The sequence below is a fragment of the Lates calcarifer genome, linkage group LG16_LG22, assembly GCF_001640805.2.
Source record: "Lates calcarifer isolate ASB-BC8 linkage group LG16_LG22, TLL_Latcal_v3, whole genome shotgun sequence".
NCBI lineage: Eukaryota > Metazoa > Chordata > Actinopteri > Centropomidae > Lates > Lates calcarifer.
In genome coordinates this window covers 826,648-969,084 of record NC_066848.1, presented here as the reverse complement: position 1 = coordinate 969,084, position 142,437 = coordinate 826,648, and the positions used below count along the sequence as shown (strand labels likewise).

Below are 142,437 nucleotides of genomic sequence, written 5' to 3'. Positions count from 1 at the left end.
TCACCAGAATCCGCCCAAAGCAGTCAGAGGAGGTTCCACTGTCCCTGTGTTATTATTAGAATACTCCTGTGAGGGTTAGTCTGGTATAAATTCATTATCAACTCAACATTGTTCTCAGTTTACTCTCTTCTACAGTACATCGCAGGGTCACGTCAATGTGCTAAGATCCATATTGCTGTGCTTTCGTTAGCTGCATGAGAAGCTGCTGCAGGCGTCGGGCACTTTTACGAGCAAAGGACACACTTGTAAACCTGACATTCATTTAAATGATGGCAATAAATAAAGAATATGAGTTGGAAAGTGACCAGGTTGACACAGTGACACAATGTTGGACTCATGGAAGTGATTAATGACTTGGCTTCTTTATAGCTGGACTCAAGAATATGTCAAAAATGGTCTAAAAAAACTTGTTTTAAAAAAGTAAATGCTCCTGTCTATAAAACATGTGGATTGAGATGTAAAAATACAGGTTCAGCTTTCGTTAACTCTGCTCCGTGCCAATAAAAGCCACTGCAGCGTGCCATTTGACGCCTCTTGACACAGATACAGACAATGTGGCCTGCTATCTGTCTCATAATCCCCTAATTTACGCTTCTTCTTATCAGAGGCTGGAGAGTTTGAACAGCCCACACAATGTATCCAGTGACATCAATCATGTCTCTTGATGGTGGATCATCTGTGTAGAGGCTTTGGCCCCGGGGAGACAGAAGCTGAGACAGCTGGCTGGACGGGCTCCCTGGGGCCGGGGTGAGTTGCTTCCACTGTGTGTATGTGTGCACTGCGCCCCACGCCAAATTCCTCCCTCATTATCCACATTGTCTCCGACGCAGGCCCAACAGCACAAAGGAGGATTTGAAGCCGCTCCCACTGACCCTGCGAGCAGAACGTGTTCCCTATTCTCCTGTCTGACAGGCAAACATGGACGCCATTCTCCTCCGCTCTGTGTTTATCCACATATGGCTCCGTATCGTGCTTCCATGACGCCCTTTTCAGACTGTCACTCACGCTTGTTTACACAGATGTATATTTACCTCGTGCCTGTAAGTGCACAGGAGGATCCTCCTGGCAGCTGACCCCTGGGAAGCCAACAGGAAAGTCACCTGGCGTAGCCGACATCACCATTTGAGGTGATCCATCTTTAATGAAGCCTGCAGAAACATTTCCTTGGATGAGAGCCATGGCTGTTCACTGAGCTACTTGTATGCTCTTAATGGAAAACAGAACCCGTGAACACGAGTCTGTTCTATAAAGCTTTTCTTTCTGGCAGCAGTTGTGTTTTCACACCGACAGCCCCCTTTTGAATGGGATCACTAATCAGCACAAACAGCATTATTTGTACTGTAAAACAGTTTACAGCTAAATATTAGCACTGAACCAACTCCAGATCTCAGTGTTAACTCAAGATAAAGACTCATTAGTGCACAATGGAGGGAATGGAGTCAATTGCACTGAAGCAATACAAACAGTCTTTCTCCGCAGAGCATGTTCTCATGTTTTCCCCTCTCACACATTAGTGTTCACGGCTCTCCATTATTACTTGGTGACAGAGATGAATAGGCCATGGCCGGCAGCAATCACAGTCCTCACTAAATATTTACCTGCTCCACTTGAAGAGGCCGGGGTACAGCAGGATGACAGACTCTCATTATTACTCCACGACTTTGGCGATACAGGCTCACGGCGTTTGAACTTATTCTGTTTCTATGCAGTTTCCACCGTGATGCTGGTAATCGTGCAAAAAAAGAAAAGGTGTGAGCTGTTGTTTTGGCTTTTAGCAAGTCTGACGTGTGGCTTCTGGTTTCACGGTGCAGTCATTAATAATAGTGTGAAATAGTAAATGAATACTCCTGCAGTGGTTAAGCCTGAGGAAAGGCAGCGGAGGTTGAAATGTCACCTACATGTGGATGTAGAGCACATGCTCCTGTGCATGTAAGATTAGCATTAGCTACTGGAACACATCACTGCTGATGCTCAGTGTCTCCTGGATGTCTGCTACCACGGTCACTACATCATGGTTTAATATGTCAGGGTAGGTTCTACAGCTTGTTGTGCTGCCTCCATGAGGCCAAAACAATCAATTACTGCAGGTTTAAACCTCTTTAACCTCACTGAGCAGCAGCGCCCTCTGCAGCCATGAGTGGTAATTAATCCTGTTGGCCTCCGAGTCTGAGGAGTTAAGTTTTCATGTCCAGAAAACAAAGACTATCAGTGTTTTGACTGGAGCTCTGATGTGTAGTCCCACTCACTGAACTGAAACACAGCCCAACAGTGTATATTACCCATAATCCCTGGCTTCTGGAGCAGGAAGTGCTGTGGCTGTACCAAACTCACCAAACTCTGTTTCTGATTATATCTGCGTCAGTTTCCTGGATCTCAGAGATGAACTCTGGTTTTTGAACTGATCTCCAGTTCAGCTTCACTCTGAACTCTCTGGGTCTGATTCCAGCAGTTTCAGCTGCTGACTATCACTCAGTTAGAGGGAGATCCAACCTGAGGAACCACAGTTACACAGAGAAACAACAGGTGTTGACAGAGCTCTGTTCTCCCTGTTACACTGAACCATCACAGTGACTCTGAAAGCTGAGAGTTTAAGGTAAAATTTAGCTTTTAAAAGCCTTTAAAACAGACATGACCTCTGTGTCCTCAAGTGTTTTCCCTGTTTCACCTTCTTTGCCTGGTCCAAAGCACTTGGTCAGTATGTCACATGTGAACTTTTTACATATGCAAGTTAGTGCTGTTTACTGTCTATTCTTGTCAACTTGGACTAAGTGAAGTGATGCAGGTTCAAGTCCAAATCCCAGAAGGTCGTGACCCACTGGTCTGTGTGTGAGTCAGATGTGAGCTGTCGAGATGTTTAATCAGCACATACACGCAACCCTTCTTTTCTGATGCATTAACATGTGCTTTGTGGATGTCTGATGAAATTGGAGTGGGCACTGGGCACCTGTGACATGTACTGTTGTGACACTGTGAACACCAACATCAGCCCGTGGCTTTTAACCAGCTTGAAGCCCAGAGGATTTTGGTCAAGAAAAGTCAAGTCAAATCAAGTCAGATTTATTTAGAAAGTGCTTTTTAAGAAGTCCTTCATCACTTTCTGTGGAGAACAAAAGAAGGAGAAACGCTCTGTGAGTGGTTAGCATGAGAGCCAGAGCTGCCACAGTTAAAAATGTGATAATGCTAATTCAAACCAAAGAGAAACAAGTAAAACAACAACTCAGTATGAAAATCTAATTACATGTTCCACACTGAACAATCTGGGTTCCTCTCCTCCTGGGATGCATTTACCATCAATAACCTAAGACTCACTATAATAAAGTGCCAAGAGAATTTGGGAAACCAGTGCTACTTTTAAACTTGAGAATGGAGGACGGTGTGGTGTGAGCTGGCGTGTTAGTGTTCCTACAGCGGCAGGGTGGACCCGCTGACCACCAACCGCCAGAGCTCTGCACAAGGACTTCAGCGAAGGTTTGGAACATGTATAATGATCTAAACAGAGACTACTGGAATTAATCTTCTGAGGCCCCTTTATGAGAGTGTGGATTTGTTATTGCCTCCACAGCCTTCCTCCTCTTTCCCTCGCCTGAGAATATAAGCGCCGCGATCACAAACCAGATGCCAACAATGAGTTTGAGCTCTCGTCGTTTTCACCTCATTTACAAACGGGGCACATGACAGCTTTTTCAATGATATTGTTTTCAAGGGAGGCTGCGGACAATAAGTCGAGTATATTCACAGTTTCCCCTCAAGTCTCATAAACGCACTGCACATAACTCCTCTCTCGTTTTCACATCTCAATACGATCATCGTGAAATTTCATCAGCTCGCTCGTTTGTCATCATTAGCGTTGATGGAGATTGCTCTGCTCCCGTCTGCCCATCCTCAACAATAAGTTTGACACAAATAAAAGCTATCTGGGCTGGGAGTGCTCTGTACGCTGTTGACTGTGGCTTTTATTTTGTTGTTTTGACACACAGTATTGGTGGGGAGACAGGGGACACGTAGGCCAGCTCTGCCTGTGGTGCAGCACTGAACTCAGGCCTTATAAGTATTCTAGTCTCCATCCATAATCCGGCCTGCGTGAGTGGGGACCCAATGAGGAGCTGAAGTACCATGGGAACATTTCCTGGCAGAGGAGAAGAAGGGGAAGAGTACTGAGAAAAGAAATCCTATTTCAACAAGTCATTTTATCATGTTTCCAGTCTTAAAATAATATCTTATATAAAACAAAACGCTGAAAACAATTTGCCAGCAGGGTGCACAAAACTCACTTTCACCTTTGAGCTCATCTCAGCTCTCTTTTAAAACAAGGAACAATATTTCGAAACACATCATGCTGATCCTTAGGAGTAAAGACGTGTCTTCCTGTGGCTCCTTCACTTTTTTAAAGATTTTAGAATAACAGATTTATTTGCAGCAGTGCACAAAAATATTTGCCTGCTGCCCTTTACTTGTCATCTGACTTATTCCTGGGTTGTGTGCAATTCTGTCCATTTCACACAGCTGGGAGAGGGCGAGATACATACAGAGAGAGAGAGGGAGAGAGAGGGAGATGCACGCACCAAACAGTTGCACTACTGTGATCCAGTCATGATTATGATTAAGTGACAACACTGGGCCCTGTTGGGGAAAGGGAGGAAACACTATACTGTTCCCTCCTTTAGAAGGTGGAGCATGAAAACCACCTTCATTCACTGGCTGTTCACTGTTTACAGTACAAACAATGAACAGGAAACAGAACAGCAAAAACATGTTTAAAATTAGCATATATTACCAGAATCTATATGATCTTTATTTCAAACAGAGATGTATTGTGTGATACGGAGAATCTAAAAACAGCCTCGAGGGCTGGCTTGCATGTGAACTCTGACCTCACCGGCTGTAAACTTAGAATAGTAAGGGGGAGCAGGCAGGGCTCCCATAGTCTGTCCTATCATGGCCATGTCTGTAGCATAATAGCTACTTGTTCTCAGTGGTGAGATAGGTCATCATAGAGTCAGAGCTGAAGCTCTCCCACGGCAGATATTTCACGCCTGTCGGTGGATCTCTTTATCTCTCAGCCTCCTTCTCTATTAAAAAGACACGCTTTGGCTCATTCTGGAGTCGTCCTCCTCATAGCTGCTGCTGTGAGAGGCTTACAGCTGGACAATTTGGTGCAAGTGTATCAAGGCCTGAGTTCATCCCCACAGCACTGTAGTTCGCATCCAGTAAGTGCTTCTTTTTTTAACCATCCTTAATTCATTGCAAATCCACTCATGCTCGACATGGCCTTCATACAGACACATCTCTCTCTGTTTCCCGTCCTCAAAGAGGATGGATCGGAGGAAATCAAGAAGCATATGTCATTCACCACAGCAACCCTCGCCTCAGCCTTGCCTCACCAAGGGACAGCTCTCCAAGAGAATGAAGCAACTCTGGGCTTTTCAGTGACACATTCTCATGGACATTTCATGGTCAGGATGTGCTGGTGGCCCTTTTCCCCCGCCTGCCTCCGACTGCTCCGATGCTTTCACACTTTTGTGAACCCCTCAGTCTGCCATCCAAACCGAACGCTGAGCTCAAAACACTCTCTAATTGGTCAAAACTGCTTATTTGGCTCGTGTGGGCCCGGGCTCCCCACAGAATGTTCCACTGCTGCTGTGCCACAGCAAAGACTGGGAGGATGCAGCGGGCTGCGGGCACAAGGAGGAGGGGTGTGGCTGGCATCGCCATCGGCCTCAGAAACCAGAGGGTCATACATGGAGCATTCCCAGATGAGCTAAAACAGCAGATACCCTCGAACAGCTGAGCTCATTAAATCTGAGAGCTCCTGGTAGAAAACACAGAGGCTTCTTCACAGAAAACAAGTGTATCAGTGACCAAATCTGCAGCTGAAAAGCAGAGCAGTTAGACCTGCATTTTATCTGCTGGCCCTGTTACCTCTTGGCAAGGTCGCACAGAAACCTAACGTAACAATACACTGTACTAAGATCCAAACTGGCAGAACTGAACAAATCCACTTCCAGCTCTGAACCTGGATGGGGTGTAATCCAGGCTAACTCAGATCACTGCACTCAGTATGTGTTGTGTATTTGGCAACTGAATCCAGGTAAAAGCAGACTTGTGCGCAGTTGTGAATAATTCATTTTGACTACTTGAAGTACCAGCTGGGTGAGATTTAGAAAACCCAGACAGTGTTAAGAATGTTGTCACCTACAGAAAATGTTCAAAATCATTCTCAAGTTCTTCTCTGTGATAGTCTAAACAGTCGTTTCAGTATCTTTTGCAGGAAATCTCCACCCATCTGTCTCCATATACTAATTTGCAGTTGCTATTGACTCATATCTGGGAGACAGGGCTTCATTCTTCACTTACCGGACCACTGGCATGTTTTATTGACTGAAATACAACAAGCACTTGAGCCAAGTTCTGTTTTATTTTATTGTTCATGTCAATTAATTCCCTTTGCTGTGCAAAATATAGATATGAAAACAGGCAGGGTGTGAGTTAAATATATCTCTCAACCAGTTCTGACTTTATGGATAGGTTTACTGTTAGAAAAGCTACATGAGTGTAACACATGAATAGGCAGAGAATGTATTAACTTTATTACTCAACTGTCATGAGGCAATAAAGATCTCAGTCCCCCAAGTTTTTGGATGGGGTAACAGAGGGCCTCTGAGCAACTGCAGGATTTTTACAGCTTGTTTTCACTGGAATTATCGAGCACGGCACCCTCTCTCTGCCCTCGCTGAAACTTTAACTTTCATGGTGGAGGTTTGGAATAAACATATTTCTCAGAGACAAGCTCATATAACATTTTTTTCACTCCACACAGGAAAATTAGTGCTAATTCAGTCCTGTACTCGGCAAGCATGAAAACATTTGGCATTAATGAAGGGGGGAGTGCAACAGCAGCTTCAAGAGATGGTTACTGAGGGCTTAAGGAAAACAGCCGCTTCAGTTTTTACAGAGGGAGAGGTTGTGCACCTGATGGTGTCCTGCTACAACCTACTGCCTGACAACAGCAGAGATCACTAAAGAAACCCCGAAGCTGAGAGAAAAGGATTCTTTCAGGCTGGCTGGCAAACTGTGTAACACAGAAAAGTTGTAATTCTTTCATTTTATGCCATTTTTGGCTGATTATTTGGCCCCGAAATCATTACCATACAACCTACATAATGCCTAAAAAGTTAGATACTGCTCTCTGCCTTTGATCTTCACAAAATGTGAGCGGAAAATGCAGCAGCTACCGACAAAATGTGTTCTCTCAGTTTTCTAGTCCGTTTGACCTATTTAAAAAAGTAAACTGTATTTTAATTATTACATTCCACAGTTTACAGGGACCAGAGAGAAGTCTGACTTTCAGCAGTCATCTGTCTGCCATGTTTTTACTGTAATCAGTACAGTATATTAGTTTAAGATTTACTGTAGATATAAAGTTAGCTTAACAACACCAAGCCATGTGAATTCCAACGGTGGTTAAGCTACTCTGCTAAGCTAGTTCGACTTAGCAGGAGTTTAGCTTGGTTTTCATTCTCTATCTGGATTTAGCTGCTGCCTCAGTTTAAGTAAGAAACTGAATTATTAAGGTTGGTTCATCAAACTGACATTTTTTCAATTACATCTAACAGCTAGAGGGACAGCAGTATGTAAATTAGCTTTAGCGAAGGATAGCCATGGCTATATCACTAGCTAGCTAACACTTGATGTAGCTCTCTTTGCTAAACTGTCTCAGTGTCTTTCTCTGAAACAGAACAGCTAGTCCACATGGCCTGATTGTTGTGGCCTCTATAATCAGCTATAATGATCAGCTGACCTATCAATTAATTGACACAAAATTGATGACAGGAGTTTTGATAGTAATTGATTAATCATTTACTGCTGTATATAGGTTGAGCTACATGTTTTTTACTAAGGGAGAGAGAAAGGTTTAATTTTTTGTCCCTGAACAAAGAGAAAATTGACAATAAAAAATCTTGAAAAGCCAAAAATTCACTGGTATCAGCTTCTCAAATGTGAATATTCTGGCTTTCTCTTCTAGTGAACTCAAAATGTTACTGACTGAAGTAATATGAATATGTTAACTTTGGCTTCAGGGAATGATGACGGGCATATTGCATTATTTTGTGACATTTTCTACACTGAAGAACCAATCTATTATTAAACAACATAATTGTCATACCATGAAAATAATTTGGTTGCAGCCTTACCGTTCTCAAATGATAGGTTAATACTACCTTGCCTTAGGTTTGCTGTGTGTTAATTACTTTATTAAAAATTAAAGCAATCTGATAAAATGCAACTTTATTCCAAAGGAGCTCAATATTAACTAAAACAATATACAGCCTCATAACTAGGTTTTGAGACAGGGTCTCTGTTCAAGACCAGGGCCACAAGTTGGAGGGTGGAGGACTCATGCATTGTTGATGCTTCAATGGTGCAAATTTACAACAAATGAATCCAATTACGTAGACGTACCCAGAGTACACCTGAGGCTTAGGGACCCTGTTTCTACAGCCTGTGGTCTGCCTTGTTTTTAGTTGTTTTATAGTTCATAAAAAATTAACATGCTGTTTTCATGAATATTACATCTATGGCTCAATAATATTTCATGTGGTTAAATAAAAGTCAGATTCCAGTCTTAACTTGATTTTGGACAGTTACCCAGATATGTACAGTATGTCGGCCACTGCGTGTTGGCGTTGTGTGGCAGTATGGAGAGCAGATTAACCCTGGTTAAAGTCAACTCACCCCAAAGGGTTTCTCATGTTCACACATACTGTACTCTCCAGGGAGGTCTTGGAACAAGATGGATGTAACTTGAAGCCCAGTACCAGAGCCATCAAACCCCTGAGGCCAGCTAACCTCTGCCCCGCTGCTCGGCCCTCATGTGTGTTTTTTCACTCTCTCGCTCTCCCCTGATTTCCTGGGCTTATTGAGTCATGATTGCGCACCAGCGCCCAGTGACAGAGGATGTCAGTTGGCTGTCAGGCATTCAGGAGGCTCCAGCTGAATCAACAGTCTCTGCACAGAGAATGGCTCACTCAAACACACACACACACACACGGTCAGCATCTCCGTCTCTTTTTGTATATATACATAAAAGAGAAAAGCTATAAAAAATATAGCTGCAAAAATAGACATGAGGATATTTACTTACTACTACTTATGGACATCATGGAAACATAACCTGAGGTAAACTCTGTGTTGTGAATGACATCAGGAGCTGATGAAAGATCCTGGCTGAGGATCCTCCTCTTTCTGGCTGCCTTTATCCTCAGCAGACAGGACCATACATCTCCGTGACGCACTGCAGGAGTTAAAAATATTAGCTCTTTTTCCTGTTCTCTTTTTTTTCTCCTCCTCATTCCATTCCCTTCCCTTTCACTCCCTCCAGTTCATGACACTGGAAGCCTGCCAAGCAAAATGTTGACCCCGATTCCCTGGCGTCACTTGTGAAGCTGGTTCTGCAGGACCTCAGCTCTGGCCATAAGCAGCACTGAGCTGAACAATTAGCTGTCAAGAGCCAACAGGTAATATGCAGCATACATTGGAGAATTCGCTGATGCACAGGGACAGAATTCACCCGTCAAAAATGTGACTGTTTCAGACTTTAGAAAAGGTTTTTCTGATTTTACTTTTCAAGAAAAGCTTCTGCACTGTCTGTCCCAGAGTCTCCAAGGAGACAGTCCGACAGGATTTATCTTCAAAGAGTCTTGACATGTCTAATGTGCCTGCTGGTCAACATGGGGTCATGCTATTCTCAGAACCTCTAGTGGAAAAAACTAATTCAGCATCGAAGGCACCAAATGAGCACACTCAATCTCCTTTCATTCAACGAAATTCACATCAAAAAATTCTCAAGACATTAAAAATAAACAGTCAAGAATATTCACAGCGAAGTACCCAGACGCTCTGAATATGGATTGAAATAAATCATCAGAGCTCTGCTTTTCCCTGCATCTGGTTTAACCCTCAATAGATTCTTTACTTGTGGGTAACCGGTCACCACCGCGCCCCAAACGCCTGCACGCCCCTCGCCCAGCCTGCCCACGGCCTGGAGACTGGCACCGTGACATCACATCCTGTCATTGTGTTGAGGGTGCAGAGCTGAGCAAATGAGGGAGTGGGCCGGTAACATCCCAATCAAGTCTCCTGCTGCCTCCAGTTCACCAAGAAAAACAGAAGTTACAATCAGATGACTTCAGTCCAGACGTATGAGTCATGGGAGATAATAGCTAAACAGCAGCCAGTTGCTTCTGTCATGCGTTGGTAAACACTGTGAAAAATATATTTTGACTATATGACTAATTGCATCTGTTGAATATCATTACAAAGCCGAACCTAATTTATTCATGAATGGCCTGGAACACAGAAACAATTTTATCCCTGTGCAAAATACTAAAAATAATGTGAATGTAAATACCAGCTTTAGTCTGCTCCTTCTGTGAAATTAGCTAATTTAACTCTTGATAAACCTGATTAATTTTGGTTTTTTGTCATTGTTTTCTCTGAGTTATTTCTCTTTTTATCAGGCTGGTGTTTTTGTTTCTGTGGAGCAATGAGGATCTGTTTTCCTTTTCTTGTTTCTAAAATGAAGTGTTTTCTTCTGAACTGCTGAAAAAGACACAGAGATAACGACCTGCATTAAATGAAAGTGGGACATAACACTGAAATAATAATAATTAGTTTTTCAAAGTTTTATTGTTACTAAAGCCAGAGTTATTTCATGTTATTCAATTGAGATCAATGTATTTGAATCATCATAAATGAGTAATTATGGGCTGATTTTATTTACTAAACCTTATAATGAAGCCTGATAAACAATACTGATATTACAGTGTTGCAGATATGTTAATATATGTAAAACCAACAACAAGAATTATCTGCAGAGACATCTAGTGGTCATAGTAATCATGACGGGAATAAACACTCTTCACTTCCTGTTTGAACCCAGCTGTCATTATAGTTTTTTAATAACAAATAATAACAAAAACGTCATTCATTTAAGTGCTTAAAAGATGTGGCGTGATAACGGTGTATCAAATGAAGTGTGAAGGTGTGAGGCTGTCACTCGCAGTGATGAACCTACAGAGAATTATCACCTGAATCGTCGTTTAGATTCAGCTCATGGTTCAGCCACAGCAGGCAGCTGCTTTCAGTGAAAAACCCACAGTACTCTAGCTGCTCAGCAAAGACCGTTAGCGACTACCTGGTGAACATAATGCCACATTTAGCATCTAAAGACACAAATATTTCCCTCGGGATACCAACAACTGAGCTAAACACAAGTGAATATTGGACTTACAGTCACCAGGTGGCCAGAAACACGACTCCAAACAAATGACAGTGTTGCTGTGTGACTGCTGGATATGTAAGTAAGTAAGCTGTTGTGTTTACAGGTTGCTTTTGCTTTTCCCGAGTGGCTAAAAAATAAATCAGTCTCTGCTGTGTTTATGTAAAAAAATATATCAATATCAACATCAGCAATAAAAGTGCAGTTTTGGTCAGACTCTGCCTGAGTAATATGAAGCAGCAGTTCCCAACACGTGAGTCAGGACCAGTACAAAAGATGATTACCAGGGTTGGCAGTAAAACAATCTAAATTCTAATTCACACAATTCTAATCTTTGTTAATGTCTAGCTTTACCTCGACAGGTCTCTAAAGACTGAAACAATCAAAGATGAGAAAATCTCTCCGACACGAGGTCACAAGAAGACATGGCTTTGTGTCTGCTGATTCTGTTGAGGTGTCCTAAAACTCTCCAGCAGGCCCTGAACTCTCCGTGTCAGTGTTCTGACTCATAGTGATAAACAAGTTTGTACTGTATCTCTGAAATTGCTGATTCAAATTAATTAGAAAAATGAAGTCATGCTGCACGTCTGAGTCACCACATGCACAGTGTTGGAGATTTAGATCAGACAGATCACTGTACATCTCATCCGCTCCTTCTCTGTGTGAGACGCTTCAGTCAATAGATGTGTTTTTAAAACTTATTTCAGGGCTGCAAGAGTGAGCACAGGCCTGAGTGCTGCCAACTCTCAGTGAACCTACACAGTGGCTAGCAGCTAGTTAGCATGGTTAGCATCATCAGCTGTGTGAAGCCCAAAATATGACTTGTTTATAATATGTAACATATATATATATATATATATATATACTTAATTCCTGAAATTCTTTAAGATTATTTTCATGCTGTTTTGGAGAAACTGCTCCTTTCCAATTAAGGCTTTGAGATTGAATGTCGCTTCAAGTACTTTTTTTGCAGGGTGCTGGAGATAGCAGCTGTGTGCCCATCCTCGTTTGACTTGCCTGGGTCCAGAGTGGCAGATAAGAGCTCACTAAATAACAAGGAGCAGCTAGCGGGCCAAACTGCCCAGGGATAAGACAACCCTGAGGACTGAGGCCCTCGACTTCAGTGACAAGTTAATCTAGAGTGGGCTGCTCTTCAGCTGGACTTATTCCTTTGAGGAGAGAGAGTGTGTGTGTGTGTGTGTGTGTCTGCAGACATGTCTGCACCAGATGTTTGTGCAGCACACACATTTCACAGCAAGCTTTGACAATAAAATCACAGCTCTCTCAACACCTCTTCATCCCCACTTAGAAATATTAGACTGACCTGCTTTTACTGTCCCCAGACACCTGCATTCCTGAATTATGAATTGAAAAGACAGGCAGGTAAAATGATCTGAGTGGGAATATTAAAGGATTTATATTGATCAATAACTTCATATTATGTCTTTGAGCATAAAGAGCACCCGGGGAGGCATTTGTCTCATCTGAATATGTTTCTGCTGATGTTTACAGACTGGAAACCTGACGTCTGATATCCACCTCGTCCTTCGCCTTCGCTACAGCTATATCATTAATATAATATATTATATGAGTGTGTGTCCTTGTGTGTTTTCTGTAACTGTGCATGACGCACAACTTCTCCTCCTGTGTGTCTATTTGAGTGTTAAGTCATGCACGTATAATTGTCTATCTGCTCGCCTGTATGTGTGTGTGTGTGAGGTTGTGTCTATGTTTATATCTACTTGCTCTTAATTAGGGGAAGCAGTGAGCATTGCAGTTCTGGAGGGGATTTTATGGCTATGTAAACATCATACATCATGATTCAGCGAGGTGAAGCGAGCGCGGCCCAGCGGCTGCCAAATCTCACTTAGATTGCTGTCGAGATGGCAACAGTGGAGGGTGACACAGCCAGCCTGCGAGTGATGACTGATTTGTTTCCCTGGGTCAGGACACATGAGGGTGGATGAGATTTAAATGTAAACATGATATTTGTCTCTAGGCGCCACAAGTGTCACATATAAAATGAGCTCAAATGATTTAGTCACATTATTAATCTTAAACGCCTGTTTCAGTCATAGTGTCTGTTACTGCCAATTCAATAACATCTCAAATAATCGTCTCCTCACTTGTATCAAGGAAGCAATGACTGAAGTGGTTTTTCCATCAGTGTTTCAGCCACTGGCATAGAAAGTGAAAGCTTGAGCTCTGTGTTTGTTGGACGAACTCTTTCTTCCTTTTTAAACAATCTAACACATGTACCAGCGACTCTGGCGCTGCGGCACAAAAAGCTGCACTGCTTTTATTGTGGATGTTGTAACGAGCTTTAATGCTACCTGTATTTATAGAAGCAAAAATCAATTCAGTTTACAGCATACAGTAAAGCTCCCATTTGTTTCCACCAATCCTATAATATTCACCAGCCTGTTCATTTCACTGCAAGCAGGAGAGATATTTAACCCGCTGGCTGTTGTAGCGCTGTGATGGATGTGTTGTGCATTATCAGGCAGTGCTGTGCATTCGTTATACATCTGAAGTTTTACATGCTCCTTCTCACTTTGTCATGGAAAGTGACAATCGTGGCAAGGACAAGGTTTTCAATGGGAACAGCTCTGTATCACAAAATGCAAATTAGTTTTACATGAGTGAAAAGGTGAAGATTAGTCATTTTTTTCAACCTGCTCTTTCAGGGGAAAATTGGCTTTTGTTTGCTGCAACCCAGGAAAACAGACAGGATGTCTGTGGGTGAAGTTATGAGCCTCTGCGATAAACAACCACTACAAGTGGAAGTATGTAAGGGCAAAGCATGCAGCTGCCACAGAAGACCAATCACAGCTTTCATCGTCTCAGCACAGCCCACGATGCATCATTAAATGCTTGTTTCAGTGGGAGCCTTTATGTGTGTCATATGATGCTACACTGCTCTGATCAGTGTGATCTAAGAGCCCACTCTGACATGTCTCACACCAGTTTTCAGAGGGAGGGCTGAAATGTAAAATTAAAATTCTACACTGATTATTAAAAACTGAATACCAAATAAGAAGAAAGCACAACTTTCCAAAAACAAAACAGAGAACCCAATGAAAACCAGTCTGCAGCAGAATGAACTCAGAGCTGTGACGGTGATTAATCAACGACAATTCTAATGATCGAGCAATTTTGGACACAAAAACAACAGATTTCATTTGGTGACTGTTTCACAAGCTGCTGTGAGAATGGGTTGGACTGACGTGTATGAAGCTGTTTCAGCTGACAGAGGTACAGCCACTGCTAATTTTTCACCTGTCTCCAAGATGGCGGCGCACAGAGATACCACAGCCTCTATGGCTCCACCAAGCAACTGTATGAAACGCTATTTTATTTAACTGCATGTTTTGTATTTGGCAAATGACAACACAGGCTGCCCATGAATGTCCCAACTGATTCAGAACATGCTTATCTAAATCTAATCTAAAGATCTTTCCTTAACCACGGCAGAATCAAATCCTGTTCTCTGATGTGACGGTTGTAAGCTTTGTTGCCCCTTCGCCACTGTTAATAAATGCAGCAATTTGTTCAAAAAAATATGCTTCAATTAAAAGTTTTAGTTTTAAAGTGATCATGAAAATAATCAACATTTTGTGACTGTGGGAGTGAGTAGGATTTAACGTCTGCAGATGAAGATGATGAGGACAATCTGAAAGCAATGAGAAACTTTGGTAAATGTGCTGATCATCTTATTAAGAAAAAAAACTTGATGAGTGGATGATCTCATTTGTTTACTGCTCTGACATAATCCATGCATTCATCCCTAACAGCATCTCTGGACCGTGTCTCTGATCGTTTAATGTGGTGATGATTTCTTGATGCTAAAAATGCACCCATCACACCTCTAACATTTTCTGACTGAATACTGGATGACAGCTGGTATTTTTACTCTAAAGTCTGCCTCCTCTGCATCGAAAAACTGACGAGTCATACTGAATTTAAAGTAGTTGTTCGGGTTATGTCGGGTAGATGTATTGGAGACTGTGAAGGCTTTCATTAGGCTGACTCTTTAGAGGCAGTTCCAGTAGCTCCTGTGTGTATAATATATGTCTCTTTCTTTGTCTCCCTCATTTTGTCCTATCTTGTCTATTACACTCTAAAAGAGGGTTTATTCTTCTTCTTTAGGAAATCACAGAGGGTCTAACCTGATTTAATAAAAACACAGATAAGAAAAATAAAGACTAATAGACGTTGCGTGAGTTGGGTGGAAGAGGAGGCATCTAATACCAGCCATACCGATGCTGTTTCTAATCTCAGAGAGGTCTACTCCCTTTCATTTGCTTGAACTTGTGCCTCCTCTGTCCAAATATAAACTGACTGCAAAAGGATTTAGACCCATCATGAGTGTCACTGAAAGCCAAATATTAGCATTTATGGCTGCATTCCATGAGCACCCTGATTATAGGCCAAACATTATCCCAAACCTCAGAGGAGCATTAACATGTGATTGCAGCACCCCATTTAATGAGCACGGAGGTCAGGCAGAGTCCACAGTGAAATCAGGTCCTGTCGTGACCCTCACTTTACAAAAAGTCCTCTGATACCTGCTAATTAACGCGGCCCTGCACGAGTCAAAAACCACACGCCACCTTCCTTTCCAGGCGGGCGGGTGGTTAATCAGCCTTAGCTACAGATGTGTTATTTCTGATAGGTACAGGAGTGAAACTTTCTGATTTAACCCAGGCCTTGAGGCCGTCCCTCCGCCAGCTGGCCCCTGCCCACTGGCACACACCCTCCTCCCCCTCCTCCCCCTCCTCCCCCCTTTCCTTTCTCTCTCTCAGCAGCAAGTTGTGTGCAGCGACTGACCCTAATCCCAAACCGCTGCTGTCACTTCTGCTTAGCCACTGCTTCTGATTACTCTACAGGGGTATGCCATAAAAACCCACTTTCTCCATTTTCTCCAGCTCAACACATGGAGCAGACTGCCGGTGAAATGTGATATGAGAGATTTCAAGAACATAGGTTTTTTTTTCTTCCACTGCTGCTGCTGCTGCTGCTGCCACTCTTTGCCCTTACCCACTGATGTGCTGCATTCGCTGACAAATTTAACAGCATCTGTGTGTGGAGCAACATAGACGGTGTATGAATTCCACAGGTGTGGAATTGCTTTCTGTGTGTGGGGTTTTTTAGTCTTTCACACCTTTCTGTGTCTCTCATGGAAGATGCCATTTTTAAAGACTCCATGGATACTGCTGCTCACCCTCAGTAACCTTAAATATTTGTTAGAAGAATTCCATGGAAACACCTTGATCCTCATCTCATCTCATATCTCATCATGACGGTTTCCATTTATGCAGAAAGTAAAATGAGATAAAAGCAGGGGAAATGCCATCTTTGACACTGGGCATTCACGTTCCCTGGCATATAAAGAGGAAAACCAAAAATAGGCTGATCAAAAGCCAATCAGGCATTATGAGCATACTCTGAGTTGTGTGCTTTTCTCCTCAAGTCTTTAAAAGGATCTTCTTAGTTAAACATAATCAAACTATGAGAGTTTGATGATGCTGGGGGATCAAACAGAAGACGATCTGTTCAGTAAACACTTGAGAGGAAGTTAGCACAGAGCTCCTCAGACTGAAAACTACAGTCATCTGGACTGTTTTAGTTCGCCTCTTATGATTCATGGGAACAACCACTTAGAGGCAGAAAATAGAAGCCAGTGACTGTATGTGTTATGGGAAGCACAGGTCTGTGTGTGAGTGTGTGAGCCTTGCACAAGTAATCCAGTATTATAATTAACTTTCATTAAAAAAAATTATACAAAATTAACCTTATTAACTCCACCAGGGAGGTTCTGTTCTCACCTGTGTCTGATTGTTGGTTTGTTTGTTTATTAGTCTGCAGGAATATGCAAAAGGAACTGAACTGATTTGCACCAAACTTGGTGGAGGGATCTTTTTATCTTCTGTGTCCGTGTCCCTACAGTAAGTAGAACTTGTTTTTGCAGCCAGGAATTCCCTCGTTCAGCATCCTCTCTGCCTGAAGAACAGCTGCTCTTTCACATTAAAAAAGGGGGCAACTGAGGTAGTTTGGGTATTTGATCAAGACGCCTCCCCTGGAGATTATTCCAGGTTTGTCCAACTGGGAGGAGACTCTGGGGTAGACCTAAAACTCACATTACAAATATATATATATACATATCCCATCTGTTGGAATGCCTTAGGATTCCCCAGGAGGAGCTGAAGGACACTGCTACAGAGAGAGATGTATGGGCTACTTTGCATTTCTGCCACCACCACAACTCTGACCCTGATAAGAAGAAAATGTATAAATACAGAGGAAAATTCTTTAGTGAATTAGTATGATGTAATTTGATTATGACATATTTGTTTGGTATGCACCAAGAAAGCACAAAAAAGGCATCTTAGTTACTGGACATAACTCCAGAGTGTGTGTGTGGCCCTCTGACGGGCTTCACTCTTGGTTAACTCACAGTCTCCTATAAAACCCCAGCACATACACTAGAGGGTTAGAGGAATATGCACATCCTCATACAAGTGGATTTACATCCAGTAACTATTTCATACATGTCCTGACTCCTAACAGACAGCAACTGACTGAAAGAGAAAAAACTCGCCTAATCCCACAGTTCAAGCACCAGCCACCTAAAACAGCATGTCCACAGCGTCAACCTCCCTCTAGCACCAAAAAACACACTGACCAGTGGTCATATCTCTAAGGTACGACTGCACAAAGGTGAAAGAGGAAGACCAGGATGCAGCCGAGTGGATATCATCCACTGACCCTCTAAACAGAGGAGTCAAGGGCACAACGTATGGAGGCACCTTCATGACTCTTGAGATGAAGGAGGAAGCGATGACCTTGGGCTGAAAGGACACATTAGGAGTCTATAACCTGGTCTGCAGGTGTACATGTGCTGAGGCAGGTGAAGCCTTAATTCCAGGAGGGAATAAGCGTGTCATACTGCAGAGTCCCAGGTCCACATACACCTGATCTGTTCTATAAATCTGGGAGTGGACTACCAACTATTATTGATGGACTGTGTTGTGTTGCTGCAGGAGGACATGTGGCTTATTTGCTTGAGCCTGGATGATGTCTGCACCATGACTCATTTCTATACTTTCACTCTCTGGAGGCCAAATGCATTCAAACTCCGGATGAAGTTCACCTGGGTAAATTGGAGACAGCTCTCCTCTCTGCTCCCCTTTATTCACTTCTGATGCACGGTATCACATAGCTCAAACCGAAGTCATTGATCAGGGGAGCGGCGGAAACTTGTTTAAGATGAAAAAAGAGCCTCGCCAACGCAGGAGCTCCCCAGCTAAACATTTTCCAGGGCCGATGTCACGACTACACAGTCACCACTGCAGCACACGAGGGAAGAGAGAGACGAGAAAGAGTGGGAGAGGAAAAAACAGAGGGGTTTTAAGATAGGGTTTGCTGAAGGAAGTAGCTGAAATATACATCACAGCATGCTGTTCTTTTGAGATCCCACTGCAGTCTCAGGAGGTGCAGGGGTGGGAGAATGGAAAACACGCTCTTTAGTCACAGAGAGATGAAACTCAAATACTGCACGGCGAGAGATGGCAGGGATACAGCAGCGGAAACTGTCTTAATGTAGCGCTGTGTTAGGTAGTAGCGTGAATTTCAATCACAGCGGCGAATGAAATTAATCAGGGACGTGGAGGGCTCTTGACGATTCCAGCAAAAGTGAATAAGATCACAGGAACGTCACAGTGCTGCATATTACAGGATCAGGGTTAGACAATAAGATAATCTGCTGCCGGGGATGAGGCATTATTATGAATAACAATGCCTGTGTGTGAGTGTGTGTCCATGAATATTCTTTTTTGTTAATTGGAAGGTATGGCTCATGAGCTTACACCTTGTAAAATGCGTTCACCTTTGAAAACACTCCTCCCTCTACTGCAGCATCTCTCTAGCTCACACACACTCATCTCCTGTGCATCCATGTCTCTTTGCACATATATGCAAGGTCAAATTATTTGCATCTCTGTTCCCTGTCTGTTAGTCCACTCTCATGCATGTGCAACGTGTGTGACTGGGTGTGTGCATGTGTTGGTAAAATGCTGGAGCTGCTCTGTATTCTCGACTCCCCACTGTGATGCAGAGGCTCCAGACTGAGCTGTGACTCATCATGGGCTCTCAGCGAGATCTCTGAGGTCAGGCACTGAAGAATACAGGCAGACAGAGGAGCAGGAAGACATACCAAGAGGAGTGCTACGCTTAACAAGCGTGCAAACATGGCCTTGAAATCCCTCACCAGGTCATAGCCATTCCACTAAAATAACCTCCGAGAAAATATCCTGGCTAAATAGGAAGAAGGGGATGCACAACACGCAGAAGGGACTGAAGAGACGATGAGAGTAATAGGTTTAATAAGGGCGAAGAGCTTGAAATCAACCAGCTGCTGAATCAAGGGTCAAAGCTACCTGACCATAACAACTTCTTCTCTAACTCGCTTTTAATCTGCACTGCTTGTTAGACGCTGAACACCTCAAACTATTTATTTCCCCACCATCAAAACTGTGGCCACTGCCTGACAGGAGCTCTGGATGTGAGTCAGCAGAGAAAAGAGGCAGACAGACAGACCGACCAAGCGACAGACAGCACCGTGGTGTTATCACACAAAATGCTTGTTACATAAACAAGCTCAGATCCTGCTTCCAATTTGAGCCCAATTACATGGTGCTCACAGGCCATGGGGAGAAACACAGATCTCAGGGCAGATTAGGGATCACTCCAGCACGCCCAGCACGGGGGCCCTCAATAGAGGCTAAATGCTGCCATTCTGCTGTGATCTCACAGATGGGCAAAGTGGGAGGCAGATAGAGGAAGGTGTGTTTGTGTGTGTGCAGGTGAAAGAGGCAGGAGTTTGTTCATGTTCTGCGGCTGCACGTGACAACGAGCGGGGAAGCACAGCTGATAAGATTTTGTGTTAAGAAACCCCATCTGATAAGACTGCTGCGGTTGATTGTGTGGAAGTGAATAACTGAAAGCGGCATGATAACCACAGCAGACACAGTCAAACTGCTTCCTCAGTGTACATGCAGTAACCTGGTTACTGGCCACATTCTTACTTACAGTAGGAACTCAGGTTACATTGTGTCATGAGCCGAGTTTGGATATCACAATATCCCACTGGAAGCCAGGTGCTTATGATATCACATGAGCTTCATGACAAATAAACTGTGCATCACCCAAAATAACCAGGTTATACAATGTAATGATTAAAAAACGTGGTGCAAAGGCCATCAAAACTCTCTGTTGCTGAGGAATCAGTGTGTACCACCCTAAATTGTTCTCATGAGGGCGTATTCACAGGCAAAGAAAGTGGATACAGTGGATTCAGGTGCAGGACAAAAACTGAACACAAAGGAATACATGTGATCTCCTACTTGCAATGGAGCTGTCACTTTCTGTCTGTACATGTGGTGTAGTCTGACAAAACTGTTTATCAAAATGATGAACTGGACAGACGAGGAGCCAAAATCTCTGATTGTTGAAAAGAAAATAATGTGTGATATGATGTGAGGTAATGTTACAGATTTCCTGTGTACAGTACGCACAACATTTATCATTAAAGTATAAATTAAACCACAGGCCTATACAACAAGCTCATCTTTAATAGTACATCAGATTTTCTATGGCAATGCAAACAATGGTGACTGACATGAACAATTACAACACAGTACTACATCAGAACAGCATTAGAGTCAGCACAGACTGAATGCAAATACTTAATGTATTGAAAATTATTTGTTACTTACTGGTTTAACTTTCCATTATTTAATGATACTGGGATTGTTTCCTTCTAACAAAATACATTTAAATACATTACACCAAATTAAAATTAAACTGTCTCAGCTCAGACAGTGTTTAAGTAAGCAATAAACAGATATATATTAAAAATCATTAAGCCGACTTTCTCAGTGAAAGCAAACACCTTTCCTGTTTCATCATTTCAGTAACAGTAATTATGCTAAATGCTCTCGGCTCATAGAATTGATTTTATCACCTCCAGCATCATGAAGAGTAAATGATGAACACATTAGAAGAAAGTCATGTTTTTTTCCTCCCGGACATGATGAATATTACTATGAAAACACATTCCGCCTTATACACGTGATATTCACACACACCGCGGTTAAATGCTAGAACGGGAACGTCGATGCTAACGCACAACAAAATTAGCAAAACAGAACCGAGAAGCTAGCTTACCGTGTAAAGTGCCGCTAACAGAGACGGAGCCGACACTTTAGGCAGTTTGATGGCCTTTGCAAAGGAAACCGTTTCACTGTCGCCTGAAAGCTGTTTCCACTTCATTAACTGTTTTTGGCTTCATTCATTCATTTCCCGACTTTCGTGAAGTTCAGCGTCGTCAGAGGAACAACTTCCTGCTCAACATGGCGGCGCCGCGGAGACTTCCGGGAGCTTTTAAAGACGCACTGCTAAACGGTTGTCAACTTTAGTAATGGGTGAAATAAAAAAAGAGACAACTGTCAATATCTAACAGACAGAACAAATAAAACATTAATATAGTGATTATTATTCATTATTATTAATGAGCGGGCAAAATATCCCGGAAACGAGCGCTGGTGACGTCACGGTCTGCGCAGCCTCACTGTGGGTTATTGGCCTTTGATGTTAATGGCAGAACTCCAGTCTCTTCCCGCTGGATTACAGACCTGGGTTTGTCAGATATGAAGTTACAGTGAGAAACTCTGATATGATAATGTAGTTTTATCCCTCATGTGATGGAAACTGGCAGAAAATGTTGGGATCAAACAATAGAACCAATGTCATCAACAACACCTCACCTTAATGGGGCTTCTTCACAGAAGACATATTGACTATGTCACAATAGCAAAAGCACTGGTGTAATAATTGCTAATGATAAAAATAAGTGATGGCTGAATTACATTTAGTGTCAGGGTCCTGGTATTGTTCAAGCTGGCTCACTGTCACATTGTTATGACTTACTGGGATGCTTGACTAGTACAGACCCAGCGTTAATGTCATTTCTAACACCCACCCTTTGCTTTTCCTACTAAGTCCAAATGTCTGCTGTGAATAGGCCCTTGTAGACAGCTCCTGTGGTTTGCCATCGCACAATAAGCCCTCAACTGTTTGTTGAAATTTCCTCCAATTGTAAAACGTCTCTGGAGCACAGTGAATGAAACATGTGAAGATCCCTCCACCTTAAAGCTGGGTCATCAGCATGAATCAACCTTAAGTTATGTAACATGAAATTTCTATATCTAACTTTGTAGGGAGCCCTTGAACACCTTATGGAGGGCTCCAGACCACACTTTACAGAACACTGCCTTGGTGCAGAAACTGGGTAGGGGGTTAAAGGGTGTGTGTAGCGCTTAAAAGGTTTGATTGAAATTCAATTTGCAGGGTAATGGTCCCAGTGGTCCAAATTTGCAAATTACAAGGAAATCTGATTGACACGGAATGGGCCATAAGAAGTGGGTAATGTTATTTTTAGCTGAACTGCTGTAGCTGAGAGCGGTTTCCAGGTACTTGGTCTTGGGCAATTCTGTTCTGGAAATCTTTGCAGTCTTCTCCTCTATGATTTCATCTGTGTGTGAATAATTTCTCTGAACTGTATTTAAATCAGCGTCACATGACATCTTTTTCTGATGCTGCTCAGTCTCATTCCAGCTTCTTTGTCAACAGCTTGGTCTGAAACTGTCACTGTAATATCTGAACCACAATTTCAAATGATATGAATTTGGCATTTAAATAAGGAATTCAAGCTTTATTTTACTGATTGTCCTGAGTAATAATATGGAGATTTCAATTAATCAGCTACAGATGCAGAGGAAGTGGGTCTTACAATAGGCTTTAATGAACTAATTTATAGGTGATCAGTTGGAATTTGAATGGAGGTTATGCTGTAGGAGCTTAGTTATAAATAGAGTTGGACTGAATGGGTTTCCATGGATCTGACTGTATTAAATAACTCCTTAACTGTATGAGTCTGAATGTGTACAGAAATCCAGATCCATCAGACCAGGCTACGTGTCTCCAGTCCTTAACTGTCCAGTTCTGGTGAACCTGTGTCCTGCAGGAGTGGAACCTGACGTGGTCTTCAGCTGTTGTAGTCCATCCACCTCAAGGTTTGGATCGTTCTGAGATAGTTCCCAGGAGATCAGCTGTTTCAGAAATACTCAAAGATGAATACTCCATCTGAAGGTGCAAAGGTTCCTAATAAAGTGCTCAGTGAGTGAACATCAAGATTTCTACTGATTCAACAAAAGTAGTTTTGTCTTTTTAATAATATATATGTTCTGTCAGAAAACAGAAAATCCAATCAATCAACCGATCAACTGATTAATATACGAGTCTTATCAATTCAGGAAGTCTCATTAACTCTGATGTGACATCTTCAGCTTTATGATTTACTCAAACTGTTCCTTCACTCAAGCTGACCTCATTTCATTGAGCATCATTTCTTTCCCCATGTATCTTCCTGTGACTGTAACCTGAAGCTCCCTCAGGACGCAAACACTGAAATTAAACATCAGCAAAACAATAAACACACACACACACACACACACACACATAATCCACCTGAAAACATTAAAGGAGGATCGTCAGTAAATTCTGATTACAGCTGATGCTTCCTCAGTGCATCAACATGTGAGTGAATCTCATTATATTTTGTTGCACTGTGCAGCTCCTTTGCACTGCAGTGGATTTGATGGTGAAATGTGATTCCACACTGCCATCTTGTGGTGACACAGAGCAGCACGTGTTGGCGTTGCAGTACAGGCTGTGTCAGGAGAACATGTTCCGGTATTACAAGGTTAAATGGTTTACTGATTTAAATTTGCAGTGTGACTGTTTACAGAATGAGCTGGCTGTGGACACGTCACACCCTTTACTCTGTATTACTAAAAGCAGCCATGTGGAGCTTTTAAATGACATGGGTTTGATGCGCAGACACACAAATGAAACAAGTGGGCAGTACGGCTGACCTCAAGACAAAACACACAGGTATTATTATGGATGACTTTATAGATCCCTCTCCTGAATCCATCATCCACATCCACACACTCACACACTCAGACCAAAATCAATTCTTTGCATGCTTTGGAAAGGTCTCATCTATTCTGCAACAATAATCTCAATGACTTTGGACATTTATCTGCTGCCTTAGATTGTAATTACTCGTGGCCTCCACCTTCTGCTACTGTCCGTCTGATTAGACCACTATTGATATTCCACGGACTGTGAGGAAAAATGATTGCACACATTATTTCACATTCCTGTGCGGCGGTGCATTGGTCTCACTCACGCTGATTCTCTCCTGAATCTGACACCCTGAGATCTGTTTTGATGCTGTGATAACTTTCTCCTCCATGCTCCCGCAAACCAGATTCAGGCTCGACGTCCTGCAGGGAGAGTAACAGGCTCTGCAATATGACTCATCTTATCAGCTTTCACACTGATGTAACTGATATACAGAGTGCCATGCAGCCATGATACACACACACTGTAACTGTAAGACACTGTCTGTGCCTTCAGTCAGTCGCTCTACAGACGACTGGTCACACTGGAGTCCAGAGAAATGACATTTTGAATGCTGCAGACCAGGTGAGACATCAGCTACACAAGTCCACGTGTAGTACTTAACCATTTCTTTGGCTCAGATTAGTTTCCTGCTTTTAAACACAAAATCACATCCTTTCATACAAGATTCTGTATCTAGAATAATACAACATTTATCAAAGGAGTAAGTCGTTCTTATTCTACATCATTTCAAATACAGACTTCTGCATCAGTATGACCTTGAGGAGATGATTTCTGCAGAGAAATAGTTACTGTTTGACAGCATGTGGGCTGTATGAGAATTTGAGGCGAAAATTAGGTTTATTCTAACCGTATTCTTAAGATTTCAGTTATATTCTCCATGTTCTTATTCATGTAACGTTTCATACTGTCACGGTCTGTGAACATCCTACATACAATGGTGTTAATCTCCAGAGGACAGAGCAGTGGGTGGTAATTCATGCACAAAAGACACGTGAAACATTTGTAATTTCAGCCACAGGGTTCAGGGCTGCATCTTCCAAAATAGCTACATATTATTTCTGCAGTTGGGAGCCTGGCTATGCCCTGATACTGTTTAGTCAGCTAGACTGTGTTTCATGTGACAGAGAGCTACAATAGTATGATGAATATTACATCACACAAATCTGCTCAAGCTGCAACAGAGACTTGAGAAGGTCACAACCAGGATCTGTGATACGCACCACACGCCACTGATGATCAGGGATTTCTGAATTCAGGTGAGGAGGAGGATTTACTGTTTGAGGATTAGGAAGACTTCTGCTGGAGTCTCCCTAAGCACCATTATTTCCACTCCTGGTTTCAGCTAGGAGGCAACAACTCAAGGTTACAGTCAGGGGTGTAAATATATGTATGTACTCTAATTCTGTGTTACTGGTGGTACTCGCTGGAACAGGTGTATAGTGTATTCATTTAAAGCCTTTGATGAACATTTTCTGGTCATGAAAGTAAGACTAAATTGTTCATTCACAGTCTGTATGTCAACAGGTTAGACTTCCAGAGCAGGAATCAGCTGCAAAATATATTTCTTCAGCACCTTAATGAGAAGAAATGTAGTTCATATTCCACATTTTCTGTTAATGAAGTCATTAAAAATTTCAGTAACTTTTTCTCCTACTTGGAACGGCCAGAGAGCAAAGCAGCTCTGCATCTTTGGAGGAAAATATTACAGAATTTAACTTGAATTTAAAATGTACTTGAGGGTGTGTGTGTGTGTGTGTTTGTAGTGTATGAGGATCTCAGATCATCTCCTCACTCTACATTGTGCTGACTCAGAGTTAACGGTGCTGCAGGGAGTTAAAACTCATTCTCCAGCACTCCCACTGGGACTCTGCTGCCCGAACATCTGCAACACACAAACACACACATTTGAATTTCTGCAGGCAAACTGGTCTCATCTGCTGCACTGCTAATTCAAACATCGGACACATCACAGTTTCAAATGGCTTTGTTGAATTATGATGTAAACATTATGCAACATTATGAAACTATTGTACCTTAAAACCTCAGCTTCAGACTGACACTTAAAAAAGACTTAGAGGTCATTAAAAACCAGCGTTCATCTCTGAATCCAGCAGGAAACTGATGGAGATATAATTAGAAACAGAGTTTGGTGTGTTTGTTACAGCCGCAGCACTTCCTGCTCCAGAAGCCGGGGATCATGGGTAATATTCACCATTAGGCCAAAACGAAAATGTATGGTGTCAACAACACAGACGTTAAACCTCTTTTATTGCTATCATTCATATTCATACACCTAATAAACATGCATAGTATTACTATTTATTTACAGGTTAAGCAAACCGATGCCTATATTAGCATGGTGTTACAGTATATAAATACATTTCACATGAAGATGTCCAGGGAGCTGTGAGGTTGTTAGCCAACGTCACCTTGAGACATGATTTCACATGCCTCACAACAGGAAAAGAAAGGGCAGTCCAATAGTGGCCATTTTCCCAAAGTTGCCCAAAAGTTGCTGAAAAGTTGCTTCAAATACGTCCTGGCAATGTTGCCAGTAATTTTCTTTTTCTGTTTCCATCCAAACTGCTGTCCAATCAGAGCGAACGAGCCCTGATGATGGAGTAGTGTGAGTGGAGCCGAAGGACAGGTGATATTTTTGAGCCTTGTGTATGAATCAACTTCATCACTGGGTGAAAAGAAACGTCCTGTTTGCACCCACACTGACAGAAAGCTGAGTGGTTGCTCTTGTGGCTCTTTGGCTCCATTCTGGCTTTCACTACTTATATACTATTTACTGAGAGGATAACTATCAAAACTACAACCATGGTGCAATATTGTATAAAAGTCGACGGGTCAGTGCTCACTGACGTCCACAGAGCAGACGCAGCTCAGTCAGTGGCAAATGAACAGTGTCACTGATCACTCATCCTTTCAAAGAATAAAGTTCAAAAGCTGAAAATGAGAACAGAAGTTTGAACATCCTGCATCTGTAGGACCCAGACGACCTTAAAGTGGCATCATAACAATTCAAAATATACATTTAATCCTTTCAAAAGCCTCAGCTGAGCATTTATGATGATTCCTCTCCATCATGTTGAATCAAAAACAAAATCAAACAAAGCAGAAGAAACTAAAGTTACACTTGATAATCATGCAGGAAGAACAGAAACAAAAGTAAATCCTACTTTACTTTTCTATAATCGGCAGGCAGAGAGAGCAGTCAGGATGTTTGATGGCATATTAAAAAACAGAATAAAACATGAGAAGCAGTGCAGCGAAACATAAACAGTTTAAAAGGCAATGAAGCATACGTCGATACTGACAGTTTAGCTTGCCATTATGTTCAATACACATCGAAAGGTAGTTTTTAAAAATGGAACCTCTGTGACTTTAAGCATTATGGCTTAAATGGACCATTAAATTCAGCTTCCATTTAAATGAGAGTGTGTAACAGCAATATTGAATACAGCAATAAATAAACATGCATCTCTGTTGTTCAACTGGATCCTGTTTTCCATCTGAAATATGAAGTGTCATGTTCCTCTGCTCATTGACTGCATGCTATTTCAGAGTTCTCCTATGAATAACAAACATGACATTAACATTTGAAAATGCAATTAAAATCTAGCTGAAGAACTAAAGGGAAACCAAGAGGATCAGTGAAATCAAACTGGAATCTTTGGTTCTTTGGTTCACGTCACTGGTAGCAAACATACTGAATCACCTGAACTCAAACACTTGACACTCACAAAGCAGAAGATGACAACAGCTTAAAAAACCGAGGAAAGGAGCGATACCTCGAGCGTAGCACATCCAGGCATTTCTCCACAGATGGGATAATGCACAGATGATGACATCCTGTTGAAATATTTCGGCCATTTCATTCGATATTCAAATCACTCTACAATGTCTAACACGTCTAGGTCTGCCTACTGCTGTGTGTGTTACAAAAGCACAGTGAGAAACACTACCTGCAGCCCACAGAGAGAGACACGCTGCATATACTGGATTTCATTAGAATACGGCACAAGTCATGTAAAGAGTAAGTCGTGTTTTATCACCACCCCCTCACTGTTCAGCCAGTCACAGGCCCCCACCTCACCTGCCACAGCTGCCAGCTAGTTAGTTCCTCACAAACGTGTGTGTGTCTCTGAGGAACACACACTGATCAGCCACAACATTAAAACCAATAACACTGATTATCTGGTTACAATCCAGTGTTCCTTCATTCATCTGGATGTTACTTTGACATGTAGCACCACCTAAACACTGCTGCACACCAAACGCTAAGAGAGGTGAGGGGGCTAATGTCCCAGAACTAGAATCATTTATTAACCTGATTATTAATGTCATAATGTATTATTTATTCCTTTAATGTTGAACACTTTGGAGTTGCATTAGTTAGGTGTGCAAGTTGCCTTCCTTGTGAAACAGCAGAGCAGATTTGTGTGATGACGAGTGCCACAGTACTGTTACATGGAGGCCAGATTTCCAGAATACAAGTGAAGGGATCAAAGGCCACTACATTTATAGTGTCAATGAAAAAATAAACACAGAGACAGTAAAACAAAGACAGTATTGCTGTCTGAATTAAAAATAACTCACAGAAGGACACAGAAGAAAGATTTCAACAGCGAGCAGAAGTGATCGTCCTTGGGAGACCGGTTCATAATTTTTAATACACTCTCCGGCGTTGAGTTATTTTTCCACATCCCTCCACTCCTCTGCAATCCACATTTTTCCTTTTTCACTTTAAATGTTGCACCTGCAGGCAAAAGTTGTAAAGTATCAGTGATCAGTCCATCATAGCAGAGAATCAAAGTGGAACAGGCATTCACTGTCTCCCTGACAATGCCAGTAAATTCTGTCATAAAGCCTTGAATTACAGCTCCATCTTCTCTGTGTCAGACAATAACAACCTGAGACACTAAATGTACTATAGCAAGAAAGATGCAGACTGGCCGTGTTTTTCTTGTGTATCAGATTTGATCAAATCAGTGTCAGATAGGCCGGCTGTTTTTAATAAAGCCAGCTGTATTCAATCTAAAGCAAAGGCTTATTTGAGTGCATGAAAAAAATGGAGCTGCAATCATAAGCATTAGTTCTTCCCAAAAACAACCCTATATGAGTATGCTACTTTGCTCATAAACCCAAACGTAGAAATTAAACACACTCGTCTCAGAACACACCTAAATGACACATACAGTAAAGTACACTTCTTGTCTACACACACTCTCTGTCTCACACTCTCTGGGACACACACTGAACCCGAGCAAATGCTAGAAGTACAGATAATATGTCCAGTAGAGCAGGTTAACAATGACAAAAGACAGGGGGAAGGTGACTCTGGAGTAGTTGTCTATGTGGTGGGGGTTCTCCACGTGACAGCAGTTTATGGAGCGGAGCACTTTGCGGACGGTGGCCAGAGCAGTGAGGCACCAGTTGGTGGCCTCTGGAGGCGACGCCTCGGGCTTGGGCTCACTGCCCGAGGGGCTGGAGGGGCTGACAGTGAGTTCTGTGGAGGCAGGAACCGAGGGAGGAGTTGCAGCAGGCTCCTTGCGTCTCTTGGCTCTGGAGTGAGTGGAGATGGTGGTGACGATGCCGTTCATTTCATCATCGAAAGTCATGCATGTGGTGGCCGTACTGCAGGAGAGAGAGAGAGAGAGAGAGAGAGAGAGAGCAGGAGTTTTAACTGGAAACAAAAACATGAAGCTTCTAAATCTGACAGCTTGAAGAAGGTTTTACTTACCCCTGAGTGCTCATGGTGACATGACGGTGATGATGATGGTGACGATGATAACGACCACAACCATGAAGACAATGACCGTGACCACAACAATGAACAACAACACAGTACAGTCAGGAGGCTCTCACCATGAGCATGTGTGCGTCGCTGTGTGTGAGGGTGCAGAAGTGGGCCACAGCGTACTCGATGAGCGCCCCGAAGATGAAGCTGAAGCAGATTCCCAGGTAAACGTCGATGGCCTTGATGAAGCAGTTGGCGTTGGGCAGTGACGTCCGGGCTCCCATCATCAGCGTGGTCATGGTCAGCACCGTGGTCACTCCTGGAACAGAATACACAGACACACTGGTGAACTGTGGATCCTCTGATCAACCAGTGCAGCGACAGGATATTCTGATTAAGTGAGAAGGGAAGGAGACAGTTGTGGAAGAAGAGGGCATCATCTCAGCTCTGCTTTGCAGCTGGAAATACTCAGCACTTCACACAATCACTGTTGACTTAAAACATCACAGATTCCCTGCATCCCAACAGACATCCACAGCTCGCCATATGTCCTCAGAAAAAATGCTCTGATTTGAAGAAGTACTTCAATGTTTTTAGGTAAATATGTTTATTTGCTTTCTTGCTGAGAGTTGGATGAACAGACTGGACTGGGAGCAGCTAGACTGGCTCTCTTCAAAGTTTAAAACATGCCTGCCAACAAATTTGCACATACGCTCACACTTACGGTAAAAAACAACACAAGTAAACAGTTTAAAGTACAGGACAACAAGGATCATCTGCACTGACCTCACCAAGTCCTCTACATCCTGTCTGCGTTTGTTTTGAGGACTTATTTCGATTTACTGGAGGACTATAATCTAACTCGACTAAATATCTGTGTTTGGATGTTCCCAGATGTTCTCTTCAACCCTCTAAAGTCAGGTCCAAACCAACATCTCTGCTCACAAAGAGGAGAGTCAAAGTCTCTTATATCTGTGTAATAATAAACAAATACTGATGACTGATGAACTAGATTTAACACCTCACAGTTATATGATTAATTAGCTTGTAAATTCTGAAGGTATGTTTTATGCAGTCACTGTGACGTTTGAGCCAAATTCGAAAGCGTTCCCTCCAGGTGTTACCGAGATATCGCACTCATGAGAACGGGACAGACGATCTGTAAACATAATGCCTCTGGCCACGGCTGTCGCAGCGTAAGAGAGAAATAGGTTGGATTCCTTATCTCATAACAACAGTACACAGCATCTACACAACACATAGATAAGGTTTGGTGCAATGTAAAAGTACATGACATTTACTGAGGAAGGCACATTTTCACATATGATTGAAAACCTGATTGCTTTGCATGTTACCTATACAAATCCGTGCTGGAACCGAGGACAGGGAAATCCAGAAGGAAACCCATGAGAGGACCACCAGCAGACTCGAGGGGACATATGTCTCCAGGATGAAGTAGAGGATGCTCCTCTTCAGCTCAAAGTGGAAGACCAGCTTAGGGTAACGGCCTTTAAGAAGAAGGACAAAGACAGTCAGAGAACTGCTGTCTAAGCCCTGAGAGAACGTCACGCAGTGGTTGTGAACATCATTGTTACCAGTTTCATAGATGGCCTCTGAGACAGATGTGTAGTGGTCCTCCACTGTGTACTGAGCCAGCTGCAGGGTGTCTAAACCACTGACAGACTCATTTCCTCTGGTCCAGTAGAACATGACGTCGTTAATGTTGTAACCCCCTGAAAAAGATGAAAATGACTGTTTTAATAAGATCACAAAAAAATGATTTCAAGCTGTACTAATCAATATTTTATGTTGTCACTGGATCAGTTAAGTCGGTGTTCATGTTGTAAAGAACCCACAGAGAAATATTACCCGACTCTTTAGCTCCTTTCATCATAACACAGTCTTTAGAGTCTGTCATCCACAGACCGTCTCTGCTTTCAACTCACTGTTTTCTTTTTACACCCTGCAACTTGTTTGGGTTCAGAGTTAATATTCTCATTAACCTTATTTCTAACTGCAGCAGGCAGCTGTTGTACCTGCTCCACATGCTCCTAACAAGAGAATAACCCTGGGAAACCCTGGGTCCTTCATTCATCTGGACGATGCTCCCCCCACACCACAGAAACCTGGCCTCCAAACTCCTCAGATCTCAGTCATCCACTCTTTATAAGCTGATGATGTGTCAGTGTTATTCAGCAGATGAGACTCGTGGCCCATTATATTTCTTCCCCTGGTTGTGGTTCAGTACAACAGCCTGACAGACGAGCAGTGATATCAGTTAACACACAGTGAACTGCTCCCTCGTGCATGTGGAAATATTACCAGCACATTACAAACTAACCCAGGAAACTGCTTATAATCATAGTAATGATGATGTTACACAAACCATATTAGTATTTTGTTTTTCATTAAACCCCAAAGTAGGAATGGTGGGAACAGCTGGGAATGTTAATTGCTAAAGCTATGCTAACGTCGGATCCTCTCATGGTTGAGTTGTTTGGGATTGCAGCCCATAGTGGGTGGTAAATTCCCTCTAATGCTAAACATCAGCAAACAGAGACATTTGGCAGGAACCAAAGGGAATGTGAAACGCCTTTGAAAGCTAGTTTAAGACATCATGTCTTTCTGTAGTCTACACAGCAACACTCAGATATATCTGCTGTTAAAACAACACATGGATTTGGCATAGTATGTAACACAATGTTAATGTTTTATGTATGTAGTTAGAGTCAGAGTGGAAACCGAATAAGCCCCATTATTCACTGTAACACAGGCTGACACTGAGAGATCTGACAGGAGTTGCTAATGGAAATGCATTTACAGTGTTCATTCAATTCTTCAAAGGGGGAGGCAAGAAAGAAAAAAGAAAAAATGAAGTCTTGATGAAGAGCTTAACTCTCGCCTCGTACCATAACAGGCTAATCATGCATATTGCACTGGGCCCTAGAGAGCCTAGATAACCCAAATAAGACTTGGAATAAGAAGACATGCAAAATTAACATGGTCAAAGATGCCACAGCTAACTGTGCCAGTGCCTCAGATAGAACAGTATAACTCCTACAGTATTCAAGAATAACAATAGATGTTGGGTTTTATGATAAAATGTGATAAAGATGTGATTAACAAGGCTGAACGTCTTTGGTGTATTTTCCTAATTTATCTGCAGAGGGCGCAAGAGAATAAGAAAAGTAAGAAGAGGAGCTATTGGCTGAAGCTGAGTACACCTCTGTAATCTGCTGTTCTGCCATCACTGCCAGCCCATTTAAACCCACATGGACTCATGTATTATTGACCAGGGTCTCCTAATGAGGGGCAGTGGTGACTTTGATGCTGTAAATTCACTCTTTTCTCTTATTGTGCTGCTGTTACCACAAGAACTCATTATTTTCCTGACCTACAGCCTTGACATTACTGTACAAATCAGAGACACAAATGGGTAGTGACATGCAGAGCAATAACATGGACAGAGTTACTCAGGGGTACGTCCAACCTCCCAGCGCCTCGTGGCCTCTTGAAAACAAGTCGCCACATTCACAATCTGAGCGTTTAAAAAGGTAAATTAAAGCAAAGATCAGAGATGATCGTGACGACGTCTTCTGACTCTCTCTGCTGTCAGAGCGCACTAAATATTTTACCACAATCCCAATCTAAACAGCCTCCCACAACGACACTCTTTAAACCTTCCTCCTGTGCAGAGCATCCACTTTTGGCACAGCATTAAAAGAAATAAATCCTTGAATATACATCTTCATAAAGGCACAGAGCAAGAGGGAGATAGAGATTGAAGGAGAGAGAGAGAAAACAGGAGAGGCAGAGCAGCGGGATGAGAGAGACAGACAGAGCGAAAGATGCAGATATTTAGTTTGGAATTATTGAAGCAGCGGAGGAAGGATCCATCATCCTCCCAGTTACCTAACTTTAACCTCCAGATGTCTTTTTGTCTGCTAAGTGGGACTGGAGCTGCCATTAAATGTTTTATTTGGCACTGAGGTCCTGGTGGGCTCCTGGCAGGGATCAGACTTAGCTTAGCCTGGCTGGCTGTCATTTAATAGCACGGAGCAAAAAGCGAGCTGGAAAGCAAAGATGGCAGCAGAGCGAGGAAGGCTGACAGAGAAGGGGGAACTTCTTCAGCCAAAAAAAAAAAAAAAACATCCTGTCGTGTAATTTAATCTTAACAATAATTAGCTTTGGTTATAAACACACTGCCACCATATTTCCTCTTGGAACCACTGAAAATATCCAAATTAGGTGAACTTCCTCTTAATTCAGGAAAATGTCAAGGAGACTGATTTTAAAGCCTCCTGCAGAAGTTTGGATTCTTACGATATTAATATGAGTTTAAAGGATTTGTAAGATTAGGTGGGCCTGGTCCTGGAGACAGGGCTGACCATAAAACATGCCGCCTCAGGGCTTTTGGCGAAAAAGCTGCTAAGAGAAGCATATTTGGATCAGTCAAGGACTAACAGAATAATTTAACATTCTGGGAATTTTGGGATTTTCAGCAGAGTCAGAGGAGATCAAAATCAGTCTCATGTCTGTGTGTTAAGGTGCCTGTGAAGCTCTGCTGTAAACAAACAAACAACTTATGTGAAAAGCACTGTGTGTATTTTTGACATCTAACCAAAAATGCTGAGTGTGTTTTCCTCTTCCTGAAGCATTTGTATTTAAATCATGTAGTGTTTACATCCATGTTTGTTGCAGGCAGTCTTTTCCCTGTCTGTTGTGTGTGATGTGTTTTTACCTGCCACTGCCACCAAGTGTTGTGTGTGTGCAGAATAGGAGCCCACTTTTAAAAACACTTCTCCATAGGGCTGCTAGCACTCAGAAACTCCACATGATACTTAACTAACTATGGCGCTACAGTCCAGGAGATAGTTAGCTTAGCTTAGCAAAAAGACTGGAAGCTGGTGGAAAACAGATGATCATGATGCTCCTTTTAAAATAAACTTAAACAAACAAGACACAGCATGTTAAATTAATGATGAATGTGTTGGTATCTGTTTACCCCTGATTTATTTATGCTAAGCTAACCTCCAGTTAAGGTTTAAGGATTTCAGATGCAGACAAATGCAAAGACAAGGAAAAGAAACACAAGGGAACAAAAGTGGGAACATCCACAAACGAGCTGATGAAGGATTAGTAACAAAAGGTTAAGTAGATACAGAGACTGAGATAATGATGAAAGAGGAGCAGGTGAGGAGAGACCAGGTGAGTGCAGGGCTGACTGGGGAGAAGGAAAAACACAATGACAGGAAGTAGAAGCACAACAGACACTAAGGTGAATAATTTCAAAATAAAACAGAAAATGACGCACAGCTTCTTTGATTTCATGACAGCAACCAAGACATTTATGACATACAAACGCACAAAGAGAAAACACTACATTATGAATTGCCCTGTGTCTGTCTGCTGTGTGACATGAGTATGCAGTCTACACACACACACCACACACACCACACACACACCACACACATGCAGACACACTCCAGCAGTTTAGAAGATGAGAGAAAGTGATCCGTTTGATCCCCTGGTTTGATCAGATTCATCTGAAACCGAGCCCACCCACTGACTCTGCCACAGACTCAAGCTGCACACTTCTGATTTTCTTTATCAAGTATGAAGTGTCCTTACAGCTCTCCAGTTGTAGCGTGCACGTCTGCTTGTCCATGGGGTACTTGGTCAGATCCATGTTGCAGGCCACAGTGGTGGTAATCCTAAAAATCAGAGATGCTGAAGTGTTATTGTGTATTATTGGAAACCTGCAGTAGATGTTATTTTGGCATCACAGTGGTTGCAGTTCATACCAGGCATTCATTCATTCCAACAAACAATGCGAGAGATTTGTGAATTATTTTCCAGCTCTGGTTGAAGTTGTGCTGTTCTAAGGAATAAGCTGGCTCGGTTTTTGGTGCGAAATCGGATCTGAAATAATGCATGAATTGAGCTTTCTATGGCACATTGAGATCACCTGTAACAGAGTGAAGTTTTCACTTTGCTGTTTTAAGTCTTTACACACAGGGTTTTTCTTTTTCCAAACTGTTGTTTTGGTTGTAAGTACTTTCGCAGAGTATAACGAGGCGAAAATGCAACATACATTTTTGTTTTTTGGAAGTTGATTTTCCTGAGCTTTTGCACTGTGAATAAAGGAATCAGCCAATCACACAGACTGGGTCAAAGGAGCCTGGTAGTTGGTCGTCTGCCTCCTCAGATGCAGCGCTCGCATCCTGAGCACAACCTTGAACTGTCCCACCTAAAATATGTCAGGAACCAGCCGTGCTGCAGCTCCTGTATATTCACAGGAGAGTATTTTTGTGTTGTTTATTCATCACGCTCCTGCTTTGCAAAGGCCTTTAAGTGTATAAAACTTCTCAGAATGATGCAGTTTTACTCTTGTTTTTAGAATCAAGTGCCACGCATAAATGTTCCTTGGTGCAGATTAATGACATGATGGACTCAGTATGAATGTTCCTGTAAAATACAATAATTCTGCTGAGTTAAAATAAATAACAGATTAAATCATTGTAAATATGATATGAACTGGAGCTTCCTAAGTCATAAAAGTAGCATACAGTAATTCTAATTGAATCTCCTGTTTTAAGTGTTCAATCTTCACCTCAGTGCTTTCTCATGTATCCCCCCCTGGCACAGCACTGAAACATTTACCACAGCTGTCCCTTTTCCTCCAACACCTCACATTTCTCACTTCACTCTGTCCTGTTTCACAGCCCCCACCTCCCTGAGGTGGCCGTCCCTTTCCTGACTATCATCTTTTTTGGCTTGTTTTACTCTCACTGGTTCTGCTCTCTGAGTGTGAAGCACAAGCCTCCTCCTCCTCCTCCTCCTCCTCATTTCCTCTGTCACAGTAAAGCCCTGAAACGCTGCACTTCTCTGTGTGGAGGCAAAAGTACAGTACATGAAGACTATAGACACACACACACACACACACACACACAAACACAGTCACATGTCAGGCACTTGTTAAAAATAAAAATAAATCAAAACTCACAGTCAAGCCTGTTTACATACCAGATCCCCTCCATGTAGAGGAGCAACACAGTGCCCTCCTGACGATTTGATTGTGTAGAGACATGATTAACTGTGAAGCCAGACCACACTGAGCCTGAATACCCAACCCAATTTTCTATAACATGACACCCACGTACATTTTCCCCCTGTGATACAAATTTACCATTAGAGCAGTGAGAATCTCTCCCATGTGACCTTATTTCCCTTTCATTGTATAACCAGACCATGTATGACTGTACTGTGCTGAAGGACTGAGACAGTGAAGTCAAATCACCATGGACGGCTTTTACACAATCCATATATGAGCTGAGGTTAAAAACAGTAGGATGTGTAAATCCCATCATCACAGGCTTAACAGAGCTGGACAAATTCACCTGCTGGATCATCTATGACCTTTCTGCTTGGCCCAGCATCTAATCAAAATGCCAAGGTAATGCATGATTCAGGCACTTGATTGGAGCCTGTCAGATGTTTCACCCCCTGCACACAGAAATCCTGATGTGGGACAGGACTTATGCTGCTTCGATGGACCACAGCTCTTTGTATCGACACATCACATGCTCCTACTCATATTATCCAATAGCCAAGTAATAGAACTGACACGACTCCCTGCTTTGCAATCACATTATCTTGAATTCAACCCACACGCTCTCCCTCAGCCAATTTCTTCTCTGCTCCCTGGCCTACTTTTCATTGTGTGCTGGAGCGGAAAAAACAAACAGCAACCAATAAACCAACAATCTTATTCGTTATCCCACCTCAGCGCGTAGAGAACGGTCCCGTTGGGGAAGATGCGGATCAGTCTGTTCTCCACAGTGATGTCGTGAAGGAAGGACTTCTTGGAGTCCACGATGAAGGTGTCGGGAACCCAGAGGAGCTCCACAAGTCGCCCGTCAAGACTCAGGCTCTTGTTGCCTTCAAACACCAAGCGCTCGTCTGTCCAGCGCTGGCGGAGGAAAATGGTGGCGGTGTAGTCCTGTAGGATCGGGGCCCAAAGGTCACAACAGGGCTAACAGACTACTTTAACAAGCATGTCAATAATATGCTGACAGACAAGTGAGGTTTTTGCAAACCAAGCTTCTCCTTCAACACTTGTATTTCATTAGTCAGCTGGGGGCTTTTTTTGCATTGTTGGGTATTGATGGCGTCAGGTCCCTAAGCCCTTCTGTGCCTGACGCAACAGTAATCCTCAGCATTGCCTCAAGTCAGCAAGTCTGTTCTGGTTTTTAGGGACACTGAACATAAGTCCTGATGTTACATCACGTGTAGCTACATAATCAGTTTCTTCCATTGTGTGGCAACAAGCTGTGAGTGTAATTTCCCAACCAAACATGTTCAGCAGCACGGGAATTAACGCCATCACTCCCAGACGAGTGCTGCTGCTCTGTCCACTGTTTAACTGAGACTTACACATGAACTGAACGGTGGATCTCCAATTCCTTACGAGTAAAATTAACCATAATGTTTTGCTGTAATCTCGGTTTGAATGTTGTTTCAGCAGCTTGCAGCCTTACCATGTTGATCTCTGAGATGGTGTCAATGCTGGCGATGTCCAGGCTCATGCCCACTGTTACTGGACCATCTAGAAACAAAGAGGAAACCAGTACTAATATATATTTGCTGCATGTGTCATCTCATTTGAGATTTGAGTGTGAGTGCGTTAATGCAAACTGTGCATGTGACTGAGTCGTGTGACGTAACAGGGTACAGTATATTCAGAGGGATGTATTGTACAATAAAGCATTGTGTTGTATAATGAAAGGTTATTGGAGGATAGGACATTTAAAAATGCTAAAGACCCCACACTGCTGGCTCATCAACAGCTGCAGTCTGTCAAGTGTGAACCTCCTTGAGGGAATTAGTTCTCCCTGATTCACCATCAAAGAGGCGTAACTTTGCTGCTGTCCTATGTTTCATCTTCCCGTTTTCCTTCTCTCTCACTTATCAATCTTCCTCTCTGTGAGAGAGAGTAATGAGGCTGCTGTCATACTGCAGATACTGTATACTGTACATGTCTTTGTGTTTGTGGGTACGAGTGTGTAGGTACTGTAAGCAGAAACTTGTTTTTGTGCAGCCACAGTGACCCTGACATTTGACCTTTGACCACCAAATTCTAATCAGTTCATCCTTGAGTCCGAGTGAATGTTTGTGACAAATTTGAAGAACATCCCTGAAGGTGTTACCGAGATATCGTGTTTATGAGAACACGACAAAAAACACAACACCTCCGGCTGCGTCCGTCACCAGCGCAGAGGCAGAAAAAGTTCAGTTTAAAGTTCAGACATTTGGCTGATACATCTGCTGGAGTTTACCTTTAAAGGAACAATTCAACATTTGGGGAAATACGTTTATTCGCTGCATGACGTTAGATGATCTCAGACAGACAGGAGGAAACAGCCTGTTTGGTTTCTGTAGTATCGCTGTTAATGCTAAAACAACTGTCTGCTGTCTGTAGATTCATAGTTAGCATCCAAACATACAGAGTGAATCTTCAATCTAAAGGCCTTTGACGCCTGAATATACAGGAGCTGAAACACAAGTGGTTCCAGGCGTATTTTAGTACATTGGTGGGACAGTTGGACGTCCTGATTACACAGAGCAGCTTCTGGTAATCTATGTGATTGCGATGCATTTACTTGTGGTGCAAAAACCTTCTGGAATGACGTCACAATCACAAAGGAGAAAAAAAACTAGCTCCTATTGTGTAAAGATTTTTATTCTCTGCAAGAAAACAAATAAGTGTATTCCCCAAAATGCTGAACTATTGCTATAAGGTTACCTGAGTGTTAGAAATAATGATTAAGTTTGGTGTTAGGGGGCTTTCTGTCAGACTGCAGTGAGCAGACCTGGCTGAGCCTGAGGCTGTCTGGCACAAGGATGACACTGACAGGTGGTGAAACCCTGCACCTTGCACCAAAATGTTGAAAATAGTTTTACTTCTACTTTATACGGCTGAAAAGACGCCACAAGAAGAAGGAAGAAGGTGTTACGAGTTTTAGTGAAGCATCTCTGGATGAGTTGTGCTTAAGGGTTAGAGAATAAATCAAATCCATGGACGTGCTCACAGTGCGAGTAAAGCAAACATGTGTGTGGGTGAGTGAATAACGTGTGTTTGTGTTCACCAGTGCTTTTACCATCAGCATGTGCCAAACCTGTGTTCCCAGGCAAGAAGGCCTTGTGATCAAGCTGAATAGCATTCGCCTTGTTAAAGTCCGGGCTGTTATTACAGATCAAACAGCGAGTAAACAAACCATAATCACATTGTGACGGATTCCCAGAGCCTGGAACAATAACAGTAGCGAGGGATTTGCAGGGAATGATATAACATTGTTCCTCTGAAAGTGAACACTGAGATAGATTTGTTCCTTTATGAATTAGTTGGCTGGTGAGAGGTGTATCAGCAGTTCAGATCTGTTAAACTACTGACAACATTATATTGTCAGATTTAATGATATAATGAGATTAAGACTGAAGATTTAATGCACGTTTACTTATTTACTGGCCTCATATCAGTGTTGATGCTTGTTTTCTTCTGCACATATAAACGTGTTATGATTTCATTGCACTGAGAGTAATTACGGAAAAAAGCAATTTCACTGATAAATTGGACTCGGTCTCATATTATATTATACATGTGCAGTAAATTCAAACGTATGTATGTCAGCCTATATTATTCAGGAGAGACACGCAAGCACAAAATTTCAATACCAACCCCTCTCTGTCAAACACACATTTCCCCTGAGTGTTCTGTCATTTCCATGGCTGCGTGTGTCTGCAGTTTCCTTACTGTCAAAGAAAGGCCTGAGGTACTTGTTGTATCCTTTCATCAGCCTCTGAATGGTAGGAGGCAGAATCTCTCCTTCCTTCACTTCTGCATTGAGCAACGAACTCTCTAACAACCTGAGAGCAAAGACAGAGAAAAAGAAAGAGCCAGAGAGAGAGAGAGGAGCAGAAATAAGGATTATTATCCTCCCATTGTGCATTTACCTGGTGGATTCCTCCTCACGACCCCCTCCCTATTCACACAATCCGCAGGGTGTCGATTGAGCTCTACAGCGAGTCGTCCAAACCACGCTGAGGCAAAGAAAATTAAAATGGCAACTAGGAGCTAAAAAACAGGAAGAAAGAGAAGAAAAAAGATGCTTTGCTTCTTTTAATAATTAGATTACCTTGAATTGACTGGGTTCAGAATATTTTACACCATCCATCTCTGTTTCTCCATTCACTTTTAAAAATTACTGTTGGCTTTCATGAGATTCTTTCCCCCCTCGTTCTTTCTGAATTCTATCCTTAAAGGCACACTGAAGTGTGGGAAGATGATTATATTGCTGGCAATTGTGGCAGGGGAAAAGAATACTCATTGCGCCTTCCCCAGTGGTATGTGTGTTTGTGTATAAATCAGGCTCTAAATACAGAACGCCTGCTCTGTAGAGAGAAAGCCCTGAGGCACGTGCTATGATGTAAGAGGGACTGAAGCAAGACAGATCAGGCCATGTGCAGAGGCAGAAAACATTCATCTTCATATGCTGGCAGCTTTTCAGACTCCCCTCTGTCACTTGTGTGCTGCTGCAGTCAAATGTTGTCATACGGAGCAAGAATACAGAGGCCAGTTTTTGTTATCACACACTATCAGTGAATATGATTTATTGTTAGTGTGAAGACGTTTCAAAACATCGGTGTGTGGCAAATCAATTTTGATGCCTCTGTGTAATTGTTATAAACATATTAACTGACTTGGATAATTGGCTTCTGACTGTTGGTGCTGGCGTCTTCCATAAACTCTGCTGCTGGAAAAACATCCTCCTCTTTCTGTTTCACGAGGCAATTTCTCAATTTCTCGCTACATCGGACTCTGTGGGACACAGTTTCCTCCTGGTGATGACCTTGTTTGTATATGTTAATTATAGAAACATCTCAAGATGAATGTAATGATTTATTGATGATAAAATGCTACATGTAACCCATTATAGCTTAGTTTGCTGTAGGGAGACACAGCCATTGCACTTCATGGAACCAAACTAGAGTCTAAAAAAGGTTTCCAGCCATGTTAGCAGCTCTGAGACGCTGTTCTTAACTCCGTCAACTAGTTAGACAAAAAACACCAGGAACAGCAAAAATCTACAGTTAGTCAACAATGATGACACAGAGGCAATAATAAAATGTGGAAAATGAGTTATATATTAGTTATATATCAGTGGAAAATCTTTTGATATATACTTATAAACCATTCAAGAATCTCATGGCTGAGATATTATTTAAAGCTTGTCTCTATCATAAACAGTTCAAAAGATAAGAGTTTGTGGAGATGTGTCCGGTCTGGACCAAAGAGGTGGAGTGACCCACCAACATTTCCCTCCCTAACGACAGCCTGGATAGAAAAGGTGATTTGACTAAAGTGAACACAGAATAGAGAAGAGATACCAACTGTCATTTTTCACTTTCATTTGATTTTCATCAACATGTTTCAGCCTGAACCTGTGTGATTTTCACCGTGCAGGCTGCCGTGTCCTTCCTAAAGTCACCACTTGATTTTGTGTGACTGACTTAGAGAGACATTAATGGGGACAGGCACAAAGGTGTTAAATCACCTCTCAGTGGGCGTCCACGTCTGTGTGTGAAAGAATCACTTGTTCTTCCCGTTTCTTCCCCATGAGAAAACGGGCTGTCCTACAGGTGAAGCTCAACCTCTGGACCAGACAGGCTTCTCCAGAAAGGAGCGGAGAACAAGTCTTTCCCATGAAACTCAGAACTTGTTTCACCTGACTGTGTCAAATCAGCTTAGACAGTGGGGTAACTCGCTCCCAGCACACTGTTGCTATGCTGCATAAAGTCTCACTCACATGGCTTGCAGCCAGTTGTTTCAGCAGGCAACAGCCTCGGATGGAAAAGCCATGTTAGTGACGGAAGTGACAGCGCTCTGCCTCTGGCGTGCTGCATTATCAATCTGGGTCTGCATGACCCTCGTTACGGCCACACATGCCTTTACATCTGTACGAGGGAGAAGGCCGTGTACCTCTGTCTCTGCTGTGACACAGATGAGGGAAGCAATAAGAAATGTAAAAATATTAGATGTTAAACATGGAAATAACAAAATGTACTCTTCAAGGACATTATAAAATATATATATATAAGGACTAGTATGGAAGAGAAGTATAGAAAACATAACTGGAGGTGCCACATATCATGGCATTGATTTCCTATAACGCAGCACTTACAGATGACAGATCTATTCGTCTTTGATGTTCATACTGAGACACTGCTTCCTTGAGTGTGAGCTAGGAGCCTCCAGCTCCTCTCACTCTATCCATCTCTGTAAATCCCCAGACTCTGGACGTTTGGCTGTCTAAACCTTCACCTGCAGACCGGGATGAGACCTCAGTCCTCCAACCTGCCAAACAGTTGCTATCCACTGAGCCCTGACAATGAAAAAAACAGGAAAAGACAGATCTCTAGAACACTCCAGGAATCACACAGGCTCCTAATATAAACAACTTACTTTGTTTTTTATAAGCGAGGCGGCATGATCACAAAAACACCAGGATATTTAGGCTGTGTGCCGACCACACACATGAACTCACACTGTATACACACACACACAAACATCATGTTTATGTACTGTAGCATCCCTCTCTCCCCAGATGAAAGCACGATCTGTAGAGTGCACATTTTCCCAGAATGCTCGCTGACAGAGCCGACACACCTGCTCACCAGGTCTGCCTATCAAGAATAACAACATGACACACCGAATGCCCACAACTGAGCTGAGGACGGCCTCGGCCATACTAACTCACAAGCTGTTGTTTGGCTTCAAGACAATTGCAAAAACATGAATATATGTTTAAAACCTGTCAGTGTTTTTTCTGAGGAGCAGCGTCCACTGGCCTTCCTGCTCTTCATTTTCCCAGCAGATGAATAATGAAAGTCCACTGGTAGTTAAAATGTTGTGGTTTAGTGAAATAATGCTGGGTGAGACGGCTCAGTAACTGTTGTCACCTCACACCTCATCACATGAGCCCAGCAGCTGGGTTTAATCCCACAAACTAAACACACTCAGGTCATACTCAAATTGCCTGAGTGTGTTTCTCTGTCTAGAAGTGTTAGCCCAGTGACTGACAACCTGTCTGAGGTGTTCCCTGTCTCTGACCCGTTGCATGCTGGGATAAGCTTCGGCCCACTCGCAACTTTGAACCTGACAAGCTCCATTTAAAAAGGATGGATGGATTTAAAGTGACAGCATTAAAGTGCACCTGGTGTTTGATGCACTAATCAGCAGCATGATTAAATCATTTTCACCCTGAGGTACGTTCATGAAAAGTTTGATGTTTACTAAACTAAAAGTTTAGAGTCTCAGCTCAGTGATTAGCAGGTAGGTTGTGTGTGAATGAGTAGGATGAATAGATCCTATAACAAGAGAAGAAACTCAAATTTCTTCATCCAAAAGTCTCAGTAAACACTGATGATCAAATGATCATCCAGCAGATTCAAGCTCAACAGTTGGAAGTTTGATGTCGACACGAGCAACAGAGTTTCGTGGCACCAGCTTATTTCTGAGGGCTTGATCTGTCGTGGCACTTGTAACAGCAACATTATCAGCACCGACACATGCCACTGTGGATCTATACAACACCTTCTTATGTGCTAATTGGCCAGCCACAAATAATTGCTTCTTAGCTGTGTGAGTGTTGTGGAAAAGCAAGTGCCAGCAGGAAGCAATGATCCGTCTGTCGCTGTTTTTCATGATCAAAATCGTCTGCTATTCTCAGTAATGAGTCCTTTGGTTTGCTTATTCTGCTCCTCTTCTCTCCTGTCTCACTCTTGTACTTTGATTTTTTTTCCTCTCCTCGTCTCTCATCCCTCTTTTCATCTCTTTCTCACAGTATTAACAGTGTCTGAGTTCATTCACTGCATCATGATAAAAGCTAATTAGCGTAAATATTACACCCGTCGTACGACTTCTAGCAGTGAGTGAAATACTCAGCTGTCACCAAACAAAGAGTAATTGTGAAATCAAACACTGACTGCCATACTTTTACAGAACACTTTGGGAAATACTTTTATTTGCATCCAGGTGAACTTTAAAGAGAGCCAAGCTAACTGTCTCCCCCTACCTCCAGTCTTTATGCTAAGCTAGGCTAACTGCCTCACAGTTCAGGGTGCAATCATTTAATTTAGTGTTACTCTGCAGCTGTTTATTAATCTGCAGTTCTTTACTAGTTTCCTTCATGTTCCTTGGTAGCTACTCAGCACTGTAAAACTGAGTGTAACACAGTACATACAGAACATCTGGCCAGCTGCAGTGGTACAGCCATGGGCGACCTCTGCTACCACAGACTGGCCTCTGTGCCTATATACATCCATTCTGAGGCCTACAGGCTATGCTAATGTGTCTTGTGTTTCAATGTTGGATGTGTGGGTGGAGGAGCAGGTTCAGACAGACTAATACGGGGGTGACAGGGTGGCTTGGAATGAAGGACTCAAACCCTGTGGGGGAATTCGCCTTTTCAGATCCTGTTTCATTACATAGCCTCCCCACAGACCCCCTCTACGCTCCAACTCCCCACCCTCACTCTTCTTCCCAATCTCCAATGCACACAAGGCATCAGTCCAGGCAGCACTTGCACATTTCACAACAGATTAATTCAGTTGAATATAACCCCTGCAGAGAGCTGAGTAACGCTCTCTGTGGACCCCCTTCTCTCCCAGTCCTTCTTCCACTCTTCCTCCCACTCAGCAGTACGCTCAACTCCAACCAGCTTCTCACTCTTCTGTCACTGATTCATGTCGTTCCTCATTCCCCCCAAACTCCCTCGGCTGGCCTTTTGGTCTTCGCTGCAGAAATCCCTGCAGCCTTTAACGTGCTACGACACTCACAGAGGAGTCAAACATGTGTGATCTGTATACACACAGGGAGCAATTTGAATGAATATTCCTCATTCAGGAGGAGTACAAATCAGCTGAGCATAGTGGGAGAGAGAGCAAAGTCAGTATTACATTATCATATATATTCTATCCTTATACTCTCAATTAATTCAACAATAAAGTGCATTTAATCAAACTTGATATGTTAAATGGAAGAATTCCCTCTGAGGGACTGTTTTAATTTACATGGGTTATGTCACTGTGATGTAATTGAGGTTATGGATGTATGAAGATTAGTTATTCAGTGTATCATATGAACTAAAGAAGGTCCTCAGTTGACCTTCAAGGTCAGAGAATCACACTAATTCATATTCAAATGACAATGAATGACATTTGCGTCTTAATTCACAGACCCAGATCAAATGGGAAACCACAGAAATTGCTTCATTTTCCCTCCATACAGTGCTGAAATTACACTGCTTCACTGCATGAAGGTTTTCAAATGCAGAGCACTTCCTCAGTACAGTAGGCTGTGAGACAGCGGAGCCGTCCATTGTCTTGTGACAAGCTGCTGGAGAGAACAGGTAAAACATACGGCATTAGCTCAATCCTCAAGGTGTGCTAGAAACGTTAGCTTCATACCGGATGCTTCGCTTGTCAAGTTGTATTAAACGTCTTCTTTTCTTCTTTTGCAGAGAATATTATATTTTTTTTGCCGCTGTGAAATGGGATTTGAAGAAAGTCGCTGCTGCTCTCACATACAGAGATTAATCTCTCACTCATCAGGGACTTCCGAGGCTTCCTCAGACCTCTCAGCCACTCCACGCTCAGAGATGCAGAGGCAGGCAACCAGGCAGCACCACGGAAAAAATAAAAGTCCTCCTGAGTTCATGTCGCAGGCTTCTGTGGATAAAAGCAGCTGTTTCTCTCTTTCATGCTATCCCAGGCAGCTCCCTAAGCCCCTCCACATAGGAGAACAGAAGCACTCCCTCCTGCCAAATACAGAACATTTACTGTCTTCATAAGCCCACCAAAGTCTGAATCTCAGACAAAAAATTTGACTTGTGACATGAAAAATGTGTGACTCTATTTTTGGCAAATTTACAAGTGCTGCATGTACACGTTGATTTGGTCTGCTCTCTGGCCTCAAACCGTGTAAAACAAAAAACCTCCTGCAGATGCATCTCTGGAAGTTATCTGCAATTAACCAGTAGAAGGAGAAAGAAATCATTTCATACTGTATCCTTAACAACCCTGATAGGTCTACTTCAAAGTCACAAAAGCACGTCCTAATCATTCCTCATCCCATTGTATTATTCTGACCTCGTTTTCATTAATAACACATGCAGGCCTGGAAACCTCTGCTGATTATTGAAGAGGCAGAGCGAGATTTGTCAATGAAGTGCTCTATCCATCACCCCCAGCCAATTAAACTGAAGTATTGCTCACTTTGCAGGATCAACTTGTCATGCCCTCTTATATCCTCACAGCGTTCGATCAATTACAGCACAGACACAATCAGAGATTAACCAGTATCCTGAATCATACAGTAAATTAACAGGGTTTTTCATGTGAGCTCTGCAGCATGTACGTGTGTGAACTGGTGGTTTGAGAGTGTATTTTGTGTGTGTGTGTGAAGAGTATGACTATAGCATTGTTCTGGTAAACTGCATCTTGACAAAAGAGAAAACACAGACACATGGCTGTCTAAACAATAAATGGTGCATGATTTGACAAGTGGGATTCAACAAAACATTCTCATTCCTCAGTGAGTTTTTCTCAGTGATTAAACGCAGCTTCTGTGAACCTGCTGTGAGACAAATCCAGCGGGCAGTGGGGAGCGCTGATGGCCTGCTTTCAGTCTGATGTTTATAGATCCAAACTCCACTCGCCTCTCTTTATGCAGTTACAGCGAGATAGCGCTCTAAGAGTCAACCATGAGTAATTGACTGAATGTGTGCACTGCCTCCTGAGTGGGCTCCACCCTGGTGGTTGTCTTGCAGGAGAGTGAGGTCCCTCACTCCTCTCCTTAATGCTAAAGAAAATTATGCCCAGTGCTGCAAGATAATGCAATTTCCACTGACTGCAAAACACTGATGCAAATTTCGATGCCTCTGTGGAGCAGGGTTTAACTGAGAGGAAGAAACACAGACGACTGCACGAAGCTTTAGAGTCATGTTGACAAATGCTGTGTGAAAAGTGAGTGACTGGTTTTGAGGACTGTTTTAATCAGAGACAGCGTCGCTCTGACAGGACGGCTGTCTTTGACAAGACTTGAAAAGGGGAACCGTGAGTAATAATTTTATCCAAGTTCCACATTCTTTAATGCAGAAATAAGGAGAGTCTGAACATGTGATGGTATGGCTGGCAGGGATCCCACAGGGCAACACTGCTGGTGCAAAAACAATCTTTTCTTTTTTTCACCATGCTAGCAGCATGACTCTAGGGATGGCAACGTCTGTCTGTCAGTCGGTCCATCGGTCGGTTTTTGCACCACTCCAGACTGAAATATCTCAACACTACTGGATGGACTAACCATGACATTTGGTCTGATACCCATGGTGCCCTGAGGATGAATCCTAACTCCTCTTACTGTTACTGTAGCACCACCAGAGGGTCAACACTTTCACTTCTCCTGTGTGATATTGAAACATCTACTTGACAGACTGCCACAAAATTAGGTGCAGATACTCCAACAAGTCCTCCAACCTGAACGACTTTACAGGTTGGACCCACAGGAGCGCACCAGAGCTTGGTTGTCATGGTAACAAAAGTGAACACATGGTTATTTTTGTAGTTTGGTTCAGGTTTAGGAAAAGATGGTGGTTTGGACTAAAGTTAGATGTGGATCATGTATAAAGGAAAAAACAATGGCTAACATGCAGGACACAGAGTGGCCATAATAACTGAGTAACATATAGGTAGACTCAGCATGTCATGAAGGAGGACAGTAAATAAACGCTGATACATGAAGCTGTAAAAGTGATCTTTTTTAAAGTAAAAGCCATGAAAACAAATGTTATTCTTTCAACTGAAAGTGATCTGTGAGCAGCGTCTGAAATGAAATGATGTCAAGTCTTGGCTGAAACACTCTAAATCAAATGAAATGGACTGAGAGATTAAACTGAAGCTTAATGTTAATGTTGACAGAAACTATAAGCGCCATCTTACAGAGACAAGTTAGATTTTCATTAAGGGAAATCATCAAAGATGCATTTTATGCCTTCGTGGTTAATCTATAATTACTCGAGCATTTTTTCCTGTCCATTACAGAGTAATGTCATTACTGAGGAAAAAACAGATTAGTTATGAAGAAAATCTTAACCATCCAGAGAAAAATCCCATCAGCAGGATAATTAACTGTGTTTTCTTTACAAGAATGTTAATGGATGCCTCTGCCAAACATGTCTGCATGTCAGTGAGGGAGGGAGTCATGCAAATTTATGCTGAATTCAGAGCCGTCATGCTGTAAAAAACAATGTTACTGTACTGACAACAGTGTGTGAGACAGGAAGAGTGAGACTCCATCTGACATTTTTATCCCTAACTTAAAAAAAATGTGAATGTTCATTTATTCTGGTCTGGGAGTATGTGTTTGGATATGGATGAATTTAAAAACACAGACTGATAAGAGCTGCTGAGAGAAAATCTGCTAGCTCTGCACTGCACACTCAACCTTGTTAAAGTTATAAGGGTAAATTTCTGGTTGAAATGACTGTTGTCAAGCCAGAAACATCTGAGGATCAACCACACACTGAAGTTTAAGTCTCAGTTGTCCAGGTTAAAAACCCGTCCTCCACCACCAACGCTCAAATTAAAGGCTGTCAGATAACGAGTGGAGCTGCTGACAAAGAACACAAGAGTTAAGAAGTTGGCAGCAGTTTTGTCACATCCATAAGACAGCACATTAAATCAGATCCCCAGGGTATTCCAGGGTTCGTCAAGCAGCATTTAATAGAGTTCTTTATGATCTTGCCGAGCTGCAACATTAAGGTAGATATGGAGACGGGGGATATCTGCAGGGCGAGTATAATAAGAGTCTAATTATATTCTAAAAAACTCACCAACCTACTGTTAAAGTGCAGATTAATTTCTTGGGCTGGATTTTGAAAAGCACAATTTTGTTTAATACAGGTTTTTTAAAGTTTGGATGGTGAAGACAATCACAGTTAGACGCTGCATTAAGTCTCCACACTGCACACTGTGAAGCATTTATATTCTGTGGAGGACACTCGCCTGGAAGCTGGAACGTGCTCTGTGACAATATCTTGCAGGAATAATTCTTCACTCTGAACGCACTCAAAGAGCAGAGCACCTGTAACATTTTATTTTGGTGAATGAGCCGGAAAAGTGTGGATCATTAACTTTTATCAGATCTGACTGTGTGGTTTTCCTGTTTAAGGGCAAATGCTTTCGTCAACAAACCTAAAAGGTTATTCCCTCTGTACGACCTACAAGACGATTCCAGTTTAACCAGCTCATTTCACAGAAAAACAACCATCAACCAGAGAACAGGACAGTAATTAGAGTTTGATTGGAACAGAAACCTACAGACTGCAGCTGTTAGAAACCCGAGTAAAGACTCAAACGGGATGATATTTTGGAGACCGTCGTGTTAAAAGCTGAAAATGCTGAAATCTTGTTGAAGGTATCTGAACTTTGTCTTTTCATTGTGGAGTAACTTCAGCTTTTGCAGCTAAAATCTGTTCAAAACTGATCCATTTGTTATGTTACTGTTTGTAGTGAACCCTGCCTTTTCACTGTGAGGGATGTGAATCAAGAACTGGTTCCAAATTGTCCGAACTATCAGAATCATACGGTCCTGAGCTGATCAGGTCCTTTTATCGATTCCACCTATGTGTAATGAGTAATTGATTGCAGTTTTCATGTAACTTGCCCATCACTGATGGCCACCACCGTTCACCAGGGAACTGATAGGACTATTTGACAGAGAAACAGTCTCAGCTTGAACTTTGTCCACCCTCAGATAATGATTCAATCACAGCGTTACCCTTGAACGTTATCCTGGGACCATCGGGAAGTGAAGCCTGTAAAGCTGCAGGTGTGTGAGTCAGTGGGACGCATGACAATCAGTTTGCAATTGGCTTTTAACCCTGAGAAAACGGTTTCGTTGGTGAGGAGGACACAAAGTAAACGTCTGTGATGTTGAGTTTAGAGCCTCCATCCGATGGGATAAGCTATCAGCTACAGTAACATCCCTCTTAAGGCGAGAATGTGCTTCTTTATTAAATTTTCTTTTACACAAGCGCTGAGATTTTAGGAGCTCAAAGGAAGGCCAAAATAAGATCTCTGGTTAGTATTAATTAAAATGATACTACAAAGTATTATCATGGTAATAAGAGCCTTATCCATGGCTTCAGCTTTGTAGTCTTGTAATGTGAAATGGCCCTTGGAGCTTTGGAGGAGCTCATGAACAGATACTGTACGTACAGTACAGGCTTACTTATTTAAATTTTTCCATTAGGTACTGAGTCACTTATTGAAATTCACTAACAAACACACTCAGGCACCTTAGTGGCAGCTCTCAGGCTGTAAGAGACACCTGAGTTGTTTGATTTGATGCTGTCTAAGAGATGGAGCGTTTCCCTGTGCAGATTTCTCACTGTTTCCTGGACTGGCTGTAAGGTGCGAGGTGTGGAATCAAATGTGCCCAAAAAGCCTACAATTCTGCATGAGAACCTCTGTCACAATTAACAGCTGCAGTAGGGAGTGAAATCAGCTCCTCATGCAAATTTAGTATCAATCATTTGTTAAAGAAGATTTGGTTTAATAGAATATGTTTATCCCTGTCAAGAAGAGGAACTAAATCTAGTTCCTGGTCCTGCAGACCAAACGGCCAAAAAAAGACATTCACATATACTTCCACAAATCACAGTGGTGTTAAGTGTTTGTACTGTTCCCCAGTAATTTGCTATGAGCTAACGACAAGCTGCTATCACAGAAATAAAAAGGCCAGTACATCCAGCCCTGTGGTTCATAAAGTCTACACTATAGAATAATCAGGTCTACAGAGAGACGATTCGTCGCTGGGGGAAAACATAAGCGACGACGGCACCATGACTAACTTCTGTGAAAATGGAAATGGCAGAGAAACCCAACAGAGGGAAGATATTGTTCCAGATAGGGGACCTACAATTAAACTTAATGAACATGAAAAACTGGTTCTCAGTTCGTTGTGCTGCAGAAAATGATAAATGATGGATTTCAAATAGGCGAGACAAGGCAATTACCAACAGCCGTTGTACTAAAGAGAAAAGTGGATTTTGTGAAATTTAAAAGAATCTCAATTGCCTCATTATTTAACTCAGAGGAAACGAGGCGCCGTGGTTTTTCTGAGCAAAAAAATGGAACATATTTTCTATTAAAGATTTCTTCCTTGACCTGTCTCCTACAGACACAAGATAGTTGAACGAAATTTAATGTCACTTCAATGGTGCTAAATGCAGCAGCATATAATCAGGCCTTAATGAATCTGAAAAACTACTGAAATCCTTCATTGTTAAATAGGATGTTCTTTAGCTGTGAAGACCTATTTATAAAACAGATAGTTCTGGTCCTCATGACTTAGCCACATTCAAACCCGCTGTAAAATACTTGTTGTAAAATATCCATTGTAAAACACACACCTGTGACCACATGACATCAGTGTTACTGCACCATTCATTCTTCATTCATTAACAAATGCACAAAAAACCCACAAAGATACTGGTGAAGGAAACAAAGAGAGTCTACAGGGATTTATGTCCGAGCAGCCAGGGACCCTGCTGTGTCCTGTCACTTCACTGAAGAACTGCCACCCTTTCCTCCACCTTTTATCTCCATCTAAATCAGACAAACTACGCCAACCATCTGTGGTAACAATGCAAAAAATAAAAATAAAAAATGCAGAGAAGAGAGCGGACATCACTGAGCTCTACTTCAACAGCTGCACAGTTAATGATTACTTCCAGATAAATGTTAATAATCACTCCAATCCTGGAGCATGCTGCTAAACGTCACTGAGGAGCTACATTGCTCGGCAGAAGAACGATCACCTGTCATCAATAAATCACTCCAGGTATATGTAGTAACTGTTTTAGAAAAGCAGATAGACGCCCCTCAAGGTCCTGATTTACAGTGATTTTAGAGCAGTTAACCAGGGCCTCCAAGTCATGCCTAACAATCTGTGTAAACCTTTACTCTAACCAGCCTCTCATCACAAAGATCCTGGAAGCTTTTAGTAAAATCACTGACAAACTAATGCATACAGTAATAGGCTATCATGTGTTTCTATGGTAACAAGGGCAATAACTTCAACATCTCCTGCTGCAGTTTTAAGCCACTTTATATAAAAGCTGAAGTCTGACCTCATGTCTTTTTTTGTCTCTCAGTCGAGCTTTAAATGGGCCGTGGCACCGGCTTTGAAACATCAGTGGTGTTATATTTTGGTAACCCTTGACAAGTGACATCAGAGAGCGGCCTCAAGCATTAACTTGTCAAAAGCAGTAAAATTGAGGATCACTCTTCCAAATCAATGTGCCAAAGCACTTGTTGGAGTCCAATCTCATTCTGTCAGCGTGGCTCACTGTTGAACATACCTTCAAAGTCCACTCAGAGACACTGTCTGATTCTGATCCCAAGTAAAAAATAATAGAATTCCCAAAAACTGAAGTTTTCTTTTAATCCATAACCCAACAACTCTTTATAGAAGCATTTTAAAGATGCTATTTATGTCCCCTTTAATGCAGAAAAAACAAAGCACACAGTACAATATTCTCTCAAGCCAATTAATTTTCCTCATGTACCTCTGTAATGTTCCCTTTCTGTGATATCAGGTTCGAGACAATCCAGTCATGTAATTATCTGAGCATAGGGGTACACTAATCACTCCAGTGACAATCAATAAAGCAAGCTGACATGAAATGGATTTCTATACAGGAGTAAGTCATGTCTCTGCAGTAAAAGCAAGAAAAGCACAGCGTAAGCTTTTAACCTGCCTGTAATAGGCTTCGCTAAAATGTTATCCATGCTTTCTGTAACCAGTGCTGTGAAACCATTGGTGCATATATACAATATTATGGTGCTACTTTATATTATTAAGCCTCTATTGAGAGAGATTAAATGAGAAATCATGCCTGACTGCTTTGAAGCTGCAGCCGCTGTTTGTAAATGTGGGTTTGCTAAATTATTTGCAGTTACTTATGGTTACATGTGGTAAACCCTCCTGAATAGTGATGCTGAGGCTGTGAGCATTAGAAGTTAGTAACTGAGGTAGTTGGCATTCAAAGAGTTTGACAGGTGTTGTTTTTTTACAACCAGAAACACATCGGGAAAAAGTTGAACAGGTGGATTTGTTGACTCTGACATTAGCCTCAAACTTTAGCATGCTAACTAAATATAGGTAGAACATTTAGGCCCATTGTGTGATTACAGGTTGTAGAAAAAAGCAGTGTTCATGACAAGCACATCTATTGTGTAGTATTTCTGTACTGTATGGGAGCCAGACCTAAATGCTGTTAGCACTTTTTTATACAGATATATGTAGCTTTTAGCTTTAGCATGATAGCATGTATGTAGCCATCAAATGCTCATTTTAATACCATTATCAAGTTTGTTGCTTTAATACAAGTCAGTTATAAATGTGAAGAAGGCGGCCAGAGAGGGACTTTTCAACAAATTCATAGTGCTAATGTTAATGTTAGCATAATTAGCTAGCTAGCTTGCTCATTTCAGGCTGCAATCAACAGCTGCTGACTACAAATGAGCAACCAGATTTTTTAAATCCAGTTTTAAGCCACATTTTAGGATACACTGTTTTGATCTTGATCATTTTACCTACACTTTTTAACCACATGAAGGATTTTATCAGCGGAGCGAGCTGAGCAAACGTTAGCCGCAGTTCAGCTGCAGATCGCTGGTTTCCTGTGTTTTGATTTTCAGATGTTTTGTGTTTCCCACCGTACATCTTTGCCTCGCCCTCTGATTTTCTGATTCTAAACCTTGCGAACACCAGCTTCAATATGATCATTAGTTTAAATTACAGCAGATGAATCCATACGTATTGGTATCATTGGTATGTTTACTCAACATCAGTGAACACTTCATATGCCAGCTACAGCCATGGCTGACTGTCCTCACATGACACAGATTCAGGGTTTTTTTTATTTGTTTGTTTGTTTGTTTTTTAAGCAACTGTTTTTTTCCCTAACAAGCTCAGCTGTGATTCTCAGCCTCTCCTCTTGAATCCGCTGCTTTGTTCTTTTGACTCGGGGAGAAAAACAATGCTCCAGTGCTGCCAGGGTTTTCACTGAGAGCCACAGGAACACGAGAAGTGGAAGATATCTGAGGCTGGATTGACACTCCAACATTTCCCAGTGTGTCACTGTGGAATTCACCTACATTGGTGGTAGACTGTGTCCTCAACACAAAGCAAGACATCAGTCATGTCTCTGTGAGCCTTCCTGTTGGATGAATGTGTGACTCTCATGACTCTTTATGATCGTACGTTGTGGCGACTTGTGACCTGTAACAAGGTACTCGTTTGCACAGAGGTGAGGGTCTTGGTAGTTTCAGCGCTGCCAAGGTCATAGGTCGTCTCCATAAAGCTGGTGGGTCAATAACGTGTTGGTGTAAATGGTTGTAAGACATTTGTATTCAGCTGGCAGAGGGCAAGTGGTCTTTCCTAATCACGCTAAAGCTATCAAAGCCTCTGAGCTGAACACCTCATACTGAGAGGGAGTTTTGCTGATGGGCTGCAGAGCATAGTAAATCAATTTTCCAGGGTCTTTATACACAATGTCACGGAGGTCATACCAGTTACATACTGAGCTGTTTAGAGCCATTTGCCATCACTGAAATTTTATCAATAAATCACTTGTGAATAGTTTATGTTAATCCAACAGACCGGAACATACAGTAGCTTCCTGTGAACGTTTGATGCTGAAAAACTGCAAACCACAAGTCAAAATGCATCTTTATCATTGTTCTAGTCTCCAGTTCTGTTCCAAAGAAGAAATAGCTTCGCATCAAAGTCACACACTAAGCCTTTTCTTTTCAAAGTGGAGTCAATGACGGCTGATGCTTTACGTTGTGTGTCAGGGTCTGCGTGACGGGTTAGTCTGCACAGACTAAACCTACACAAACCCTGCATGCATCTATTCATTCTCAACAAGACTAAGTGTTAAGACACACAAAGTGCTCTGGGTTAAATGCTAATATCACTGTGCTAACATGCTCACAAAGACAATGCTAACATGTTGATGTTAAGCAGGTCTAATGTTTACTGTGTTCACCATCATAGTTTAGCACGTTAGCATGCTAACACACTCTCTCTCTCTTTGTCCTCTCTCCTCATTATTCCTTCCTGTAGTTTTGTGCTTTTCGTCTCTTCTCTTCTTCTCCTGTTGCTAACTGAAGGTTTTTCTGCATCCAGAGCTGTAGAGCCTCCTGCTGCTCCCACAATCCAGCTCAAAGGACGCGGTTACATTTAAAATTCATGGTAGTGTTACAGTAATAGAGTACTGTCTAGACCTGCTCTATATGTTGCATGACGGGAATGTCTTAACTTTTGCAGGCATTTAGCCACAAAACAAAATATAGGACATTTGGAAAATTCATTCATTTGATTCATCCCCTGAGGAACATGAATGTCTGAACTAGATTTCAAGGCAATAACAGTCTGGACCAAAGTGGTGTACAGACAGACTGTGATTAACACTGCCATTCCTAGAGCCATGGTGAAATCCACAGCAAAAAAAGAAAAAAAACAACCAAGGCTTAATCTGAAAGGGAGCTGAGGACACTCAGATCGTCTCTAAATAGACCAGAGGAGAAGAACCCACATCCACTGAGGGACCATCAGCAGAGTGACGCTCCAACAATTAATGAGGAATACTGTACTTCACACTTTTACTTTTCACCTCACATTTCCCTTTTTCTCATATTGACACATGGACATTGGGAACTGACCCCAGCTCATTAGATCTTTCTGGGTATCTACTTTTCAGAAGTACTGAGTCTGCAGAACTTGGCATCTGGCATCTAGCATCGCTGAATAAACAATTATCAATTCACCATGATGACTAAAGCTACATTTTAAAGTCCTTCTTTCACAATAAAATACATGTTTTCACTGATTAATAAACAGAGGTGCTTTGTAGTTTCTCAGCCTTGACTGACATGTGACATCCGTTACACTTCTGTAGGTGTTTTCACTTAAACACAACAATGATCAATGTAAGAGGTATATTTACATGGAATCACTGAAAGCTCACAGATTCATGAAATTAAGTCATTTTATGCTTGAATGGCAAAAGTCTGGCGTATGGTGTCTACACTGAAAAGCAGATGCATTTGGCAACATACAAGTGTAGCAGGCAACCTGCTACAGCACATTAATCCCACAGCTGATTGTGCAAAGAGGCACTGCACTATACAGAGAATATCTTATAGCAGGATTCAGTGAGACCCAGAGGGTTTGCCTTATCTAATATGTGCAAAGTGCATTCTGTGCTTTGAAAATAAACTGTAAGAAGAGGAGAGGCTTCTCTTCACGGTAACAGACAAATGTGCACCAAAACATCCCATCACTCTCTCCGTATGACCTCTGCAGGGATTATAACACCAATTGTATGCAATGACTGATGCATGTGGAGCTGCATCCCGCCTCATCGCTTCTTCTCAGCGGTGTCATGAACGTGGCAATGGAATTTCAATGCTTCTTGTTTGATTCACGGGGAGCTGTTATTGAGTATTGATGGTCGAAAAGAAAATTATAGAATGAGTACCTCTCTACATTCCCCTCAGCTCACCCGATACAAAGCCTTGGTGTTGTTGCAAATTAGAATCTGACATGACTTGACTTCCTGTTTGATAAAAAAGGTGTGTGGCTACAGATCCCAGCAGTTGTGTGTCTCCATCTGTAGGCGGTCTTACCTGCAAATGAGGAGAACTGTGAACACGGTCCCTCCAGATACAGACAGAGCCATGGCTGCTGAAGGAGTGGAGACACCAGGTGGACTTTATCTGGAATAAGAGCACATAGAGGACAATGACATGAAACTCAGGTGGATGCAAGTGATGATAGTAGACTCAGAGCATATAGATTTTGCTCCCCTTGATAGCAAAAGAGTTTAATGCGTCTTAATAAGGATGCAACAGCTGAACCACCGACTTCTGAATCTTCCTTTTTCAGCTGGCAGGCATCACAGATGGTCTGTGACCCCTTTCCTGTTTTTAATCTTCACAGTCTACAGCTCCACAAATATTTTTTCCTGAGATGATATCTATCACCCAGGTAACGGTGGGTTCTCTGAGCCACTTGGTTATCTTCCACAGATTCTCTAACAGACACTGAAATGCTAGGACAATCTGAACGTATTTGTACATCACACAGCAGCCAGTTACAGTTCTGGCATGCCTGAGGGACATTCTCTCAACAGCATAATGACCTCTTGTTAATGACTTCACCCCAACTCCAAGTCTGGCACAGAGCTCCAGACTGAAAAGTAATAAAGCATATTGCCGTTTCCTTCAGAGAGTCCTCTTGTTTCCCATATCTTCCTGCTCTCTCCCTCTCTGCCTTTCCTAAGATGAAAGCAGACGGAAAACCTTCTGAGACCAGAACGACTTAACCACGGAGACCCGACTGCTGTGGACGGCACGCTGGGCTAAAGAAATATTTAATGTAAAGTTGAAAGCAAACTTCTCTGGCTGTGGTGTTAAAAGTGGCTTTACAGTGGTGCAGGCTTCAAATACAGTAAGACCTGTTTGGTGGTGATGTCACCTTTTTGGCTTTGGTTACATAACACAGTGTAGTGGTTGTTTAGCACTGAAGACATGGCACTATCACTGCTCAGGTTAACTGAGCAACTGACAGTTTTCCCTTGTTGGAGCTCAACATTTTTAAAAACATCCATGTAATGCTCATGTGAGGAAGCAGCTTAACAGGACAGATTATATGAGAACACGAGTAATACAGGACATTATCATCATGTAGAATCGTTTAAATTTAGAGCTGCTGCAATCAGTTCTGTACATTAGCAAGAGAAAAATGGCAATTATTCTCAGCGCACACAGCCCCTCACTGACCTGTCAGTCACAGAAGACTGAGCAAACGATTGAGTGTGCTCCATCTGTACTCCAGAGAGCACCACTTGAGAGTGTCAATAAGCAGTGTTAAAAAACAATAATAATAGTGTTTTGGACTGATGCACTGGGCTGAAAATGATGTACACTCATTGAGCAGCAGAGTTAGAGGAAGTAGTAGAAAAGTAAAAAATAGAGAGCTCAATACAAAATACAATTCTCCCCTGCTCCTTTAAATACAAATGACAGGCTGCTATTTTCTCTGTTAAATACTTTAAATATGTGAATTAGAGATTCCTTTTCAGCACTTTATGGTTGGACCCCCACTGAGGAACACCATGATAATGATAATCTGCACTAAATAGGACTGAAAGGCACCCACTCGTATGGAAGCAATTCAGTCAGTACATTACTGAAGGATCAGGGATTCAGAGGTGAGAGAAACTGATTGTTTGTGTTATTGTCTGTTATTGTCGGTTATGCTCCAGTTACTCAGTGAGTGGATCTGATGGGTCAGACAGTCAATGAGAATACTACAGTATCATTTATTTTTTGTACCATCACATGTAATTGGATTCATCTGTCACTGTCTGGGGATAACTTTTTGTCAGATGTAAATAAATTACAGGCAGCTTTCAGACAAACCTCTGTGGCCTTATTGTGCTCAAACACTGCTGACTATCACTATTTTAACCCAAAACCTCAAAAGTAATATTGTTGTTTTTTAGGAGATGAGAGGATGGTTTAGCCTCAGGTTGAGCAGATACAGTATCTCTGCACTGTTTGCTTGTTAAATCTGTGCTGGCATGCGTCAGAGATCAGTGACCATCCTAATGAAGGACACACTCCCCATGTGGGAGGATGGGTAACAGTCCCGCCAAAGTGAAGCCTGTCTTTCAGTTGTGGCTCCAACTACTGACAATTTGATTTTAAGCCGACTTGAAAAGGGCAGCGGCAAATATAAAAGATATTTCAGGCAGAAGTGAGTCACTTCATCTATTTCTCTGGCTTTTCTCTCCTTTGTTGCTCTTCATGTCTTTTTCCATGTGATGTCATCATCATTCGACTTTGCCTCCAGCTGTCATTCCTCACTCTTCTCCCAGTTATCCACAGTTCTTTCTTTCAGAGCCATGACTTACTGAATGGACGTGTTTTTGTTTGGTCTTTCATAAAACCACGAGAGCTTTTCTAACTGTCACTCCCCAGTTAACACCGTGTTTGTAAGCTAACATATCTGGCACAAGCTAAAAACTAGTACAGTTAGCAGTTAGCATCCCACATGCTAAAATGCAGCAGCATTTATTGGCCTAGCTACATTTTTCTTTTCAAAATGAAAAGGCTTCGTAGCTAGTCAGCTAGTTAGCTAACAATGCTAAAAAATGAAAGTATTTCAGACTTCATCCAAAATGTCTTCCTTGTTCACTCCCTCTCTATTAATGTAGCTCCATGATAAACAGTCAGTTTACTCTTAGTGAGCAGTTTCAGTGAGGAGACAGCACATTTTCACCCATTGATTGGTTTATAGACAGGTGAGTGTCTGACGTCAGCGTCAGTTCAACTCATCCTCTCAGAAAACAACTTTTGATTTCAAACTACAGCTTAATATTTCATCTCCTCCCATTGTACCTTCCACGGTTCATTTTTACTCCTTTTCTGTTTTCTTCTTCTATTGTTTAATGAGGGACAAGCCTCAACGAAACTGAACCAGGGTTCAGAGTGACCCACACAGAGACCACCTCTTTAAGGTCCTTTGGTCTGTACTGTGGTCTGAGGAACCTTTCTCACCTGCTGTTTTGGTTCTGACCAAACTGAAAAGTCAGCTGCTGTAGAGACAATATATTACAGCTAGATGCTGAGAAGATGGAAGAAAAAAAGAACACACAAAGTCAAATGTGAATAATTAAGCTAATAATTTTGCTTCTCTACTATGAAAACACTCAGACCATTCAATCTTCAGTCCAGTTCCATTTTTTCAGATCTTCAAAATTTCTTCAAAGATTCCACAAGTACATTGGAATAAAAATAGCTCTGAAAGAATCTCTAATGTGAGAGCGGTGGAACGTTTCACTGTGTGGTAGAACATTTTCATCTTTGTTATCAAAGTCTGGTAGTGATGTTGTCAGTGTAGGGTCTTAAAGTCTGAGCCACAGTCTGAACAACATTTTAATTTTTATAAAAGCACCGTAACTGTGTGTGCTCCTCAGCTCACCTTCTCAGGCTCCTTTTCTCTTTCAAACACACTATGCCACTGTCTCACACAAACATTAAGGACTCTGTGGATTTAATCTCTGCGAAGGCCTCTCCTCCCCTGTTTCATCTGTGAGTTTAGAGGCTTCAGCTCAGGCTCTGAGTGACTCCTATTTCTCATCATCCCAGACAGGTCTCCGGTGTCCATCACTCTGCATTAATATTGCGATGAGCTAGCAATGTTGCTGCTCAAACATACGCTACGGGGGAAGGCAAATCTACAGGCTTGTAATTACAGCAGTGATCACAGCGGTGAGGATGATGAGGAGATTAATCAGAAGAGGTGGAGATGTCATAAGAAAGGGCCCAAAGTGTTCCACTTTGTTATGGCATATTTATGGCACAGAATAGCTATGTATATTCATTACTAGTGTCTTAATAACATTATTGTTATGGATAGAATAAAATATAAAAGAAAACAGTGGTGACTTATAAAAACACATAATTAAAGGGTTGGAAATATTGAAGAGGTCACAAAACGCCACTATGAAAACTCCTCGTCCATAGCCTCCTGGAAATACGTTTGCTTCTTTCTTTTTGTTGAAATTAAATGTTTCATTTTATTTAAAACTCTTGCAACAAGACTACTTACACAAACAAACACACTAACAAATGGGAGCAGTGGTATTCCAGCAGCTCCTGTGTTCTGCTCAGTAAAATCACTATTTTTGTCAATGGAGTCTGGCAGTGATAGATAGAGATGTCTCTGGTTAAACCAAAAGGTCCATCTCTGTAGGAATCCTTTCTGTAGTAAGCCTAAGTTCAGAAATATTGATTATTTTACAGTTGGAGATATAAACTCTCACATGTCTTCAACTGGAGAATTTACCTGTGATGTTCTTTATGTTAGAGATGATTAGATTTGTTGCTTTTTGTCTCACAGATCAGTATGGATTAAATTTAACAAATATTAATGCACTAGACTGAAGCATATTGTATGTGACTGCCTGAGAGCTCCCATGGTCCATCAGCAGCAGACCTCTGGGCTTTGGCTGCATTTCTATCACATGTAATCCTTGAAAAGTAAAGCCTGAGGGAAACCAGTTGATCTGAAGACACATCTGGACACTGTGACAGCTCGAGAAGGGACAATACCAGGAGGACGTGTGCCATCAGATTACATTACTGATGACACATGACACTGTGCCACTGAGTCAAGGCGAGGTCCCATCAGACACAAGCCAGAAATGGACACAACAGCTGCCAGGATGCACCTGCGCTGCAAACAAACCTGCCAAGGCTGAAGTGTTGCTTTAACTTGTTGCAAAAATGTTTAAAAAGGTACCAAAAATGGGGTCATGAGGTCTGCACCTGATATAAGAGATGTGCTCCAAAAAATTGGAGTCAAACGACTGAGATGAATCACCAGCCGCCCATTCCACTGACACAGGGCCGCACTCCCATTTAGCCACAGAAAGCAGTCAATAAGCAGGTAGAAAAAAAAATCAATAGAGAGAGAGAAAACCAAGACAAGTGCTGTCACATGTCCAATAAGGGACAGCTACTCCAACGCTTCACTTTGTTGTTTTTTTAATTCCTCCATGCTGTCCATATGAGAGGGAAGGAAAATACCACTCACAGCTCTGGAGTTGTGATGATAACACAGAGCCTTTTCTTTATCTCGACACAACTCTACTTATGTAAATCTCATTCCTCTGCCTTCCTGAGCCTCCTGATGACGGCCGGCCTGCTCTGCGAGAGCTGTGTCTGAGAGGCAGTTTCTACCCAACGAGTGAACAGAAATCTGCACACATTAAGCATGCCTTACAATCTGTGCTTATTCCACTGGTTACAGGCGTCAGCACTGTGGTAAATTTAGTTTGAGAAATTAGAGGAGGACTCGGGGAAACTCACCATAAGGCTTCATGGAGCATTAGCGTGATTTTAATTACTGTTTTTATCACAGTGGAATCATGGCGTTGCTGGGAGCATTTGTCTGTTGATTTGACAGCTTAACTGTTTTTATCTGATGCAGAGCTGCTGGCTGAGGATTGGCCAGAGCAGGCTGGTTTGTACATGTCTACAGGCTGCAGTGGTTAACCTTGATAAATTCTCCATTTATGTATCCCAGTAACACCCACTTCCCATCAAGACACAGCTGCACACCATCCTCAGGGTCTCCATTAAATTCATCCCTGACCTTCACCTTCTCCTGACTTTGGTAAGTGTCATCCTTAAAATCTCCCCTGTGCCCAATTAAAGGCTGCAGTTCAAGTCATTAGCTCGACAACAGTTTGGGCTACTTGAACGCTTCCTCCTTTCAAAAACTGAGAAACAATTTGTCCAAAAGAAGAAAAAAAGACCCTGAGGGAAAAATCAATCAACTCTTAAGAGGCTCGCGTGGTTAAGCGAAAACTTGTTAACCTCCTAACCCTCATTCACATCAAGAAAGAACATCATCCACGCACTGGTGCACCAGCAGCTCACACAGGCTGAATTAATTGAAAGCAGCAGAATTTAGGAGGGATACGCGCACACGCACGGATGCACACGCGTACGCACACAGAGAATCCATGCATTTGGCTGTTGAGTAACATCGTGATGAGCCTGAAATTGTTGACTACGCATTAATATTTTTACAGACACTTTAACAAAGATCGCTGCAGACTTCAAAGTTTAAATCCAGCTCGCTGTGTTCAGAGGCGCGCGGCTGAGAAACAAAAGCGCACGAAAAAGACAACACACGTCTCTATTTGAGGCGCAGCGGACACGAACAGGTGCCACCACGATTTAAAATACAAATCATCCCGAGAAATAAAGTTAAAAGCCGAACTTTACCTGTAACTGCCGATCGCTGCGAGCTCCTCATAAATGTCTGCGCATCCTGGAGATAAAGAGTCCAAACGGAAGAGTTCTCCCTCAGATCGGTTCGGTTGTAATCGAGACTTCCATCCAGTTTTGTTAAAGACAGCACCTGCTGATCCGCGCGCACATATGCCCGCTCAAACAACTGGTTGTGCTCTGTCAGCGGATTCCCAATAACCGCTATGGGCTGGACGCGCTGCTGCGCAATGACGCACGCCATGGACTCGCAGCTGATTTGGAGTCTCCAAAGCTGCCCGAGATGAATGCCCAGAATGTCTGACATGATGGTGTCTGTTATGTGTTGCTCTGCTATTTCACTGTAAAAACACTGTAAAAACATTTTTTTTCCCTTTTCCTTTAAATGCCTCATTAAAGTGATTCACATCGGTCAGCTCACACAGATAATCACACACTATGTTTTCACTTTATCTCTATTTTGATACTTCAAGTGACAATAATCCTGTCAGTGCAGTTTAATGCTTCACAGCAGCTCTTATTATACTTTCTAATCAGCTTCACAGAAAACCTGGTTTCTCTGAACATCCAGGAGAGGAAGCCCGGGGCCCTACAAGTTCAGATGGAGAACCTTGTGCCAAGGTGTTGGTCTCTGATGGATGGAGCTCGACAACCCTCTGCGTGGGCGCACCAGAAACACTTTCATCCAAAACGCCTCAGGGGGAGTGAAGGGCGGTCAGTCAGGCAGCAGCTGATCCGATCTCAGCTCACATGTGCGCTATAACTGTCGGTGCTCACTCACTGTGTGGTGGAGCAGGACAGAGACACAGTGCTGACAGAGAGACCACCATTCGAGGGGGAGAGGGTTAAAGTTGGACCATGTCTGAGCAGGACAATGCATTCATTTCCACCTCAAGGGAAGCTGCTCTGTGGCTGACCCTGACCTCTGACCTCAGTGTGGAAGAGGGCTTCCCTATGGGGATCATTAAAGCATTAGCAGAACGGGCCGTATACCCTACATATTGTGTTTTCCTGCAGGTCAAAGAGGCAGAGCGTCTCTGGATCTCGAGGAAGGGACATTATAGAAATAAAGAAACATACAAATGCCATGATTTTTGGAATCAGTTAAATCCAAAATGTGTGGAAATTTAAGGTTTGAGAGGAACTGACATTTTAGCAACCTCATTCACAAATTTGTGCTCATTTACACTCACAGTTGCCACAGGGAGCTCTAAAATCTAAAGGTCAAAGTGTGTGTGAACTGGCAGCACATACTGTGTAAATGTGCCGACTTTAGTTTAAAATTTGGTCCAGCACTTTTGCTATGTGTCATCCTCCCTGTCAGACAGTGTTTCCTCTCTTTAATTTGAGTTATAGTATCTGAGAAATGCATTTGCTACTTTGTCACCAACACTGGTGAGGAACAAACCACAGACACAGCATAAGAAAGTGGTGCCCAGCCTCTAAAAAATATTGAATTGAAAGGAATTACTGTCACTGTACAATAGTGATTAGTGTTTGTTGGGTTACAAGCCAAAAAGAGAAATATTGTTGGATAATTAGCTAAAAAATGCAGAAATACTCACTGCATAAACCTGCCATAGAACAAAATATAGCCACTATCCTCTCCCCAATGATCATGTGACTATGGATTTCTTGTCGCTGCTTAAAAGCCAGTCTGTCCATTTGTCCGTCCTCCCAACCAACCAACAAATAAAATTAGCAGCCAGTTAAGAGAACACATCAGTTAATCAGTGCTGTTTCATGTCGTCTTATTCCACACCGTGAAAAAGTGAGTGACGTCTGTCACGTCTCTCTGTCCCTGTCATGTGTCACAGGCCTAATATCTTCTGAATATCCTTGAAGTTATAACAGGGGACCCTCCCTCTGTAATTCTTTATGCATGTGAGAGTAGAGGACAGGTAAGAACCTGAAGGCCAACCAGCTCTCAACCTTCCACTCCAACGACAAGCCCCCTTGTGATGAATCTCCCCCTCATATCTCTTCCTGTCACATTTGAATCCTGCTGGGGTATTTCACCACGTCTGCCTGAGCCCTCATTCATCTGCCACCGCTGCTGCTGCTGCTTTATTTCACCCCGGGTTGTACGGCCTTGTGCATGTTTTATGCATGATGTATGTGTGCTGTGTTCTCCGAGTTCCATCACTTAGACCTGGGTCACCAGGGGAACAGATTAAAGGTGCACCCTGAAACCAAAGCTTTCATGCATTTGTCCAGTGATCTCTTGAGGTCAAGCGTGTGATACATTATTCATATTCAATGAGTGACAAGCTGCTGTACATGTAGATCTGATGAAGATATTAATATGTTTCCCAGTGTGCCAGTGAAGTAGGTATTTGGCAGTGAGAGTGGTTCAGCTGTCACTGTCCAGTGTCCACTCATTTCACATGTGACCACAGCTGACCCAGCAGAGCATGCTGGGATATTAGCATGGCCATTTATTATGCAGGAATTTCACAATTACAATCTTAATGTTCAAACAATTCATCAGTTAGAAAAAACGAGGTTTCAATCAGTAGTAAGGTGACCTTGCCCTCCTCATCTGGGTGATGGATTTCAGTAACAAACCCTCACTCATCCACAATTTATTGCACAGGCAGCAGAGTGTGGGCTTTGCAGAGCTACTTCACTGTTGTCAGGCATGTAATCTACAGCCTATATATCCATACCAGCACAATGTCTGAACCATTAAAGTATCATTATTTCTACACAGGTCAAACATAAATCTTGACCCTTTATTTGGAATAATTCAGAACCATGGACAGCGACGTGAATATTAAATTAAATTAAGTAAAAAGAACATCATGAAATAAATAATCATGTGAATAAACTGAGTAAAATATATGAATGAAACAAAATTTGGTGAAATATTTAAAAAATGTTAAAACTCCAACTAATTAAAACTAAAATCAAGAATAACATTTCATAATAATGAGGTGAGCTTTATTTCTTCATATATTTTTGAAATATATGAAGAAATAAATATATTTATTTCATTTAATAAATTTCATTTAAATATTTAACATGATTTATTCCTGTGATTATCTCATAATGTCTTTTTGAACTTATCTAATATTGAACACTTTGGGCTTCAGCTCCAGTTTCTGCAGCTCACATTAGAGGAGAGAAAGGTTCGCTGTCCATGGTTCTGAATTATTCTAAATGAGATTTATGTTTGGCCCATTTAGAAATAATGATGCTTTAACAGAAATAAAAATCTATTCAATTCACAAATAATTTCATTTAAATATTTTACACAATATACTCTTGAGATTATTTATTTCACAATTATTCACTCATTAACAATGAATACTTGGAGGTGCCACAGCTGCTGCTACAGGCTGTAATTATTATAACGATAGAAAATGTTATGTTGTTCAGGTTTGTTGCTGATTCTTCATAATGGAACAAGACCACAGCTTCTCTCATTTAGCTGTCAGTCCCACCTGCAGGAGTTACTGTCAGGTTGGAGCCTCGGACTGGCAGCGAGTGAAAAACCACTACATTAAACCTTAACTGGGAATTCACTGTGAATCCGGTTCATTATGTGCCCACTGCTTGGTGTATTGTGTAGAGGCATGCAGACAAGATGGTCTCTGTGCAAACACTAAGATTTTTCTAAGTGCAGTGAGAGATGATGCATCTGGATCCAGACTGGTAGAATAAGATTTTTAGACGTTGTCTCCCTCATCATCATTACACAGTGGCTTGGTGAAGACCTGGAAACCTCCTGATATCAAAGCAGCGTTATGTCTGGCTTCACAGGAACCACTGTGCTCCCTCATTAGACAGATGCTGTTGCCAGAGGGGAGCGTGGTATCTGGGGTAAACTGTTAGTGGCGTCCCTGCTTTCCCTTCACAGGAACAGAAATCAGAGGGAGTGAGACTGCCTCGTCATTCCACCTGAGGTTTCAATCCTTTATGTTTTCACAGCATCTTCAAATTAAATTGTTTTTATGGAGAGTGTTTCCCGACGCTGGCGCTGCCACGACTGGAATAACCTGCCGTACAAGGCAGAGTGATGTGTCACAAAACAGCTGTGTTACGTTGATGAATAAATCAGAACATGCATGTTGCAATGGTCTGTCATTAGCTGAGAAAGTCACTTTACAGCTACATAATGTCACCCTATGCAAGTCATTTATTTTGCATAACTAGAAGGGATCTTGGGTCAGTAAGAATATGTGCACCAAGTATTCCACTTGCCCATTTTTTAAAGGAAGGATGGTTAAGAGGAGGATCATTTTTAGAAAAGTTACTCAAATACACAACCAGTGTCATGGAGCAGGTGGAGGCTCATCCATGTATAATTGGTTCCAACAACACAGTCTCCTGTTGTCTTCCCCTTCTCCCTTCCTGTGACGTTCTTTATCTTTCTGTAAATATTTCCCCCCATTTGATCCCTCGCTCATTCAGCTGCTCTCTCTATCTTTGTCTTTCTCTCTGTTGTTCTCACATACGTATGCCCACACATACCCAGGAAAAGCTTGGCATTGCTTATTGGGCAGAAAGACAATCCAGGCATATTCAGGTTGGTAAGCGACAAATATAACTGTTTCCTACGAACAGATACATCTGAGTGGAGACGTCTTTTATCTATCCAAAGTTTTATCTAATTTCCTGTTGAAGTAGACTTGAGGTGACATCACCTGTCAGTTTGTCAGCTCGTTTGTTTGATAGATTTGATTTTATCTTCAAACCAGAATTGGCACAAATGTAAAATCCATCATCTGCAGTTTGACAAAGAAAACAATATTTAACCTCACAGAGACTTGAGTAAAGACAAAGCACTAAAGGATGAGAACAAACACTACACCTACAGTGGAATTGTGCTGATGTTACTGTACTAAAATATGTTTCAGTGAGTCATCCCAGTCCACCAGAGACCATCCCACCTGGAGTACTCACTCCTTCAGTTTGTTTTCTTTGCTCTAAACTGTTGTAGGAACATTTGCTTTAACACAAACACAAGTCATGAACAATGCAGGACTTGCAAGAAGTCATTAGGACTTTACAGTAACTTATTGTTCTTCCAGGTTAGAGATTTTCTCAGTGTGGCCAAGTCAGAGCAAATGTAATTCAAGCTGTTTCAATTCCATCTGAGGATTATGGTCTTCTCTGGGATTCTGTGTTAAGAATTCATTGAAAATGGCTGAAGACAATCTTCGAGCTCAGGCTGTGGTTTGCCCATGTTTCATTTCTCTCACGCTCAGCTTTCTGAGCTCACACTGTAATAACTACAATAACAACTCTGCTGCGTTCTGTTTCACCTGCATTTCAGATGCCAAAACAAACCAGATCAATGGGGTAAAGTCTGCAGAGTTCCCATAAAGGAACAGTTCAACTATTTAAGTTTTAAGTTAGTGACATCATTGATCATTGACATCAGGGTTTGTTTACAGGATCAATTCAACTTTAAATCATCTGAAACAGAAAACCCACAAAAGTTACTAACTTCAAACTTTCTGCAGAATCACTCACTCAGCTGAACTGAACGTACATGAACTCATCTCCTTCTACCATAGGACACCAACTTAACAATCAGACCTCAGTGTGATGAGTTCTCCTTTAACACAGAGAAATGATCTAACGGCTGGCAAGAAGATGAAAAACAGTAACAACAGCAGTTTTGGATTTAGTTTTAGTTTAGCTAAGATGCAGAGGACGCTCTTGAAAAAAACTTGGTTTGCATCTTATTCAGGATCATTTACCAGCTCTCAGTATGATAAAAAACATTATGTATTCTGTGTATGAGAGAAACTGCTAATTATACAGAGTTTAGATTGCACATATTATCTTCTGCCACACATTTAGCTGGGTCATGAGAATCTGGGATTTTCTCCATAACACATTGAGCATGTAAACGTGCACATTATCATACTTTTATTCCACAAAATACACACCATATATTATCTTTAATTAGCTCATATACTGCTCACAGGAAATCAAACAGTTTGCTGGAAAAATATTAGCAAGTGCACTGCCAATGTGCCTGTTTATGTTTGACAAATAAACCAATTAAATACTATAATGTGCTGAGATGAATGTTCAATTACTGTTGGTCCATGTAGGGTGTTTTGTTTCCATGGTAACAGTCTGGATATTCTGCGTGTTGATGTTGAGATACTAATGAATAGGATGTGAAACAACATATCCCATCTCTGATCTTAAACAGACTGGAGCTCGTATGTAAACACACTGTCGGTTCCACAGGACAGTTTGACTCTGCTGAACCTGTTTGTGTGACAGAGTGGAACCTCTTTTCTCCAACTTTATTCTCCTTTACTCTCTCACAGCCCGTCTGAATATTTTAGGTTAGTCAAAAGACGTTTCAAAAAAGATGTCTGTAGAAACAAAGATTGCAGGACCACAGGCTCCAAACCCACATACATTAATCAGAGAGGTTGAAAATCAACCTCATACTCCAGGCTGGACTGAAGGTGAAGAGCCTGTGAGTAAAGTAATAAGCTGCCAACAACAATAATACTGAAAACCCAAGTCATATAGCATTGTATCTGTAAAGAAGATGAATATTTAAAACTTCAACTCAACAGGCTTGTTTGGGGCCTAAGTGTAAATAACTTTATTCTTAGTACCTGAAAGTTACAGCTCAACTGAATCCACAGATTCAAAGAACTTCTGTAAATATGTGTATTTCTACTGTTTTCTGGCACCGAAAAGTTTGGTGCGTTAATACTCTCCTGGGAAAGCGCTAACTTTCTGATTGGTATCTGGCACATAGTTTGTCGCTGGTGCATCAGTTTTCTGTGAGGCTGCAGCTAATAAAATAAACAGTGAGAGGGCACCAGGAGACACGCTCATTCAGCAGTTAGCTACAGGGTCAGCCACACAGCACTGCTAATGCATCACACACCTGGCTAGACATTGTTTGAGGGTTTTGGAGACTGAGCATGGAAAGGTCAGATCAGGTCAGAACAACGAGAAGCTGCTGCACGATTTGCGTTGGCAGTTAACCAAAGTATCAGTGTTTGTATTGGTGTGTGCGCATGTGTGTGCATGTGTGTCCTGCCACAATTCAATATGATGCAATCTAAATACAACAAAAGTACAACCTCAAATCGATATATGAAAGTCTCCAAACTCTTCCTCTGGGTGGATTATACTGTATTGTTATGTGGTTCTGTTTTTCGTCCAACAACAACTGAATTATTCTGCCAAAGGCCACACAGAGGCCAGCCTGCAGGTATCACACCTGTGCTGAATACTCTGTCCACTTTCCCTCACCTTGGCAAAATTATTTGCCTCATGAATTAGAAATCAGTTGTGTCTTGCACCGAACTGTCACCTGATATTTCTGTCCTTTCACACAGTGTCAGTGGGTGCTGAAGTGAATGTTAAAAGTTGTTTCTTTAGTCAGGGTAAGTTAAGGACAATAAAACAAACTAAAAAAAACTTATTTCACTTTTTCCAAAACTTTGGTCTCAACACTAATATCTCAACAACTAATGGATGGTCTGCCATGAAGTTTTGTGCAGACAGTCATGGTCACCAGGGGTTCATTTTGAACCATGAACCTGGTTCTGTGACCTTTTCCTCCACCGTTAAACCAGCAACAGTGGTTTGGATACGGATTTAAATGCTCTATGAGCTGAGACTGAAAACAGAGCTCCTCAGTCTTGTTTCTGTGTAAAGCCTGAAGAGTTTTCAGTAAAACTTCAGTTGGAAATGTCTGAAAAAAGCAGGGATTTCAGCTCCATCTCCGGACCTTCATCAGCTGACAGAATTTGTTCAGTCTTCATGAAAATGGAGTGAAATAAAGTGAATAAATCAGATTTGATATGACGGTGTCATATTGAATCATTAAAATATTTGATTATAAACCCTTTATGAAAAGTTCCCTGCTGCTCATACACAGGGGGAATGAAAACAAAGGCTTGCAGACTGTAAATTCTGCACGTGTGAGGTGAAAATCTAACTGTCATGAATGTGAATGTGAGTGTCTGTCTGTGATGGACAGGTGAACTGGCATGCTGGGCAAGGCTGTGGGACTGATGGAACAAGCCAATACAGAAAATAAATAAAGGACTTCAGATAGCATGTGATCTGAGGAAATTAGAGAACTCAACACTATTGACGCAAAAGGGATTAAAGGATCTGGGCGTAATGGACGAGTCGTTCGGCTCTGACTGATGGATGATGGATGATGATGGATGATTGTTGCAGCTAAACTAGAATTATTTACACGCCTTTCCACAGTCTGCCTCTCCTGCGTTAGGGGACTTTCTGCTCCACATTTTTTATGGCTGTAATTAGGACACGGTTTTGCATAGAGTGTCACCATGAGGGAGAATCCATCATACTGTCTCTGTCAGTGTGCTGTCAACACAAACAAACCATGAGACAGCAGCAACGCCAAGAAACACACACACACATATATATATAAATACATATGGCACAGCACAGTCAAGCATTCATTAGCAAATAAAGACAAGTATGAGGCATAAACATGGGCCAGATTTAGTAAATGTACTCTAGCAATGCATCTCAAACATGCTGCATCTATGAATAACATATGGACATTCACACATGTGAATAATGACTCACTGAGATTTAACTATCACACTGCAAACAAAGAGACACTCACAGCTGGAGTCTGGCTTTCTCTATTTTCCAAAGTACACCAGAACAAAACCGAAGAGCGGTGTGTTTTTGCACCGAGCATTTGAAGCTGCTTTTCAAAGTGGCTAAAAATGTCTCAAAGTTTTCTGAAAATAGTTTGAGAAAAGACAAAAATATGTTCAAAGCAAATGTGAATTAATATCTGATTGTGGAGCCTCTAGGTCTGTGTGTGTGTGTGTGTGTGCTGAGAGGGTATGGACAACTCACAGGGACACATTTCCAGAGAAGCAATTGTCTATATGTCTGTGAAGCATGATTAATAACCCATATGTTTATAGAATGAGGGGAAGAGCGACTTTGTTGAGAGTATCTGAGGTAATTACACAACATGTACAACAAGCAACAATACACTCTCCACCAGCTCCTCGTACTGTAAAAGCATTTCGATTAGTTTATCAGTAAATGAGAATTCCTCACAGCAGCAGCCATATTGATTCATGACCAGTGAAATTAATGGACCTTGGTTAGTTGCACAGTGTAGCAGCACAGTATAGGTTTATACGCAGATACTGCTCTTGATTGAGCTGTCTACATATTGTATTAAAATAATGCACTTTAACCTCAACTAAACCCAACAAAGAACCAGGAGAAGATAAATGAACTGTCCTTTTTATGAGACAGGTCCAATTAAAAAGATGATGAATTTAACTCAGTGGTAAATTAAATTACCCTGTTAAACGAGGACATTAAATTTATGTTTTAAGTCAGGAGATTCTCTGGAATAAAAACACAGTTATCATCATAGTTTAAAGAAAGAAAGAAAGAAAGAACTGCACCATCCCAGAAAAGTTTTCTTTAACTGTTAAGAAGTCAGATTCAGATTTCAATTTAGTTTCCTATGTGATCACTTATATCTGAGACGCCCCCTCAGAAGAGGACAGAAGAGGAGACAACATAAAATGAATTCTTAACTTCATGAGTCACACTTGGCAGACATTGTCTGTACATCACAGTTTTCCTATCATACACTAGAGAGGGATTAACAATGTGATCCTGATGAAATGACTGTAAACTCTGAATAACTGATGACGATGCAGCTCATCCCTGGTTCTAGTTTATTTGTGGAGTAGAATCAGGTAGAAATGCACGTAAACAGTGAAGTGTAACACAAACTGTGTGTCTGATAATGCCGCTGTGTTTTAGACAAGTAAAAATATCCGATATCTTTGCTTTATATTCCTTCTTCTGTAGGGTCAATAACATAATAACATGAAATATTTAAAACTTACAGTTTGATTACTTGACTGAAAGAAGGTCAAAGAACATCAGAGATTTAACTCCAGCTGCAGAGTATCAAGTATTAAAGGTCTGGTTGGTTTCTCACTGTATCTCCATACATGGCACATTGATTAGTGTGAGCTGTAACGGTCTTCTGAGATAAAGACATTCTGTTCTGAGATTTAGACGTGTTCTGTATTCTACGCACACTGCTTTAGAGACAGTCTTAATGAACCAAAAAGCACAGAACAGGCACAAAGATCTGTAAGGATGTGAATTCTAATGGGGGATGAAGCGGTGCACAGCCTTCCTCTGACCTCTGCTACCTCAAACACACTAACAGCTGTATCTGTGGAGGCGCAGCAAACTGGGTTACTAAACAGCTTACTGTAGCAGGATGCTTTCAGTCTAACAAGTACAGTGTTTCAGGCAGAAAGAGACATACTGTACATTTTCAACTCATAGATGGTCATTACAACACGCTGCAGCGTTTCAGTGAACACGTGTGTCTCAGTTCTCACACTTGTTATTTTGAGTCCATAAGTGTGTTCACATTGACAAGTATGGAAATATGCAGTGACCTATGAGAACCAGGATGGAGACTCAAATCAGTTAAAAATTTGAGTGTGGACTGACAGACACTTCTCACCCCCGACGGTCGCCATCTTGGCTACACAGTAGAGGAGGAGGGAACAACAATGTATTTTCAAACTTGTGAAAATGGCGGCTGAGGAAGGAGGACACGTCGTCAGTGCTGATGATGACATAATTTACATGTCCCATGAAACAGGGGGAACACCATTCATGCACTACACCAGTGATTATACTGTGTACACAGTGTACTAAATGAAGTACATAGTCAATGTTGTATGGTCACTGTGATATTACTACTCAGAGGGCCTCTCTGGGCTGTGACTGGCTCCCCCAGAAAACTCAGTCTGTATCATTACAGCTAATGTTGCTATAACTAGCAGAGGATGGTTATTTCTTTACAGGGTGTTATACCTGGCTGCTGCTGTGGCCATCACTGACAGGCTGTGGCTGCAGCTGTGATTACCAGGTGTTGCTGTTGCTATAATTATGGTTATGTTTGGTCTATGATTATGGCTGCGGCCTGCGGCCTCCAGAGCTTCATAGAACTCAACAGCATGATTAAATGTACAGTTTTCTGCACTTTAGAGTTTCAGTGATTCCAGGAACAAATGAAAAGCGTAAGAATTCCTGTGCAGTGCAGCTATCTATAGTGGTCATAATCAATCATCTCCTCAAGCCTGGAACTTAAAAATAGAATCTGCTGTCTGTACGCTGTTGAGTCTATCATGTGATAAACTTTACATACCGTGTAGAGTTAAACATACAGTTTATCACTTAAATGCAACGGGCGAGTTTAAGTCTGCCGAAGCCTGCACACCCAGGGTAAAATTTATTGCCTGGCATTGCTAATCTATCATGCATGCACCATCTGTCTGGGGTATTCATTCCATTTTTTCTCCTTCCTCACATGTATTGTTTCTCTCTTTCACCGTCTGTCTCCCTCACATTGGGATGCTGTCTTTTTAATATCAGTATTCTGCCAGTGATCAGGTGACAGGGGTGTGCACCATGTCAGATTAGCAACTCTGCCACATTATCCAGAAATGTGTGGGAGACTACAAAGCCCTGTCAAGTGTCAGAGAGGCACACTGTATAATCTCTCAGTACAAACTCTGCCGCGGGACACAGCAGCTGTTTTTTTTTCTGCAACACCACAAAAGAGGAGACTAAGGGAGAGAGACCAGTCTTTACTCCCAGATTTGGCCAAATCAGGTTTGGCTGCTGTGGTTTTAAACAAGTAATGGACAAAATATAACTGCAGACGTGACCAGAGTGATGACAAAGGATTAGTCATTAAAGGAAATAGGAATATCATGAGGGAGTCAACAAATATTACAGAGTCAAATGTCTCTAATCAGCCTCATCGAGCTGCTGCAGCTGTTACCAGACAAATCCTTCCTGTGGGAAGAAAAAAGATCTTTTTGTTTTCCAGCCAGACACGTTGGCAAATTATTGCCGCTAATGGGCTAGCCCACACTCAAGACAGTAAGCTGTTTCCTCACAACATTTCTCAAGTAACATGCATCCGTTTTGCCAGGAGTCCATTTCCAGAGAGACTTCTGCACTCGATGTTTCTTTGACACCGTGAACACCACTGAACAGATTCTCCTTTCAAAACGCAGCCTAATCAAAACCAAAGAGAGAGCGGGAGAACATCTAGAAAGTTCACGATGAAGAGAAGCTGGTTTCCACAGCTCCAAAACACCATAAATTGACTCTTCAAAGCTCAATGGGTGACCTACTTTTGTGCAGCCAATTATATTACATCTCAGACTTGCATCTTTTTTAAGTGGGTCAAGAAACACCAAAAAATCTGAAAAACTGAACTGAACAAAGTTTGGGCGTTTGTACACAGCAGGTGTGGTTCTTATTCCCTCACTGATGATTAATGAATCTTAGGTTGTCAGGCTCAATTAAACATGAATTATTTAGACAAACAGAAAGCTGTTATCGAGACCTAAAGGTAGAGTTTTATTAAAAGGGTTATGCTATAGCTGCTTGCAAACAACAGCTTCCATAATGTGTTATACGTCGTTTTACAGTCTGTGAAATCTCATAAATCTACCTTGAATTACTACAGGAGGAGGCACCATTAACAACGTGAGCACGTCTGACACAAAGACAAAGACAGTGACTGATTACGTCTCGGATCATGAACATCCATGATAGCAGAAAAACTGGCAACCCCCAGAACAATCTGCTACTAAACAGTTGCCCGGACGTGATTAATGGAGTCAAAGTACCTGACAACAACCAACCCAGCTGACTCCCTGTTGTACTTGGTATGAGTCACCAAATGAACAACAACTGATATGACTTTCCTTTTAGAGAAATGACCTGATGTTTAAAGTTATATATGTGTGGCAATAATCCATATAACAAAATAACATTTAGTCCTTTATGTCAGATAGCTGACAGTGTAGGACTCAACAGTAAATGCAACAGTTCATCTTCATATAGATTTCTGTTGGTAAGCCACAGTATTCAGAACGCTGCTTTACTAGTGCAGACCCAGTGGCATTGCTGAATTACACTTAAGCGCATTAGGGATTTATTGCTGAGTGCAGATGTGAAGGTGAAGGTGAAGGTGTTGAGTAAAATGAAGACAAATATGTCTTGTGACCTAAAACACCCTCATCTGATGCTTGTACATGCAGAGGAACAAACAAATGACACTGTATTAAGCAGAATCTGTAGTGTTCAGGTCTACTGATACACCATGAGGCTAAAGGTTCATTCTTTAGACCTCCATTATTATTTTCTCTAACATTTATTAAAAAGTTTAAGCAGTACTGATTGTTGGTTTTTGTTAGTAAGTAGGCTGGGGTGGATCTCATCCAAAGCCCAATCTGTGATTTAACTGGACTCGAATAAAGCAGTCTAAGTCTGATTATTATAGCTTTGGTTAATTACTCAGCTTCCCTCGAAGACTTGAGGCCTGACTTGGACTTGATCCCAGAGACATAAAAACAGCTATTCAACTAGAATCTCATTCAGATCACGTCCATGCGATGATGTGAGTGCTGTACATGCACCTGCACTTTTATAAAACACCAGCATTACCTATACAAACAGCATTAGACAGTTATCAATCACTACAACAGTGGTATCTCCTCCTGTTAGAATGAGAATGTTGTTTACAATTGCAACAGTCTTCTAGTACACGCACAACATAATACTGACAATTCTTCCCTCTCTCGCTGTCTTTCTCCAACTGTGAGGGAAAGCATTAGGATAACATGAGACCACTGGGAACCAATCCACTGAAAAGAAAGAACGACTTGGCAGCAAAGCAGTCAGGTTCTTTCAAAATCCTCCACTACTGTCCCCATGCCCTGACAAGACACAAGACAAACACAGGTCTGAGCACAATTTCACATGGTTTGAGAAGTGAAACAGGGGGAAAAAGCAGCTTAACAACTCGTATGAGTTTCCATTTCTGATGAAAAACAAACAGCTTACACCTCCGTCACAACAAAGCATCTGGCTGCTAAACTCTGAGCTAACAAAGCATGAAGTCTCTGTTGTAGCTGATATTTTACCTTCCACTCTGTTGTCTCCCCTCTCTCTGACTGGATTTCCAACTTTATTTTGCTCTTCTGAGACAGTCTGATGGATTGAGAGGTAAGGTTTAGAGGCTGGCATCTGTACTTTCTGGACTGAAGCTGCTGGGAGCTCAGTGAAAATGACCATTTTCATGCTAAAAAAATTCTAAAAAAACCCAAGAAACCACTCTTCTCTACAGGAGATTTTTTTGGTGATGCTGCTTTTACACCACACAACATTGAAATCTGACTGCTGAAGGATTCAAAATGTGCTTCAGATTCACATCAGGGCTCAACATAATGAAACATAATCAAACCATCTTACTAGAGGTCCAGTTTTTAATAAAATGCAAACCAATATTTAAGCTAAGCCCTGGTCTTAATGATGCCATATTTAGAGTATCAGGGTATCAGTATAGTTAGAGTAACTGTGTGTGTTTGTGTGTGTTAGCACAAAAGTATGCCCATGAGCACAGATTGCCTCCAGCATTACACAGACAGTCTTGCCCATTTGGCGAGCAGGACTGTAGTCTCTGTCACCGGGAGGAATACACAGCACAGCCTGAGGAGGGGAAAGAAGTGGAAGAAGGCAAAGCGCCAGCGGACACTCAGAAATAATCACTCTCTCCCCCGTCACCCACACACTGAGTTCTGTCAGTGCAAAAACAGCCACCCACTCGCTCTGTCCGAGGTCCTACAAACAGTGCAGAGCCAAACCGACACAGTTCAGCAGGCTTTTGGAAGAAACATATGCCTGGTAAATACAGTCAGATCCAGGCAATGGCAGAGTTCTCTGTACAGACCAAACAGGTCACATAATGTGTGACAGCAGAGTAAACAGCAGCAGCTCTCAAATGTTTAATGAGGAAGCCTGAGTTACAGCCTGGAGAGAAACTGGGGTTCTGCTGTGGCTCTTGTGGATTTAGTTGTTAATGCAATTTTAAAAAATGTGACAACAGGGTTTATGAATAGACATGTGTCTGAATAAGCAAATATCAAAATACAAGTTGGAAAGAAAAACATATAAATAAATGAGGCTCAAACTCAACAACTATCACCAAATGCTTTGTGTTATATGACACCACTGTAATTGGTGTTCTTGGTTAAAGTTAGGGAAAGCTCGACCTCATGGTAATGACAGGACTCCAAGAAATACTCCAGCACATAACCTCCCGTAAAACCACAAATGAGATAGAACAAGTTCATTTCTGAGCTTTGCTAAGTGGATTTTTATCTTTGAAAAACAGCTAGGCTAGCTGTTTCCCCATGCTTCCATTCTAAATTGCTAATCTAAGTTAGCTTCAAACTGTTTCTTTAATAAAAAGGAGGATGTTAATAGGAAGCCTGTAATAGGGGGAAATCTGGTCTCCTTCATGAAATCCCTCTCTACACACAGGGAACACATGAATAAATGCTCAGGCCACAGCCTCTGTTGGCAGTAACTACTAACATGTCCTGCTGGAAAGTCAATCAAACGACCACAAAGAGACACAGAATGACCACAGAGATGTGCATAACAGCTACATAAAGATACAAAACAACCACAAAAGACAAATATTAGGAAAAAAAATAGGAAATAGGAAAAATGCAAAAATATCCTGTAATATTAACTGTGGCCTTTAATATTGTTGATGTCGGAGCCTGTCACTTACAGACAGAAGCTAGAGGAAAAAAAGTTTTTGAGGCCTTTAAAGTACAGCAACTTTTAGTGATCACAAACAGCAGAGTTGTAACTCTTCATATAGCATGTTTGTGCTTTTCCAGTCTGGTTGGTCTGTGAGGCTTTACAGTGTCAGGCCTACCTCGAATTACATGCTACCCTGGCTAAGAGAGATGTTTCCATTAAAACAAAGACAGGGTTTGAAATGCAATATGTTTTTGAGGAATTGTTTCTGTCCATTTCCTCCTGTGTGCACTGGGTGATTGACAGAAAACCGAGAACAGAGTGTTGCAGCACTGATATGAAAACACTCAGCTGAGGGATGCTGAAATGAGATTACAAAGAAACTCTGAACAAATCTAATTAAAAGTAGATGCTTACTGTTGAAGTCGTGCTCCGCTGAAGTTACTGTCAGACTGCAGCTGAATGAATGACAGACATTTAGGGACAAAACATGAGCCCTGATATCTGACTGTGTTTATCTTTTCGGACTGAGTAAATATTATGAGACATTGTGGACAATACAGCTGTATTTTTCTATAAAAACTGTGCAAAAAGAAACCTTCATGGCTAAATTCAATCCATAAAAATATGCCTACACTGCATATCCACGAAAGAAAGGTAGAAAAGAATCGTGCCTTCCAACTATCCAAAACCAGCATATATTAATATCATCTAGCCCACAGCTTTCACACTTGTAAAGGAGAATACAGCCACTCCATAACTGAGAGATATTGTGTGTGTTTTTGTGTGAAAGTGAGATAGCTGGAGAGAGAAAACGTGTGTGTGAGTAAATGCGAGTGTAACGGGCACCAGCAGAGGCTGAGATCCACTGATCATTTTTGGGATGCATATGGTGGAGAGGGTGGGTGGAGAGAGTGGAGAGGATGAGAGCGAGAAATTCTAATTTGCTCAGGGTTGCATGGCAAATATTTTGTGCTGATATGTTTACAAAAATACAGGCTGGTGGAATATTTGCTGCTGTTTTGTTTTTTGCTGCATTCACCAGTGCACTCCACATATGAATGTGTCATAATACAATATGCTGCAACTGTTTCTATATCTTAAACATTATTTATCACCAACACACACACTCACACACACTCACACATACTTCCAAGATTGTCTATCTTTGACTGTAATTTGAAGCATTTTCTTCCAGCTGGGAGCTGATACTGAGGAAGGACATCGAGTTCTTGCTCTTTGTCCTTTGCAGCTAACTTTGGCATGAGAGCTGATGCAACACTGGTGTCTAGAGGTTTGTGTCACACATCATGTCCTACTCTATCATGAATGACTCAAAGAAGTGAAGCACTTTGGGAACAACACTCAGTTTGCCAGCATCTTACGGCAGCTGTCATGGAAAAGGAGTCTGGGGGAAGGGCGTGTTAGCGGAGCCTGGTTCAAGGATGGTTCATATATGACACATATGACATGTTCTCTTGAAACTAGTTACTGCAGATTTACACATAAATGCATATTCATAGCACAGCTTTGAATAGCTGTAGCCTGTTGTAATGACATTAGACTTTCTCATTAAGACCCATGGTAATTTAAATGTAACTCTAGTTGTATTGTTCAGTTTCTGATTCATTGGAGGAAACAGAAGCTGCATATTTAGCCATATTCTGGCAAAAAAATGTGACTGACGTACTGTGCAAACAGATGGACAGTGACTATGCTGCAGAGATGATTTCAGACATTTCTTTAGACGCTCCCCTAAAAATGATGTCACTACTGGAATCTATTGTAAAGAGATACAGGGGTGGCCACACCATGAACTGCTCATAAAAATATATCCCTGACAGATTCAAGAAATATGAACATTAAAACATAAACAGAAAAAACAATACTGGCTGTGATGGAGTGGTGGAGAACAGCAGAGCTGAAGAGACGGAGCGGTGGAGATACTGAAATGACAGCTGACAGCAGCAGAGAAAGGAACAGATCTTAAAGTCGGACAGCCAGGAGATGATTGGCTCGCAGACGCTGTGGCAAAATCTAACTATTAGTCAGCCAATTAAGTTGGAGTCAGGAGAAGAAAGAACATCTAAATAAATAGAATGAACATTTTCTGTTTCACTGAGTTCCTGTCTCATGAGGACATGCTGTATGGTGAGATGTTAGTTGCTGTCTTACTATAACTGTGTGTGCGCAGTCTCATCTCTCTACATCCTCCCTCAGTTGTCCTGTGTTGAGGCACAGATTTGAGTTTCCAGTTGGCTGATGCATGAAGATTCTTTAATCCTACTTCCTGATTTAACTTCTGCTAAGATTCATTTGTGATGTTGGACTACACTGTGTGCATATTGGTAGATAATATTGACTGATTCAGATTCAAATTAACAGCAAGCTTCCTCAACAACTCTGCCATCTGTGCTGTGGAGCTTGTAGAGCTTCAAAGCTTTGACATTTATTGATATAAACACCAGGTGTCAGGTAGATAATCCTGGTGTCGTGTACTTCCTCACTCACTCTTGTTATTTTGAGTCCATGAGTGAAGTATAGAAACATGCAGTGAACTATAAGAACCAGACTGGAGACTCTGGACTCTGGTCAAAATGTCACATGTTGTGATCAGCATTTCTGGTAAGTGCAGAGTGGCAGTGTTTGATTACCCTGTCAAAATTCATGCACTATGCCACTGAGTATACTGTGTAGTACATGTAACTGAAGCATCTGATTTGAGACACAGCAAATGTCTCTGGCTCATGTGAAGTAGTGCATTACTTCTGGAAATAAACCTGATCTACATCAGAAAACCAAAGCCAAACACTTCACAGTAAACTGTTGGACTGATAATGTCTTGGGAGTGCAGTGCAGGGACAAACTGTACCTTTTCAAAAATGGTCCACATTAAACTGAATCTTGTTGCATTCCTATTATCCCAGTCATCTCAGCATTCGTGCACAAACATCCCTCTGTCAGTAGTTGAAATGGAGAACATCTGCGATGGCACCTAGCACAACATAAAAAACAGAAGTACACAATGTAAGTTTAATAGGCTATAGCCAGCAGTGTTTTCAGTTTGATGTCTTTGCATCTGCTGTAAGCAGCAGAGAGGCTGTCTGTTCACAGGAGGTGTCTGCAGTATCCTTCCACAACATCATACACATCAAGCTGGGATCTGAGCCCCCGGGATCTGTGGGGTTTCAGCGCCAGTTTCACATTCTGGAGAGGATCTGAACTAATTCTTAAAGAAACAAAAAACCAAAAAGCTGAATCAGTCTGAATTGTTTCCCAGCAATAAGATAAATGCTGTGCTTGTTGTAATATTCTGTTATTGGATCATTTTTTGTCACAATATGAAGTGCAGAAATAATTCCTCTACACTCCAGCCAACATATGAGTCTGCCTTACTGTATGTCTTTTTAATCCATATCAGTTTTTGTATTGCTGTCAAGCCTGTGCAGCTATAGCCTGAGAAGAAACTGCTGGATGCCCTGGCCATGACTGGACTTCTCTGGCAGTACTGTGACAGCTTGGCCAGAGTAACTCTGATCCAAAGAAACACTGAATGAAGTAGCAACAGAGTGACAGCATGACCTTCAAATATAAAACTGACGCGGGTCACGGGATGAAACAGGCAGTCAGCACTTGGGTAGCAAGGTCAGTGTGTCGTAGGAGGGAGGATGGAGGATGGAGGATATAAGGGAGTCTTTTTATAGGATGCATGGCTCAGAACACTCACACCCTGCAGGCTCCTCAAAAGAGTCAATTGAGCGACAGAGTTATGGAGGATGTGGACATGAGAGAGAGAGAGTGAGGGGGAGAGTGAGGGGGAGAGAGACGGGGATAGCCATGCATAGGGTTGAACTTGATGTCTTGGCTCACAGGGGGGAGATTTTCAGGAGCATAACAGTCCATCTGTGCCCTTACATAAAGTGTTTCCCTCAACTGGGACTGTGAATTGAGAGGGAAATGCCCCAATCTGTGTCATTCAGCCTGATGAAAGAAAAGTCATGTGAACCATAAAAAAAGCTGGGACCATCCTAAAGGGCATGTGATGTCAGAGAGGTATCACGCCTCCCTCCCTCCCACTCTGCTGCTCTCTTTTTGATCCCTTGCTGTGATCCTTTAGAAGTAACAAGCTTTTGTAGTTACTGTAAACACAAAGTGCAATTGATGATAAAACCCTCCAATAAAAAAATGACTGTCCATCAAGCTTTAGATTTCTCCAAATGTTAAAATGATGTGCACGGGGGGCTGTAGTAAGCAAGACATATATAAAGACTTCCCTCTCCGAAACCAGGATAAGGTTTGGAATTAAACAGGATGTTTATCTGCTCTGAAGCAATTGCTACACATATTAGCATGTCCAGCTAACTACCTTACCCCAAACAGTCGTAACCAAACCCAGTGAGTAGCACTGATGTATGTAACATCTACAAGTATTTCTCTCACTTTTAGACGCCACTATATCAGAGTGTTAGCAGCTAACGTTAGCAGCTCCATCCTACTCTACTCGACATGGGGAAGTTTACACTCAGGCAGCCCAGTCAAACTCATCCAAGATAGCATTGACGTTGCTGACATTTTGTCTAAGACAAACAGCCGTAGCCTCTGTCTTTTAGCAGTCTATTACAGATAAAGGCATTAACCAGACACCATAACATTCACAGACAGAATTTCACAACTCAGGAAAGTTACCACAGCAAGTTAACTGTAGAAATACTCCATTCACTTTACCAGGAATGTGATCTTGCATGCATTTGATTGGCCAGTGCAGTGCCTTGCTGGATGACCATGTATTGCACTGCAGGAAAAGTTGAGCCTGGTTCAGCTATTTGCTAACCGACCCCAGAGCCCTCTGTACTGGCACCCTCGTTAGCAGAACCCCTTCTGCGGGGTTCTTGAACGAGTCAGCTGGAAACATTAAAAAGTCTGTTGGGGACAGACTTGGCCAGCATTCACTTGGTGAATGGTTCCCTGCTTTTGTCTGCTTGAAATTAAAAAATACCACATTTTTTTTCCACTACTGTCTGAGAATACTTGACAGGTATAGTGGTACTACACACATAATGTTAAATGCAACATGCAGTACATTATGTCCTCAGAGAATGACATCATACTTAGGTCGTCAACTTCCAATCCCATTAAATCATGATGTCCTGCAATTTTTTTGACATATAATAATGTGTAGTGGACACGATGCACTCTTCCATTAAAAAATAAATAGAAATGTGCATAAAAAAACCAAGAGAATGGGAGAGGCTTAGGTTTATTAGGACTAACTTCCCTGTTATTAAATTTTGAGTTGCTCTACTCTGAATAATCCATGTATTGAGGGCCGGTGGGACGCCTGATTTTGACGTGTCCTGAGGCTAGAGCCAATCTGTTGGGCAAACAGCCAAGGAGCAGCTGAGAAAAGACACTGCATTGGGCTGTAATAAGAAACATAATTCATACAAAAATACTCTCAAAACATGAGAATGTCATTTATGAATGACCCAGTTTAGTTTCTCTTTCTCTATTTTGTTCACACGACACATCCAAAAATGTTTCTTCTTTCAATCATACTGTGACAACAGAGCATTCTAGGTTTTATCAAGCACATGTTACTTTTCTTATCATCAAAGAGAAAAAAAGAGAGAAAGAGTGAGAGGAGGAGGGAGGCAGCTGCTCCCTCAGAAATTGCTTTCACAATGTGACCGTGGTGTGAACTTTGTCATCAGTAAAGCGTGTCAACAGCTCTCTTGCAAATGTCTGATATCAGTCTGATACTGTTTGATGACCAGTTGCTTGCTGCCACATGTTTATGTGTTTCTGTGGAGCACAGTCTGTTTCAAAGTATGGGAATAAGGGAGCAGAAGGAAAGGAGATAAAATGGGAAAATGGCAGAGGGAGGAGGAAGGTTCTGGATGGTTACCATGGTACCTGAGCTCAGCGACGCTGCAGAAGTATTAAATATCACTGAGGGTCATTTTGCTTTTGATCCAACTCTTCCAGGCACAGGCTGCTCCTCCTCAACATCCTGGCAGGATGGGCACCTGGCTGCAGAAACACATGAGCCACCTGAGAAGAGAGAAACAGTCAGACACAGCAACGCGCACACACACATTCGTAATATATACCAATGAGATGAAATACAGGCTCTCATTAGCCAGGTGTAGCGTTCTGTGAATGACAAGTTCCTCCTGAAATATTCATGAAAATGTATTGTTTTCATCTCTTTGAAAGGATGGTGTCACAGTTGATAAAGTCAAGTCAGATATCCAGGGAATTTGGAAATGTCATTTCCATCACACTGTGTATAAAGATTAGATTTCTTTTGTTGTCATAGTCTACAATTTATAGAACATTACCTGTCCTGCTCGAAAAAGACCAAGAAATGTGTTTGACGTTTCCAGCTGTGAGGAATTTGCATGTGAGAAGGACTCAACAGGAATACCAGCATGAATAATATGAATGAATATGTAAAGGTGACATGGAAACATCTGTTTACAGCGGCCATTTTGAGCATGAACCATACAAAAATAATTATACCAAAAGTGAAGAACAGAAAAGTACAATACCTGTAGCATCGTGTATCACTCCTGTCTATCATTCATATTTTTACATTTGTATAAACACATATTTTTATATGTCTTGTGCAGAAGGCAGTAAACTGAATGAGCCAGATGAAGTTTCTGGCATGAAAACTAAATTTGACAGATTATTCAGTTGGCAGTGCTAAAGATGTCCCCTACTTTAATAAGCTACTGGGCGACAGCTGAAGCAAAGAATATGTCAGTTAACATTAGATAACAACAAAGCCACCAAACCCAATTTAGTAGGGCATTTATCTACCTGCAAACATCACATGTTAACAGCCACGCTGCTAGGAGACATGAACAGGGCGCACAAGCTACTTTGCCATCATGCGAGTTAAATCAGACTATTTAAGATGCGAATAAACACTTCACCTGAAAGCAGCAGTGGATAGCCTGTCGGGAGAGGTCGCTAACTAGCTAACTTTAGCTCAATCTAAACTTACAGGCAACATTCAAAAGTAGTTCGCGCTCCTGACCGTTAAAACGTCACACGTATCACGTTTATTGGCGGTTTTATTTTACTTCCGGTTCATCCCAAAAAAAAAATCGAAAAACAGTGTGATAGAAAATATACTAAATTCAAAAAGCGACCATTTGATGTTGAGGTTCGTTGACTTTGAAAAAAGATGAAAATATCATTTTCTTGTTTTTTTTTTCTTGTTTTCTTGTTTTTACAAAAACAGATTATAGTCAACTTTAGTACCGTACAGACCGGGATCACCGGGCCATTTCCCGAGGGCCTGAGAGTCGTTTTAGCCTGCAGTATTGTAGCCACGATTGAGGTCTCGATGAGTTATATAACCGTAACTGGGCTGTGGTACAGCAAAGATACTGTACAACGCCAAGATAACTTACCTTCTTATCTGATCACCCCAAGCTAGCCGCTGTACGTTTCTCCGTGGTCAAACGATCCGACACTAAAATTGGAGTGCGTTCTGTGGATTCTGGCCTTTAAGGTAAATGAATTGAAACGTCCCTGAACGAGCAGACAGGCAGGATTAGGGACATCCGGTTTTCAAAATAAGATGTTGTTGTCTGTCTGCTAGTACAGGGGCACTCCAATTCAAGCGTCACCTGGTTTGACCGACTGAGGAACGAACGGCGGCTGGTTTGATCGCAGTGTGGTTCTTTGATAATGTCAACAAACCGGACAGGGAACTGAATCCACCGACGCGTGATACAGGTAAATACAGGTAACTAGAGAACTTTACTAACTGGCTGTTTGTAGTTCATTGTCATTCATCTTCAGACAACATCTGACCAGCAGCCCTTGTCGCTACATTTAAACAGTTGCTTGAACGAATTAACTAGCTAGCTGCCGGAGCTAGCTAATTAATGTTAGCAAGCTAGGCAGCTAGCTAACATTAACGACGGACTAGTAAACTTCGTAACCAAAGTTGAAATCTTTTTGTTTTTAATGGTTTGTGTAAAAGGTAGAAATGCTTGATAAAATGAGGTACTCTTTACATATTTTTTTTTCAGTGTAAGATTAGTCGAGCTGAGGCTGATAACATTTACATATATACATATAATCTGACCCCGTGTTTACTTTTTTCACTGACACAGGCGGAAATGGAAAGAAGGGAGGAGATGCAGGATAATAAGAGAGAAAAAGAAAGAGAGAAGGTGATGAAGATGAGGGAGGAAGAGCAGGTACTGGACCTGATCGTATTGAAATAATGTCGGCCTAATGACCACAGAGATATTTGTTCTTTGTAAATAACAGTGGACCCTATAAGCTCAGTTTAAAAACAGCATAAACCAGACAAAAATATGGTGCTGTAATAGTATTATTGTATAACTATATTAATGTATAAGACACATTTTGCTGAAGTTAATATACTCTTTTCTTCCTATAATTCAAATCTAAGGTGATTTATGACTAGTCTGGAACCAGTACATCAACAAATATGATTAGCCCACAAAATTAGCATCTGGGGGTTTGCATGAACAGGGTGCCTTGGGATGGACTCAAGTTACTGTCCTGAATTATTGTTTCAGTCTGTCCCTGGCAGGAATGTTAGCAGCCAATTAATAAGCAGTCAACTTTTGTCTAATGATACTTAGGGGTCAAATCATTATACCTCATTACTCTTTTCCAGTTTCAACAGTATCATCTCATTTAACAATGAAATTCAAAGATTTCAATTACCAATCCAGGCACCAGACCATTTATCTTACCCCCCAATCACAAAGGCAATAGACTGCAGACAGGCACAACTCTGGAGAGATAGTCAGTTGTGATGAGGAGAGGCTATTTCCTACAAGCAGTAAATGCACAAGATACAGAATATTTATGTCAATGATCATGAATTATAATCCCATGGGTGAAGTGACTCAAGGTTCAGTTATGCCTATGAATATGAGGTATAGTTTATGTTCAGGTCAAGCTGTACTGAAGCGTTGTCAGGCATTGGAAGATGGGAGGTAAAAGTGCAACCAGCGTGTGTCTGTAAGTGGTTTATTGATGCCTGCCAACTGGGAACCAGAGGGTGGCTAATCACAACCGACACCCTGTCTCTGCGCTGAGAGGATGGCTTTGAGGAGGAGGTGTTGGAACCTTTTAACAAGATCAATCAGCCCGGCTTATCCTTCCAGCAATCTAAATGGAAACAAGACTCAGAGTCTATAGATGAACTGCAGCTCTGTCAGGCTGTAATGATCATAACACATAAAATAATGTTGGATAAATGGAAAATGGAGACGAAGCTTTGCTATTTTTAGGTTGTTATCATTAGAAGGGCAAACGTTCAAAGTCAGAAGGGTTTATTATGTTGCCATGGATACCGCTAGCTATAAAATGATGACTGCATCCATGTCACTAGCCAAATTTCCATCCAAGTACAGTGTAAAATTTAACCAAATTTTTCAAGAAGACTGGCAAAAGAAAATGCAATAAATGCACCTCTCCATCTGCTACTGCTAAATGAATATGGGTGATCATCTCCTCATATATAATTTCCAGTTAGGATCATCTTACTAGATTTGTGAGATTCATTCTGTGGGGACCGCATAGATCAACTTTGATGGCAAGCCCTCCAATAGTTAACCAATGTATATGCATCACTGACTGAAAGACACAACTGTAAGAGTCACATCTCCACTGTGGCTAAAAATACATGTGGTGAATCAACAGTGCTGTTTATTTTCCAGGCAGTTGACTGTACAACTGATCAATCACTTCCCAGTGGCTCCTCAACCTCTGTCAGGTATGTAAGTGCTTTTTAATCAGTCTGTTGAGTAATTGCAGTTAAATTAAACACTAAAACTGTCTAGTGATGATTTAGGTATTCTAGGAAAGACCTTGCCATAGAAGACATTTTTTATTTCTGCGTCAGTTCACAATAATCACTCCATAAACCATAAGATAATCAACAGACACAGTACAGTACACAGGTTTCTTGTGCAGTGTTTATGAAATGTGAAGCACAGTAGTCTCCTAAGGAGAATTTAAAATTGTGAAAAAATGATGTATTGATGACTGTAGCCTTGTTTTATTGTGCATTCAGCCTACAAATCTATATGAAAATACGGCTTATAGCATGCATGTAAAATACATGCAGCAATACATACATAAATACAGCAGAGTGTAACGCAGTGCTTCCCCTTAACTTATAAATGACTAATCTCTGTAGAGTGAAACCAAATCAGCAAATACACGCTGTGAAGGATTGGGCATCGTGTCAGTTATTGCTAAGTATGCATCCAGGGTGCCATCAAATCCAATCCCCACGCTGATGATGTTTAAACAAATCAGTGGCATCCGTCATCTCCAATGAGAGCATGAGCAGTGAGTCAATACCCTAATTAGCCGTTTGAACACATGCTTGTGTAGATAAGAAACTGTGTGTCTGACGGTCCAGCTCTGACAGGCCAGATTATTTTCAAATGTCGAAGTGTTGAGGCTAGCAGATCTGGAAACCAAGTCGTCCTACACGTGTGTATTTGTATCGTGCATAAAGTAGGACACCTGAAGAGGTACAGCACAGATAAACTGCTCGGTACCACTCTAGAGGAGATGCAAGGAGATGCAGCTCAGTGTTATAAAATCAGATTACAGAAATGTTGAGGGAATCAAATGTCCAAGCAAAGAACCTGTAAGTGATTTAATGCTCATAATGACTCAGCGTTACTTAGGGAGGGGGGTATTCTGCGCCAAAACTGCTATGAGGTGTAACAAATGTGTGCAAATGCTCCACAGAATGATTCATACCACTAATTACCCCTATCTAATAGAAAACCTCTTTCCTAAAGGGAAATGAACATTAATGTATACTGATGTATGAATGAAAAAAAGACATCATTAGAACATTATAGTTTGCCACATTTTTGTTTGGACAGTCAGTTGATTTCACATTAGTAACCAACTGATTAATTGCCTGAAAGGGTTTGAAATGGGACGCTGGGGAAGGGCTTAGAATTTAGCCTGAGGCTCATTATCCAATCAATGACTGTTTTTACTGTATTTCTTTTTTAAAATAGGGGGAGCTTTGGTTCTTGAGGAAGTCATTATACCATTATACCCAGCTCAACATGTGCTTTCACAGCAAATGCACAGTGAATTTTGGATGCATTCATGTAGATCACTAACACCTACATCTGTTTAAAATTCTGTGCTGATTGACTTGTAGCTTAAAGGTGGGTGGTCCTGCTGATTAGCTGCAGACACCACAGCAGTGCAGAAAAGACTTGCAGTTACCACTCTCTGCGCATATGCATATGTATAGTGTGTAGGCTTGAGTCTGTTTTTTGGCTATTGGCTAGTGGAAAGGCAGTGGGTAGTTGTGTCAGCCAGTTTACCAATTTGTACATTTGGTACAGATGTTCATGGTCCCCAGAGGATGAAGCCTAAAGACTTTGGTGATCTGACTTTTCCTTTTGTGATACTGTGAGGTACACGTGTCCATGTAGTCTCTCATGGTGGGACAGAGGTAATAGTGAGCTACATTGACGTGACTGACGTCAGTCAGTTGCGTTTCTTACTGTTGGTGTTTTTTAAAGCCCTGACATGTGCATGATTTAAATTGTCCAGGTGCTGTACTGCCGTTATAGTGTAGCTCCGCCTTTTTCTCCATGTAGAAAAGAGATGTTTGAAGCTATCTCAAGAACCGCTGTTTCAAAAGAACTTCACAGTTGATGCTGCACTTCCTTCAGTTCACATCAAGTTTGAAGTTCATCAGACAAGTGGTTGTTGAGAAAACCGAAGGACAGACGCACAGATTCTATTTATGGTTAAATGCTTCGACAGCTGATTGTCACACCAGCTAAAACTAATAACATCCCCATCAGCCTCAGCTGCACTTTGTGCTTATAGTGAACATTGTAACTCCTCAGCAACAGCATGTTAACATTGTCAATTTGAGTATGTTAGCATGTTGACATTAACTTTACACTTAAAGTACCACTGTGGCTAAATACAGCTGCACTGGCACAGTGTAGACTCTGAGTGTAGTTTAAATTTCTCAAGTAGTGTGGCGTGTAGTAGAGCAATGATTTGGAAAATTGCTTTAATTCTGACCAGTGTAAACCTGTGCACCAGCTGTAAGTTATTTTAATGAGCTTCTCAGAGTTACAGCACATTACATTAATGCAGTATTAACAGCTTTTTGCCCATTTTAGACCAAATTCACAGCAGTCTTACAAACTTGATTTCTTAGGCCAATGTTTTCAAAATGATGATGAAATTATATTTTCAAGTATTACTCTTTATTGCAGTACTCTCTGCTGCAAACATACGATAAAGAAAATTCTCTTTCAATCATAGATGTGTTTTTGCTCTGAATCCAAAAGCAAGACAAGTTGTACTTCTGTATGTATCAGAAGAGTAAAGTATAATGGGAATAGCGTGTATGTGGAGAAGCAGTCTGTGTGATTTGGCTCGCCATTTGTGTGTATGTGGACTTCATATGTGCAAAATGTTAAATTATTGATAACAATTTGAAAGTTGATCAATAATTGATGTGATCCTGCTGATTTAACATCTTATGGATATGATGGTATTGTGGGGATTTTCAGAGATGTTGAAAGTTTTCCCATCAGGGGGGCAGATAATGCAAAGGAGTCTGCTCCACACAATGGCTTTGATTCATTATGAATGAGAGGTGAACTGTGCATGTGTGTAGCTTGACACAAACAAATACTTTTATAGACTATTTGATATGTAAATGCTTATTATCAAAAACCCACCCACTCCAAGAGGCTCTGTGTAGCTTTAAAGTTTTCCAGATTAAATGTACTTTATAAAAATTCTGGACAGACAGTTTTGTCTAAGTTCAGTGTGAGACACCAACCAGCTGCTGTAAATCTGGATTGTTAAAGGATTAGCCTTATCAGCATGCTCCTTTTTTAATTCTCTTTTTTTTGGCTCAGAAAACAGCCTCATTATAACTTCTAAGCATTTGAATTAAAAAATAAATGAAAAACAGCTAACAAATCTGTTCTGACTCATCTTGTTTATCTGAGTGGTTTACAATGAGCCTCCTGGTGTGAAACACAGGAGTAAGCCTTTTGGGTTTTTGCTTCTATTTATCTTTGGAAAATGCCGGAGTGATTAATGTATTTTCACTACTGGTGGCGCATTGTTTATCTTTGTTCTCCACCTTGGTGTGTGCATCAGTGCTGTTGACAAGACTGTGTCATGTGGTTATATCCTCATTAAATGTGGCTAGTGTCAGTTCACTGGTCTAAAGATAACTCACAGACACAGCTCATGGATCATCACTTAATGGCATTTCAGTTTCCTTTCTAATTTTACAAGAGACCATGACCCAAACATGCTGCATTTCAGCAAAATAGTATTTATGATGGGGTGTAAACAGAAGCTGAATGGAGCTAAAATCTGCTACTGAGCCCTAACTGGAGCTCAACATTTATTCATTGGATTGAACTTCAGCTCACTCTTCACTTTGTTAAATTAAATTCTGAAAAGAGTCCAGGCTTGTTATTCATGTAATCCTAGACAGTTAAGTCTTTGTGAATATGAGCCATTTCTGGAGCTGCTCCAATGACAATGAATTAAATTCAGATATTGTGTACGCAGTAAAAAAAAAACGCTCTGGTTGTTTTCCCTGGGATATTGGCACATGTTCTAAGTTATTGTTACTGTTATTACGTCTGTTTCAAAAAGAATTCATTTGGGTAAACATTTCCACTGTGAGTAAGGTTTTGCTTTGACATTACACTCTGGGGCTTTGGTCCTGGTTTCTAGACTTTTATATTAAGAGTTTTCTATATTTGCAGATATTAACTGAACTTTATGAGATTGTAGCAATAAACTGTCAACTGTATTTCACAGGATTATACAGCAGTAAAGATTCTTGTAAGCTATACAGCAGGGCAGATGTACTGTTGCAACATACTGGATGACAACCTGAACAAACACATTTAGCATTTTAAGAGTCTATTCATCATCATATAGCACCATCTGTGTTGGCCAGATTGTCTGGCTACTGTATCTGTGGAGTCAGCCACACCCACCGTATATATTCTGCACTTTAATTTGAAGAAGGTCTGTTTCAGTAAGCACTTACAGGTAACAGAATGAAATGGGTGTGTCACTGATTAGTTTTGAGAGTGTGTAACTGCAGGTATGATGCACTGACACACCAGAGACATGTTTTAAGCATTTGTACACCTGACCACATCACACCAAGCCAAATCTTGCCCACTGAGATTTTTCTCAAATCACTTTTATTATATTTATGCACCTCTGTAAGCAAATAAAAGCACCAACTCAAAGCATTAAGTAGGTCAAGTGACAGAGGAAAAATCTCTTGCAGAAAATAATTATATATTTCACATTCAAAGCCTTCCAAAGGGTGAATATTCTCTTTGTGTGTATTTTTAGATGATTCCACAATGAACTGCTTAACAAATTTGCTTGAGGGCCACTGAAGAGCAATCTGTGCTGCTTTGAAATTCTGGCAGGTAATACACGATTCTGTCAATTAAACCTCAAACTAGGAACCCCAAGTCCATTACAGGGAGAGAGCCACAGTAGTTTGCTGCCTGACTACTTTGTCCCCTGTCACATCAGTTGCGGTATTTGGTTTGACCAAGTAAATTACATTTGCACACTGGGTGGCCTGATTTCTAATGATGCACTTTGAAGTGAAGAGGCGTTGGGACCACAAGCATAAAGAGGTGCTTTTTGTATGCATGTCTGTGTGTATAGGAGAGAGAGAGAGAGAGAGAGATGTCTTCTGTTATTATTTTTTATAGTTGCACATTTTTTTAATTTATTTTTTTAGTATATCATTTTTCCCAATGAAAATGTCTCATTTAACTGTAAACATTTTGTGCCAGTAAAATACAATGATAAAAATATTGATTTAATTTGAGAGACTATAGTGGGTTATTTAAACTTTAACTAGTATTCAGAGTCAGTTTGATGCAGATATTTTAATCTATCTTTACAACGTTAACATTTTTTATGTCGCTTGTGCTGAAGCAAGGAGTGTCATCCTTTTTTGTCCCTTTTGGTTACCGTAGTTCAAGCCCGGTTGCCTAGTAACGCTCCCTAACTACAAACGCGGATGGTGGAACAGTTAAGGTTTAGCATTTCTGTCGACACAAACCAAGTTAGTTGTCCATTAAAGAAACTAATAATAGTAATAGCATATTTACATTAACACTTAATTTAATGTTTGACAACTTAATATTTTTGTATTTTTGCGGCTTAATGGGGTAAAAAGTTATTACTTTTACGCTAGCCAGCTGACGTTAGCTTATAATAAAAACGTATTAGCCGGTTAACTTTAGCAACCATGGACCTGGATATTCGTCAGTATCTAACCAAGGCAAAGGAGCAAGAAGGTTTGTAGCTGTAATCCTTCCTTAATTCCTACATAACAAAGAGTTGTGAAAGTAAGCTCTGCTCACTGTGGATATTTCATATATATACTTAGACTGTGGAGCTCTGCAGTCTGCCTACCGTCTAATCAAGGACATGACAACGGCTGGAACCAGCAGACGAGCTCCACGCATCGCCCCAGAGCTGTACGTCGTCTGTGCGGAAGCAGCTTTACAGGTGAGAGTTTCAGGTAAGGGTGGCTCATTGTGAGCTGCTTCTGGAAGTAGACTTGGTCAGCTTAGTTAAAGAAACTGAGAACAGGAGAGGCAGCCCCTTGTTAACAGGCCCTGAATCAGGTGTGTATGTGTGTTTGGCTGTCATTCAGACAGACAGAAATGTATTTAGATAGAAAAGGGGCTGGTTTTGTCTTGTTTGCTTGGAAAAATGAGCAACCAACAGTCCCAATATGCAGTTATACAAGGTGGTAATTATTAGGATCTTTACATGCTGGCCTTGTCATTGCCAATGCAGAGTTTAATTTTAAACTCTTAACTGCATCCCAGATTGCTGAAATCCCCAAATCCCAAGAACATAAGATGTGATCTCAGTTTCCTCAGTGACACCCTCCATCCCTGTGGTCAAGTATAGTTTACTTAAGCAAATAGCAGCTTTAGTCTTCTGAATACCAACACTGTGAATAGTTATCAGAATTTTTATGTGAAATCCAACTGAATACAAGTTCAATTTAGACTAATTACTGTGAATCCCCACTGTCCTAATGGCATGAAGTCATGAGCTTCATACCATGTGTAGACTTAAATTAAGGGCAGCCAAAGTAGGTCTACACACTGGCCTACAGTCAAATGAGACTTTAATAGATAGTCAGCATTAAACTGTGATACTGAAATCCTCTGTGAGTAAACACATACTATGAATGTGCCTGCAAATTGTCCTCCAAGTGCTGTGAGGAGCATTTTCATGTTGTGCAGCGTTCCTAACTGCTGAGATGTCACATAAGACACGATGCTTCAGGCAGCCTCCAAGAATGAGAGATTTGCATCTGACTGTGAAAAATGTGGAGCTCATTTATATTAGTAAATGCCTGGCACTGGGATGATATGCAGGCATCTTCCTCTGTGGATGTTCCTGGATTATTATTGACATTACAGCATGTAGAGAGGAATTATTGGGTTTGACTGAATATAGCAGCATCCAAATCATTTTGGGGGCAGTTGTTTGATTAACGCCAGTGCTTTGTTGGTGATACAGGTTCAGATGTAGAAAATCAGTGAAATAAAACCTCTGCAGAGTCTCATCACAGACGTCATAATGTCACTGTTTTCATACAGTAACTTTAGTTAGCTAAATCTAACCATTCTCCCCAGGAGGGAATAGTAATGAATATTCACTAATGTAGACTGAACTGTCCTGGGGCAAGGGAGACATTTGAATAATGAAACACAGTGATATTCCATAATGTGATTTGTTCTCTCTTCTTTAAATCATACAGCAAGTCTTCTCAGTGAAAACGCACTTTGCCTTGAAGTCTCAGCTTAAGTGAATGCTGAATTAGTCCTCATCCTCAGCAGAGCTCCATCACATTCTTCAGTTTTCTCTACAAGCATGAATATTCCTGTTGCATAAAGGCTTTTTTCTGACACTCTGATCCGAAGTTCATTGCTGTCAAGTGTCACTTGTTTCATGATTTTCCACCTGAGAAAAAATTATTCTAACACAATTAAAATGTTACAGTATACTGTTCAAATTTCTGTGACAGAATTATCTCCCCTGACACTGCTGCAATTCCTTGAACCTATGAAATTATCTGCTAATTAGCAGGAGACAGTATATAACACAGCACTGACATTCTCAAGGACAACAGCCTGCAGTTAAGACAGTTTATGTTATATGTAAAATAAATGGGCACATGCATTAAGCCATTTCTGAGTAGTTTTAAAAATGCGATGAACAGAGAAAAATGCAGCTGATAAAACAGTGGAGAAGGTTGAAATATTTATTTTGTTTGGCTTTTGTGTTTCTCTCTCTCTGTGTTTTCAGCTGGGTTGTTTGGAGATAAGCATAGCATGCCTAAAGATGTACTTTGAAGGGAATCCACCGCCTAATCAATTTTTGTGTCGAGCCTACCTCTGCCAGGGCCAGCTGAAGTCTCCGCCGGCTGCTGGGAGTGTGGTGAGGACAGTAAATTGGACACATATCCTCAAGGGGGTTGTGCGTGTTTGTGTGTCTGTGCCAATGAGGTGTATACACACATACACAAGTTATTGTAGAGAAATACTGTACTTATCTGCACTAAAATAGAGCCGATGTCCCAGCTTTGTAAACAAGCTTTAGTGCTTTCACCATTTTTTTCAGTCTTGAAGACATATTGCCTCAGTCTTTTATCAAGCTGTGGCCTCCTCTGAATAATCTGTTTGTCTGATCTTTGTATGTTTGTATGATGTGACACTTCTCACTTCCCCTTTTGCATTATTTTCTATCTTAGGCAGACTTTGAAGAGGCTGTGGAGTGTTTTCTTAAAGCAATTGAAATTTCAAAGCATGAACCGGGGTATGTAACCTCTCAGATCTGTGCTTGGCTTTGTTCTGTCAAGACAGTTGACCAATTGATGCCATGTACAGTTTATCATCTCTGATATTATTTGCCAGTTGCATCTGTAAAATCATGTAATAAAGGTGAAATGTTCACAACAGTGAATGTTTTAATGTTATGAGTGTTCAGTGTGCTGCACAGAAATATTCTGGGACATGAAAGTTTGAAAGAACATTGTTGAAATACAACATGATTCCTCATGCTTCACTCTGACCTCTTACTCACAAGTGGATGATATTCAGCTTGTATTCTTCTAAATTTTAACAGGCTCACTGGAAGAATCTGTGTGCAGGGTGAAGGGGTGGTAAATATAGATGTAATGGTTGAAATAGAGAAAAACAAGTTCCTTTGTTCCTTTCACTGAAATATGTGTTTGGAGATACTGATTTAGTCTTTGTGAGCAATCAGCACAGAATCTCCTCACTAATGAACTCATAACCTGTCAATAAAAGGCCCGAATGAGCAATTCCAATTAACACCAAAGGGAATACATATCTGATACATCCAGCCCAGACTAATGCACAACACATTCTCTGGTGAATAAATTAGCAGCACTCAAACGGTCTGTTGACACAGTTTTCTCTTAAAGCCTTGAATTCATAAATTTCATTTATGTTCCATAGAAAGGCTCATAGAGGGTGCTCTCCTGTGGTTAATCCACACACATTTGCAATTCACAGGACTGCTCCACACAGAGTCAACATGTGGTCTGATTTGAGTTTTACTAAGAGATGAAATGGCTCGCATGTGCATTGTATAAATAATTCAGTGTTCTGTGTTTGCTTCTACTGCATGTTTGTGTCTTACAGATTCCACTTCATGGTGTTCAATGCCTCAGTGCTGTATTTCCAGATGGTGCGTCCTCTCCTGCAGCCAGGGCGGTGCCTCCACCTGGTTCCCTCCCTCAGGCAGGTGGTCCAAAGTCTGGAGGAGGTGGCAGACCAAGACCACAGCTGGAGGGCTGAACTCCTGATGCAAGTGACCCCGCAATGCTCTCTTTACTTCCCTTTCATGACTAAGTCCAGTCCTGATTCTGTCCAGTATCATGCTGGATTCACAGAGATGATGTACAGAGTTAATTAACCAGCAGTTCATTTATGAACACAGCTTCCTCATTCCACAGTTAATTGGCTGCCTTTTCTCTTCTATAGAATGGAGAATCTGCTCTAATATAAGTTGTTTTATCATGTTCTGCTGTGACACCTCCAGCCCAAGTGTTAGTTTTATCTTTGTTCAGAGGACATAATGTACAGTGTAATGTCAGTGATACAACTAGCCAGAGTTTTAATTGGATTTGTTACAGTATGTCTGGCATGACCGAAATTAATAGCTGAGTACCAACCAATAAGACAGGGGGAGGCACGATATGACTGCCTTTAAAAGCTCACTGTGCTGCCACAGTAGTGCAGCACATGATCGCTGTAATATTTTGCTCACACTGACAAACAGGGACGAATAAATGTTCTCTCTGTTTCATTTCAGGCATCTGATCAATTGTCTTGTCGACTCTGGAAAAATGGAGGAAGCTGCGAGTTTTGCCAAAGTTACAGAAGAGCTCATCAAGTCACATTGCCCACATCTTTATCCAAGACTCTTTACATTACTGGTAAACAGCATCAGTTACTAAAGTGTAAAGATTTAAGAATTTTCTTGTAGCATTTTGTTTGGGAGTTTAAATATCCAATGAAAAACATGTACAGATTTGTACATGTACATTTAATGAGTTTTTAGGCTGTTTTTCTTTTAGCCTAAAACATAGAAAAATTGTCTGAACATGCAAAAGAGCATTAAATCTTTCATTTGTATCGACATAAGTCACATCAATAAGTCGTGTCCATTATTATTATATACCCCAGGTTTAACCCATTCCTAACCTTATTCCCAAATCCTCTGTCTGGCACCAGTCTAGAAATGAGCTATCTTTAGAGTTCTTTTCATGCAGCTAATTGGCTTTCATTTGGGAATTCATCTTTTAATGAAACATTTAAGGATGATAAATAAAGTGTGTTGTCTAAATTTACTCCTCTCTTCTTAGGTACAACACAGTCTGATAGAGGATGACGTTCTCATTGAAATGAGCAGGCAGGACACCACCTCAGCAGTCATTTACAAAATACAGAAATTTAAAAAGTAAGCCAAGTTTCTGTGTTGTATTTAGGTAAAGGTTTATTTTCCCTGCACTGACTTTGCAGCAGGATTGTTTTGCACAAAGCATTGTTTTCATACTGTCATGATGAAAGCCAGTACCATCTCTCTGTGGCTAAGATAAACATGTTGTTCTGTAGCTGCAGTTGTCCAGGAAAAGAAGCCGTTGATCTACTTTGATAATGTTTGTTTTTTAACAGTTGTGGACAGAAGATTGTGTTTGAAAGCATGTGCTTTATTGATTGATTATATGTTTACTTTTTAGACTTTTTCCAGGTAATAATATTAGCAAGTTGATTCATAACCTTTATCAGTTATGACTTTATTAATGGTCCAATCAAGGACATAATTAGTTTACCATTCTGTGTTTGTATCCTGCATAGTGTATTTTTTCTACATGTTATGTTTTCTTAAGGTTTAGGCCTTACAGAAGAATATTGATGTGTTTGTGATCCTAAAGCTTAATTCCCTCAGCTAACTTGGAAGCTTGCAAACATTAATCCTGGGTCAATAGTCCAGCAATCCACTGGCTCTCAGCTTAGCCTGTGGCGTCCCATAGTGGGCACGTTTATCTGGCTGCTTGCATACATTAATAGTACAGCTCCATGGCTTCTGGTGTGGCATACTGTAGCATAAACCCAGCCCCCACCTCTTTTCTGCAGGCATGTACTCAACATGTCAGAGCTCTTTATGGCTTTTCAGCTCAGCTATAAACGTTGACAGCATGACTCAGTCTGACCCAGCCATCGTCAGCATCATATAGGTTATTTTGCCTAAGCTTCATGCACTGTATGGTGTGAGTATATTAGAGGGCAGATGAAAACACACATACATGCATACAGTACATGTACTGTACATTAATGTACACAGACAAGTTTTCCTGTTGTTTGTAGCAGGTTGGAAGAAATGAATAAGGATGAGCTGACGAAAGAGGATTCTGCCAGGCTTGAGGAGATTTTCCATCTTCTGGTGGATTGTACCAAAGCATCCGTTGCGCCCGTGAACCTTAGCCCTCCACAGAGCCCAATCCCTGTCCAACCACCTGACAGGTCTGTGACCCAAAGTGTCCTGATCAAATCACCTACCCAACAAGCTTACCTTTGTCATTCCCTGTCGTCGTCCTAAACCTTCCAACACCATAAACCCACATATGGATATCCCAACAGCACTACACGACTCAGATTACTGTACTGAAGTGTTGTGAATTGTATAAATTATGCTTTATCTGGGATTTGCAGAGTTGACTTCCTCCTGGAGTTGGCTCTGCTGGCCTTGCAAGCGAAGCATCAGAAAGTAGCTGCTGACTGTTTGAAGGAGCTGAAGTCGACGAGACAGGCTGTGAGTGTCCGATATTCTCTTAAAACCTCAGGCACCAGCGTGGCTCCTTGCTGTAACAGTAGCGATGAAAACATGCAAATTTATGCATGGAATTTGACTCCTCTTAAGTAGGAGCCTGACAATAGATGAGATTAATTAGCTGAGCTCATGCCCAAGAGCTGAAGAGGTTGCTGCGATTTTGATTTCTTAGGGCAATGGAGAATTTATTTCAGAGAGGCTTTTGCTTTTGCTCTGAGGGGCATTAGGTGAAATGATAATGTAATTATCAAGATGACCTAATAGTTTGTGGTGTCATTCTCTTTCCATGCACTGCTGAACTCTGACTCCTGAAATCACATGTGTTTGTCTTTTTTAGAGCAATGGCCAACACATAATAATGGAATGTATCAACTGTGAAATCAACCTCATGAAGAAAGAGGCGAAGATGAATGACTATTCCAAAGCCGGCGTGGAGGTGCTCCATCACACAAATGAATTATCAGCCATGTGTTTCCACCACATGTTATAATGCAGGCAATGGACCCATTGGCAGAGGCTTGATTAACTTTTCAATAATATTTCTGTAATCTCAGTCTTTTTTTTTAAAGGCTGTAAATCTGCAAATCCCACTTCACTTGAAGAGGTGTCCCTGCTTTAAAGAGCTGCTGACCCATCGAGAAGCATTTCATCAGAATAGAGTTTCGATGGAGAATTTTAATTATCTTGTAATCACCCTGCTAGATTTTCAGGAGTGTTTCCTCTCTCTGATGAGAAAAAAATCTTGGGTGAAGCAGGATCATGTAATCTCATTTCATACTATATCATATTTTGGTGTGAGAACTGTCACATCTAAGAGTTGGCAGTGCATATTCAATCCAAGTACACTTGCCAAGTATATAGAAGTGTTTTGCTGTCACAGCTATTGGGGAGATTCTCAATCTGTAGTTTTTATCCCTCAGGCTCGGCTGAAGGAGATAGGCAGGCTGGATCAGTGGCTGCAGACTGCAGTGAGAGAGAGAGACCGTCAGGCTGTGCAGGCAGCGTGTGCTACACAGTGGAGATTCTGCCTGCCGCTGCTGCAGCACAACCTCAGGAAACACATCAAGACACCTCTGCTTAGAGTCGTCCAAGCTCTGGAGGACATGCAGAGGTTTCCACCCTCTTCAAATTCATCATCATACAGGGCTATGTGTATTAGTCCTTGTGTTATTAATTTAGTTTTTATAGTGTTTGAAATTTCACAGTTGCTTATAAAAACTGACACACAAACAAATGGTGACCTAATTCAACATCCAAGTCCAAAGGAACACTGTTTGTGTGGTATTATGGGGTTTGTTAAAGCATAGCCTAAATTATGTGTTAATAATGTAAAGCTTTAATGATGTTTTACTGGTTATGCAGACTGTCTAACAGCACAGCTACTTTATTTGAGGAAAAACACAGCATCTGTGTGTTTTACATTTAGATCCAGATAAATGCTTTTATGATGATTTATGGTCAGAAACAGAAACATTTGTGTCATGTTTCTTTCACTGTTGCTTTTTGTTATTATTACTGAGAGCCATTACTTATGTATTTTTAAAGACAACCGGGATATCACAGTCATTAGTATCATTAGTATCTTCCAACCTTCCACATTCCCAACGTATTAGTTTATGCTTGAAGTGTTTTCTGTGTCATTTTCACAGTATGTTGCTGGAGATGCGCTGTCAAGTCCACTCAGAGCTGGCAGTGATTGAGGAGGAGGAGGGGCGCCTTGAGGCATCTTTGGCTCACCTTCAGAAAGCCATGCTGCTGGATAATGGGACGCAACGAGAACGCCTGTCGTCAGCTGTGCACCTCCTACAGCTCAGAGGGACCCTTTACCAAACACCCTCCCGGACCGAGGATAAAGCCGCCATGCTTATGCAGCAGGTTCTCAGTCCTTCTGCATCAAACAGTCCAATATCACACAGTATAACAGCTGTTTATGTAAAACATACTATGTGAAAACATACTAAACTGTTGCATGATTTTTGGTTGTACAGCTTCAGTGAGACATGAATAAGTTTAATTAGTATGCCTAGTAAATTAATTTCAAATTGTATTCTCCTGTGATTGGGGCCACAGAGGTGAGTGTGGCTGCTTAGAGGACTGTCAAGTTCACTGCGTCATTCTCTCTCTCTCTCTTGCAGGCTAGGGACATTCAGGCCCAAGATAAGACAGACATTCGCCCAATCCTGGTCGCTGTGGGTCTCCTTTTGGGCCCCTGATGATTTCCAGATGGTGCTGGATGGAGACAACACCTCCAAAAGTACAGATTTCTCTTCTTTGCTTTATTTTTTCACTAAGACATAATGACATTCTCTTGGAGGGACAGTCAGAATATTTATTGAGCCTTTTGCCCCTTTTATCTTCACCAGGAATCAAACATTTGATTTAACTTTCTTAACTGACAGTTCATTGGCCTGGAGGAATGATACAGATAGAGATACCTCCTATCTGAGGTTTATTCTGCCTGCTGTGAAGTGTACCTTTCTCCTTTATGCATAAACATTTAAGAGATGAATGAGAAAATGCATGAAAGTATCTGACTAGTTTATAGCACCAAACAATGTGGAAACATTTACAGTGAACATTTTCTCTACCCTCCACCTGCTAGTTTCTGAGCCTCTGCTGAAGCTGCTCCTCGCTCTCACTTAGCTTGCTCTCTGACTCTCTGCTTTGCCACACATACACCATATAAATACAGATCAAGAGATATTATAAATAATTAAATAATCTAACTTTTATCTTAGGTGTTGGGTGACTGAGCTCTCTGAACGCACCTGGAAGGCAGTCCTCTGCACTGACAGTGTAATGAGCTGCAGGCACTGATTACACACAGATTATGAGAGGAAAACTGAATGAACATCACAAGCAAATTTTGTGTATGCTGTCTTGTGTGCAGAGTTGTTCCTTGGTCTCAAAGTCTAAACAAAAAAAGTCTCTCAGCAGCAGTTAAACTTTGTTCCAGGGTTGTGTGTGAATTCTGCATGTGTTCCAGTGTGAAGCCCCATCGACCAAGTGCAGTGGATCATGGAGCAGATGCGCCTGAGCTCAGGGAGAGTCTTTGATCTCAGACTCCTTCCAGGCTCCTTGGTCCACAGCACCAAATGAACATTCAGCAGTCCTAATGACCCAGAGATCTTGCCTCTGACAGCTAGTCAAAGGGTTTCTCCTGCAGGCATGGGTTAAAAGCTTTGGTCCTTGGAGGCACCTCTTGTTTTTGTCTATAGACCTCAAGCATCTCCTCAGTGACAACACTTAATCATTGTGCTCTACGCTTCAAAGCCAGCACACCAAGTAACCCTTGAGACTAGAGGAATTAATTAATTGCAGCTTGTAGTGCTGCGACAAGTTTGTATTGTTCCTCAGACATTCATCAGTGTGTGTGTGTGTGTGTGTGTGTGTGTGTGTGTGTGTGTGTGTGTGTGTGTGTGTGTGTGTGTGTGAACTCTCAGGGAGAGAACACAGGAGCTGGAGCCTTTTAAAACGCTCCAGGCAAAGTCACAAACCTGTAGTCATAATTCAGTCCATAAAACTAATGCCTGAACACCTCTGTCTCTGTAGATGATGTGTTTTTTCGGTCCTCCAGGTCTAATCTGATTACACTGTAATCAATAACTTCTCTGTTTGAGTTTGCTGTGCTGGAAATAGGCCATTTACCCTTGTATGCCCGTAGCTGTATTTCCTTTCGCTTAAATGGAAATGACACAAACAGGATAATTATGTAACTTCCTCAAAAGGATACCATTCTCACTATGCATATGAGTACACATTTATTCCATGTTCTATAAATTATAAACAAACATTTAGTCTAAGAAGTTGTGTAACAGAGTTACTGGACCTACTGTTGTTCATAATAGCCACAAACTCATATTGATTCATTCTTTAGAGAAAATTAAGACATTTTCCCAACAGGACTAATAAAGTTTGACTTATGCACACAGCACTTTAACAATTATCTAGTTCCCGTAGGCAGTCTTGGATCTGGACCAGTGGCTCAGCTCGCTGCTAAGGCTCAGCATCACTCTGCATCTTTACAGAAGGTGGATGGACACCTGGCCAGACAAGGCGGTAAAACTGACAACACAGAGAGGTGTGTGTGTGCATCTAAATGTATTGTATGAATACAAATAACAGCCTCTTTTTCTGTCCTCTTAGCTAGTGTAAAGTTTTCTTAGTAATTATTTTTAGCTGTCAGCCTTCCCAGAAACCCAGTTGGAAAATTGCCTGTATAATCAGCTTTTTATGCCTTGTTGAATTTATTATTCCTTGCTTTTACTGAACATTAGATACTAATGAATGTTTGATCTATTGGTCCTCTCTGCAGTTAAAGTTGTTGTGTGACCATAAGGAGTCTGCAACGTCCTATTACATCTCCTTATTCCAAGTGCACAGTTGAGTTCCCCCTGTCTGCCCGTATCATTACAGTTAAAATATGTGTACATCAGAAATTGAAGGCTTAATGGTCAGGAGAGAGCACAGCCATCAGGACATGAAGATTCCCCAAAGGAAAAGTTTATTATTCATGGCCCTGCAAACAAACAACCTTAGCTTGTATGCAGGGTGCTGCTGTGCCCTTGCCCTCACCTCCATGTTTTAAAATGGAATCATCTCTGAGATTTTTTTTAAATTATTATTATTTCTTGGCTCCTCAAGGATGAAGTTGTGGGCAACACTGGTGAAGACAGCCAGGAAACAGGAAGTTTGGGATGTGTGCCGAGCGGCTTGTCGATTCTGTTTGCTTTATGATGATGGGAGATGGAAGATTTCAACGGCTGACAGTAAGATAATGAATGATCCTGAGACTGAAACATACCAGAAATATTCCTAACACTGAGGATTTTAGAATATTAGAATGATTTAAAGAAAAATCACAGATGTAGATATGCAACCGCTGTGGTGTCATTAGCAGAATTATAAAATGATCTTAGGAGATTTACATAAGGTTTAATTTGGTTATGAATATCGCTAATTAGAAACAGGTGAACAGGAGGGAGGAGTAGTGGTATTAGTGGTTGTTACAGTGTTAAATTCAGGAGGGAGAGGATTGCTGTGTCACTTCTCTCCAGAATGCAGATGCTCGGAGGAGGAGAGCTGTGCAGAATGTCTTCACGACTGCAGTGAAAACCAAACCTGTGTGAGGGATCTCCTGCGCCTTTTAGCTGAAATCCGCTTCATCGATGCTGAGGTGTGTGCTCACTATCTCCTCCTTCCTAATACACACATGTTCTTACAGTAGTAATCCACAAACAGCGGGTTTTATGTCACTCATGGTATAAATGCGGCTGGTATATTGGTCTGTTTTAAAGGGCTATGAGTCCAAATATCGACTGGTGGATCTTCCAGGGACACAAATCCATTTTTCTGGTTGTGATAATAAAATAGATTCACACTGAGTGGCAATCTATCAGCTTTATTCTACAAATCAGACACAAAAACTTGAAGTTATCTAACCCATTTCAGTTATCATGATACATTATGTTGATACACATACTTTTGATTGGCTACATTGACATGTTCTGCTCTACCAGCTTTTTATTTCAGTCTTGTTTGGGTGTAGATGTTTGTTGTGCGATCATACAAATATTTGTTTTTTTTTTTAACTTGAGCTTTTCTTTTGAAATACGAGATTAGAAACAAAGAGTGCCCACAGTCTATAAGGATTTTTAACAAGCCTGTGAGGAAGATGTTGATTGGTCGGAGTCAGAAACTGTTGTGCTCATCTTATGAGCTTGTCTTTTTGTGTAATCACACTTCCCATCAAGCCTGCAGCTCCAACTCTTTATTAAGTGAGGAGATGTTAGCTTGACAGCACTTTGAAGAAAATGGAGACAAGTATCCACAGCAACTACATGACCTTGCCAAAACTGACTCACACTGTAGCCTCTCTGCTTATTCCTCTTATGTGTCTCTCTCTTTGTTCTATGACACATGAGTAGGATTTTTTAAGAATTGCGTTATAATTCATTAAATTAAAAGGTAGCTACGTCTCAGTCTTATGATGAAGAAAGGTTCCTCTTGTCTTACCTGAGTTGTCCGCTCACCAGCTGGTTCTTTTTCCTTTGATCTGGTATAGCTGAGCTTTAACAGCTCTCGAGACGCTGTCATTCCCATAGTGGGTGGTCTTCTCATTTCCTTTTATTATGAAGTCGTCAAAACAGGAAGTCACCTTTAATATCATCTCTTGACGTAGAAAAATGAATGTGCTCTTGTCTCGCTCAGGCCACCGTCCAAAAGCTGCTGACAGAGGGAGTGCAGCTTAACAGCCCCGCTGTCCCCCCACAGGAGAGAGGGGTTAATGTTTCTGAGGAGGACCCACACTGGGTTATTTACAGGTGAGAACACACTTATCTTACACATATATTTAAGTTGTAGAATTAAATGTTTTTAAATAGTTCATGGCCATATCTGACAATCTAATATTTTAATTTTAGGTTTTGTTTATAATTATGAATTACAGCTATAGCAGCAAACAAATGTCTGATAGGACAGAGGTTTCAGGGACCATGTTTTCCTTTATTTTGGTATCGCATCTTACTGTTAGATGACAAAGAAACTGACAAACTCATGATTTAAAAAAAATATTTTGGACATAACAAAGTGGCAGTGAATAGGCAGCCCAGGCAGCGGTGGGGATGACGTAATCTGCTGAAGTTTGTTTCTTTATCTCTTAAACCACTCACACACCAGCTGTGAGGAATGAGACAAGGCTTCGAACGTGATTAATAATGTGGTCATCTTTAGAAGATAAAGACCAAGATGTTGTTGATGTTCACTACAAAGCTCCAGGATCAGACTGCTTTCTCAGTCATGTTGGTCAGGACTGTTACTATGAATATTGTAATATTGTGGATATGAATATTCAGAAATAGACATAACACCTGAAATCTAGTTTATGTTGTTTACAGTCAAAACTGATATGTAGCTTTCAGTAGTAGAACTACTGCATTGAGAGTTATCACTGTGCATCCAGGTTGCTGTTCAGTGCCTCATTAGATATAATCTACCTGACAGTGTCAAAGTGGGGTTCCACTCCTTTTGCATCATGCAGAAAAAGCTGTTAGAAAAGCTGCCACTTTTATTCAGCAAATGTAACCATTCAAGTAAAAAAATCTTATGTATTATAAGTTTAACAAGCAACTTTTTTTTCTTTTTTTATCAACTTTTTCACCTTTAGTTCAGTAGAGAGAAAACTATGAGGCCACTGTGCTGCTGTAGCTTTCTCTCTCACAAACTAACACCACTTTCCCTCTCCCTCTCTCTACTGTACTTCTTTGCTTCTCTCACCCAGAGACTGGATCCAGGCTCTGTCTGCCTACGCCACCTCCAACTTCTTGCGGGCAGCGGAGCTCGGATCAGAGATCAGGGAGCCGTGGGTGGTTGCAAATGCAGCCGTTTACCTGTGGAACTACAGCAGCCACTTACTGGCAGCTGGGGAGTACCTACGGCTACTCCCCCCCTTTGAGAGCCTGGTGGAGATGCTACAAAAGATAGAGTGCACCGGGTAGGCCGGGTCTCTAAATTAGAATCATTCTGTTAGTTTCGGTGTTTGGCACTTTAGTTCTTGTAAATTTTATTTTGGTCCAGTGCTAAAAAAAGAGCCAAGCTCCTCTGACAATGAATCAAAGACTCGTTTTGTGCAGCTGCTGTTGATAGTGAGGGTTATCATTCATCAGTGTGTCACACATGTTTAACAAAGTGTCAGCGTCTGTAGAAACATGAAACATAGCTGTTTTCAGACTGATGACTGCACATATTTTAAATTACTCAGTGGCTTTTTGACGAGTTTATTCAGCCCAGCAGTCATTTTCTCTACCCTCAGTGGACCACTGTGAATATGAAGTCATTCAGTTTAGGTGAAATTATTATTTTTTCAGCTAATAACAGCAATATGTACACGTCAGTATGTACAGCTGACTACCAAAACATGTTTGTAAATGAATTCTCTGTGGTGCTGTAGCTAATTCACAGAATAAGAGGCAGTTTGTAGTACTGCTCTTACTTTTAGCTATGAAAAGCAGCAGTGAATGTTTATGAAAACAGACCAAACTGTCCTTGGGCACAGCAATAATTATATGAATTTTTGGAGTCAGTGACATTCTCATGTAACAATGTGACCAAGGAAACATACAGTTTTCTGTCCAAATTTATGGAAGAACTGAAAGATAAAAACAAGCTCAACTTTCTGTCCTTGTTTTTCCAGATAACGTCAGTTTGGAGCATTCTGTGTGTTTGTATTTCTCAGGAATCGAGCCCTGGTCGTGCTGCTGTGTGATGCCGTGGCCCGAGGGTTGATCCAGCCTCTCTGTGGACTAGACAGTGTCGAGCCAACCCAGCCAGCAGATAAGGGCAGAAACAGAGCTGAGAAGGGGATGGAGAAGGCTTCCACTGTTAATCTCTTAGACCCTTCTGCGCAGCAGGATGTTCGCAAGGCATTAGAGGTATGTTAGTGTGTGTATGTGGGAGCAGCATGGTCATCTGTGCATGATTAAATGTTTTGATTAATATATTTAATGGCACTCCATAGACACAACACACTTTTATAAAATCATACAAACCAGATCCCAGTCTTTATGAGATGATCCAGAACAAGTCAGATCCATGGAGCCCCCCCCCAGCCCACAACCCACTGGACCCAAAAGATCCAGACACCACAGGACACCCCCAGAGCTTTATTAGAGAACAATATTATGCAGGTGGTTTTGATGTTGTGGCTGATCAATGTAGATACACATCACTCTACGTTTACATAAAAATGTCTTTTCTACATATATATGTGTGTATATGTGTGTGTGTGTATGTGTGTGTGTGTGTTTTACCATTAACAATGAAGTCACTGTATTTTAATGAAGATTAAAAAGTACCTCTAAACCAGGGACTACAGCACTTATAAACAACAGCACCTATCTGATAAGACTTGAGGGACAACTGTGCAATCACTGATTTTGTCCAAAACTTCTCAAGAAGATAAGAAATAATCAATTATGAGGAAGGCCTGATGAGGTGAAGAGAAAAGGTTTTAATATTTTCTCCAGAGTTTAGAAAACTCTGTAGGTTATCAAAACATGTCTTATTTTGTTGGGGCAAACATGACTGACCCTCTGTCAAATCCCTGCCAGACTGATTGTGGTGTTTTGAGCTCCTTTTTTTCAGTGTCTGATCTTTCCACTGTGAAAACAATGTCTGAAATCCCAACATTCAAAGCTTAAGAACAGATTGGAATCTCTGAAAAGAGTTTAGAGGAGAGTGTTGAGGAGTGTGTGTATTATGTTTGAATGGAGTTTGCTGAATCTTTTCAAGATGTGATCAGAAACTCAAATTTTAGTCTTTTGTACAGATATTACCCTCAGACATTATTCATGAAACAGTTTACACACAGTCAACTCTTTGAAAGTTTTAAACTTTCCGGTTCCATTTTTTCCCTGTTAAATCCATCAGTGCTCCCTGTCAACCTTCCAAATGTTCTCTGAATTCTATGAATTATAAAACATCATAGAACAAATGAGAGGCTTTTCCACATTATTTTATGTCGTCCTCCATAAAATATGGCTGCTGGTACATCCATCCCCTGAAATGTATTTGTATTTGTAATGTATTATTTTGTAAAAAGACAATGGAGACTCCAGAACAGACAAGAATGCAAATAAAAAGCTTTTGTATATGTTGAGGCTTAGCACTTGAGTTTCATTCAGTGGGTCATATCTTACACCCAGTAGCAAAGCTGCACAAAGCACGTTACTAGTTTCAGACCAGTTAGAATAGTAATCCTTGACGGTGCAAGTAGACCAGGCTTCTAAAGCGAATGGACAATGGCACAAAACACACCCATGACTAATTAACAGAATAATTATAACCCTGTTGAACCATGAGCCTGGTTCAGTGACCTTTTTTCCCACCGTCAAACCAACAAGAGTGGATTTGGACATGACCTGAATGCACCTGTTCATGAGCTGAGACTGTTAGAACAGAGCCCAGTATGTTTCTGCATCTGTATCTATGAAAACCGAGGCCTCTCAGGAACCATCAGTTTCCCCCTGATGTGATATTTATCATGACACACGCTGAAGCATCACAGGTGAAAAGCTGGAGGAGCTCTGGGTATATTTTGTTATCTCATTCATGTGATGTTCATGTTCACACTCACATGTAGCCTTCATAACTGGGTTTCTTTGTGCCGCTGGAGTCTGATATCTCTGTTCTCTTTGCTGCAGTTGCCAATTAAACCCTGTTTCCTGTCTCCTTTTCTATTCAAAGGATCCACCATGAATATCAGCTCCAACTCCAGATGAAAGGCTCTTTATCAGTGAATTATTAACTAAATTTCATCGTATCTGTTTCCTTTTTGAAGGGAAGATAAAAATTAGCCTTTCCAATGCATTTTTTATAGCCAGTCTACAGTACAGCAGGGTCAGATGCAGTGTCTGGCTTGTACTCACTCTTCCTGAATTTGAGTCTTTTGTGTATGTCCACGTGTCTGCAGCTGACAGGCTGACAGAGGGCCTTGGGCTACAGGCAGTCCAGGGTGTGCAGTCAGTCCTGCAGATACTTATCATAATGTATAGTATTTGATGGACACTTTGATCCATATAAACATGTTTAATCTCATTTAGGATTATGCATAATCCTGAATATGTTACTGTAATGTCATGTTTTGCTTATTGAGCTCCTCAGACTGCTAATACTCATACCAAGGACTTGTAGCTGAGTGTTGTTTTCTACTCTTCCTCCCTAGCTGTGTGAATACGCCCTTCAGATATCCAACTGCAGCATCCCAGGGGAGACCGTCCCCATCGCAGCAAAGAAACAGGTGCTGGCCACATGGGTGCAGATCAAGAGGCTGTTACAGCAGCAGATTGGATCAAAGATTGACAGTAAAGATGAGGTACCGTTCTCCTTCAGTCCAACTCTGCCTGTTCTTGGGTTGTTTGTCTATGTTTAAGGTTAGCCTTATATATAGATGAACCCGAACCCTAATCAGCATTTGGATTTACTGATAGATATTCCACTGTAGTCACGACACAGGCACACTGTGCAGATTTCTCCACTGCTTTGATGCATTGCTTTAAAACAGAAGGACCATTTTGAGAATAGCTTAATTAAACAATAAAACTATTTATCAGTTTGTGAAACAGCAACATAAGGCTCCATGTTGTTTCTAAAACTCTTAATATGGTCATCAAAATCACATACTGGTGCTTAAAAAGAAAATGCTGCAACAAACAAAACTCCTCAGCTGAGATACCTGAGGAAAAAAAACAAAACTTCTACACCTGAAGTTATTTAGCAGTGATAAACTTTACTAAAATACTTCAGGCTGTGAATCTTCATTTACATCGGGCCACACCACAAATACTGTTACAGACACATTTCATCAGAACAACATATCTATACTGTGTATTTGTTTGCAAGAGAGCACTGTGTAAAACAAAAAACTTACTTGAATGCATTTGAAGTTGAGATCATTGCAGTGCTCCACAGCTGGCAGAAGTGCACAATGGTGAAAACAAAAACCCTCCAGTGCAAATTTTGTGACGTAATGATGATGATTAAGAAGCGCTGTGATGCTATTTTTATACCTTCATATGCAATTACTTTGTTTTTTACTTAAAGGGGCTGACATCCTCTGTAAGATAAAAATGGCTGCTTGGAAATCTTTTTACTCCACTGCAAAATATGTGAAATGTAAAGGAGGATGAATCCTCGCTGAGACAACTGTATGGCTCAGTGTCACAACATAATCATGTCACATTCATTATGTATCATGTATTATGGTCTACTCACTGTTCTTCTATAATGTGCTTATGATATTGTGGGCTTATGGTGCCTGACATTTTTATTAATCTTATGATGTTGGAGGTGCCATTTCCGCCATATACATATATCTGTGGATGTCATATTTACTTTACACTGAGCCAGAAATGTGGGGAAAGCACTTACACAATTCGTCAGTTAAATGGACTGTTTGATTAGTCACCATAATCCTATGACCATTTATCAGCCAAGAATTTCCTGCCCTACATTAGTCCCTTCCGTCTGATGTGTTTTGAGTCACAACTAAATGAGGTTTGTTTCTTGCCATGCAAATTAATAAATGTAGGGTTAATATAAATGGGGTTTATCTCTAATTGCAATCAATAAATCATTCATCAACTCATTTTCTACACAATGGGAAGTCATACATTATCAACGAGGCCATCTCTGCGATATTTGGGACACATAAAATATGATAATCATACTGCAGGTCTATGTATTATTTATAAGCAAATAGTAATACATGTGTATATCTTTTCTATAATTAACTTAAGGGACTTCATGAGTATATTCAGCAGAGGTTGCTTCGTATGCTTCTTTCTCTTCTCTGTTTACAGTGTGAGAACGAGGAAGTGTCTGCGATGACGCATGTGCTGGTCGGAGTGGAGATGCTCCAGTGCAATAAGAACCCGAGGCACATGGAGTTCAGTGTTCCCAGTCTCTCCACTGTAGGTACCTCCATGTTCATGTTTTCTTACTGTGGCTGTTTCCCAGATGGTAACAACAGATGACCCATGATCCCCCAGAGTCTGTCTGCATCTCATCATGTGTCAATACCTTCAAGATATCGTAGCTCCCTCCACCATCAGAGATTTCTCTGACGTGATCACGATATGTGATGTGCATTTTTTCCTGTGAAGAATTTCTCTCTCTGACACTTAAAGCCCTTTGGCTTTTTTCTACACATGTATCTTCTTTCACTCTACCTCTCATCCGTCCATCTCCCCTTGGCTCTCTTTCTCCTCATTTTCACACTCTCCTTCCACTCTTCTTTTTTTGCCATCACTCCCTACACTCTGCTTTCCTTGTCCTTTCCCTTCTTTTTCCTCTTCCTTTCCATTTTTTATTTATCCTTCTTCTACCAACCTTTCATTATCTGCATGCGACTATTCATTGTCTTCATTCCTTTGCTGCCTTCTTCTTCTACCTCTTTTCCTTCACTTCCTGCCTATGGTTCCTTTTCCCCATACTCTCCTTTACTTTTTTCTTTCCCTACCTTTTCCCTCTTTCTTTTCTGTTCACTTCCTCCTTCTGTCTTATACACTTGCCAATCCTTTCCTCATTCCTTTCCTTTCTTTTTCTTTTTCTTTCTGTTGCATCACATTTGCCTTTCCCTCTGTCACTCACTACCTCCTGTTTTCTCCTGTATTACTTAATTCCCCCTGTTTCCTCTGCCTCTTCCCTTCTTCTTTTCATCCCCTCCCTGTTTGTCTCCCCTCTATTTTCCACCCTCCTTGTCTTTCATCTTTTCTCTCACTTTCTCCTCCCCCCTTTTCCCACACTTCCTCTTCTCATGTGTGCACTCCCTCCCCTCCTTCTTCCTTTTCCCACCTCCGTTTTCCTCCGCTCCCGTCCCCTCCCTTCCCTTCCCCTCTCTCTCCTCACCTAAAGCTGGTGAGCATGGCGTCAGAATGCAGCTGGACGGACGCCGTGGTGGAGTTACAGGTGTGGTGCCAGCTGGCTGCCTTCTGCCACAGTGCCAACGACCACATCTTGGTTTTGTGCTGCACCAAGAGCGCTCTGCAGCTGGAGGAAGCAGCAGCAAAGAGCCTCAACACTGTGCCCTGTGTTTTGTAAGTGTAGTTGGATGATTATAAACACTCGGGTTGATCTGTCTTTTTTGTCTAATTCTTAAAAATGGGCAGGAGAACCTGCACTTGATATGTATTTGTGAGAAAAACATTAGAGGTGGGTGTTAGGTGTGGTTGAGATTTTTGCTGTCTGAGGGGCAGGTGACATCTTGTGCATATTCAAGAGTATTGCAGTTGAGAGAAATGAGAGAGCATCCATTTTTTCTTCAAGCTGCAAAGTTTCATATTTTTCTCGGGTGTGTCAGTTTTACGTTTTGCTTGATTGATTGATTGATTTGTGCTGACAGGTACGACCTGACTGCAGTGAATGAGATGCTGAGCAGTGCAGCCTGTTTGAGGGGTTTGAGCTTAGTCCATGAGTCCAATGGAAATCTACACACTTACAGAGAGGCTATGACGATGCTTCTGTCCAGTGTCAGGTGCTGTTCATGGTTAATTTATGTATTGATTAATGCCTTGGATTGCAGCAATTTAATTTTTTTACTTTATATCTGCTTCTTCTCTTCTCTTGTCCACAGCTATGCAGAAAAGGCTCAGAATCCAGTATTGTGTGTCAGAGCTGCCAGACATTACCTGGACACTTGTCTACCCCTGACAGAGACTCCAGAGGAAAGAAGGCAGCTCCAAGATCCCCTGGAGAAGATCCTGAATGTTCTGGTTGACACCATCTCCAGACATTGCAAATGTATAGATTTGTATTCGTAGTATTTTAGATATTTAAAACGAGTGGCGCAGTATTTGTCAGCACAGCTTTTGAGAGCTTTGATCCAGAGTGCAGATACTCTACATTTTTCCTTCACTGAGTCTGTGTTTTCAGCACCTGCCTTAAAAATAGGACGGCACACAACTACCATTTTGCATTTCTGTGATGTTTTACAACTTAGCATAAGAGGTGTGACTGAATGAAAGCTGTCACAGTAAAACAGCACAGTAACGAGAGAATCCACAGAAACACAGACTGGCCTACTGTTATGGGAAATGTTGCAGCCCCTTCCCAGCTCCAGCATCAGACAAATCTCTCCCAAAATTTTCAATATTTATTTAGTCATGCCAACTGCTGACTGGATAGAAGTTCAGCCAAAAAAAGGTACTAGTAAGAAAATGAACAGGACTGAATGACAGCGAGAACTGACCTTTTATTCCTTGTTATTTTTTCATGTCCTATTTTGTTCTGTTTTTTATTTCATTTCTTCTCTTGACTCTAGTTTGGTTGCTATCAAACATAGTAAACTATGCGGCAAAGTTGCTATGTTATCTTTAATTGATGATGATGAAATTCTCCTTAAGGAAGAGATTGTAGGTGTGCTCATGTGTGACAAACATCTCCCAGCGCTGCTTTGGACAGCACAGATAAACAGTCGTTCAACTGCAAAATAACTTCCAATCCATAATTAAAGGCAGTTTATGTGTGAATAGAGAATGATGTTCATCTGCAGTGTTGTTTGCAGCTTGACACTGTTTCTCAGCAGTGCTGTGACCCACAGTAGGGAGGGAAGTAAACTCAGTCTGTTACACTTGATGTGTAATTTTTCTGTGTGAATATCAGAAACAACTACATCACCCAGGTACATGAAGCCAGTAATGTTGCAGCCTCTGGGTGTGGACAGGGATTTACAGATAAGGGGCCAGGGTCATATATCAGGGCAAGGTCAGATAGCAATTTATCTTATACATCACTGAGCTTTAAGTACGACAAACTGTCCACCACTACCAACACTCCTCTATCACTCCTCTGGCAACTTAAGTATTAATCTTTTTCCTCTTCCATTTCAGAAACGGGGCAAAGTGAAAGGCCCGCTGACCTTGACAGCTCAGCCTCTTGGGAGTTCGAAACACGAAGCAACAGGTGAGTTATAAAAGGCCTGGAAAGATCTTTTTATACACCCCTTGCAGATGGCTTCATCTGTGGTTTTACCTCCTACTGTGGATCTGTGGCATTTATATATGTATGGTCTGTTTAGACTGTTGCTTATCACATAATCTGTTTATGTGTCTGTATGTGAGTAGATGAAGAGGCTCTAAGACTGATAGCAACCATTTACTGTTTGTTGCTCCACGTCCACGCTGATAAAAGAGACTGGAAAAGCGCGCTGCAGCTGCTGGACAAAGCTACCAGAGACATGCCTCACACCAGACACAGACTGTAAGTAAAAAGGAAAGATATGAAGCCGACTGGAAAGGTAGCAAGACAGAAAGACAAAAGGAAATCTTACCGTCCCCTGTTTTACCAGACCTCTGCTGAAACATCGTTTGCTGGTGAAAGTACGACTCGGGGAAAACGTATTGATGGACATGCAGAAGTTTCAAGACGAAGGAGAGCGGTGCTGTTCATTTATGTGGCATCAGGTGGCACTATGTGCTGATAATACAACCCAACAGCTGACCTGCTACCAGAAATCCATCACATCTCTGTTGGTAATACCTCTGTTCTGACATCATTTTATATCATTACTAAAAGCTGATCCATCAGCTGAGTAATGCAGACAGATCATGTTGGAATCTGACATATGAGACAATTCTACTCAGTAAATCCATCATGTTATCTGTGGCGCTTTTGTTTGAAAGAATGAGCATGAGGCTCTAGCACCATCTTGTGGAGTCAGCATGTCACTGCAGCTTGTTTCCAAGTACTCTTAGATGAGGTCTGGATGGAGGAGAGCACACACATTAATCCTTGTAACACCTCCACATAACTGAGGCTGACTCATGTTTTGTTTGGGCTAATTTTAGACTTTAGGATTAGTGAGATCTGTAACACCATTCAGAGCACCAGGCCCTTACTATTAGAAACAGAAAAACTTGATTGACCTACACTGTATAAACAAAATCAGCATGTTAAAAAAATGCTGCTTTAATTGACTTTTGTATTTGTGATGCAGAGCACAGAGACTCAGTGGCAGAAGGTCAACCTTCTGCTGGAGTTTGCAGAGTGGCTCTACTGTCACAACTTCCCCAAATCCAACGCCCAGAACCAGGTTCAGTGGGCCATAGACATCCTTCTACATTTAGAACCTGAACAGACAGAGGCAGCAGGTAGGACGCACTGATTCTTGTTGTTCATTGTATCATGGCTCAACTGAGTGAATGATGACTTAGTGTTGTTAATTATACTACACTGCACCCTACAATCTATAGGGAGAGTTAACGGATTCCCCTTGAGGTATGAATGTGGGCCAGGGTTCGGCTTTTATATGCAGTATTTTGTACTTTGGGGAATCCCTGAGGTTTTACACTGTGTTCCTCAAACAGGAATAACATCTGTCTGATGCAGAGCCATGCCACAGCTTTTTGATAGTTGCATCAGCACTGGAAGTCAGTGTTTGTACTTTGATTTCAGTTGTTACCCTGTTTAAACTATAAACCAAGTAAATGTTGTTCAGAGGAAAAGAAGCTGACCAGACAAAGACACAGATTTCCCATGTGGGTATCCACTGAGAATAGCACAGCTCTCTGTTTTTAGTCTCCTGCTATGAGCCTGTTAATATTCCCTAAGAGAAAACTGAACATTCAAGTAAAAGAAGAAGAAGTGGAATCTAATTACAGAGATACTGCATGAGCCTCTGTGTTATTGGCTGCATTTATAATTGAAGGTGCTGTTAATGATGCTGTTCAAGCACACTCACAGATTAATGTATATATCTGTCTGTTTTCCTGTTAAATTCTTTAATGGTGTGTGCATATCTCTCCTCTAGAGGACGAGTCCAAACAGAGGGTTATGAGTTCAGTGGAGTGTGAGTCCCCGGTCGGAGTCCAGAGCTCGTTATTCATGCAAAATCTGTCCAGTCTTAAAGAAGTGCGACGCCTCGACTGTTTAGTGCGAGCTCACACTCTGCTCGCTGTCATGGCGGACAGGACGTCACCTGAGCACCAGCTTAACCTGCTCAGAGCCTACACCTTTGTGCTTCAGATATGGCAGGTACTGTGTCCTTACCACAACACTGTCCTGTCACTCAGCTTGTGACACTGAGGATGCGCTGTTCTTCAGTGTGATGTTTGAGTCGAGTATTGAATATGCACATTTGTATGTTGTATTTAACTGCAGGTTTCCATGGCAGTGGCTCATGAGATTTCCAGTGAGATGGCAAAGAGTCAGCCCCTGCAGCCTCCTCCTTCTGCTGGATCCAAAAAAGGCAAAGAGAAGGGCAAAGGCAAGAAAGTGAAAGATGTAAGTCCTACAGCTCTTATTTGATTTGAACAAGTGTATTGTATTGAGTATACAATAGTAATAACTATAAAAATATCAATTCTATGTCTTATTGTTTTTCCAGACGACCCCTGCAGAAGAAAGACCTAAACCTGTTGTCCTGGATCAGATACTTCCCTCCTCCCCGAAGGACTGGGCTCGCTACATTTGTCCTGAGCAGGCCAGGCAGATATTCAGAACCAACACCAACCCCCACTGTATCAATACACACAGCATTACAAAGCAGGCGAGACTACCTGTCCCTCACATTTCTCTGAGTCTTTACCTGTCTCTGATTTCAGAATCAATAGCTCAGCTGCTAAAAGTATCAACTGTATCAATATCTCTCTAAGAAGCTGTTATTTATTGATGTGTGTGAATCATATTTAAGAAGAAGTTAGAAAATCATGGACCATTTCCATTTTTAATTCTTTCCCTCTGTTTGTTTGGCTGTAGACTCAAAGCATATTTTATCTCAACCTGCTGGAAAAACAGCTTCACTCACTCTCCCTCGATCACCTGACCCTGCCCATAATGCATCTAGCTGAAACCATCGCCCATGACCTTTTGGACAGGAGGAGCCTCTCCGACCTCTACCGACTAAGGTGAACACACTACATCCATCACAGTGGAACTCCCTCAGTTTTAAACATCAGTGTCTGTTTACAGGTGTTAAGGAGTAAATGTTTTATAAATCCTTTTGTGGCTCCAGAGGGAGCTGTGGGAAATCTGATAAATTAATAAGTGATGTCACATGAGTCAATGAAGGGCTGAAGCCTACAAGTCTGAGGGGCCTAAAAGAAGTGAGCTTACCAGACTTCCTCATCTCTGTTTGAGGCCAGAGGCTCACGGCTACTTTAGGTGCTGCTGACATGACACTAACCAAACTTTAAACTGTACATTGCAAGTCTGAAAAAGATAATATAGTGTAATGCTTAAGTGGGTTGTCACATGGCTGATTTATTTAAACAGTTAAAGCCCAGGAAGTCTGGAGAGCATCAACTTGTAGCACCATTAGTCACTTTCAGAAATCTTGTTAATACTTAAAAAGTCAATTTTGTGCTCTGACTTTGTTTCCTGTTGTTCGTGTTGTTTCACCTGATCAGGATCCTGAGGACCTGTTGTCAGCTGGGCCTGGAGACACATTCACCATATCAGGAGAAACTCCTGGATTTGTGCAGAATCCAAGAGCAAGAACAGATGGAGTACGTCAACTCAGCTATAATAATTTTACAGCTGCACATTTTTCTTTAATAACCCATGATATCTTGCTCTTGATTTCAGGTGCCACAAAGTGATTACTTTTTCACAGGTGAGGAGAGGCCTTCACAAACCTGCTCACTAACATCCCCAAGGATTTAACTTTTAATTAACTCGAGTTTTATTACTTCTTAGATGAAGATTGGCAAGTGTCCACAAGTGACTGAGTGTACTGTATACTAGCAAAGGAGGTTTATTACATGCTCTAATTATTACTTCTATGCTGCTATACTGAGTGTCTCATAAACCTGGAATGAATAATTTCATATTGAAGTCTGCAGGACTCATTTTATAAACTTTATCACTATAAATCTATAAGATCCTGGCAGACATTAGATTTTTTCTGTTGCGTCCATTTTTGTATTCGTGCTTGTGTATGCAGCTTAAAGATCATTATCTGTTTACAGTTTGAGTTGGTGACCTATACCGTCATTTGTCATTTGTCAGAAAGCAGAGATGGATGAAAACGTCGGCTCTGGGCGACAGAGTATGGATGTGTGTGCTCAGGACATTTGGCTGGACAAAGCTGAGGTTTGCCTCAGCATGAGGCTCTATCAGCCAACCCGGCAGCTCCTGGCAGAGGCTCACTTAGTGGCTAAAGTGAGAGAGAAGAATAACACAGTATCGTCTACTATTGGGCAATACTTTGTGTATAAATATTAGGAGAATTTACAGTAATAGTTCAGATGTTCAGTTGTTTTTTTTTTTTTGTTTGTTTGTTTTTTTCAAATTCTCTCTGTTCAGGAACTCGGGGATCAGAAAGCAAGGGCAAGAAGTTTGCTTGGTCTGGCCACTCTGGCTTGTGAAGAGCAGAACCATGCCCAAGCTCTGATCCTGTTGGACAAAGCCCAAGCCCTGGGTGGGAATGAAGAGTTCTGGTACCAGCTCACCCTGACCAAGGTTAGAGCTGTGGTCAGCCAGAGACAAGGAGACACACAAACTGAGGTACAGAATCACCTACCTTAACAATGGTTTACATTTACAGTGCAGTTACCTTGTTTCCTCACTAATATTTTTACTTTTGTGTCCTTTTTTTTCTTTCACAGACTGATCAGATTATAAAGCAAAGCTGTGGGGCTCTGAAGCTGCTTCTGGAGCAGCATGTAAACAGAGTCCCAGAGCTCAGATTCCTGATCACATCATTAGAGATGAGGTAACTTTATACCTGCGTACGGTCAGAACTGTTGAATGTGTAATTTATCCTGGCTGTTACTGTGCTGTTGATCCATCGCTGTACTGAGTGTACACAGTAATTTCCAGCAAATATGTGACGCTAGCTTTAGATTTCTCCACACAAATAAATGTTGGAAACAAAGTTAGTCAATAACCAAAGAGACAAAACACCTGAGACTCAGTTTATTGTTTTTAATCTGAGGTTTGATCAGAAACATTCACAGTATATCCCCACTCTCTGTGTAACAACTCTTTGTGGACTTAAACTGATCACTCTAGTAAAAGTCAACTGTATGAAATCAACCCATTTTGCATGTAGATGGAGTTGTTTACCCTGCAAAACATCTATAAAGACTCAAACACACTGATAAGTTGTAACTACACTGGACGTTTACAAAATCTTGACCTAATGTGGGGTATTGTGTTCCAGAGGTGCTGTGGAATGTATACGTGCCATTGGTGGTGGTGAACCTGGAGAGAGCCTCTGCACCACGGCTGTCCAGAGGCTAATGTCTGCCTGTGATACACTCAGAGAGTGTGCCAGTGGTTTCACTAAACTCAGCTACAGAGAACAGGCAGCAGAGGCACATGCAGAGTGTGCACATGGTGTGAGGTTAGTCAGGAGTTACTACAGACCTGACTGAAAATGTAATATTCTGCAAATCATACAGTATGTAAATACAGTTTTTGGATGACTTTTTATAGCTTGAAAGTTCACACATGAATCAAACCAAAGAATTCACACCACCATACTTTGTGTTCTCTGTCTTTCTCAACCCTTAAACCACATCATTCCTCCACAGATTATTAGCCAACCATACAACTAATGAAGAGGAGAGACAACGCCTCCTCCTCGATGGTTTCTCCCAAATGCAGCAAGCCGTCACAGTGCAGGAACATATAGTGCTGAACGCTCAGAGCCTGCTCCCCCCACAGGAGGAGGTAAACATAGAGCATGAATCTTCCATCAAAAATACATCTGTCATTGTGATAATGCTTTGTCAAAAACCATGGGAGCCATTTCATCTGAGAAACTCTGTGATCCACACTTTTAACTAGTCACAGACGATACCAATCAGCAGAGAATGAGGTTGAAATAAACACCAGAAACCACTTACTGGACAGAGGCAGAAAGCATTACTCATTGCTTTGAACAAGAGTGGAAGTACATTTGTTTGGTTGTTACACAAGGAGCTCAGTTCTGACTGAAATTGTTGGCCCATTAAAGACTTGTGCAGATGGTATTTAGAAAAGTGTCTGAGCATGTTTTTCAGTGTTGAGAGAAGAGATGGTTTTCCTGTGAAATGCCTTGTTTATGTAAACAACGGAGAAGAGAAAGGCTTTGTTTGTGTCTGCAATTTCATTTCCTAAAGAGTCTAATTGACTGAATCACAATTAAGCTGCTGAGTGAGGTTATTAAAGCCCTGTGGTTCTTGGCTGTGTGATATCTAAACATCTGTGTGTTTGTGTGTAGGTGTGCATTGTTGTTGTTCATATCTCATACCACAGTTTGAGATATATTCAAACAGTTAAAACCTCCATTACTGTAACTCGTCGACAGCAGATAGGAGTTGAAATCATATTTTATCCAGACGCTACACAAGCACTCATACAGATGAGGTTATCTGAGGGCTTCAGTGCCAGAGATGGACTGGCATAACACTGACTGATTCACATTGATGGAATCATGGATGAAAGATTGATTGAACAACTCTCACACCTGCTGCAAATCCTTGTTCAATTGAGTTTTTGATTAAATCTTCTGTGGATGTTTGACTCAGCTGCTGGAGGCTGCTGTCAGCAGATGGAGCTGCTGGCCCAGTAAGTCCTGACATCCAGCAACAGCTGTAATCACTGAAGACATGCCCATTTATTCATCTTCATGGGCTGGATTAACTTTTGTTCCATATTCAGTTCTGTCTTCTTTAATATCTCAAGGCAGAAGCAGTTTAAAGCAAAAATGAGCTTATATAGAGAAACACCCATGCCTACATACACGTAAATACACAGACCATGATGTGACCAGAAGGAGAATTTTAATCTGTACCATGAAAACAACACCTTTTAGTCTCATTCAGATCATTGTTTCTCTTTTCCCATATCTCATGTAGGTCACAGTTTGTCTGTGAATACATCATCACAACCTACTGCTGCACCCCAACCCACCACTTGAGAACTGTTGTCTCCAATTACCATTTAATCACCAGCCACTAGTGCCTCTGATTGCAGATTGGCAGCACAATTAAGTTGAAAAGCAAATGGTCTCTCAGGTGTGTGCTCATATTTTTGTGTGTATTTTCTTTGTTATTTGTTTTTACGTTGGCGCTTCCTGTCCTCGCCAGAGTGGAGGAATGTCTCTGGCAGCTGTGCGGAGGCTGCTGCGCCTGCGACTGGCCCTGGCAGAGTTCAGTCTGGCTGTACTGGAGGAGCACTGTGCTGAGGAGAGACGCCAGGCTCTGGCCCGGAGAGAAGAAGACCTCTGCTGAGATAGCACTGGAGGAGTTTACACGCTGCACTCCTGAGCCCAACTCTATACAGCAGGTTACACAGTGCACACACAACCTGGGCCAAATGTTTTGTATTACCTGGCACAGTAATGATGTACTGTATTTAAGTAAGAGATTATTCCAAAGTGTTTTCACACATGCAATAGAGCTCCATTGTTGTCCAACAACTATTAAAAGAATTAGATTGGTGGAGCGTTAGTGTACTTTGTTAATCTAAAAGATATTTAAAACCTATGATGGTTTCACAAGGAGTCACAGAAAAACACCAACTGCAACAGAAACATTGCTGTAAACATCAACAAGAGAAAGATCCATGTTGATAAAGTCTGCCTTAGCTCAGAGAGATTTTATATCATTCACAATAACACGCAAAGCAACACCAAGAAATTTGTTCTTCATAGCTGTTATTTGTGACCACTCGAGGGCCAGTCTCTTGTGGCTAACCAACAGACTGCGTAACTTCTCTGTCAGCTCTGAGGGTGTTCCCCTCTTGCCCCCACTCTTCATGTCTTCAAATTAAAAATGCCTTATTAGCTTTCTAAGAGAATGCTAAGCAAACAATTGCAGCAACAAGCCATCATTCCAAGTTGGCTTCCCATCAGTGTTTTCATTTGGTACACCACCGCCTGGGATTTAACCTGGTGTTTTGCCTTCATTCAGAATATTTATGCAGGATTTCTTACTAGATTCCTGGATTTAGGAGAGACTCAACTCTCCTGTAAGATACTGAAGCCCAAGACAAACAGAGTGGAATAACAGGGAGTAATGGGTTTGCTGTATATGAACTTATCCAGCTGTTAATACAGCATATAAAGCTCTGAATAATGAAGTTTTGAAACCGTAATAAAGATTTGATTTCCAGAATTTTCCAGTCACCTGACAGTAACCTGATGTAAGAATTCTGAATGTTCTTATTGTCAGTTGACACATGTTTGGAAAGCCAGATTAGGTGTTAGCAGCTTCCTCACCCAGAACTCTGAATTGGAAATTGCTCATTTAATATTAATAGTTCAGGCTGAGACAGGCCTCTGGCAGCTCTTCTCTTGGTCTTTATGAATTGAATAATCATGAAGAGTTGATATAATGCCATTATTCTGCCAGTCTATTCCCATTTTTTGTTTCTTATTCTCTTTTGGTTTCTCTCTTTCTTCCTCTATCTCTCTCTCCCTCCGTTTCCCTTTTTACAATATTAATTCTGTTTCAGTTTTTATAACACTGGGGTGGTATTTGCACTCAAAGTTTGTGTATCCAAATAAGTGCATTGCTTGTGATCCACTCCTCATTTGACCTTGATTTCTTCATGTGTTGTCCAGGAATGGGTGAGTGTGGGCAGTACTCTGGGGCAGGTGGCTCTGGGCCAGCTGGCTGCGGTCAGCTCTCACTCCTTGGACAACGTGGAGATTAGAGCTCGCTGTCTGAGTCTGATGGGAAAGTACCTGAGACTGCTGGCTGTGCAGGAGGACCCCATCTATCTGTGCGCTCTCTGGGACAAACACAAGCATGTAGGCAACACATATGGTTATGTATATCTGTGTGATGCATAGAGGGTTCCACATGTCAGCTATGGAAACCAGACTCTTTAGAATATTTTGTAAGACAAAAACAATTAAGTATACAAAATCATAGAAATCATTCCTTTCTGGGGATGTGGACACAAACACACTCAGACACACACATACACACCAAATAACCTGGAGAGAAGTTGCTGCACAGGGTGAGAAGCTTAAAGTGATTAGAGAGATGGATGTCTGCTTATATAAATTTAAGGCAGAAAAGCTTAAGTCTTCATGGTTTGTGATCATGAGGGGATTTTATACTAATCACAATCAATGCTCTGTGATCTTGAAATAACTTTTGCAGAGGGAGGCCTGGTCAGACCTGAAGGCCTCATCTGACCCTAAAGCTGTTTCTGTGACGGAAGGAGAATTCAGAGAAAGAGAAAGACAGAGAATCAAGCAGAAAAGCACTGAGGATGACCTCTGCTAAAAGTGCTGAGCTGCAGGTACATACCTCCTGACAAGTGACCCCATCACTCCTGACTCATATCTGATCTGAAGCCTTTATCCGGAGGTTCACCTCACATCTCAAATCCCCCAGAGGTAAATCCCTGGGCGTTCTGCATTGTTCTCATATTGAAAGTCAGCGCAGACAACTACTGTCCACATCAAACTTGGCGCAGTGTTAAATGGCAATGTATTATTTATGTGGCAACATTTTAGAATATTAAGTAAGACTGAGTTTTCACTGAGGTGTCTGCATGAGATGAACTGTTATGATACTGAAATATATTACTGATATTTAGATGCAGTTTGAATCATCAAAATTAGATAAATGTCTTCATAGGCTTTTTCAGTTCATTTCTTCTGCTTTTTTCATTGAGGGAATCAGACAAAATGACTCTCTATTAAACACAGCATAGCACTTAGAAACAAACTATAAACATGTGAAACATTATGTGCATGTTAAACTATTCTGAGATTTCTTATTTACAAATGTAAGACCAAAGTATTTAATAAGATGTAGCTGTAATGAGCACTCGGCTGAACTGTGCACTGATGCAACAGAGGTCTCTGATGCTGTGGGCTGAGGGTGGAAAAGTTTTTGGGGTTAAAAACATACCATTACAAGGCTTAATGGTATTTTTAGTTTAATCAAAAATGACTGGAACCATTGGAGGGGGTTAGAAACATGAAAAACAGTAACACCCCATTGGGAGAAACATATTTAAAGTATAAAGACTCACATGCCCATGAGTACATTTCAGGAATAACTGGTCACTGTTCCTGTTGTTCTTCTGAAGTCAGTCTTTCTAGTCCACCTTTGTTTTAAGCCCCCGCCCCTTTAAAGTACATCCACCTATGTCTATGATTAAGTGACTGTGTGGACTTATTTCCATTAACTGCATTCTATTTATGATATTTAGTAATAATTATCTGCCTGCATGTGTGTGATGTCTCTTTATTGTGCAGCGGCGCAGGCATAGAGCCCAGCAGCTGTTGGCTCAGTCCAGTAAAGCCTCTCTCTGAAGCCGTCAGCCTGTGTCTCCAACATCACCTGCCTTTGTCCGTCCTGGCTGATGCTTCTCTCAACATGTTGGAGTGTCATGGCCGGTCTGAACCTGCAGTGGCCGGTCAATATCTTGCCCTGTTTCAGGTACGATGCATCAGATCTAAATGTGCATTTTTAACTACACTACCTGCACATGCAGACATTGGATAGTGTGCTGCAGGCCACTCTTTGCATTCCACAGTCCCCTGCATCTGTACCCACACATTATCTTGCCTTACTTGACGGTATTCTTTGAGATATCATCACCAATTGGAATTCTTCTACTATTACCCTTTTACTTTATTCTTCATTCATCTTTTCATTTATTCCCAGAGCTGCTGCACTGTTGCTGTAATCGCTGAGGTCCTGGGTTCAGCCTGTGCTGACACCAGCGCGTCCCAGCTCTCGGCTTTGCTCAGCCTCCACAGGAACCTGCTCCTCTCTGAGGAGGAGAGGCTCAGCAGCATGCTGAAGGGAGCGGAGGACTCCCTCAACAGCCTCTCCAAGGTACCGGGTCAACCAAACCCCCCATCGTGATTTATGGATGCTGTCATACCCAACTCGGTAAACTCCCTCGATGGGGGACACGTTATTGGTGCTGTTTTGGCCTTTGCTCTGAATGTCCTGTTGGATTCCAAAGTCACACAGAGTAGTGGAGCTGCAAACATCCGTACGTGTGCTTAAAGGTTTTTATTTATGCCTCTTATGTGGGACATCCTGGTGACACTACAATATATGAATACAAACAGTTCACTGATGCTGGTGAGTTTAAATCGTATGAGTGAGGATGAATTTGTTGAAGGGGACGTTAAGATATCTAGAAGTGGGATGTGATATTTAATGTAATTTAGCTGCCCCATGAAAGGCTGGTGAAGACTCTGAATGTCATCACAGAAACATCAATTCATCAAATCTGATGTGTGATAGTGAACTCAAGAGCAAGTTTAGTTACTAAAGTAACAAAATATATATAATAAAATCAAAAACAAGGGAAGTGATTCTTGTTTAAATATGTTATTTACAGAAACAATTAGGCTTATAGAAGTAATTTAAACTGAGAAGATTTTCTACCTTTTCAAGATGAGATAATTAACATTTTGTAAATCTGAAAATAAGGTCTAATAAGTTTTAATAATTTAAAGATAATAATTGTTAACTGATCATGCAACAGGCTTTTTTATATTCTAGAATTAAACATGAAGAACCCTGATCTTCCCTTTTATACTTTCTAAAATGTTGTGATCTTGAAATGACTTCCTGTTTGCAGGCCTTCAGCCATTTAACCGTCAGTCCCAACCACCTAAACATCCTCTCTGAGTTCCCACCCAACCTGAAAATCCTGCTGCTTCAGCACTCTGAAGACGGGTAATTTCTGTTTTTCCCTTATCTGTTAGTTCTCACTGTTTCTTTTTGTCTCACTATCTGCCTCTGAGTTAATGACTGCAGGTCACACAAGTCACAGGTTTAGGTTACGGACACATCTGGAGCAGAGGGAGCTTGCTGTGTGGTAGACCTGCCACTAGAGGGCTGATGATTTAAATGTTATTTTTCTTTTTATATGCAGATGGGCTAATAACAGGTATTTTAAATCAACTTAGAAAAGTCTTTGTGTTGGTGTTTATTTTTAGGTCAGAGCTTTATGGGGCCTTCTATGAGACGACCAAAGCTCCAGAAAATCAAAAAGGAAAAACTACGCAGGTTACAGGTTTGCTGCTTGTTCATTTTTTTAAACCAGCGTTCACAATACAAAGAGCAGTCAGACTTTCTACCTGCATGAGAAATGTGGCTCATTACATACATAACATTTAGTGCCTTTATGTATTTTTGTACTGCATCTAATTTGTTCCATAGCTCGGGGGAATATAGTCCTCATCACACATACAGTGCTGCGTGTAGCATTGTTGTCAGCATGTAAATGGAGCCGAACAAATTAAATATTCCTTTGTAACATTTATCTGCAAGGCAGATGGAAAAAAAATCAGGTTTAATGAAGGAAAGGAGAGAGGAAAAAGCTCCTTCATTTCCTTTTGACCTCTCTCTGCTGCTGGCCTGGCATGAAACACCAGCTGTCGTAAGTCATCACAGGGTATTAGCATACTGTACTACCTGCTCACATGACCTTTCCTGGGACTAGTCTGACATAATGGCTGTAGGAATAGTATAAGCATATCTAGACTCATTGTCTGATAATGAGGATAAATTCAGAAAACAGAAAACACTGCAGGAAAACAGAGACAGCTGAAGTGAGAGCTATTACAGAAGGAGCAGGAGGAGGAGGAGGTGCTCACGGGGACCAATTACACGGCCTGTATGTGTCTTGAGTATGCATGTCCGATTGTGTGTCAATTCCTTCGTTGCAGGTACCCTTACGTGCTCCAGAGTGGCCAAGGTTTCAGTCTGCCCGCAGGCTCTGCTGGCACTGAGGGAGCAGACTCGGGCCTTTGGCCAGGGGACTAGACATGCCCTCCTCAAGGAAGCCTGTTGGCACGGTGCTGAGGGCAGGCCGGAGTCCTCCGAGGAGCGTCAGGCTGTTCCTCGTGTATGTCTTGTTGAGACCTCTGCTCTTCTTTCACTCTATTATCATTATCCAGTGTGAGCCTGATAAATGGGCTCAGTCCAGTGCAGTTATTATCATCTCATGCTTCTTTCCTCAGGAGAAATGGAACAGCTGACTTTAACCTCTGAACACTGAACACATACCACATCACAGCTGCTGAAACTCCTGTTTTTCTTTTTGTTGCCCTGTACAGAAAACTGCTGCAGATGAAAAAATGGCACCGCACTTCTGCAAAATTGTACGAGATATGGAAAACTACCTGAGTCCACTCCTCACACAGTTTGACTTCTCATGCGTAAGGTGAAGTACGGTATATGTCAGATTCAGATTTCACTTTGTCCACTGCAAAGGCTTGACTAATTTCATCTTCATGTTTTCAGCCTAAAGATGGAAACTTTGCAACTTTGAAGTGAAGATTTTTAATGTTTCAACCTCTGCAGTTCATAGTCTGATCCCAGCTTTTCACAGTCTGGTTTTGTCTCGTGCTTGTCAAACATGACATATTGAAGCCCTACTGATCCTCACCTGTCCTTATCCTCCACAGGCTCCATGCTGCACCAGTTATTGAGACAACCAAAACCAAAGACAGCGATGAAAAAGGGAGTTCAGGTGTGTTGGGTGTGAGCTTGCATGTGCCTGCGACAGCCTACGGGCCTTTCGGTTATCAGTGCATCATGTGGGTTTCTGTTCAAACAGGCCATAACTCATCACTGCTGTCGCTGTGATACACGTTGACTTAAACACATGACCTGATAACTCAGCACTCTAACATTACAGTGCCACTAAACTGTTTTCAAAAGAAGTAACAGTCCAACTGGTGGGAACAGTCACACCGTAATGTGTTCATGTGTGTATACAGATAAATTACCAACAGAGCCGGGGGAGTATGTGGTGTTGCTGGCAGACAGGAAGTTGTTGGAGTTGCCGCTGGAATCCTTGTCCATCCTGCAGGACGAAGGCCTGAGCTCTGTGTCTCGAGACTTTTCTCTCCAGCTTCTCCACAGTCGACTGAACAGAGAAGAACCAGACAAAGGTACCAAAGACGCACGTATAAACACACCTTTGAAAAATGTTTGCAGCGATTACTGACCAGTAGACTTCAAGTCTGCTGCTTTGTAAAATTTATGTCATTTTCTAACTCTACCATTAAGTTTTATGCAGTCCATTATACAGTTTAAGTAGATACAGATGTCTGAGCTAACGACAGAAAATCGAAGACACTTGACATTTTTAGAGCTGAGCATATTTGTACAACTCTCCAAACAATAAATGTGACTGTGAGGTTGTAAATGAGGCTTTTGTTAGTGTGAACAGGAATATCATTAAAAATATTTGAACTGTCTAACAGCTTGTAGTGACCACACAGAGGTGCACACATGCTCTGCCATGTGCATACATATTAACATTGAAACTCAGCATGTAAATTCAATGTAATTTAGTTATTAGTGTAAACAAAAGGCATGAGTAATGCAGGTATTATTGGAAATCTATTAGAATACAGAAGTGTAAATGAGTGGACTGGCAGGTCTAAAACCATCAGGAGAATTCCTGCTAAGCGTTTATTCAACCTGTTATTACTGCTCCAATTAAACAGGCTCTGTTTAAATTCCTACAGTACTAATACTTTTTTAATTGCCCAAAGAGAGTTTAATCAAAACCTGTGATTATTCATTTCCTGTAATATCTTTTTAATTCTGACTAAATCTAACTCACTCACTCTGTTGGTAATCACCGTTGATGCTGAACCTCAGTGATGAATGAAACTGGATACACTTACTGTATATTGCATGGGAAACAAAGACAAACAAAAATATGACTGGGCCAAAAGTGTAACTGTCTTATCCATCAGCTATTAATAATGTGAGGTTATGGTTATGACTGGATGTGTGCCTCATATAATTCCTCATCATATTTTACTAAATAATGGTTTACACTTGCGAAAGCATCTTGACACCAGGGTTTAGACCGCAGGCAGCCATCCATAGAAATGGAATTTGCTCAGGAGAAAAAGGTCATTTCACATCCTGGTGGCATGCAGAAGTTCATGCGGACATCCGTGAACACCGCGGCCTGCTTCGCTAAAGTGGATGTCCATTAACTGTGGCTGTTTCTCTGTGCCTGCTAGAACAATTTAGAATCAGGGCTATAGGTTTGATTATCCAGGGGTAAGGCATGTAGGCGGCGGCCAAGGGTAACTGTTCACTGAGCAAATCAAGCTTTAAATGACTGCATTTGTTAAAGCTGTCGGCCTAAAACACAGAGGGAGAGGTATAACACTGTTGACAGCCATAAAAAAAATCTATTTTTTCCATATTTTTGGGAATAAAATGTTCAATAAATCAGCCTGTGAATGATATATGAACAAACTCCTCTGTACAAACCTTCAGAATATAGACAGGAATAAAACTGGAGAGTTTGGTGAGTGGAAAAGCTGCTGAGGTGGAGATTTCTGCCTCAGAGTGAGAAAAAAACAGCCGAAAAAGATTTGTGTTGAAATTTACAGCTGCAAACAGATAAAGTTTAGTCATATAAACACCTCAATGTGCATTTTGGATGTTTTTTTTCCACTGGTCTGAAAGGAGACATGTTATAGAGGAAAAATGGTCTAAATTTCCAAAAAACTCGTCTCGCCTTAAATACATGATCTGACGAACCAATCATGGCACCACAGACACCAGATTTAAAACTGCAGAAATACAGAGAGATTTACCTGGTGTTGATAGTCGTAATCAGCATTATGTGAACTTGTTTGGCAGCGAGGACTTGAATGTAACAGACGCTCATGTTATATATAAAAGTCCCATGCTCCAGCTTTAATCTTAAACAGCTGTGAATAATATGTCCGTCTCAGTGGAGTTGAGAACCCAAAGGTGTCTGATGTTTCCTCCTTTATCCTTTTTTAACACATCACTTTCTACCTTTATGTGTATATTTGGACATGATTTTAATTCATTTAATGCTACAACAAAGACCACTGCAGCCTCCTATTGAATCAGAGCAGCTTCTCTGATCATCAGTTTATTATTTAGAAGAGTAAAGTTGCTAAACATTTTTTAAACTGTCTTTTATCATAATTTTAGCCTTAATGTTTAAGACATGATAAGAGAGGATTGATCTAAATGTCAACACTTACAGCTTTTAAAATCTATTTTTGATCACACATTAATCAGCCACAGCAGTTGCAAAGCTATTCTTCACTACAAGCCAGTATCACTGTTCAGCAGCTTATTGTATTTAGTCCCTATTTTTGTCTTGGCTTCGTTACTGTATATTGCAAAAGCAGTGTTTTGTTGGAGCAGAAAACTCTTTTTGGGTAAAAAGCAGGAAAAACAGAGGAGGATGAGGCTTCAGTTTAAAAATATTACCCATCACATTGAGTCCTTCTCCAGTCTCACAGGGTTTTATTTTGAAGGTTCACTCTGAGCGTAAAATAGAAACAAATCCAGTTGTTGTGTGGTGATGATGCTTCAGGTCTTGGGGGAAATTATGCACATTAATATTTTGTAAGAGAGAAGGGGGCAGAAGCAGTGAGGCTGATGCTGCAGACATTTGTACCTTTTTAAAGGTTGAATCATTTGCATAACTAACAAAGGTTACTGTTGAACTAGTGTGTGTGTGTGTGGAAACTACAAGAACATGCATTTCATATCACATCTGTTAATACATGGATCAAACACATGGGTGACGATGAGACCAGAAAAAAGTGATATTTTTCTGGAACATCATTACCATAATTTTGACATCTACAGTTTAGCATTGTGTCAAGAAGATATAGTGCCTGAAACCACTTTTGAAAGGGCTATTTGTTATTCTGTGCAGTGCTTTGCATGAGGACAAATTAGCACAAACTATAAAAAGAAAAACTTCCTTCAGGTTGGAAATGTTTGCCTTTGTATTAAACCTTACTGTCTTAGAGTTGTCAGGTGAAATATACTGTAACTGTGTGTGTAAACTGTGGTTCAGACTGAAAGACTCTACTGTTACTGTCATGTTGGTCTGTTTCAGAAAAAGTACAGTGATGCAGGATATTATGCCCAGCGTTAGTCTTGATTGAGAAAAAAAATGTAGTTTTAGTGTGAACAATGTAAGCTGACTTAAGAAACCATGGTGGCATTTTTTGTACAAAACAACACAAAGTACTTTACACATTAACAAACAAGTTCACTGAACTGTTTTCCCTGAGCTCGGCATTAGAGGTTGGTATTAAAGGCAAAGGTCCCGGGTCATTTCAGCTCATCAGTGGTGTTTTGGCTTTCCTGATTTTGATGTTATATTACCATACAGTTGGAAACTTAAGCTAAGTGTGGTGTTAGAGGCAGGTGGAGATCAGAGGCTGAGGAAAATCATTGATTTAACCTATTTTGCCATTCAGTTTGTTTTTTAAGTATCTTTTCATGAAATAAAGTGATCAGCATTCGTTTTGATTCGTTCTCAGAGGAACCTTTACAGTGTACTGGTTTTCAAATAATCTAATAGTTATATTATGTTACATTCCTGTCGAAGACAGTTACAATCAATCAAACTTAAGAGGAACAATTTGTTGAAACTGGAACAAACTCTCAAATTTTCCTCGGTAGTTTCAGACATAAAGATTGTATCTTGGTCACAACTCAGTCCTGAAATCCTACGTCACCATGGAGTGTCTCTCCTGCCGGGCTGCTGACAGCATTGTCAGCCGGTGTTAGCTACACACAAATACAGTATGTGGTAGGGGGTGTGGAGATGTGGTGGGTTGAAGCAGAAGCTGGGCACTAACTAGTTGCAGTGGTGGATGAACAGACGGACTCTTCTCATACAGTTCAAATTCAGCATGAACATGAAGATTACTGCGTCAGTGTGTCTGTAATTAGGTGATGATTAAACCCATTTATTTATTTGTTAGTTTAAAAAAGAAGAGTGGGGAGTTGAATCAAATTAACATGGTAATTAAACTGGTAATCAGTGCTTAATCAATAGGCAGTGATGTTGTGGCCATGAGGAAACTTTAAGAACTCAGTCTTCAGTCACCAATAAATGTCATTGACCTGCAGATACTAAGAAAGCTTTTTTTCCCCCCCAGTCCAAATGCTGTGTAATCTGCCCGGCAGACAAGTGTATATATTAATTCTGCTTCCTGTTTGTGGCAGTTGAAAGTGACAACAAAAAGGAGACCAAAGGTGGCAAGGGAAATAAGGCGAAGGGAGATCAAAGCCAAGCCATCAAAGTGGTGAGTTCAGTAAATTAATCTGGGCCTCCCAGATACGGACAGCAATATTACTTTTACCTGCTGTCAGCACTGCCGATTATTTAAGTTCTCCCAGCCTCTCTTTTAAGTGTGGTTTTTCAATCAATTACATAATGTGTTTTCATAAAGATCCTATTTCTAGCTTCTGAGCAATTATCCTCAGTCATGCATCACTTCTGTTTTTTTCACCAACCCTTCCATCTCTCGTCAGTCTCATCTCATATTCTCTCTGGTGACTGGTATTTGCAGACGTACATGTCCTAGAAACAATATCTGCATGTGTGTTTCTAGCTTATTTATTCATTCATTTGTAGTGTATATACTTAATGTTTGTAACTGTGTTGGTGTAAGATGTAATAACTTTAATTTATTTACCCAGGTACCTGCCAATCGTGCGTCGCCTTCACACACCTTCCCAGTCGACACACGAAACTTCAAATGTATCTTTTAAAATGACATTTCATTTGAATCCAAGTTCAGAGTACAGCTGCACTCTCTTATACACAGATGATTATTCTTAACACACCTCTAAAGATATCGTTGACCCTTACAATGAAGGCAACTTTGGTAAGTAAATGGAAAAAATAAGGTACAATTCCTACCTACCTTCATAATCTCCTCTGTAATTGGGTGGAAATACACTGCTTTGTGGCAGATATTAATGGTAGTTGCTCATGATGAATTACATTACAGTATAGTTCAAGCTGCTTTTATTTCAGTATCTGTATGGGTGGTGTGTGCTGGGCCAAAGTGTTAGCAGAGGAAGTCCTTTAGAGACTCAAGAGGCCCAGTTCTGCAGTGATTAATGTTCTCTTTGCATTGTACTGCAGCCAGCAGCTGGCTCTGTGTGCTCGGTCTTTGAACGCATCCTTCATCTACTTTTACACTTTACTATTTTAGAAAAACTCAACTTTGTGGCTTTGTATGAGTTCCACTGCAGATCCAGTTTAGTTGCACCTTTCACAAGTGGAGGGTTTCATCATCTCTATGTTGTCTGTGTGACACAGAGGGGACCAGTCTGAGCTCGAGGATGAGGGAGACTTTGGAGTCTCACAGCAAGCCTGTCACCCATCTGTGGGAGGGCTTCATGGGCAGCAGACAAACACCCAGGTTAGAACATTTAGAGCAACTCAATGCACCTGTTTTATTTATTACATTTAAACACACCTAATCTCCTCTGCTCTGCAATCACTTTTTAATACCTGTCAAGTCTGTCTGAGATGGAGCAGCTGCTGTGCAGATGCAGTGGCTTCATCTACCTGGGGATGGAGAGTTTCATGGCAAATATTCCACCTGCCAAACTCGCAGCTCTCAGTCTGTCAGGTACTCAACACACACTTTCACATACATTCCCTTCATGGGTATGATAGGACCTGTTACAGTAGATCCCATAACAGTCTGTTCTTAGCTGACAGCAAATAAAACATCAGCTGGGGTTATCTTTTTTTAAAAAATAATATTTTTTTAAATTGTTAAAGGCATGTTGCTCAGGCCTGTTACCTCTATTAAAAATACAAATGGTGCACGTTAGCTCGTAAAAACGGAAAATGATGAGAATGATGGAGAGCGAGTCGGCAGTAGTGTACCAGATGTAATTAAATCACACTGAAGCATTTAAAATAGTAAATTAGGGTGGCAAAATACTGTAATGAATGAATTTGGAGCAGAGCTGGGGATTATGTAAGCGTGAAATGGAGCAGTAGGCTTAATCTCCTCAAACACATCAATCTTTCATTTCCTGAGTGGGTATATTTAGAAATATCCCTTTTGTGCAGTGAGAAATCAGTGAGGTTTTATTATCAGATATCAGATATCAGTTAAAAATCAGAGACATCTTAGAGAGAATTTCTTCAAATTTGGGACAAATGTTCACTCGGACTCAAAGATGAACTGATTAGATTTTCGTGGTCAGAGTTCAGAGGTCACTGTGACAGCAAAAACCACTGGACTGGTTGGTGAAGGAGGTAAATTGTAGTTTAATGAAAATGTTTTCATGACTAATTTAATGTGTTAGATAAGTCAAAGTGTTTTAAGTCAGATACTCTGATCATTCTATCTAAGTCAGTTGTTTCAGTTGATTAATGACTAAAGAAATAAATACTCAGGAATCACTGAGAATAGCCTCTTTAATAAAACTTCAACCAATCCTTTGATTTTTATTTTTTTTAAACGAACTCCTGAACATTGTAATTTATTTACAGTCGGAGACAAGAAGATTCTAAACCTGTCTCCCCCCTCCTCATTATTAGAGGAGGCCTTTTCTCTTTCTTACGTCTCTTTAAATAAATAATAACCTGCTCCAAATCACCTTTCAACTCTTTACGCCTTCAAAGGTATTTTTAAAACTGAAACAGCTACAGCTCCTCCTTCAACAGCAAACAAAGTTAGTCCAGTCTGACTGACAGAGTGTCAGCCTGGCCTTACACATCGCCCCGGGCCGGACATATGTGCTACTCGCTCGCCTGGCGTTATCGGTGCTAACTATAGTGTGACTGACACCATGGTCTGAATTCCAGCTGTTACTTCACAGCACACCGGACCGTTCCTACTTAATTGGCCATGGAGATATGATTAGGCGATGGCAGATTTGTGTTTCTCAGAAAAAAAAAGGTGTCATACAGAACATGCTGCACCATCTGCACTCGTATCTTATCTGGAGAAGTGTGTTCTCTCTGCCTGTTTGTCTTGTTTAAGTAAGAATATTACCTCCTCACGTGACTCTTTGGAGGACAAAGCTCGATGAATGAAGCCTCACTGACACAACTGGTGTCAGACATGAGCACTGCCACTGCGGCACCTGGTGCTCTCTGTTTTTGTTAATGAGGAGGTTTCAGTGTTTTTATCCAGCTGTTGCTTGAGAAGCTTTTGTTGTTGATTTATTGTGTTGCCAGATAATGATAATGATCTTTTCTCTCCTCAGAGTGCCGCATGGCTCTGCTCTTTGATCGGGTGCAGAACAATGCCAGCATTCTGCGCCAATCAATCCTTGACATGCACAAGAGGTAAGAAAACTGCTTCATAGACTGAAGCTTTAACTCACTTACCTCTCTCCTCACTCACCCTGTAGCTTCCTGATGGACTCTCATTACCGCAGTGATAACTGGTGTTTTTGTCTTTGGCAGTATTTGGGGTTTTTTGGTTTCCCCACTGTGTGTGTCTAATAATCTCAGTCTGTCTCTCCTTTCCAGTGCAGGACAGTTTTCCCTGGAGAAACCTCTGGAGACCGCTCTGCTGTTGAGTTTGGGTGGTGTCAGCTGTGTTGTCCTCAACCAGTGGCACAGCAGCCTCCAACAGAACACACACAACATGGCCACTGTTCTAGACAGTAGGTTTTGGACATACATATGAAACAATAATGTTGCAGAACAATGAGCATTAAAAGCAGTTTCAGTAACACTGTGTTTGTGATTGTGTGCTGCAGATCTACTGAGGCTCAGACAGACGTCTGGTCAGACCATCCACGCCTTGAGGAAAGGGAACAGTTCAGAGATACCACATCACAAAGTTACAGGTACAGTTAAAGCTCATGGAGCAGGAGCATTTACGAGTTTAACGGCAGAAAAGAATATCACAACACCTGGCACCTGGTTGTACTGAGTCTCTTAATTAATCAGAAATATTAATTAACTAAAATTCAAATGAAAACAATTGCAGTGCTCCTGATCACACATCATCGCTCAGATGGGTACAAGTGTATTTGCTATTTGAACAACATGAGTGCTGGATGGGAAACTGACAGCTGTGTTGGTCTTAAACTAACAAAGACCCCATGTGTTTTTGTGCAGGTACATGACAGAATTTAATAAAACTCTCTGATATAATTATCGCTCTCTCTGGTTTTCCTCTGCAGATCTAGTCCTCACTGATTCAGAGGAAGACGACGTTCACCACAAAATGACTCTCACACCATCTGCCTTCAACTGTATACTTTATGGACTCCCTAACTTAATCTCCATGTAATATACTGTGTAAATTCAACATTCCACATTTAGATTTCACAGTTGAAGATGAACACAGTCAGACATGTCAGCAGGCTTTGCAAATATCCCTGTGTGCAAAGAACTAAAGCTGCTGTAGAGTGAGGGAGTTAAACATTTCATTAAAGATGATTCATTACATATGTTCTCCACTATGTGATTTCATGCTGGGTGTTTTTAATATTGTTTTTACCATATACAGCAGATGGAGGATTCAATATGCAACATGCCTGACTCCATAATATAAAGCTAGAGCCCTCAGCTGTCTCAGAGAGGGCTTACAGTGGTTCACCCTGTACATGGCTTGTATTATTAAAACATCAGTGTGACTGCTGAGCTCTGTTCTGATGAATCGTACCTCTGGGATGTCTAACACTCAATATATCGAGTGTTTAGAATGTGCTGTCCACATCAGTCACTATGTCTTTTTCATTGATTTATATGAGACTGCAGCTTCATCTTGTAGCTCTTACTGCTCTATATGTCCTTTAATGTCTTTGTACTCAGGCTGTTTTAATGGTAGCTCTCAGAAATAATTAGTTTCTTTGCAGTTTTTACCACAGTTCTGTTGTCTCAACAGGTGACATGATGAGGATGTAACTATTTCACCTTAAAACGACAGTTTCAGAGTCACTGTGATGGTTCAGTGTAACAGGTAGAACAGAGCCTCTGTCAAACACCTGTTGTTTCTCTGTGTAACTGTGGTTTCTCAGGTTGGATCTCCCTCTAACTGAGTGAGAGTCAGCAGCTTAAACTGCTTAAAAACCAGCGTTCATCTCTGATATCCAGCCAGGAAACTTTGTGTTTACTAATTTTAAGTTAGAGAATGTCCTTATCAGACATGTAGCATAAGATGATTCATTGTACTCTCTGTTGTATTGCACTTATTGTTAATTTAGAAACTGTAAAAATATTCTGTTTATTTCTGATATATCAGTCAAATAAGAACACACTGAGTCTGTCAGATGACAGATTAGTCTTGGTTTGTTCGGTCTCAGACACCCTGTCCTCAGCAACACTCAGACTCAGACATACCCCGTGCCCTCAGTCAGACACTGGCAATGAGATTTCAGAGCTTCGCTGCACACACACACACGCACACACACACAGGGTTTGTAGTGCTGCAGTAGCTCTCAAAGACTTGTTTACAACAAATTGCTGATTACCAATTAACATTTAAGAAATGATTGTTTCAGCTCATGTCTGGATTGCTGATGTGTGGACAGCTTGTTCCTCTGACATTCAGAACGAGCTGCTGGATGCAGCTTTTCCTGTTTCCCTTATTCTGATAAACAACCGCCGCTAACCATCTGTCTCAGCAGCTTTTTTGTCTTTTCACCCAGAGACAACGTGGCTGTTCACTCCTGTGGGCAGCCGACACATTCTCTCTCTGTCACTGCTTCTCAGAGCTCAACGCACTCACTCACATTTAGATCTCTAACAGCGTGTTTAAACTGTGACATGAAGTGAAAAATACTACTACTACTACTACAAAGTACTATTTTTACACATCACTATGTTTGCTCAGAGAAGGAGAACTACAGCCAGGGGATGTTCCTCTGCTGTCGTTTGACCTTTGTCTGCACTGTGTGTATGTAAGTAGGTCAGAGAGAGCGCTTCACTGTGCAGCAGGACTGAACTCACACTGGAGGCAGCTGAGAGATGGCAGAGGCCCAGGAGATCACTCACAGACAGAGGTACTGCTACAAACCCCATCAGTAAGACTAATTAGGTTCATAAAGAAAAGGCATTCTGGTGAACGTGGAAGAGAATGTTGGTGGTAGTTTTACATGTAGCTGGTTGTAGTAAAGAAACTGCCCTGGTCACATTAAAATTAGCTTCCCTCCCTTTTTAGATTTAAGTTGAAGATTCACAATTTTTATGAACAAATCTTATATAAGATGTTCTGATCAAGGTCAGACACCAAAGACGGAGAAGGAGGAAGGAAATGAAACGATGACACTGACACTTTTCCATTATCATACATTATATTCACCTTAGAGCTGGGAGTCTCAGGAACCTTTGTTCAATTTGATTTTGATTTTTGGTGTTACGCTTTCATTCAAAACTGATTCTCCTTTGAATATATGTGAATGAGTGTGTGATTATGCAGCCTTTTGATTATAAAAATTTAACCACACTGATCTGGAAGCAGGCTGCAGTCGTTCTAATTTACTGAGCAACATCAGCGGTTAAATAGTTTTTATTTGTGTCGGTGCACTGTCCCCTCAGAGCTGAGTTCATTTCCATCAACATAACGTTTTTAACAAGCTACAAAAATTGATTTTTTTGCTGTTTGTGAATCAATCCAGAATTGAACAAGATAAGAATCATGATTTTTATGTGAATTCATTTACCACCTATTCAATACCACAGTAATGGAGCTGTGTCTTTCTGCTAGTCCAGAAACCTGAAGCAGCTCGGTTCACATCAGTATAAAAGACAGAAAACCTGAACATCTATGAAATTAAAACCAGAGAATGTGTGTCTGACATTTTCAATCAATTCTACACTGCTTGACCAATCAATGCATCGACTGGATCCTCTCTGCTCCAAAGGAAAGTCCAATGAATTATGTTAAATGCAAACAAAGGTTTGTGGTTCCTGTGAAAGTCGTATAGGAGGAAAGCTGCCTGCTCATCATTCAGCCAATCTATAAACTGTATGTTGAGTCTCCTGAGAGACTGGCTGAATTACACTTGTTCCAGGTCAGAGAAATGAGTTGTTTCATTTTTAAACAGCCATGTGTCCACAGTCACTGTGATAACCACTCAACGGAAAGATGAGAAATTCTGGGTAAGGTGTAATTGAAAGGTCCAGCATCTCATTCAGATTGATCTCACAGTCCATGTGAGCTGGTAAACAACAGGTGAGAAGGAGGTGAAGGCGTTTGACCCCTCTCTGCATTCAGATGAAAAGGAAGGTAAATTGTGGCCACGACTTAGGACAGGGTGATGAAAGAAGCAGTAGAGGAGGACTGTTTACCCTAAACTGACACCATGTATTTTAACCCACTCACCTCACACAGGGGTCAGTCTGGGTGTACACTGACCTGGAAATTACTGAATCACACCAATGGCCCGCCAATTTAACAGTGATCTCCCTCAGGAAGTGTTGATTGTTTTCATTTTAGCCTCTCATTTCAGTAAATCTTTAGGTGCATCTGATTCCTGTTTTACCCTCTGTACTTGTGTGACCTGGAGATCAATCAGGTTTGCCTCTGAGTTATCTTAACGCTGCACAGAAGAGAGGGAAGCTCCCAGAGGAGGCTTCAGAGAGGATACACAAGATGCAGCAATCAGATCAGCATATCTGTTCACTGGCAACGTGTTAGTGATTGAATACTGCTGGTGACACAGTGAGATGCACTGGACCAGCATCACCTCAGTCAGTCAGCTTAGCTTGGCACGAAGACTGGAGATGGAGAAACAGTTAGCTCTGACCAAAGGTAACAACAGTATTATTTTGCAGGCAGTTATGTGTAGGACTATTCCCTGGAGTTTTCTTCTTGCTGCGTGGCACATCAACGTGTAAAAACAGTAACTTATCGTTTTGTTGTTGTTTTTTTTTTGTTGTTGTTTTTTTGAATGGATGGAACAAACAAGGAATAACGGTAATTAGCGAGCTGTAGAGGTGCTGGTACGAAGATTAAACGTGTATAAAATATATAAAAATATGAGTCATAATCTTTAAAATGTTTAAAAAGTTTTGAGAAGGTTGAATATTTGAG

At 41.3% G+C, this 142,437-nt stretch overlaps 2 protein-coding genes and 1 long non-coding RNA gene across 3 annotated transcripts; 2 read left to right on the top strand and 1 right to left on the bottom strand.

Annotated features, from left to right (window-relative positions):
• Positions 1 to 26,582: 26,582 nt before the first annotated feature.
• Positions 26,583 to 87,205, bottom strand: LOC108890397 (gamma-aminobutyric acid receptor subunit pi). The gene is given in 13 exon segments (XM_051076810.1): positions 26,583 to 29,952; positions 29,954 to 29,974; positions 30,206 to 30,396; positions 31,433 to 31,585; positions 31,673 to 31,810; positions 35,709 to 35,791; positions 37,862 to 38,079; positions 38,618 to 38,685; positions 40,891 to 41,003; positions 57,897 to 57,986; positions 82,570 to 82,692; positions 85,611 to 85,748; positions 87,122 to 87,205. Coding segments are annotated over 10 exon segments (1,380 nt in total). The 5' UTR covers positions 57,950 to 57,986; positions 82,570 to 82,692; positions 85,611 to 85,748; positions 87,122 to 87,205; the 3' UTR covers positions 26,583 to 29,610.
• A 154-nt stretch (positions 87,206 to 87,359) lies between these two features.
• LOC127143430 (uncharacterized) lies at positions 87,360 to 89,504 on the top strand. The gene is made up of 3 exons (XR_007814827.1): positions 87,360 to 87,449; positions 87,833 to 87,919; positions 89,420 to 89,504. It is a non-coding gene; the product is annotated as an uncharacterized LOC127143430 (long non-coding RNA).
• Positions 89,505 to 94,792: 5,288 nt separating this feature from the next.
• Positions 94,793 to 138,846, top strand: LOC108890395 (cilia- and flagella-associated protein 46). The gene is given in 63 exon segments (XM_051076634.1): positions 94,793 to 95,080; positions 95,173 to 95,294; positions 97,116 to 97,247; positions 97,561 to 97,625; positions 98,477 to 98,641; positions 99,150 to 99,273; positions 99,703 to 99,797; positions 100,706 to 100,861; positions 101,051 to 101,150; positions 101,506 to 101,604; positions 102,089 to 102,279; positions 102,818 to 103,043; positions 103,304 to 103,372; positions 103,374 to 103,422; positions 105,120 to 105,249; positions 105,813 to 105,937; positions 106,226 to 106,344; positions 107,379 to 107,491; positions 108,448 to 108,660; positions 109,402 to 109,597; positions 111,889 to 112,038; positions 113,525 to 113,635; positions 114,579 to 114,760; positions 115,066 to 115,197; positions 115,297 to 115,479; positions 116,325 to 116,375; positions 116,467 to 116,624; positions 116,786 to 116,921; positions 117,010 to 117,193; positions 117,658 to 117,811; positions 118,471 to 118,694; positions 118,821 to 118,943; positions 119,047 to 119,208; positions 119,418 to 119,566; positions 120,068 to 120,166; positions 120,246 to 120,273; positions 120,669 to 120,821; positions 120,966 to 121,166; positions 121,268 to 121,374; positions 121,825 to 122,007; positions 122,198 to 122,336; positions 123,737 to 123,859; positions 123,861 to 123,935; positions 125,215 to 125,403; positions 125,823 to 125,903; positions 126,871 to 126,918; positions 126,920 to 127,054; positions 127,283 to 127,456; positions 128,217 to 128,314; positions 128,578 to 128,654; positions 129,310 to 129,488; positions 129,700 to 129,806; positions 130,051 to 130,115; positions 130,366 to 130,539; positions 134,633 to 134,712; positions 135,110 to 135,170; positions 135,265 to 135,297; positions 135,738 to 135,840; positions 135,941 to 136,053; positions 137,651 to 137,732; positions 137,919 to 138,055; positions 138,152 to 138,241; positions 138,581 to 138,846. Coding segments are annotated over 63 exon segments (7,881 nt in total). The 5' UTR covers positions 94,793 to 95,031; the 3' UTR covers positions 138,691 to 138,846.
• The last annotated feature ends 3,591 nt before the right edge of the window (positions 138,847 to 142,437 follow it).